Below are 144,179 nucleotides of genomic sequence, written 5' to 3' on the forward strand. Positions count from 1 at the left end.
ATTGATATTATTTAACATTGTAGTTTTGGGCACAATGGATTCCTCACATGCTGTTGGAGGAGAGGAAAACTTTAAGGGTTGACATTTGACTGTAATTCTTGTCATGCTATGACAGGGGTCTTCAAACTTGACCCTTTTATGACTTGTGGACTTCCAACTCCCAGAATTCCTCAGCCAGGCATGCTGGCTGAGGAATTCTGGGAGTTGGAGGTCCACAAGTCATAAAAGGGCAGTTTGAAGACCCCTGTGCTATGAGAACCAAAGTGAGGAATTTCTTCACCGTAGTGTGATGGCTAATGAAACATGGACTCATTATTGTGAATGTTGGAATATTATCACAAAGCTTTACATGGCTGGAGAGAGGGAGTCAGATCAAAGCCCAGGCTAAGGTAGGAAAATTTCACGATTTTGGTTTCTTGGGACATAGACGGTGTTATGCACATGAATTTTCTTGAGGCTGGCATCACTCTCAAACTCAAGAACTACAATGCAACATTCAAAACCTTGAAACAGCGATTAAGTGGTGTTTGGAAGCACAAGCGTGAAAATTTTGTTGCAGCACAACACTGATAGGCCTCACGAGTTACCCAAGAGGCAACTACAAAACCGGATCACATGTCTTTCCTTATTCTCTCCCTTCAATCCAGACTAGACGCCATGCAACTCTCCTCCTTTCCCCAAATTGAAAGGATAGTTTCAGAGGCACCTGTTGGTCTCTGTGCGAGAAGTTCAGATCGACTGGTTCTGCTGGGTACGGTGAGACCCTGGCTGATTCTCCACACACTGTGCCCAGTGAGAGCACTGAGGAAAATGAAGAGCAAACCGTAAAAAAAGGTGATATCCTTCTGCTTGTCTATTGTGAAATACGTTAGCTGAAAGATGGTGATGATCATGGTTGTTGAGATGGTTTGTCAACTGCTCTAGGCAGAGCAAGAAGAGAAACATGGATGCATTAGCACCCCCCAGAAGAGGAGGGGGACTGAGTGGATCCCCATGCAATGATCAAGCCGGCAGCTGCAGTTTCTCCCATCTGTTTCTTTTACATTTAAGCGAAAGGCAGAGCCAGCAAAAGAAAAGAAAAAAAATCACAGAAATTTCCAGGATTTATTCTTTCTAAAGGGGAGTAAACAATGCGTTAGAGACCATTTGGAAGAATTTATATGGCATCCCAATGGCACACTCAGATGACAGACCTGAGGTATCACATGGTTTAGTGTCAGTTCTTTTAGAGAAACACAGAGGAGAAATTACTGTTTAAAAATTGTACTTATTGCAGATTTCCCCACCCCCATAGAATAAAAGACAAATTGAAAAGAAGAAAGTGCAAAAAATAAAAAAGAACTGGAAGAAAAATATAAATGACTTCCAACCTTGTTTTCAAGAGATAATTACAATCCTAATGTCCCTTCTCCCTCGTAGATGCTACAAAATCCTTCGTGTTTTAATTTTCAGATCCATAAACATTTCATATCATCTCTTTCTTCTTTCAGGAAAAAGTCCATCTAAGCTAAGGTTTCCAATCTTTCAAGAAATTTGTTGTTTTTTTTCTGATCAAACAGGTCAGTTTAATTTTAATTTAATTTAATAATATTTCTATACCGCCCTTCTCCCTGAGGACTCAGGGCGGTTCACAGGGCAAGAGTAAAATACAAAATACAAATATTAAAAAGAAATTAAATGATTGCCCAATTTTAAAACAATTGATATACAATTATAAAACCCCAAAGATAAAATTAAGAATACAAAAAATAAAAAAACCCACCAATCCCCATCAGGCTAGGCCGGCTTGTACAAACAAAAACATCTTGAGATCGCGACGAAAGGAGCGAAGATCGGGCGCCATCCGGAGCTCTACCGGTAACTGATTCCACAGCTCCGGAGCGCCCACAGAGAAGGCTCTCCCCCTGGGGGCCACCAATCGACATTCTCTGATCGGTGGCACCCTGAGGAGGCCCTCTCTGTGGGAACGCACAGGGCGCAGGGAGCTTGATGCCGGCAGCAGATGTTCCCTGAGGTTGTGCCACTTCCACAAATTCTGGCATATTCACAATCTATCTCTCAACTGTGAGGATTTCATTATTCTTCCATCATGGTACATACAATAGTCTTACTACAGTTACCGTATTTTAAAAAGATCAATCTGCCATGAGTCTTTTGTAATTCATTGTCCATAAGTCTCAATAAAAAGTCTGCACAGAGGAAAAATTAGAGGCACGTTTGGTTAAGGCGTTTGAAACATTCTCTGACGTTCTTCCTAAAGTAATTTCTTTTTACCTGTTTATTACCAGTAGGGCTTACTTTGCCAGATTAATGAACCGTGATGTAAATGTTTTTATTTTTCAGGCTCTTTAATTAAATATTTGTGCAATAGCCATTTTCTTCCACCTCTCTAGCATAGAACAGGAATGGGTGATGGTGCTATAAATCAAGGCCTGCAATTAAGCCATTAATAGGATGGCTTATAATAGCTACTGTGGCAACTACTTTGAAATTTAATCCTAAATACAGTTAAATAAGAGAGATTTCAATCATGAAAATAATTTTTGGGGCAGAAAGTTCAATCTTTTTCTTTCTAGATAAATCACAGTTATCCCTGCTTCACAGTTGTTCTGATTCATGATTAGAGTAGAAAGTACAACCACTCCTGTGGTACTATCTACTAATCAATTTTATTATCATATAATATTTCATGAATTCCATCAGCTCAGTAACAATGAATGATACGAATTCTTACAAGAGAGATTTCTACTTCTATACCGTTTGGGATGGAGAAGAAAGGGAAGGGCTAGGAATAAGCAGGGTTGCTTTAAAGAATGGGAGCTATAAAAATTACTTAGATCCTGCTCGTAAATTAAGTTATACTGTAATATATATTCTTACTTGCCCTATGCAGTAAACCCAACAACCAATCTTCTCTAGCCTCTCAAAGAATAGTAATTCCCTTATTGCATGAGATTTACAGCCCCAAGGTTTATTAGTGTTTATGAGATGTTGTAGTTTAGAAGGACAAAAAAAAAATAGGAAGGGGGAATGGTAAAATTAGAAATACAGGTTTGCTTTGGAGTTGATGGCTAAACAAGTAAAAGTCATTGAAGTGGAAACAGTTAAATCAATAGAATAGAAGGCTGAAGATCTCAAACACTCCATTCCATCAGCCTTCACATTCTTCTCCTGCTTTTTTGAGTTGTGATAGCTTGGCAGGAACCACTGTCAGTACTTATGTCCTAGAAGTGAGTCATTTGCCATCCACTCCCTATATTGGTGCATGAAAGAGCTTGGATTCTCATAACCTCACTGCCTTTCTGGCAATAAAAAGATCAAAAGCACAAAATTTAAATAATTTAGTAGTATTTAATACCGAATTAGGTCAGAGGTCCCAAACCTTTTGGGCACCAGGGACCAGTTATGTGGAGAGGGGTTTTCTGCAGACCGGAGGGGGCCTGGTTTCGTGTGCTGCCTGCATCCTGTGGATGAGTCTTTCCTTGTTTGTGCAGACTGGTTGCTGGCATGCCGCAGCTTTGTACTGGTCCACGGACCGGGGGTTGGGGACCCCTAATTTAGGTAGATGACTAGAGAATTCATCTTTTCCTCCCCATCACCTGTGTGAGATAAAACCATCTCACAGAAAAAAACAAGCATGTTACAAATGCGGTAGATAAAACAATACAATAGACAACAGAGTGTTCCAGGTAGACCACAAATGATGCTGGTCTCCCCAAAGGAATATAGTCTAATATGCAGATTACTGAAAGATTATAATAGAATTAATGTGTTCCTGCTCAGCCTGAAGAAAGGGTAAAAGTTGAAATTCACGAATTAGGAGCCCTGATGGCGCAGTGGTTGGAATGCAGTATTGCAGGAAATCTCTGCCCACAGCCTGGAGTTTGATTCTGAGTGGCTCAAGTTTGACTCAAGTTTCACTCCATCCTTTCCAGGCTGGTAAAATAAGGACCCAGATTATTGGGGGCAATATGCTGATTCTGTGTAAACTACTTAGAAAGGGCTGTAAAGCACTCTGAGATGGTATATATTAAGTTTAATTGTTATTGTGCAGAGAAACAATAATACAAAAAAATCAGATGATTTAGCATCACACAGAATAAAGGAGGCAATCTGACACAAATACTGCCTAGATTTTACACCACTTTTTCTACAGTAAAGACCCCTTGCTTTCTTTTACCCATACTGCACATTTTTTATTTTTAGAGGAACAAAAACATTTCTGCATTCCAAGAAACGAAGTGGGTTGGAGGAATGTCTCTCTATGCCTATGTGACAATGAATGGGTTTTCCTTGGGAAGGTTTGTTGCGGATGTGTGTGAAAGTTTGGGCTACTGAGAGGATTGTTACAACAGCCATAACTTTTGACATGGATGAAACTATGTGCTATACTGAGAAGGCTTAAATTATATATAATTAAAGGAAAATGGAATGAATTTACAGAATCTTTTTTCAGCTATTTGTTGAGCTAATCAGTTTTCTACATCTTTTCTCATATAATACTTATAATCAGAGGTATATATATGTATGTATATATTTGTTTTCTGAGGTTTTCGCGGGTGCCTGTATGTGGATCCTTGGTTTTTCGGGTTTTTCCCCGCGTAGAACTAAAGTTGTAGGCGCAACGTTTCGACGGAATCCCATCCGTCATCATCAGGCTTTAGCTTCCTTCTTCTGGGAGAAGCATGTGGCTGTTTGTTCCTCTTTTTTATATATATGTGTGTGTGTGTGTGTGTGTGTAAATTTTTTAGATTGCTAACAGAATTAAAGGGAGACTGATATGCATTTCAAACTTATTTGTTTTCATCAGTCAGCCATACCCTTCTGAGATTCGAACCTGGGCTGACTGCACATTAGGCAGTTGTTTTAACCTCTAGGCCACAAGCTCTTTCTCACTTTGTTAGCTTTGTTAGCATTTAAAAAACATTAGCATTTTAAAAACATATCTCCCTTGCCGCCCTTCTCCCTGAGGACTCAGGGCGGCTCACAACAATAAAAATTAAAAAACATAGAATATTTTTTTTAAAAAAGAATTAAACAATAAATGCAAAATTACAAGACAATTTAACCCAGTAAAAAGCCTAATTAAAAACTGTAGTCAGTCCAGGCCCACTTGTTGGAACAACCAGGTCTTCAGGTCATGGCGGAAGGACCGAAGGTCAGGGGCCATCCGCAGCTCTGGGGGCAGATCATTCCAGAGGGTCGGCGTGCCCACAGAGAAGGCTCTCCCCCTGGGGGTCGCCAGCCAGCATTGCCTGGCCGACGGCACCCTGAGGAGGCCGACTCTGTGGGAGCGAACCGGGCGATGGGAGGTTGACAATGGCAGCCGGTATATGTATGTGTATGTGTATGTGTATGTGTATGTGCCTAAAGGTTAGAACAATTGCCTAATGTGCAATCGGCCCAGGTTCGAATCTCAGAAGGGTATAGCTGACTGATGAGAACAAATGAGTTTGAAATGGCCATATTAGTCTCCCTTTAATTCTGTTAGCAATCCAAAAATTTACACAAATATGAGCTGTCACCTTGGGTTAGGCTGAAACAGGCAATAAGATTTGTCCCGTGTTTGGGACCTAGCAAGGTATTCTAAAATACTTAACAAACACTTCACACACACACACACTTATGTGTTTGTGTGTGTGTGTGTGTGTGTGTGTGTGTGTGTATGTATGTATGTATATGTATATGTATATGTATATCTTCCAATCTCCAAAGATGTTCGTTTCTTCCTCCCAACCACACCAATTTGGTCTTTCTCTAGAGACAAAACTTTCTATATATGTATATTTCTACATCCCATTGATTTCTGGATATTGTCATTTCTAATGTTATTAATGTCTGTAATTTTGTGTTTACAAATTGGCTTGCCCAACAAAAGATGAAGTTATGAACAGGTAACGGCCTAAACTATATAGGAGGATGAATATTTGTGTTTCCTCCTGAAGTTGTTGGCACCATAGTTACACCCTGTACTAGGCCACCAGAATGGATACAGGATCATATTTGGTATCAGAGTCTGCTATAGGGTTTGGTTCCTATCTCTGCATTGAGATATAGTCTATTACCAATGGTTAGTAAACCATTTAAAACAGAGGTCTACAACCTTTCCGGGCTCATGGCCCAGAGGAAAGGAGAGCAGCTTCTAAATTGGTGCGTGCGCACGCATGCAAATTTATTTCATAAAGCCAAATTCAAAACCAGGAACCTAGAATCTAGCGTCCCAACTTGATAGCAGCAATGAAGAGGGGGTCAGGTTGTTCACCAGAGCACCAGAGGGAGGGATGAGAAACAATGGTTGGAAGCTGATCAGAGAGAGAAGCAACCTGGAATTAAGGAGAAACTTCTTAACAGTGAGGACAATCAACCAGTGGAACAGCTTGCCTCCAGAAATCGTGGGCGCTCCATCGCTGGAAGTTTTTAAAAAGAGACTGGACAATCACCTGTCTGAGATGGTATAGGTCCTTCTGCTTGAGCAGGGGGCTGGATTAGAAGACCTCCAAGGTCCCTTACAGCTCTATTCTATTCCAATATTATCTTCAAATACCTGGCCATTCAGACTTCAAGTCTGCTCTTGTGTCTCAGAGGCCGAGCCAGGCGAAGTACCAGCCACGCACTTTGCCCACCGCTTGGCCCTGCTGGAGCTTCCCTCTCCAGAAAACTGTTCTGTACCATCCAGGCCTGGGACAAATTGCCCAGGGCTGCCAAACTGCTGCCAAGCCAGTCTGCTGCATACTCTCCTCCCGAGGTAGTTGCTGAATCCTCCAGAATAAGAAAGAAAGAAAGAAAGAAAGAAAGAAAGAAAGAAAGAAAGAAAGAAAGAAAGAAAGAAAGAAAGAACTGCCACCCAGTCATTCCCCACACGATGTCTGTGCACCCCAAGCACCCAGCGTGCAGGGACCTAAAGTTCCCTTTGGTTTCATCTGGTACTTCTTCCCATTCCTTGGCAAGTCTTGCCAAGGGATGTTCCACTGCAACTCCCCATTCATATGGTGCAACCAAGGGTCCCTCCTTTTTTTTAAACAAGTTTTATTGGTTTTTCAGTTGAAATCTACATATTTAGAAAGCATCATGATGACTGGGTAATCAGAGATTCAGTAACAGTTTTCAGTACATAATTCAGGTTACACTATCAAAACATCCTTCTCAATTTCCCTTAACATTTCATACAACCAGTTTAAACTGATAAATTTCTAGAAATAACATGGTCAGTTGAAAAATTTGTCAATTCAATTTCATTGAGATATATCTATGTCCTGTTATTAAAGTTTACCTAATTTTAATTATATTATTCAAATTAAGCCTTTAACATCCCAAATCATATTCACAACCCAAATTTCCCTTATTTCATTACAGCAAAAACTATAGCATCTAACATGTACACAGTGGCTGAGTAGCTATGTTCTACCTAATAAACATTGTCTGTTTCACATCACACATTACTGACAGGACCACAGCCTATGTTTAACAATCTACAACTATTTATACACAACCAGATTCTGTTTTAAGCTAATTCTTAATTCTTAAATAAAATAATCAAACATCTTTTAACATCAAACGTGGGATCTATAAACCAAATTTCCATTATGTCAGTGCACAAATTATGTCTAAAATAAGCCTAACAGATACATAAACACATTCTAATTCTATCTTATAAACATTTTCTATTTTAGATCCTGATAGATCACTGATTACTAAAAGGATAACCTTTAATGGTTCTCTAAGAACACATTTTTTAAATCAACTCTGGCTTTTTTTTTTGCCAATCAGGTTTCCAGACCAAGGCCTTTGAATTGCCAGATAGGTCTCCCTTCGCTCCAATACATATTATTTGAATCGAAGGAGGCCATCTAGCCATCAGTGGTCCACAAAAACCAAACCATTTGTAATCATTATGTTGTTGCCCTGTTAGTTCTAGTCTCTGTATTTGCTCTAAAAACTTATCTTCAGTTCGGTCTGGATTCCTCTTCCGTCTGGGTTCATCTGCTTTAAATAGAGAGTCTTATCCAATTTTATAATTAATGCTTGGCTATCCAGGCTTTCAGGAAACTGTCTTTGTTGATTTTTCACGTCCTCTATGTTAGCATCACTATCTTGCACATTAGGTTTTCCCATAGTATGTTGTTGGTCCTTAAGGCTATTTGCCATAGTGATAGTTACTTGTACTTTTAAAGTTGTCGGTTCTTTGGATAGTTGTTGCTTATATTCCTCTGTATCAATAGTAATATCTTCCAATTTTGTTATATTCTGAAGTGTAAATTCTTTAGTTGCAGTCTGGGTTTCAATCTGTGACTTAAGGTTGGCATGTAAATTATTAAATCTGGAGATAGACATCTCAGTGACTCTGTAGATTGTTTCAAGTATAAGGTTATAGTCAAGCGAGGTTTGTGGCTGATCCTTCTCCATTTTGTAATAATTGTAAATAATCCTTGGTGGAGGCTATTTTTCAAACAAAAATCAGTAAGAGTCCACCTCCACAAGTCTAAGCCATATTCATCTCCAGCTGTTTCAGGTTTTTATCTTAATGCCAAGGTCAGTCCAAAATGTAAGCAAGCTTGTTTGCAAATAGTATTCACTGGATATCACCAGAGTACTTCAAAACCTTTTCAGACAGTATCTTTCTCTTTCTTTCTTTCTTTCTTTCTTTCTTTTTCTTTCTTTCTCTTTCTTTCTTTCTTTCTTTCTTTCTTTTTTAATTTTTGTCCCCTTTTTTAGACTAATAACTAGAATAGTCCATTTCTGTAAATATAGGGACTTTGGGCCAAAAGTAGAAAGGCAGTAAGTCCAATAAATGAGTATAATTTAATACAAGGTTTTTTCTTTTCTCTCCCAAATGTAGACAAAGGCCGCTTTTAAGGAGGGTGAGGGGGAAAAAATCCCTTCCCTCTCTTCTCTCAGGGGGAAGCAAATTGGAGGAGCTTTTGGCAGGGAAAGTAGACAATTAGGAAAACAAGAAGGCAATTCTCACCCAGTTTTCAAGTGCTTTGTTGTGCTTTTGGCTTTGGCAGGAAACGGCTAAATGATGGGCCATGGGAGTGGCCAAACCTTCCTTCTTCAGTTCGGAGAATAGCTCCAAGCTGATGAGAAGGCTGCCGCCCTTCTACCGCCGACTGGAGAGACCTCTCCCCCGCTCATCGCCCCTCTAGGGCAACTTTTGACCCCTTTACAGGCCCCCCCCCAATGAAGAAATCCAGGCGACACGAGGAACGATTCCCTCGTGCATCTGGGAGCACCGAAATTCCAGAACCGGAAACCTTGTATTAAATTATACTCCTTTTGCTGCGCCCAAAGTCCCTGTCCTTGGCAGAGAGAGGAAGTAGAGAGCATCTCTCAAGGGCAGATCAGGTCTCCTCATTGCAAGCACTGACTTGACCGACTCCTTTGCACTGCTGCACTATCTAGACTGAGCAAGGATGACCCGCTTGAACCATGTCCATCACGAGGCCAAGGCCCAGGAGGAGAAAGACACAGCTCACCACAAATCTCACCACTTTGAAGAGGAACTTTGGGACAAAGACCTTCCACACCAACAGATGTCTCCTGAGAATCATGGCTGCCAAAACAGAAGCCAGAAGCTGAAGCCCCAAAATAAGCAGGTATCTGAGGCTCAGCTGCAGCAGCGCTGCTGAAAATCGCTCTGACGCCTCCCGGAGCCTCATGTCCATCATTGGCTCCTCCCTGTCCTGGAGTTGCGTCTTTGGCCTCCTGGCCTCAGAGGTGCTGGCCTCACAGACAAAACACTACAGCAGAAGTAATGGGCAGCCAGCAGCCAGGCACTAATGGCCCCATTCGCGCACACCCGCCCGGCACTAGTGGCCCCATTCACACCCGTACGCATGCGCAAACAAGCCACGGGTGCTAGCACAAGTGGGGGGAGTGCGTGCACATGCATGTGCACACCAGCCAGCTATTTCCATGGCCGCTGGCCAAGAGGGCCGCGGCCCATAGGGTGGGGACCCCTGATTTAAAAGGATGCAAAAGCTGCCACCTACAAAATGAGGAAGAGTAATGTCTTTTCCAAGTTGGACTTTAGAATACTGATTGTGTATTGGAGTGGTTTTAGCTGGGAGTCATAGGTATTTGGGGCTCAATTGTGGTTGTAAATAGAAGACTATCTTTACAAAGAACGTTGAGTAATTTAGCTGGGAAAGATCACTTCTCCTCTTATTGGAGAGTTGCTCCTCATCAGGATAAATTATGTTCGGTGTGGCACGCTTGAGATCAAATGCTATTACACACAAGATAGCTCAAATATCATTCATTCCCTTTCCACCATGGAACATCTGACTGGCTTCCTGTAAACATAATTTGAAAACCTTTTTTTTTTAAATTCATCAGACAAAAGTCACAAATTTTGCCAGGTTATCAGACAAAAATCTTGGCTCTTGTCTGATAAATATTTAAAAAAAAAACACAGAGTTGAGGATTGTTGCATCTTGAGAATTAATTCTTTTAAAGGGAGTGTCTTACGTGAAGCTCTCCATATAAATCACTTGAGGTTTCAGTGTAACTAACAAACAGAGAAGTGACTTCATTAAAGGAAGCCACTTATTTCACAAAACTCTGGTTAAAGAGGTTAAATATTATTTTTCCTCCACACTGCCCTCTGTTGAGATTGCCGGATTTGGTGTGATAAATGTCATTTTCTATGAGGTTAAGAACGTCAAGTGGTACATGGTGTCCCTTCACAACTGCTTGTTCCCTAAGAAAACAAATGACAGTTCCCTTTAGTGTCATCCCTTTTAAAAAGACTTTTGTCTCTGAGATTTATTGCAAGAGCTTAGTAAGAGATTTGTAGCAAGCTGCAGTCAGCCTTTAGGCTTGCGTACCCATTCAGTGCCACCACCATAATTCTCCTAGAGTGGAATGACAGAAGATCACAGTGGCTAATAATGTATTATGATGATACTGTCTGGGCAAGAAAGATTGTGCTCCATTTGCAGCATCTCATTTAGATTATAAAAAACTTTTCTGGTGGAGCAAAAACATGTATTTTTCTAGTTGCAGAATTAATAAAGGTAAAGGTTCCCCCGCACATGCGTGCTAGTTGTTTCCGACTCTAGGGGCCGGTGCTCATCTCCGTTTCAAAGCCGAAAAGCCAGCGTTTGTCGGAGGAGGTGCCGGAACTCCATTCTTCGGATGGCCCCAGATCGCCGGTCCTTTCGTCACGACCTAAAGACATACTTTTTCCAACTGGCTGACCTGGACTGAAGACGGGGGTTTTAATTTTGTTTTTAACTTTTATTGGTTTTTAGTGGGGCTTTGTAAATTTAATCTCTTTTCAATATTTGTATTTATTGTTTTATTGTTGTTTTTGTTAGGCATATGGTGTTAGCCTACAATGTTGGGTTGAAAATATATTAACCATAATGCTATGTCTTTAAGAAGTTAATTGGCCAATGGGTGTGTAAGTGTTCTCATGGCCATAAGACTTTGTAGTTTGGATTACTCTGTGGACTGTTGCTATTGTTTATGACCTGGACTGTTTTTTTTTTTGTTATTAGCCGCCCCGAGTCCTTCGGGAGGTAGGGCGGCATATTAGTCCCATAATTAAGAGCCTTGGTGGAGCAGTGGGCTAATGCCTCCTTAAGTAACACCAGCTGCCTGCAATTAGTGCAGGTTCGAGTCCCACCAGGCTCAAGGTTGACTCAGCCTTCCATCCTTCCGAGGTGGGTAAAATGAGGACACAGATTGTTGGGGGCAATAAGCTGACTTTGTAATAATGCCGCTTGGGGGGGGGGGCAAAAGCCCTAATAAGCAGGCATATACATTGAATGAAGGATATTGCTAAGCACATTGATTTGTGCTTTAGATTGTAAGCCGCCCTGAGTCTTCGGAGAAGGGCGGGATATAAATGGGATTATAATAAAAAAAAATTAAATTAATTAAATTCTGGGCGTTCTATGATTAAAAAAAGCCCTGTGCATAGGTATATGTATATGTACAGATAGTCTTCAACTTATGACTACAACTGAACCCAAAATTTCTGTTGCTGAGTGAAACATTTCTTAAGTAAATTTTGCCCCATTTTATGATGTTTCTTCTCACAGTTATAAAGTAAATCACTGTAATTGTTAAGTTACTAACACAGTTGTTAAGTGAATTTGGTTTCCCCATTGACTTTGCTTGTCAAAAGGTCGCAAAAGCTGATCACATGACACCAGGACACTGCAACCCTCACGAATATCAGCCAGTTGCCAAGTGTCTGAATTTTGATCACATGATCATGGGGATCTTACAAACGTTGTAAGTGTGAAAAATGGTCAAGTCACTTTATTCAGTGCCATAGTAACTTTGGTCACTAAATGAATTGTTGTAAATCGAGAAATACCTGTACGTGTGTATGTATATGTATGTATGGGTGTCTCTCTCTCTCTCTCTCTCTCTCTCTCTCTCTCTCTCTCTCTCTCTCTCAAGCATTGTTGATTGATTGATCGAATCTATCTGAGACTTGATCTGGAATACTGGCTTTGTTTTTCTATGCACATATGCATTTTTTATATCCATTAGATTTTTCTACATGGGTAGAATTTGGTTGGCTGGTTTTCAGCATCAAAGAATTCTTGCTTATAACCAGCAGGCAAACAGTGAAAGATCTTGCTGGGACACAGCTAGTATAAAGGTTGTCTTATTGTTACTTGATTTTGCTAGGTACTTTAGTTAAAAGAACCTAGCAAACATTGCGATACTTGGATATTTGATTCCATTGTGCTTCACACAGCGGTGATGTATTGGGTATCAGGTGCTGCCTTTTCATGCTCTCATAAAAAAAAGCCCTCATTATAGCTTTAACTGAGCTAATTGTAACATGTAGATCGTATACACTTTTCAGATCATTTATTGTAAGTCTGTGGGATGAGTAATGAATAAAGATTGTCTGGGAATAATTGCTGTGCTCTGGGCTCAGATCACACCTTCTTATTTTGCCTTACTTCAATAGCTATTATAGCCTAAGCATCTAATTTGCTGAGATCCAATCCCAAATTGAAGTAAGCATAAAAGACTTTGTTGGCTATGCCTACTACAAGTTGATCTCAAATTAAAATAAATCCAAGACATTTGAATATTGTCATAGGATTTTATTTCTCTTTTCTTCTTTGTCCCATTATACAGAATTATTAAAGGCTTTAACAAACCTCCTTTGTATATCCAGTAGAGGAAAAAATATCTAGGTCACTCTCTTGGTTTGTCATTTATATTCCCTTTTTAAATTTTAAAACCCCAGCCTTTTTTTGGTAGATCCAGTGAAACATCCTTCTCTTGGCCTGTCAGATGTAAATCCATGTTCAATACCATCTCTATCTTGTCAGATAAAATTTCTTCTACATCTGACATTTCTTCAATAACATCTTTTGGACATAGTCTATCCACAGAGTTAGACATCATTACTGATTTTGTTGACAATGTTGCCATTATTTTCTGATTTCACTCTTCAAAAATCTCATTCAGTATTTTTATTGTCATAACCACCTTGCAGGCCTATATATCTTTGTTCTGCCTAAAATCTTTAGTCCCCCTGACTGTCTAGTTTTTGAAATTATGAAATTATGTAACTGCTGTGTCTTGGAAAAACTAAAGCAGGATCTATCTCCCATTTACTCTTTGTAATTAATTCTGAAATATTATTTTAAGAGTTTCAATATTCTAATTTCATCTGGACCTAGTCCATCTATAACTTTCTAAAATCAAAATCTTACTTAGCTTTTTCCTGTTTATTACAGGTTGTTTAAATTCTTAGCAATAGCACTTAGATTTATATACTGGTTCATAAAGCTTTACTGCCTTTTCGAAGCAGTTTACAGAGTCAGCATATACCCCCAACCAATTTGGATCTTCATTTTACCGACTTGGAAGGATGGAAAGCTGAGTCAACCTTGAGCCAGTCAGGATCGAACTCCTGGTAATCGACAGAGTTAGTCAGTAATATTGCATTCTAACCACTGCGCCACCACAACTCTTAGATTTATAATTAAAGTTTTATTTTGTTCAGGATTAAAGGCAGACTCTCCTGATGTTTTCAAATTTGTAATTCTGAAAGTCTCTAATAGCTTATAAATAGTTAATGGGCAATTTCCTAAAGTGATTAGAAAGTGAGCTTTGTAAACTTAGTGTCCTTTAAAAGTCTCCTTTGCAGTTGTGAGCAAAATGGTTTGTCTTATTGTCTCCTAGCACTCAAACACGTAGAAAAGCACTGTTCTATGATCTCATGGGGAGCAGTCATCCGGAGCACATGTAGGCAACCTCCCTTCCTCTTCTTATGTGGAGAGATCCCAGGGGACTAATCTACTCATTGGTTTGTGGGCTCTCTGCTGTGGTCATTGGCTTTGCTTTCGTAGAACCATCTTCAGTTCACCGTAACTTCTCTTGAAGCCATAAATTGACAATATTCTGAATGTATAAGTCTTTGTAACATTATCCTCCCTCATAGTTGCCCTCCGGGTGAGATTCAAGGTGCTGGTGATGACCTATAAAGCCCTAAATGGCTTGGGTCCGGGATATCTGAGGGAACACCTGCTGCCGGCATCAAGCTCCCTTCGTCCAGTGCGCTCCCACAGGGAGGGTCTTCTCAGGGTGCCACCAGTAAGAGATTGCCGGCGGACGACACCCAGGGATAGGGCCTTCTCAGTGGGTGCGCCTGCCCTCTGGAACCAGCTGCCAGTGGAGCTTAGGACTGCCCCCAACCTCCGTTCATTCCGCCGGGACCTGAAGACCTGGCTCTTTGAGCTCTCTGGCCCAGGCTGAGAATTTTAATTTTAGTTTTAATTTTAACTGGGGTTTTACTTATGCAGGGACGAATATAATTTTTTTAATCTGTTTTTAACTTTTGTATTTTTGTTTTTAATCACCCTGTAAACCGCCCTGAGTCCTTCGGGAAAGGGCACTATATAAATGTAATAAAATAAATAAATAAAATAGTTTGTTCAAAGTTCATTCTGTATCGTTGTGGATGGTCCTCTATTACAGTAAAAAGCACTTTTTATATATTTTTTCTGAAGCACTCACAAAAGATTTAAAACTTGTTGCTTTATTGATCCCATTTTCCCATACATAATAAAAAAGAGTACTAACTGTAATCACATGTGAACCACTGTGTCACCCACTTTCTGAACACTTTCCTGCTGTTCTATATTTGGTGCAACCTTTGGTAATAAAAGATGCTCTGTATCTCTCTTCATATTTTTGACTGTCGGGATATCAGTAAACCAAAGGGACAACTTATTCTTTCAAAATAGCACAATGTATTAACCAGTGCAAATATTTAGAAAGCCAAGCATGGAGAAATGCACTTAGGCCAACTTTGTCATGCCTGTAGTCATAATGTTCTGAAACACTCCAGCTTTGTTTACATTTTGATATATTCCATTGGTGAGGTCTTGGCTTGACAAGGTGAGGCCAAATCCACTGCTGAAAAGCCTTGAGCCATCCAGATTTATTAAGTATCCTTGGTTGTGAAATTGACTTTTGAGGTGGAGTGCTAGATAAATTATTACCTTAAGAACTGGTTCTAATTATATTGCAAAACTGAGTTACGCCATTTCTTTTTTGCCACTTGGATCTGCTTAACTAACTCTTAATATGATTACATATCTGAGTCTTAAACTGGTCTCCATTGTTTGAAAAGCAAGCGTACTCCTATTTTCAATTTATAAATGAGAAATTTAGGGAGAATTATCCATTTAAAAAAAGGGACGCGGTGGCTCAGTGGGTTAGGATGCTGAGCTTGTCAATCAGATGGTTGGCAGTTTGGCGGGTCGAATCCCGAGTGCCGCGTAACAGAGTGAGCGCCTGTTACTTGTCCCAGCTTCTGCCAACCTAGCAGTTCGAAAGCATGTAAAAAATGCAAGTAGAAAAATAGGGACCACTACGGTGGGAAGGTAACAGCGTTCCGTGCGACTTTGGCATCTAGTCATGCCGGCCACATGACCACGGAGACGTCCTCGGACAAGCACTGGCTCTTCAGCTTTGAAACGGAGATGAGCACCGGCCCCTAGAGTTGGAAACGACTAGCACGCGTGTGCGGGGGAACCTTTACCTTTACCTTTTATCCATTTAAAACAAGCCAGTTTGTGTTATGTAGTTATGTAACAAATCTTCAGGTTCTCAATCAGGATATAGCCACAAATATGTGAGAAAGCTTTTTTGTCTTGGCTTCCCACCCACTGTTTCCCATTTGTCTTTTTTCTTCCAGATTAAAAATAGCTGGGCAGTGGTTGAAGACACAGGAGGGAGATATTTTCTCCCTCCTATTCTGCACAATACCGATCAAATTTAATGCATGGAAGGCTATCATCTTTCCAAGTTCTGGTTTCATTGGCTTCCTATATCATCTCCGCACCAAATATTTGTCTGAATTGTTTTGTTAGAAAAAAAAATCCAGAAACAAATGAACTTGGCTTGTTCAAGTTGACACGATTAGGGAAAACAAAAGTAAGGAGGCAATATTTTCAAGCATGTTAATATATGTTTGAAACAAGTGTTTTCAAGCACATTTCATTAAGTGAGAATGAGAACTGTCTCCGATACAGAAGGCAAGGCACTGTGCTCACCTTAAATTTACCATGTTATTTGCAGTGCAAGCAGGTATGTTTTAAAAAGTCGGAACTTGTTTTTGCTAGCAATTTTGCAACAAGGTGCTAGAGCTAATTCTGGAGAGGTGGAGGGATTTGCTGTTAGCACCAAAGGCTTTTTCTCCGTGATTCATCCATCACATGCAAATCTGTTCTATTTAAGATGACTGTGAAGCGAACCGATCATCTTATCATCTGGCATTCCTCTACAGCACTCCCAACTACCCCTGTATTTATAGAATGGCTATAATAACAACCAGTCTGGTTCTGAATACTGTATGCCTATTGCTGATAAGTTTGATTATGCTGACTTAAAATGAGATGCATTGACTTGTATTCTAGACTGGCTGGACTCTCACAGGCCATTAAACACGTTCTGAGTCATGCAAGTAGCAGGCAGGAGGGATCTAGTTCTGCAGAAACTGGAGGAGATCCAAGAGAAAAGGGAGTGTTGTTTGCCTGCTGTTGTGAATCCTACTGAGGTTTTGAAAAAAAAAAGAAGGCTGGGCTGATTAGTGTTCAAAGCTAATCTTTTCGGTGAGAAGTGGAGCAGTACCCTGGCTTAAAAGCAGGCTTCCAGGCATTACCAGATGCTCTGCAAATGCTCTTTCTTTCACCCTAGCTGGGAACTCACAGGAGCCTTGAAGGTGATAGAACTACAGATTTGACTTCATTATTTTATGAATATGAAATCCCAGCGTGGGAACAAAATAAGATTTAATGCTGCAGTCATAAATATATTTACTAAGGAAAAAAGCCGCAGGAAATACAGGGGAACTCATTTCTGAGAAAATATGCGCGGTCGTAAGTCTTCTGACTTGTCATAAATGCTCTTCCTCACAGCACTCTTTGAGGTAGCTTCCCTACGGCCAAACTGAAAGAATACAGCAATCTTCTAATGACAAGTGGTTTGACAGCCCCTGAATTTAATGTTGATTGATTTATTTGTTTGCAAATTTTACATGGCAGCCTGTATTATATAAAACTACCCTAGGCAGCCTACAAATAGACCATAAAAATACAGGATTAAAACTCTTAACCCATCACCAGTGCTACTATATTACCCTCTCAAGAGAAACACTAAACAGTGCTAGGCTCCCCTCAACAACCTTCCACCTTAAATGCAATTTAACAACCTTAAATGCAATTTAATTGCCCTCAAAATGCAGATCTGGGGGAATCTTCTAAGTACAGGTAGTCCTCAACGTACGACCACAGTGGAGCCCAAAATTCATGTTGCTAAGTGAGAAATTTGTTAAACAAGCTTTGCCGCATTTTACGACTTTTCTTGCCAGAGTTCGAAAGGGAATCACTGCAGTTCTTAAATCACTAACACGGTTGTTAAGCGAATCTGGTTTCCTCATTGACTTTGCCTGTCAGAAGGTTGCAGAAAGGGATCACATGACCCCTGGACACTGCAGCCGTCGTAAACGTGAGTCAGTTGCCAAGCATCCAAATGTAAATCACATGAAGGTTGCAGAAGGGGATCACATGACCCCTGGACACTGCAGCCGTCGTAAACGTGAGTCAGTTGCCAAGCATCCAAATGTAAATCACATGACCATGGGGATACAGCCATCATTGTGAGAAAAACGGTCATAAGCCACTTTTTTCGGTGCCGAAAATGGTCACTAAGTGAACTGTTGTAAGCTGAGGACTACCTGTAGAACAAATGGCTAATAATGGAGTTCAAATTTGTACGCAAGCAACCATCGGCATACAGCTTGTAAATTGACCACTAGAAGGAAGAAATATAGAAACAGAGCTTATCTATACATTATCTTTACTTTGGTGTGAAGACTGCGAGGAGGTCATGAATGTACATCACCCTCAACACACCCCTGGCCTACTCCATGGTTAATCTCGAACTTCACACTGAAAATGTTTGCAACTTCTGCCGACATTAAGAGGAGCTTTGAGGTCATTTCCATAACTTCATTTCACTCTGGTAAAGCCTCCACTCCACCAACCACTGGTCACCTATCTTCATGGCCATTTTGTCTTGGACTGCTGCCCTCTCCACAGAAAAGAAAAGAAAAAAAACTCACAAAAAGACCGAGTGCACTTTGTTTTACAAAGCATGTCTCAGGCTTTCTGTCAGCTCCTTGTGTATATGAAAATGCCAATGTTTTGGAACACCAAGAAAATGGTTCCTATTCAGGTGAGACACCGTTCTGCTAGCAATGAATAGTTCAAGACTTTCGGCTGCTATGCACAGGTAATATGATAGCGCCTTTCACTTGCATACCCTGCGTTAGTCATACAGAGAAAAATCCTAGGTAAGCGCAAAGAAGGAGTGTTGCAGTGCCATATTTTCTGTTTTAACGCCCTATTTAGCCAGAGGTTTACCAGTCTTACAGAAAAGTGACGGACTGGTAGCAGGTTTGCTATACTTCCCTGTCATTTTGTGATTACCCCCTTGGACAATTCCCCAGATAACTCCTTAGATGTCAGCTCGGGGGAGGAAGAGCCGATTTCTGGCAGGGCAGGAATTGAGTTGACTGATGGCTGTGAATGGCCATCCGGAAGGGATTTGGCTGAGGCTCCAGCTGGGGAAAGCTTGTCGTTGCAAATAGCCAGTGAAGAGGAGGAGGAACTGCCTTCTGCATTTGATCCCAGAACATAGGGCAGAAAAAAGGCAGCAGAGAAGGACAGCCAGACTACTTGAGACAAGAAGGCCCTGCCCATCTTGATGGGCTGCACCAGAAGCTGGCTATTTATCACGGCAGATAGATGCAGGCATTGATGGGAACGTTTGGTTCCTAGATGTGTATTTTCTGGTTGTTGTGATTCTTGCCTCACTCTGGATTGACACCATGTTTGGAATTAAACCATGCCTTGGAAACTCTGGACTTTTTTTGCCTCCTGAGTACTCTGTGGATTTAAGTTTGCCTGGTGGAGTTACTTGGTTTGAGAAACTTTCAAGTGCTTTGTGCATTATTTGGCCATTGCTCTGTGGAATAATCTTGGTCTGCTCATGGCTGGACAGCTCTGGGCTTGGGTGAAGGGAATTGCTGGGGAATATTAATAAACTCACTAAACCACAGTTAGGTTTGTCTGTGAGTGAGCGGGGCAGCACACATTTGTGTTTTCTCATCAATAGGTCTATGTTCAAAAAACATGACACATTACTGGTATGTAGCACCTCTGCATAGCTTATTTGTTGCTTGGACATCATGAAAGGTGATTATAGCTTGCTTATTTATTTATAAAAATTATTGGCCATACATACCTCAGATAAGTCTGTTATGTCCCATAGACCCACCTATACTCACCCAAGTCCACCACAACAAGGACTTCTGCCTGTTTACACCTTAAATACCTATGCCATAGGACTAAAAGCCCAGATTTTGTATTTATCCTTTAAAAGTTTTGTTTTTACTTGGATGACCTTTAGATCTTTCTATTCATTTCTGAGCTAGTTCATTCAGTATAGAATAGCTGCTTAGGGATGCCTCACTAACAAGCTACAGTATTTTGAACCTTTATTGGTTGCTATATGGAACTTAGCATTTCTCTAAAATATTCCAGTTCTGAGGAAACTTGATTCTATGAAAAAGCAGAAAAAGGAAATGAAAAGAAGTATAATTCTATTGTTACAAAGCATTCATCTTACAACAGTATAATTGTAAGAGTGACCAATACTGAGGCATACATATTTGAGAACAGGTCTGAGAGATGCTAATTCAGGAGTGAAAAACTCACCTCTGAATGTTGCTCAGCTACAACTCCCATTATACCTGGCTATTGTACAACCACCGGAGGACCATAGGTTCTACAGCACTGTTCTAGCTGCTCACCTATGTTAATACAGATCAATGTATTCAGAAAAAAACCCTACTTTATTCGAACTGGGTTATTCATAAGCATCTATCTACCTACCTACCTACCTGTACCTATGTGATTGTAGCAATCCTATTTTTTCCTTTTTTGAATCTTGTCATTCCAAAACTGTTTCTTTTCCAGGAAATCTTTACACAATTCTCTTATTGCAACTGAGGTGTGCATGCAAATGAAGTGCACACAGGTTCCTATTTATGCTTTACTTCATTTCTATCTCGCCCTACTGGTCCCTCAGTCACATACTAGATGTTATCTCTATAAGAGAGGCTCTGTCATCTTGCTATACCTTCAGTCCTTTTCTTGGCAATAATCTTTTGTGTAATAATATTACTACTAGCTTATCTTTATTTTATTGTAAATTCTTTGTTGTGAGCGACCCATTCATCTAGAGCAGGGGTAGGCAACCTCGGCTCTTTTATGACTCATGGAGTTCAACTCCCAGAATTCCTGAGCCAGCCAAGCTGGCTCAGGAATTCTGGGAGTTGAAGTCCATGAGTCATAAAAGAGCCGAGGTTGCCTACCCCTGATCTAGAGTCAGGCATACAAGTTTAATCCCCATCGTCATTCTCCTCTTCTTAATCAGGACATTCTTTCCAAAATGAAAGGAAACACGGTATGTAATACATGTAAAACACCTACTGTTTTAATTTACCAGAAACAGTAACTCTTTTTTCCAAACCTGGTCACTGGACGAATTGCTGTATTTTGCTATATACTTGTGTACGTGCAGCTATTCATGTTCGGTTATCCTCAGTTTTTCCGAGTAGCAACAAGGGTGATATAAAAGTCATCATATCATCAAAACACGCAGATCTTTATGAAGGACAGGAAAAGGAAAGTGCCCAAGGTCACTCGGGGATTGAAACGAATAACAACGGTCAGTAGAACAAGCCCTGGCTATCTACTCACAAGTAAATCCTGCTGATTTGCCTGGGATTTGCTTGTCGACAAACGGCGACGTGGCTGCGGGGTTGAAATAATGAAAAGTTTCTAAAGTTTATGCCCTAATTACTTCGCTCTAACCTTCTCCACGACGGGGAGGGAAGAAAGGGAAGCAGAAAAGAGAGGTACTACCAGCGAAATACAAAACCGGAAGCGGGCCGGGCTCTTTTAAAAGAAGGGAGCCGGCACCACGGAAGGTTTCCCCTGACGGAGGCGCCAGCGAGCCCCTTCGCCCGAAACCGCAGTAATTTCAGCGGGCAGGTCGGCGGCGTCCCGGCGCCCCTCTTAATCCTGCTCGACTTTCCCCTGCGACGCCGGCAGCCTGGTTCCGGGTTTGTTTCTAGGCCGCGCGGCAGCCTGGTTGGTGGAAGCCGAGCGAAGCGGCATCTCAGCGAGCCGGCTGCTGAGGTGCCGCCCCATCCCTGGCCCCGCCCTCGGAGGCGCCGCGCGGCGCTGCCGTCGGGATGCGGGCGGAGGGGTGAGGGACAAGGAGCCGTCCGCCGCCGCCGCCGCCGTCGCCTCAGCGAAGCGGGGGAGTGGGGGGGCTTGAGGCGCCGCTGCGGACCCGGAGCGCCGGTCTGAGCGCACGAGCGGCTCAGCAGCCCTTTCCTCGTCCTCCTCCTTCCCTCCCTCCCGCCTTCCTTCCCTTCCTTCTCCCGTCGCCTCGCTGCCGCCGTTGCCCTGGGGCCGGGCGGGCGACCGGGAGACCGCGGCGCTTGGATGCCTGGAGCTCGCGACAGAGACCTAGCCCCGAGCCCGCCATGGGCTGCTGCGGGAGCGCCGCCTCTCAGGTAAGCGCGGGAGAGTGGGGCGAGGGGTGGGGTGGGTGGGTTTTCTTTCTCCTGGCTCTCTTGACCGATTCCTCTCCCCCTCCCCTCCCCTCCCCAGAGCCCGGTTCCTCCCCCGGCGTCCTTTTTCAAGTCTTCTCGGGGCAAACAAGCGCGTCGTTTCACCCACCTCCCCGGCCGAGTCTGCCCCCTTGGCTGCTTTTTGTTGATCCAATATATTTCTCTCTCTTTTATTCCCGCCCTCCTTCCTGCGGGCTTGCAAGGAACTTAAGCGACCTAAAACTAAATTGTTTTGGAAAAAAAAAAGTGCCCCGGACTTCCCGAATCGCCCGTCGCCTTTCCTTTTTTTTTCTTCCAGCTCTCCAGCACTTCTTCCCTTGGGTTTGCAATCCGGAATCGAACACGGGATGCGGCGGGGTCGGATTGCTTTTACCGCAGGCGGCTACCTTCGTTTTATTTGGTAAAAAAGGGTTTAGGCGCTGCTGGAGATAGAAAAACGGTGTGACCCAAAAAAAGAAAAAGAAAAAGAAAAGCAGGAGAAACAAAACAAAACGCGACACGGTTTAAAACGCTAGGAAAGCATTTGTCCTGCAGAGCCTTTGGTTGTTTTTTTTTTAAAAAAAAATCTAATAATTAATAAGAGAAAGATGACAGCTGTCTGCTTTCTTCAGCATCCTCCCCGTCTTCCGTGTTGGCTTTTGGTATCCTTGTCTCTGCTCAGTTCTTTGTCCTTCACTGAACCAGAATCTGAACTTTTATTGGCCTGTTGCTCGCTTGTTCTACATTTGTTTTCCTCTGGGTGTGGAATCTTAGAGCATCTTTTGCTCCATGGAAAGCCTCTTGTTTAATATTATTATTTTGAATATGCTTCAGGATTTGATATTATTATTTTGAATATGCTTCAGGATATCTTTTGTTTTTTTTCTCCTTCCCTGTCTTCTGCCCCTAGTTTATTTTTTACATGGTTGTCTGATAATGACCTAAGCCTTGATTTGGTATCATTTCTGCGAGTCTAAAAATGATGAGGATGAAACATTGTTTCATGACCCTCTTTTCTTCAGTTGGGCGAATCTACTTCCAAATCTGTCTCTCATCAATATCCTACAGTTCTTTTTAAGTTCAATATGTCTGGTGTGATGTGACCATTTTATCTTTGCAAAAGTGTCTAATCTGTAGGTTACAGCTGTATCCCAGTGAGGATAACCTGCATCCAGATTAAATATTTCAGTTCCTGTATCATATTGCTTTCTTCCAATAAATATCCAGTTGTTTATCTTTTATGTGCACTTAAGAACTCAGGAATCCTAATAACAATCTCTCTGTGTATAATTTTTGTAATAGTTCTCCACACAGAATAAAGATAGAAATCATAACATTGATTTGATTCATTTGTGTGTGATTGTTGGGAGGCATTCATGGCTTTGTTTTGATTCGTTATGAGGATGGAATTTGTTGAAATTGAACATTTGAGTCCCCCAATCACAAACATTTTCTCTTTGGAAGTAAAGTTGTTCCAATTTCAAAATACTGAAAACTGTCCATTTTGTGATCAAAACATTTCTCACCCATCAGCATGGTTATGAAATGTAACATTTGAAAAAGTTCAGAACAAATATTTTGCACATACTTATTTTTAATTGGGATTTATATTTATTGGCACAAATTTTTAGAAAGGCACTAAAAACCTTTCCAGGAGGAGTAATCTCAAGTGAAATAATTTCCTTCGTAGGTATGTAGTCTTCCAGCTATTTTTGTAGTGTTACACAATGTTTTACTGAGCTATGGGGAATTTTCTTTCTCCAATGATAGGCATAGTTAATTAGTTTCAGGCTACTTTCTCTGTTTTTCTGTGCCTGTCTAAATAAAAAGCAGTTTGTCAGTGTTCTATCTCCCATCTCTCTCATTTTTCATTTATTCTTTCTTCAGAGGCTGTAGAGAGAAACTTCAATTCAAACATGGGACTGGTAGTTTATTACATAAGAACACTTCACATATTTGGCTGTGGTTGGGAAGTACATATGCTATATATTCCACAAGCCAAATTTTAGGGTTTTAGACATATAATGAACCACCATTACGATTATTACCTTGTCTTCTGATCTATGTATTGATCCTTATTTGAATGGAGATATGTGAGGAGGGAGAAATCAAATCATCTCTGAAAATGAAGTCAAGCCATTGTGGTAGATCATGCTCTATTCCTTCTTTCTAATTTAAGCCTCTTATTTTAATACACAAAAAAATGAGAACTAGTCAGTTTTTGAGTTTGGTGCCAAATGTACTTGTCTTTTATTTCTTCTTTGCCAAAATGCCTGTTAAAGTATTTTGGCCTTTGTTTTGCTATCATTTGTTTGAGTTCTCTGAAAGAAACTGCTTGCATTAGTGTCCATTACATAGTGTTCATGTTCTTCTATAATGAGACGGTGCATTCTCTGGTTTTGGATTTTGCAGTTCTGTAAATAGTCATGCCATGTGGCAGCAGTAGATAATGAGCCATTAGATGGGATTTTGGTTTTGGTCACCTCCATAACTCTCTTCTGGATTACTGAAAAATAGCAATGGCCTAGTTAGTTATCTTTAACAAATTCTTGATGAGTGCTGACTTAAAACATAGCATTGATTGTTCAGACTGTGTATTATCTTCTCCCTCTTCCCCCACCCCAAATTCTTTACTGCCTTACCAGCTTATCAACACATTGGATTTTCTTTTCTTTTCTTGTGGAGCTTTCACTTCAGGTTGAATTGATTCTCTGTCTTTTGACCTATTTGCCAGTGTCACTTCTGTCAAATTGCTAGATTTTTCTTACTTAGACCATCACTGTTGTAAAGAAAAACAGTGATCTATTCTGTGCATTCACTAATAATAACTGCATCCAGTTCAATCTTTGTGCTTATTACAAAGCTTTTTGCAGGTAGTATATACTACATCAATTCTTCTTTCACCTTTTGTTCATATTTTCTGTCTCCAAAGGATATTTTTCTTTTTCTTTATGCTTCATTCCTTCAGTGTTCCATATATATATTAATCTTCAATATAGAGAGCATAGAGGACTTTTAAAAATATCATCCTGATTTATATTTAAATACTTAAATTATTATCTATATCTGAATCTGACTGCTGGGAAATTGTTGGAAAAATTGTCATTGCACTTAGAACAGTAATCATATAGATTCTTAATCTGTATCTGTTCATGTAAAGCATTTTAATAATTATCTCAACACACTGTTTTTATCTCTTGTTTTTCCCTAATACTTTAACTCTAAACTTCACCATGTTATTTTTTTATCTAGCTTCATTTGAAACATTGTCTGTCCCACTCAATTCATTCTGTGGAAATTCATATAAAACTTTCAGTTCAGTTAAGTTTTGCTGCTGCCATTTTTTTATTTTGCAAAATGTTTTCAGAAATAAATCTAAAATCTCTTTGAAATCTCATTTTAAGTTTCCATGGCTGGATTTTTTTCCTATTGTTACATAATGTTTAACAATTTATTATAAATTCTGTAATATATTAAAACTTAAAAATTCCATTTTTCAACTTAAACTTTTGTAATCTCCTTAAATGCTGAAATCTCTCCTCCAATAAAAAAATCTGAATTTAACCAGGGAATGGGATAGGAAGATTCTTTGTGAAGAAAGACAGCACATAAATGAAACACACATATCTTTATTCACCTATACCAGGGGTGTCAAACTGGCGACATCACACAGCGTGTTGTGACGTATTTCGACTTTTTTCCCATTGCCATTCCATGGCAATGGGGTGGGCACAGTTTCATCATTTCGCATCCAGCCCACGGGCCGGGAGTTTGATACCCTTGACCTATACTATGAATAGATGTGTTCCCTTCTTGTCTTGAAAATGACATCCTAAATGTAATCATTTCACCCTTGCAGCAACATATTTGTAATATAAATGAAAGGAACGTTAAACCTGTCTGAAACCACAATCTTCACTCTCACTGTATGTTTAATTGTTAGGTGGAAAACCCAGTGTATAAATGAATTAATTTAGTCACTGAAGAAAAGGCATACGTTGAAATGCTTAAAGGGGTAAGATATAACCACAGATCTTATCCTCATTCCCTGAAGAACAGGTACTTGTTCCAAGATTGCTTGCTTTCTGGAGAAATTTTGTATTGAGACAAAATTATATGAAAAAAGAAAATTCAGGAGTCCCTAACTTTGTGATCCCCACGGGAACATTTGTAACACTGAGTGCATTATACTTTCTCAAAATTGCAATATGAGTGTCACAAATCACACACAGCACCAACATACCAAAGGGTACACAACCCACTGAGCAGCACTCACTCTTCAATTTATTTGTTAAGAATACTGTACTTCTGGGACACAGCAGCATTGATGGCATTATAATACAGGCCATGCTTGAAGCTTCCATATATTACAACATACAACTTGTTGCAGTTGTTCTGGTTGTTTTTTAAATGGACTAAAAAATTAGGAAGGATGGAGAGTTTAGCAGCGCCAAGGAACATGTCATAAATGTATTGTCATCCCCCAGTATCACATTGGAGAGCTAGATAATAATTATCATTGCCTAACATTTGGAATACTAAGTTAACTAATTTTAAAAAGCCACTTTGGTCTAGTTCAGGGGTCAGCAACCTCAAACAGTGAAAGAGCCACTCGGAACCGGTTCCCTCACAAAAGGAAAAACTGGGAGCCGCAAAAAATATGTGCGCATGCACGTACATGCACACATGAGCAGAACAGGGTTTGACTGAAGAGTAGAGCCAAGGCGAGATATGCACCTACCCTGCATATTTGAATTGATTGGTTGAACTTTTTTAGTCCCACTTTTTTTTTTGGATTGCACATGGCAGAGGACTGGGAGCCGCAGAAGACGGCTGAAAGAGCCGCATGCGGCTCCGGAGCCACGGGTTGCAGACCTGTGGTCTAGTTAGTAGTTACATCCCTAGGCTAGAAACTGGAAGATCATGAGTTCTACTCCTGCCTTAGACACAAAGCCAGCTGAGTGACCTTGGGCCAGTCACTTTCTCTCCGGCCTAGGAAGGTGGCATGGCAAACCATTTCTAAAAAACGTTGCCAAGGACTTATCCAGGCAGTCGATGGTAGAGGACAGGAAGCCCTGGAGGAACGTTGTCCATGGGGTCGCGATGGGTCAGACACGACTTTGCAACTAACACCAACATCCAGGCAGTCTCTGAGAATTGGATATGATTGAATGGAAGGAAAAAACAAAACTAAGTTAGGTCATGCGGAGCTTAAATTTAATTTTTCTAGAAATCCCAACTATTTGTGTGTTTTAAATTTAAAAGTGGAGTGCATATGACACATATTTTAAAAGTTGCACACTTTTCTAGAGTCCTTGAATGTGACACCTTTGCAGCATAGGTCTATTAGGATCAATCGAGAAATTTATATTATTATTTTAACATCTAAAGCTGTTTCCTACAGAGACAGGCAGTATAAAGTCCTTTTATCTCAGGTAATTTACAAATTGAAGATGTTTTTCCCAGTCCAGTATCCTGGAAACTTCCTTTATTGGAGTGATTAAATACACATGTATGTAAGCATATTCAGTGTGTATGTTCTGCTATTGGGTTATTATTTTTCTCTTTGTTGCCAATCTATATTATTTATCTTACTCTGCCAGCTATTTATTTGACTTCTGCCACTTTTCATTTAAGATTAAAGATGGTGGAAACAGTGCAGTATGTGCAGGTCTAAGGATGCCAATATATTACGTAGTTAAAAGTGATGGCAGAAATTGCCTCGTGGTATAAATGGAAATGTACCATTGTACATTTGACTTAGCCCATTGTACTAAATGACTTAGGCCATTTTTCAGGCAGGTAAAAAAATGACTCTATTCTTATCTTAGCTGGGAATGACAATATATAGAATATAGAATCTGTAGAAAATTTGGGAAAGTATCTAACAAAGACTTGCTATGTGAGCTCAGTATTACACTCAATAGAATTTTTCTATATATAAATAACAAACCTATATAAACCATAGCTATCCAGGATACATGGTTAGCAGTAAGATAATTGAATTTGTTATTTTCAGAAGTTTAAATTTTCACAGAAAGCTTATACAATGTCTGAAAGTATGCATATTTGTTGGTTTGTCTATTCCTTCTCCATTTTTGCTAGGAAATTGCAAGATCCAATTTTTGATTTGAACTTGGAAATAAAACTGAACATGCAGAATTAATACTATAATAATTGTACAGCAGTGCTTCTTCTGTAGGCTGTTATTAGCAAGTATATCAGATATACAATACAGCATACATCTGGCTATTTTATAAATCAGTAAGGGTTTCTGATTCCTAACTGTTTAACAATGATTCTTGCAAAATGACTGCATCTATCATTACATTAAAAATGGAAAAGGCTTGAGGTAAGCAACATGTAGTTGCTTTTTGTGTGATAAATGAATTTTGCTCAGAAAATGAATGCTGTATTTCAGAATTCTTAAACTGCAAATTTACAAAATCAGTGGATAATTCTTGAGATTTTAAAGTAAAACACAGATCCCATGTAGGGTAAAATGAAAGATTCCTTGAATGTTGTTCAAGCTTTTTGGAGAAAAGGTTGGATATAAATCTAATAAGTAAATAGTGTTTCTAAAGTCTACCCATAATTGGTCTAGACAATGAATATCTACTAAGGATATTGAATATTATAGAAATTTAATCTATTTGTACTGAAAGTGTTGTCCTGTTCCAAAAGCTAATAGGATTTAATATAATTTTCCTGAGAGACCTAGATTTATATTAAGGTAAAGGTTCCCCCGCACATGCGTGCTAGTCGTTTCCGACTCTAGGGGCCGGTGCTCATCTCCGTTTCAAAGCCGAAGAGCCAGCGCTTGTCCGAGGACGTCTCCGTGGTCATGTGGCCGGCATGACTAGACGCCAGAGGCGCACGGAGCGCTGTTACCTTCCCACCGTAGTGGTCCCTATTTTTCTACTTGCATTTTTACGTGCTTTCGAACTGCTAGGTTGGCAGAAGCTGGGATGAGTAACAGGCGCTCACTCTGCTATTATGTATACTTATATTTATAATGACTGGTTTTTCAGATAAACAGTTTGCCAACTTGTTTTTCTCCTATACTCTGGTTATCATAGAATTATAGGATTAGAAAAAACCTTGGAGACCTTCTAAGCCAACTCTTTGGAAGACCAATGACTTTAATAGATGGGCTGTTCTATTGATTAGTAACTCTCATTCTTAGGAAATTCTTTCTTGTTTCAACTTTAGATCTCTTACTGTAAAACTTTCACCCATTGATTCTTGTCTTATCTTCCAGTTTTTCTGGAAAATAAAATCCACCGCTTTGTCCTGTGACCTCTGTCCATGTATTAGAAGATTGTTATTATGTCTCCCTTAAGTCTTAACTTCTTTAGGCTAAATATACCTAAATCCTACCAACTGTTTTTTCTAGGATTTAGCCTCCGAGACCTTTACCATCTTTGTTGCTCTTCTCTGCCCTTTTTCCAGTTCCTCCAGTTTTGTATTGAGACAAGAACTGGATACGGTATTCTGGTGTGGTCTGAACCAGTACAGCCACAGAATGATTTTATCATTTTCCAAGATCTTAACATTGTAAGTCACTAGGAATTGCTTGGCTCTTAACTTGATTCATTTATTTTTAATGTTTTTAGTTGTTATATCCTGCTTTTATTACTATTATTATTTTTTTACAAATAACTCAAGGATGTGAATATATCCAGCATAAGTTTCTCCTCATATTTTCCCCACAACAACAAGCCTACGATGTGGGTTGTGGTGAGAAATAGTGACTGGCCCAAGACTGGCTTTCATAGTGAAGGCAGGACCTCTTGCTTTATAGCCCACTGCCTTAACCACTAGACCAGGGGTAGGCAACCTCGGCTCTTTTATGACTCGTGGACTTCAACTCCCAGAATTCCTGAGTCAGCATAGCATAGCTGACTCAGGAATTCTGGGAGTTGAAGTGCACGAGTCATAAAAGAGCCAAGGTTGCCTACCCCTGCACTAGACCAAACACAATTGGGGCTTTCACAGATACGACAGGTGGTGAAAATCTAAAATTGTGTTTAAGAAGAGGTGTCTAAAATTGCTGCAACTACAAATGGAACTGGAAGATATTTCTTGAGCGTAAGAAAATAAAAGTCTACGCTGTGTTCAAGTATCTTACAACATTCACAGCAGGAATATAATAAATTAAGAATGCATGTTGCAAATTCAAGTATAAATTTTCATATTAATATGTAGTTGTTAAATATATGGTGTTTTTTTTGCTTTAGATGTATATAAGTAAGATTAAAGCCACATAAAACAGGGGAGCCATCAGAGCCAATAAGGTTTCCTTGCTGAATCCTTGTTATCAAAATACGAGGATGAATCTAATTCTAATAACTTTGAGACTGGACTTTAGCACACTGCAACAGAGCAAAACACGGGGGTTTGCTTTATTCTCCATTTCTTTGAAGTGCCCCTCCCCTCCTTAAGTGGAAGGAGAGACATGAATGGCTTTGGTCTTAACTTCTAATAGCCACGTCATAAAAATAAGAGAAGATAATAATAGAAATCATAGTCCACTGGAGTGGACAGCTATCTTCAAGCTAAATAATAATAATAACTGTAAAATATGAAAAAGACTTAACCCAGTTTGAGCACTTTTCCTAAAACGGTATATACCAAGCCAGTCATTATAGGTTCAGATTGTTGTCTTTTTCATAGTATTATTTACAACCTCCAAGCCTTAAGTAGTAGTTCCTCTTCATTATTAAACATTTTGAGGGACAGTGTAGTTTCTCCATATGAAATCTACCCCAGATTTATATTTCCTTTACTTACAAGTTATGTCTATAGTGTAATCCATTTTTTTTCTAAATTAGAAAGATGGGTTTCTTTGGTAAATTAATCCAGTAAGTCTGTGGGCCTACTTGGGATGGTAGAGATTTAATCCTTAGTTTTTAGAGAAAATTGTTTGTGTTGCAGGTACAGAACATGTAGAAAACAACATTGTTTTATAAATTTTAGCTGTCTGCTAAAATTGTTCTTAAAATAATCCAGAAACATTAAAATGCAGTATAAACAAAGCGCATAAACTGAAATGCTTTCATTGTAAATAAACCTATGTCTCCCTCCTCATTACTGCATTCCTAAACTGGCCTGCTCATAATTCTCTTTGAACTCAGTGAGACTGATTTCTGAACTATCAGTTCAAGGTTTTTAAGAGAGATGTTGCATCCCTTGAAGGACATATACACAGACAACATTCATTATCTCTTCCATCCACTCACTTAAACCAAAACCAAAAATAATAAGTACTGAATAACAAATAAGCACGGATAGGTTTGCGAGTTGTAGAAACTGACTTTATGCGTGGTGATCTAGAACTTTTTAAATGTTGAAGATATATTTTCACTAATTACTAATTTTAGCATATATTCCTAATAAAGAGATAGTAAAAGGAGAGACAGTCTAATGCAGGGGTAGGCAACCTCGGCTCTTTTAGGACTCATGGACTTCAACTCCCAGAATCAGCATAGCTGACTCAGGAATTCTGGGAGTTGAAGTCCATGAGTCCTAAAAGAGCTGAGGTTGCCTAAAGGTAAAGGTAAAGGCTCCCCCGCACATGCGTGCTAGTCGTTTCCGACTCTAGGGGCCGGTGCTCATCTCCGTTTCAAAGCCGAAGAGCCAGCGCTTGTCCGAGGACGTCTCCGTGGTCATGTGGCTGGCATGACTAGACGCCGAAGGCGCACGGAACGCTGTTACCTTCCCACCGGAATAGTAAGAGCCGAGGTTGCCTACCCCTGGTCTAATGGTGAAGGCATCAGGTCAGAAAGCAGGAGACTTTGTTTAAGTCCTTAGTCATGAAATCCAGCTGGGTGACTTTAGGCCAGTCATTCTTCCTCAGCCCAGCCCCTCTCACAGGATTGTTGTGTGGAAGATAGGAAGAAGAAGATATGTGTGCTGCCTTGAATTAGGCAGGATATAAATAAAACAAAGACTTTTCATGTATTGATATAACCAAATGGTAGATAAATACTGACTTCTGGAGTTCACAGAGCTCTTTCTAGTGTACCAAGGAAATGTACCATTTCTTGCAGTAACAATAGAAAATTAGACATAGGAAGGAAATTTTTCTTCCTTTTTGTGACCTGAGTTGGTCACCTAGAGGCGTCAGTGCAGGGATAGTTGTTGATTGCCTCTCCTCCTTCAACTGCTTTGGTGTTATTTCTGCTGTGTCTGTTTGTACTGTAGACACGATACTCAGCTTGTACTGCCAGACCTGTGTTGTTTAAGTAAAACTTCTTGTTACCAGTGGCGACCAGATAACTATTAAAATAAAGGATTGAATTAATCTGATTTTGTTACCAAAATTTAACAAAGTATTTGACATGTTGGAAATATTCCAGTGACGAAGTAACAGTGACATACAGAGAAAGAAGACATTTGAGATCTGAAAAAAACTAGACATGTTGGCGTCTAGAAGAGAGAATGGGTTGGCACTTTTCAAAAAGTGGAGAAAAAAAATTAGAAGAGAAAGAAAAACGTTCACCTTAACCAATGATGACAACAAAAATAGTTCTTTGAAGCAGCTTTGTTCAGTCTGCCTTAAATTAAAAACCTTCCTGTCAGCAACAAGACTACTTAGTTGTTTTGTAGAGAACATGCTTAGTGTTAAATATTAATATTCTGCAGTACATTTCATCTCAACCTCTACTTCAACCATATACTGTACATTATCCTCCAAATATTCCACAGCGAGCATACAATTCCTTGGGTTTATTAACAGCACCGAGTTATAATGAGCTCTTTATTTTTTTTAAATTTAGGATATTGTATTACCCTAACCAATTTGATTTTTGCATAGAGATGTGCGATATGGAGCAGTTTGTTTCTAAAACATTTTGGTTTTTTTCTTGGAATATTGTCCCCTGCTCCCCTCCCCCCAATCTGACATTACTGGATGGTTCATTCATCTACATGTGTAAATTTTTCTGAAGAGGAAATGTTTCATAATGTTTCAGGCATTATTAGGTCCAATGGTTGCTCTGTTTTGCGTATTTTTTTATTCATGAAGTTCTCTACAGGTTTTTTTTTTTGACTTTTAATGACCTTGCAATCCCTTACTTCGAGGTGGGGTGGGCGACTGATTGGAGCTGAGCGTTTACTGGCCAGATGCCCTTCCTGATGCCTATGCAGAATTTGCAGCAGACACTTACAAATAATAAATGTTGCATGGTGTAATGCTGAAGACATCAGGCTAGAAACTGGGAGACCATGAATTCTAGTTCCGCACAAAGCCTTCTAGGCAACCTTGAGCCAGCTAATCATTCTTAACCCTGGGAAGGAGGCAAGGGCTCTTCTGACGAATCTTGCTAAGAAAGTATGGCCAGCTAGTCACGAGAATCAGACACAATTGAACTGAAATATAAAAATAGCTCTTTGGGGAATCGAAATTCAACTAGTTGAAATGCTCCATAGACACTTTATAGGGATATGCATGAACAGGGGTGTTGGGTGGGGGTTAAGTGTTTTGTTCAAAACCCAAATAGAGTTTTGGCAAATCATTCTGAGTTGTCTGTTGTTTGGTAGAACTGATACTGGGACATGTTGGTTGTTCTTGGGGCAAATCAAGATTCAGAGGGACCTTGTGGGGCATGTAGGGCCTCACCCCTTCTTTCCTCCTCTTGTTCCTCTGCACGGCCAGCCTGCTGATCTTTGGAGCACCTTAATTTCCCTTTCTCCCTGAGCTACTGTCCATCTCCTTGGCTTCAAGCAAGCTTAACCAGCCAGCTTGCCTTCCCCACATCATCCCACCACCAGTCTTTGCTTATCCCAAGGATACCAGTGGCAGCAGCTAATAGAAGTAGGGAAAAGAAGACACCGGGAAGATTAGGAATGGGTAGGCTGATTGGATATGCTGCACTTGAAGCCAAAGACAGTGTCATTATCATCAACAGCAACAGGAACATCAGTAATTAATTTGGCTTCAAGTGCAGCATATCCAATTTGTCCTTTCCTGTCCCCCCCTCTCCCCATGGTTTCTTTTTCCTGCCTCTTTGCTGCTGCCTTCAATGTCCATAGTTCAGGTGTGGCATATCCAGGTCGCCCCTCCCTCCCTCTCCCAATCTTCCCAGCACCTTTCTTTTACTTTAGCCCCCTCCCAAAAAATGATGTCTTTAGTTTTACTCTCTTTCTTTCTTTCTTTCTTTCTTTCTTTCTTTCTTTCTTTCTTTCTTTCTTTCTTTCTTTCTTTCTTTCTCTCTGACTAAAATCTTTTGCTTGAGATGAACAACCCATGTTATGTGCACGGAGGATTTTGCATATCCCTTGCTTCTATTAATAGGTAACCAAATAGATGGGGAAACTTTGGATTAGCTATTAAGGTGATAATGGTGTTACCTTTATCAGTCTCTGTTACTATAATTTCAGATTTCTAAATTAACTCTCAGGGACCATGCTCCTCAATAGACTATAGTTTTCTGTGAAATTTATTTAGGTTAGGTAAAACTCCTGTTGCATGATAGATGAAGGATTTGTCACAACTAATTATCATGGTGTGAACATATTGAATATATACAGTAAATTGTAATCTATGGAGTATACAGTAAATACTAGGGCTGTGCAGTGTTTGGAATTCGATTCTCTATAGCAGGGCTTTTCAACCAGTGGTACGGGTACCACCTGTGGTACATTGGCTCCTGGCAGGTGGTATGCAACCATCCTAGAAAAGTGGTAGCGGGGGAGGGGAATGAGCTGAAATGGTGGCAGCACCACACAAGCCTGAGTGAGAGATGGCTGGAGCTGCAGGGCTGTCAGGGCTGAGCGGAAGCATCAGGATCAGCGCTTCTTTGGGGCTGTCAGGACTCAGTGGAAGCACCAGGATCAGCGCCAGGCTCCAGCTGGAGCTCAGCGCTGATCCTGGCGCTTCTGCTGATCAGCTGGAATGTTGCAGCATCTCCAGGGTTTTGTGATTTACATTCAGATGCTTGGCAACTGATTCATATTTATGACGGTCACAATGTTCCAGGGTCATGTAAAGTGACCAAAACCTGCTGCAACCACCCAGCAGATGGGGGGGGAATAAAAACCAGACACACCCCACCCCACCCCCGCGGCCAATCCTCAACAGAAATGCTCACAAGAATGAAAACCTCAGACAGAAGGAAAAGCGCGGGCGGGAGGGCAGGCAGGTGTCTTGCTCGGCTGTGGCTTGGGGGGCACTTTTTTCAGTGCCATTGTAACTTCGAACAGCCACTAAGCAACTGTTGTAAGTTGAGGACTACCTGTACTTTATCACTTTTTTCCTTTTTCCTTTTTTGGGGGGCAGCGGTCATCAGGTTTTTGACACCTTGCTAGGCAACTGGTGGTACTCGGATGTTGCCATATCCTAAAAGTGGTACAGTGGGTGAAAAAGTTGAAAAGCCCTGCTCTGTAGAGTTTCTGGTCGCCCAAATCTTTCACATAACCACATTTTCTTAACAGAGCTGTGTCTTTTCTTGGAATTATATATTTACCCTCCATAGAGATTTCTGATGGCTAAATCTTATTAAACAATTAAAAGCACTGAATATGTTTAGCCAAAAGAAGTATCCTTAAATACTTGAAGGTTTCTCACAGATTAATGATTGTGGATTGGTTCTCCAAAGTTTCAGAGCTTTTCAGAGACAGATCCAAACTAAGGAAGAATTCCTTGACTGAAAAGCAATGGAATAGCCTGGATGTTTTCAATTATTTTTAGATAACCATTTTTGTCACCTTTTAAATTTTAAGTTTCAAATACAAGAGTTCCAGAATTAAGTGTCATTATAAAATTCTTTTGTATGAATTCACAAATGATTACTCAAAAAGTAAGTATTTTAGCTGTATAAAAAGTTTCTTATGCTGAGAGTTAATTTATTCTAAGGCTTCCAGTTTTGAACTCCATGGTTATGAAAGTACTTTGTCTATCCACATACTTTTTGCATAAAGAGGGCAAAATGCTAACAGATTAATAAAGAAAAAGCAGAATTACTCAGTTCAAATTTTGATTCAGTCTTCTCCAACCAAAAATCATGTATTTCACTAGAAAAAGTGGAGGCCAGAATAAGTGGGATTGAGATTAATAAAGATCTGGTAAGAGTATCAATTTCACTGGTTGAAGAAATGGGTTGGAAGTCACAGAATGAAATGTAAGACAAATAAGTGCAAAGTTATTTACTTAAAAACAAAAATCAAATGTGCAAGTATAATGTGAGGGAGATTAGTATTGGTAAATAGTACTTACAAAAAAGAAATTGGAATAGTACTTGTCTGTGCAATGTGACTTTGAGCTAGTAATGTGCTATATTGAAAGGAAATGCAGTTATAGGTTACATCAAATGAAATCCACTTTTCAAATGCCAGGATATAATTTTTCAAGTTTATCCCATTTTTGTCAGGCCCTAACTTGAATATTGTGTCCAGCAACGTATTTTAAGGATTCAGAGAAGAACAGTGATGATGATCAAGAGACTTGAAACTAGATCTTCTGAAAAGAGATTGAAGGGACTAAAAATGTTCAGTATGGGGGAAAAAAAGATGTTCTAGGACTGCCAGAATGTCTCCTATTGATATGATACTGCCAGAATATTTCCTATATGATAGGAAATACCTGGAAAGTTATTATAAAGAAAAGTAGGCATAACAATAAATTGAAATTACAAGAAAGCAGATTGATTCAACATTAGAAAAAACTGTCTGGAACCAGTTACTCAGTGGCGGGTAGTAGTTGATATCGACACAGACATTCCTCTTTTTTAGGAGCTTTAGTTTGGGTTCCTCCACTAAGTAGGAGTGGAGACTAAGTAAACTAGCCTTTTGGCTATTTGATCTATGTGACTCTAATTATAAATGTATCCCTGTCCAGTCATGTCCGAGTCTAGGGCGTGGTGCTCATCTCTGTTTCTTGGCTGATGGAGGTAGCATTGTCCAAAGACATTTTCTGTGGTCATGTGGCCAGCGTGGCTGTATGCCATAGGCGCACAGAATTACATTCTGTTACATTCCCACCAAAGTGGTATCTATTAATCTCGCATTTGGATTCTGTAATTCTATGCAGTTTATGTAGCATTTTTAGAGGATGGATTGAGTAGTTATTTGGAGTATAGCCTTTTGCATTGGTAGTAGAACTATATCCTTCCATCTAAATCCAGTCTCCAGTTCTTCAAAGTCACAGGACAGAAAGATAAGTTTATTGTTGTATCAGATTAAAATGATCTGATTTTGCTTTTTAACACTTTGAAGGCTTATAGGTGCTACTTCCTTCCAAACTGATATAGTCTTACTTTGTCAAGCCTTCAGCTTGGTGCTCTCAATGTAGTGAGAACAAAATAATGTGATTGACTCAGCTGAGAAGTTGAAAAATGGATGGTATATGTGGGCACGTATTTATCATGATATGACAGAGTATAAAAGAAATCAAGATAGTATCAATACTTCCCCAGTCTTCTTTCTGTAGTTAGTGATATATTCTTAAGTGCAAGGTCATACCCTCAAATTCTATTTATTTTCTGGCCAGCAGTTTCAAATTAATATAGAAAGGTGAGATTTCTTTAAATAATAGGAACACTGGAAATACTTTCTTATTTAATGGTTTTCTAACGCAAGTAAATCTTCTTTCTAGGACAAGTAAATAAGGCAAGGCAGGGATGCAACCTCTCTGTGCAGAGTTACACAAGGTTTAATACTGCATACATCTGGTTTGATACAGCAGAATAATTGATTGGCTATAATTGGATGTAACAGTCCCTTATGAGTCAGTGAGGACAACGAGGGAGTGGATTCTATGATATAATGGGGGCAGTACTACAAAGACAATGGTTTACTGAGAGAACATTCTGTGAACATAGTTACTTTCTAAATTCTAGAGAGTCACTTTAAGAAGGTTTATCTTAAACTTTCCTGGGCTCCCAGAGCATATGCCTGCTCCTAATATCTTCTAGGTTTATCATCATTTCTTGGCTTTCTGTCTTTTATGGCTGATCTGACACTTTTACTGTTTTTAACTCCCTGGGAAAGTAATTAGGGAAGAGGGATGTTTTCCTTTGTTTTACTTCTTCAAATGGATGCCATGTTTTCTCCTACATAGCACTTACACACGGCCCATTTACACTGTATAGTGCAGACATGTCAAACACAAGGCCCGGGGCCCGGATCCGGCCTGAGAAGTGGTTTCATGCGGCCCGCGAAGCCATCCTGGAAACAGTGAGGGAACGGCCCCCGCTACCTTGGCCCTGGCCCAGAGACCCTCCTTCTGCCAGAGACCCTCAGATCTGTCCCACTCCTGACCAGGCCCCCATAGGCACCCTTGATGCGAACGATGTAGAGCTGGCCACGCCCATCCAGTAGGCCATACACACTCTAGCCACGCCCACCCAGTAGGCCACGCCCACCCTGGCCATACCCACCCGGCCCCTTGAGGGCAACCTCAATGCTGATGCGGCCCTCAATGAAATTGAGTTTGACACCCCTGGTGTAGTGTGTCCCAGGGATAACAAATATATGGTCTGATTACACTTAGGTTTTCTACAACTTTTCATTCAGAATGAAATTTGATTTCATTCAGACTGAAACAAGTCTCCATTTAATCTCTCCAATCGGGTGCCACACGTTTGTGTAAAATCTTTAAATGGAAAAAAACTCTAGCGTAGTGCTTGTCTTCTTTTTGTACTTCTGTTCTAGCCACTTGCTTGCATTCTAGCCACATTGCTTTTATTTCCTGAATATAAAGCAATCTCTTTTATTTGAAGTATAATTATTGGGTAAAAGCCTCAACTTTCTTTTGGATAAATATGATACTGTAATTCTTTGATGGGATCATGTTTTGCTTGGGCAGCGTAATAAAATGTTACATGAATTCGTTTGCCAATAATATTTCCCACGGAATAGCATGGCATGGTTTTTAATCAAAGGAAAATAATTAAAAATAAAAGTGAAAATATGGTGTCATTCTTTGTACTATGTACTGCGATACTCAGAGCTGTCATAACAGTAGGCTTCTGAGCTGAAAAGAGAAATAAAACTTTTTATTTTGTACATAAGAATTCATCCTAATTTATTGAAAATTACGGTACTAAAAAGTAAAGTTGTAAATCCAGTGGTAGAAACTGCAATAATTCATATTGAACTTTTATAACGGGGGAAAAGAGAAGTAAAAATGTGTCTGGAATAAAGAAAACTTTTAGACGTTTAAGAACTGTCAGGTTTGAAAATTCTTGCAAATAACAAGTTTTGTACAGAAATAAATGGGCGAGTGCAAAGCAAATTCTAAAAAAGGAATACGAAGATAGACATGGTTTTTGTCACATCTGTAATTTTGTCACAAGTGATCTAAGTCAGCAGGGTTTCCAGTGAAGTCAAAAAATTCAAGACAGAGGTTGTGGTAGAATGATCAAAGCCTCACTGCTTTTGTACATTCATCAACATTGCTTGCATGTACAAAAGGACAGAGGTTTGGTCCTGCTGTTGTGGCCACCATCTTGATTTTTATCACCAATACCCTGTAGATACTGCTAATATGAGCATTCTTGTAGCAATGAAAGATGAACTGTGTAGTAGATACATCATTCAATTGCCATATGTTTAAGGTGGATAAAAGGAAAATCTAATGTCTCACAGCAAGGGTTTCTGGCTTTCTTTTAACTTGCTTTCTGTCAACTATTTGACAAGATTAGGATTGCAATTCTAAATTGCATTTCTGAAGTTATGGATTTGGGCAAAACAGCAGATGTAAAAAAAACCCTCCTGAACTCCATTTACTTCTGGCTGAAAAGATAACCTCGGCTTCTGAAATTTTTAATACTTTTCATGTCAGGTGCCAGTTGGTAGATACCAGTGTTCTAAATAAATAAATAAATAAAATAAATAGTAATAAAATAAAATAAGTTAGCTTGAGATTTGCCTGGTCTTGCTATTTGGCCTTTGTATTTCATTTTAAGTGAATATGCTGTTGTGCTAAACAGGTTTTGGTCACTATTTATATTGTTAACTTGATTAGATTCTCTTACATGTTTTGGAAATAAAGGCTAAGCTAATCTGTTCCTGTATCCCCAAATTCACTTTGCTTCTTCCATAGAAGTAGGGAGTGGGAGACAGGAGGGAGTGTGAAGAAATTTTAAAAAAGGAGATAATAACAAGGGAGTATGAGTGTGAGTGAGAATGATTGTCCTGGCTACAACTGACCCTTTATCCCCACAAATTTATGTACTGATGAATGTGATCCTTGGGATGAAAGATTAATCAAACATAAAACATAGATAGAAGCTGCCAGTATAAACACGTGCATTAGTTACTGAGTATATTCTTATAATAGGGACGCGGTGGCTCAGTGGGTTAGGACGCTGAGCTTGTCGATCAGATGGTCGGCAGTTTGGCGGGTCGAATCCCGAGTGCCGCGTAGCAGAGTGAGCGCCTGTTACTCGTCCCAGCTTCTGCCAACCTTGCAATTCGAAAGCACGTAAAAATGCAAGTAGAAAAATAGGGACCACTACGGTGGGAAGGTAACAGCGTTCCGTGCGCCTTTGGCGTCTAGTCATGCTGGCCACATGACCACGGAGATGTCCTCGGACAAACGCTGACTCTTCGGCTTTGAAACAGAGATGAGCACCGGCCCCTAGAGTTGGAAATGACTAGCACGCATGTGCGGGGGAACCTTTACCTTTACCTATATTCTTATCAAATTTAATAAGAAAAGTTTTTTGTGTCTGACATTTTTAGTGGATAGGACTACATCAGCTTGCATATTTTAGCCATAGTGCTTGTAACAGGAAATACCAGTCGTTACACTATGGCAGCTAGTTGGAGAAACTATCATGCTTATTCATGTTTTTATGCAGAGAGAGTTGGAACGCGGAAATACATTTGGGCTGCTGGCCAGGGTTGTCAGCTGCCGTTTTTATGGTGCTTCAGTAGTAATGGGGAAAAATGAGCTACTGCCAGACTGCAGAACAAGTAATAATAACATTTGGATTAAAACGATGTTATGCTCATAAATGAAATATGAAAGGTACTTCGGTTTGCATAATTGTAAGAATAAAAATATTGTACATGCTTATCACATACATGATTTCATTTCAGCTCTTTAGTGTCTTAAAGAAAAAGGTAATTAAATAGATTGGAAGATCAGTATTATCCATATGTTTAATAATTAATAAAGATGGTTATGAATATGACATAATGTGATACAACATTAAAATTCTAGGTGAAGATAGTATAGATTGTTTTCATCTCACTTTTTCTTTCTTTTTTTGAACATGTCATTGTTGAGTAATCATAATAATGCTGCTACAGTGACTGGACTTATCCTTAGCCTCTTGGATTCTTCTCCATCTTTTCAACTTTTTTTTGAAAAAAATCCCTATCATGATAGCATTTGTAGCGGATCTCAGTACAGAAAAGAAAAGCCTAATATTTACAACAAGAGAGCCAGCTCAGTGCAGTACTTAAGGTACCAGGCTAAAACCTGGATGACTTTTGAGTTCTAGTCCCTTCTTAGACACAAAGTCAATTGGGTGACCTTGGGCCAGTGTCACACACACTCATTCTAGGAAGAAGGCAAGGGCAAGTCACTTCTGGGGGAAAAACCTTGCCAAGAAAACTGCAGGAACTTGTTCAGGCAGTAGCCAGGTGTTGAAAATATCCAAACTCTGTTTTTTGCTCGCCCTGTTTGCTTTAACAATATCAAGATTTTGGTATTGAGCAAAACAATAGAGTCTACAATGACCAAGAAGTAATAAAAGACGAGTAATGCTAACATGCATCATCATCATCATCATCATCGTTGTTGTTGTTGTTATTGTTGTTGTTGTTGTTGTTATTATTATTATTATTATTATTATTATCATTATTATTATTATTATCTGCTTCTACGACAGGAATTTTAATGGGAACTATTTCTTTTCCTAATTCTTCCCATGCCAGTATTCAGCCTTATATTGTGAGTTATTTTGTAGTTCATTCTTGTTCTACAAATTTTGGTTCTTTTGAACTTGCTAATAACTGTCCTCCTATGCATGAGTAGGGTCATTTTGCCTAAATAAACAGAACATTGGAAATGGTGGGAACACTTAGAACTGGAACCATTTCCCTTTGTTAGATTCCCATAATGCTCAGATCAAGAATTCTGTGACAAAGTGGATGTTCTTTATTGTCCATACATGGATCACGATGGATATGAAATTTAAGCTAATAACACACATTGGTAGCTAGAATCTTTGGTTTATATCATACAGGTAGTGCTCAACCTATGACCATAATGGAGCCCAACATTTCTATTACTAAGCAAGACAGCTGTTAAGTGAGTTGTGTCCCATTTTAATAATCTTTTTCCCAAATTATTAAGCGAATCATTGCAGTTGTTATGTGAGCCATGCAGTTGTTAAGTGAATCTGGCTTCCCCCATTGATCTTCTTGTCAAAAGCCAGCTGGGAAGTTTATAGCCAATTGTCATATGACTCCTGGACAATTGCAGCTCTTATAAATACATGCCAGTTGACAAGTGCCCAAATTTTGATCACATGACCATGGGGATACTGCAACGTTTATAAGTGTGAAAAAAATGGTCATAAGTCACTTTTTTCAGTGCTGTTGTAACTTCAGACAATCAGTAAATGAATGGTTGTAAGTTGAGGACTACTTGTACTCTTCAAAACATCTTAACTGCCTATTCCTCTTGATTGTATGTCATGATTTCAGCACATACTACTTACTGTAACATATATAAGACAATAGCTGATATAAAAATCTAATTTATTTATATATATACGCCCATCTATTTCCAAATGAATAAAAGCTGTGCCCCCCCAATACACTTAGTTTACAAATCAAAATAGCTATAAATAGCTATATTCATACAACATAGTAAGCTAAAATTCTTAGGATTGATCATAATGAGTGTCCCCTTGTGCTCCAATGCAAACTTTGTTAATAGGTTGTTACTGGATTTCACCAAGGCCAATTTTAATAGATGAATCGCATGATTTGTATATCATTACATGATTTGCAAATGATTCATTTGATTCAGGTTAGAATAGATTTTAAATAATGATCATCCAATTTCCACTTGGAAAACAGTAAAAAAATAAATCCTGTGGCTTAAATAGACATTGATGACCTCTGTGACTGAAGAAGAAACTTTTTCTTTCTTTCCTTTGATTTGTATACAAAACTTGGAAAGGTTAAATAAGTAAATTTTGTTTATTGTAGAAAAGCCTTGAAAATATATTCAATACTTTTATGACATTTGATGATTAGGAAGCTGTGTTCAGTTTATGTGGTTCTTTAATATCTTAATAATATCTTTATGTATATTTATACATGAATAATGGAACACAAATGATCATGGAAATGAAAGTTTCTTAAAAGTACTTGAGACTTCATCTTCTACATGATTATAACTTCAGGCAGAAAGATAAAGAAGTCTGTAGTAATTGAAATGAATATTCAAATTCAACTATTGATTGGTCGACAGATTTTAATGAATTTTCGGGGATTCACCTAGGGTGGTGCAAATGGGATGGTTATCTTTTTGATACTTGAACCGTTTGCATTCATTATTGTATTGTAGCTCTAAAAAGATAACATCTAAGTACTTTTAATTAATGAAACCTAACAAAGCTAGTCTTCCATAGTCTATAGTAATCACTTGCATTCCCTATTTTATTCATGTTTTGTTCCAGATTTTCATAACCGTTGTATTTTCTTCATATTCCTTTTTCTTCCCTTGTCTCAATTCCAAACTTACAGAGTTCGAAACGAGAGTGGAAGCCTCTGGAGGATCGCAGTTGCACAGATATCCCATGGCTTTTGCTGTTCATTCTCTTTTGCATTGGCATGGTATGTAACAAAAGACATATCTAAAGAAGCATTCTTTTCTTCCCCCGGGAACTGGATGATGATTTCACAACTTGTCAGGAGATTCATTTATTTTTATATATGTCCTGTATTAAGCAGCCAAGTTAAAATACTAAATTGACACTTTTCAGCACATTGGTGAGATTAATGTATCTTACCTGTATCTGAGTTAAGATTTATTTTCCGTAGACCAGATGTCTCTAATTATTTCTGTCCGTCCCACGAGGACCAGCAGAGGAGACAGCTTCAGATTGCTTCTGTGAAGTGTCATCTTATGCAGAGAATGGCATCCCTTTGTTACTATAACTCCTTTGTGGAACAGCATATCCTCTGAGATCAGATAGGTGCCAGGCCACTTTTACGATATATACACTGCATATTGAAACAACAGCAAAATCACCAACAAAACACTGCTGTGTTTCCGGTTTTGTTGGTAATTTTGCGGTTGTTTCAGCATAATATGTTCACCAACCAGAATCACATAGCTAGCAGGCAGTCTTGCAAAATGAATAAATAAACTAGGAATAAATTGGCAGCCTTTGAACTATGGTGCTGGAGAAGACTCCTGCGAGTCCCTTGGACTGCAAGGCGATCAAACCGGTCAGTCCTAGAGGAGATCAACCCTGACTGCTCTTTAGAAGGCCAGATCCTGAAGCTAAAACTCAAATATTTTGGCCACCTAATGAGAAGGAAGGACTCACTGGAGAAGAGCCTAATGCTGGGAAAGATTGAGGGCAATAGAAGAAGGGGACGACAGAGAATGAGGTGGCTGGATGGAGTCACTGAAGCAGTAGGCGTGAGCTTAAATGGACTCCAGAAAATGGTAGAGGACAGGAAGGCCTGGAGGAACATTGTCCATAGGGTCGCGATGGGTCGGACACGACTTCGCAACTAACAACAACAACAAAATTGGCAACCCCAATCTAAGTTACTGTATGAGCTAGCAGCCCTGTTTCTTTCAGATGTATTCTGCTGTGGGTTTAAATTTGAAAATCTGGAATAAATTCTATTCCGGCATAGAATTTCTCAGAGTATAGATAATAACGGTCAGATCTTTATCAACAATAAAAGTTTGCATCAGACTTATAATTGTGATTAATCAAATGCACTTCTAGTCACTGTTGCCATTTGAGCTTCGGCCTAGTATCATGATACAGAAAACATATTCAAATTTCAAGGCCATAAATAAAGAAGTGATAACCTGGACTTATAAATCCATTGTATCTATGGTTCTAGTGCAGGAGTGTCAAACTGCCGGCCCATGGGCCGGATGCGTCATCAGGAAACCACGCCTATCCCATTGCCGGCAATGGAGAAGAAGCTCCGATACGTCATACGATGTCATGTGACATCATGAGTTTGACATGTTGTTCTTTGCATGAATTTTTCTTGGATGCTAATTTTACAGTGTGCATCTCATACGTATCATGATGTACAAACATGATTTTTCTATTATCTCTTGGGCAATTATGCTTTTACCTTTAAAAAAATTACTGTATTTCTAAGAAAAGAGAATGAAACTGGAATAGAAAAGGGAATGGCGATCTAACAGGAAGACATAGTTTTAAAAAATGGCAATTCTCTTACAGTATGACACTGAAAGCTTTCTCAATTTATTTTCTCCAGGGTTTTATTTGTGGCTTCTCAATAGCTACTGGAGCAGCTGCAAGATTGGTTTCAGGATACGATAGTTACGGAAATATCTGTGGACAGAAGAATGTGAAAATAGAAGGAATAGAAAACAGTGGCCTAGATCTTACAGAAAAAAAGTAAGTATATAATATAAGGAATACTATTTTATTCTTTTTTCTTAATTTTTTCTTGGAGACTGCTTAGATAAGTGCTACAGTTTTTTTAGCAAGATTGTTCAGAAGTTGTTTGCCATTGCTTCCTTCTTTGAGCTGAGAGAAACGATTAGCCCAAGATCACCCAGCTGGCTTTGTGCTTAAAGCAGGACTAGAAATTGTGATCTTCCAGTTTCTAGCCTGATGTTGTCATTTTAGTTCACAAGATTAAGTAAAACAGTAACATTTTATTATAAGTTTAGACACTGCTGTTTTAGTCAAGGAATCTCTTTCCCAGAGATTTTCTATATTTGGACGTTTGTGCATACTTTTGTGCAAGTAACATCCGTTCTTATGAACATATACTTTGAAATTTAGAATCTCTTTGCTGCTTTCACGCAAGTTAGTTCTTATGCAAATATACTTGAGTGCTTTCTTTGTTTGACCTGCTGACAAATGATGCCCTTTTGTTTGCACAAACACAAAGATATTTTTTGTTACAGCTGTGGCAATATTAATGTTACACTACGCAAAAGTATCATGGGAATTGTTTTTAAAAATACTGAAAATTCACTGTTTCTCATATCTTTACTCAAAATAAGCTGTCACGGCATTAGATGCCCTAAGAAATTATTCCAGGCACATCTGATGCAAGATCAGGCTATTTGCATTCAAAGAAGTTTTGAATATCTAAGGTGTAAGTGAACCTCTAGAGAACAATATTTAATTATGACCAAGGCATATTTCCACTGTAAATATGAGGTACGGTTAATTGAAAATGAAGCCCAAAGAAAGAGTGGTGATTGAAATCAAAGTAGAACAGAATATTCTGTTTCTAATACTTTAAAAAATAGAATTTAGTAGCAACCTATACAGGTGCTTTGTGCTCTGGGGCATTAAATCCTGGATTTTGGATTTAGCGCAATGAGTGAATGACATCCTGACTTACTCTGTTTTCCCAAAAGTAAGACCTACCCTTAAAATAAGCCATAGCTTGATTTTTGGGGGTGGGCCTAATATAAGCCCTACCCCAAAAATAAGCCCTAGTTTTGAGGTGAGGCGCACGCCTAAAAATCAAGTTAGGGCGGGGATGGGAGGTTGGAGCATACATTGCTGCCAGGCCTCCCATGGATTGACACTTGCCTTGCCGGCCCACTTCTTCTGCGGCAGCTTCAGTCTGCAGCTAAGGATGGAGCTCAGGCCTGCATTTCACAATCAGAGGCTTTTCTAGAAGGTCACTGCAGCCGAGAACTCAGCTATGGATTAGCTCGCTTCTCGGCTGCATAGGCCTTCCGGAAAAGCCTCTGACTGAGAAATGCAGGCCCGAGCTCCATTCTCAGCTGCAGACTGAAGCTGCTCCTTCGGCCGCAGAAGAATGGGCTGGCTGGGCGGGGCTGTCAGTGCCGGAGGTGAGTGGAAAAGACAACAGCCCCCTCCTGAAAATAAGACCTGGTGCCTCTTTTGGAGGCAAAAAATAATAATAAACAAAGCCATGTGTTATTTTCGGGAAACCAGGGTGTTAACAGTGATAATGACAAAAGATACAGAAGGGAGGATAGTTAGAGTCAGGCATTTTTTAAAAAAAACAACACAAAACCAATAATGCGTGTTCACATAAATTGTTATTTTCCAGTATGTTAATAAAAGTTTGTGAAAGTGATGATACAGGAGAGGAAGGTCTGACATTAAAACTGAGTTATCACTGAGTCGGGCTGATATTTCATCACTTGGTGACTGTGAGAATTGATGAAATGTGGATCTACTGGAGTAGCCACTGTTGACTGGATAGATAAAGCTGCTAGGATAACCAAAGGAGCAATGGCACCAGCAACAGAACAGCTGTTTGGCAGTGTGTAAACCACTATCTAGGTACTATTGCTCAGCTGATGAGGATTGGCAGTGTGGAGATGCCAGTGGAACTGCATTATGTTCTTTGTGGTTGTGGGAAAGACAATGACAGTGAAAGATTCCTGATTGGCCTTGTTCAGAAGGCTCTGGACTTGAGATAATGTAATTGGTTTGGACTTTTTTTTATGTTGAGGGATGAGTGTTGATTACTGTGTGGTCACCCATTCCCCCTTGGGTGAGAGATGAGGGAGAAAAGTGCACCCCAGCTTAATTAACTCCACGAAGACTGTTATTTTGTTCCTCTCTGGTTACTTGGGTGAGCATGGCATGACTAGGGGGAGTGGTATGATCTGGCTCTTGATGAGGTATGGGTGTGGCACAGAGAATAGGCTGCTCATTAAACTGAAGGATGTGGAGTCCTGGGAAAAAGTGCCCTTGACATCTGATCATTAAGCTGATTAAACAGTTGGTGTGTTATGGACCCTCTGAGAAAGGGTAGGAGTAGGTGGAGATTGGTGATTTTTTTTCGGGGTAGCAGGAAAATGGGAGGTGATAACATTATGGTAGTAACAGACAGAGGGAGATATGGTATGCTGCTAAATCCCACAATGGTAAAAGACAAATGGAAAAAAACACAGTGTTACTCGTTTACACTAGTTTGTGCCTTCTTAAAAGGTCTACAAGGCAAGTTAGTATTCTGAATGCATTTTCATTTGTGTGCCCAACTCAAAGTAAAATTAGAAATGAAAATCCTTCTCAGATCCCAGTTTTAACTGCTCTGCATTCACGGTACAAAACTCCATGTCCTTTACACACCTTTTAAATAGATAACCTATGCTACCAATGTTTGAATAGAAGAGATTTTATTTACCTTGAAGAAGGAAAAGAGGCTTGTTGTATTTCAAAGTACATTAAGTCTTTATCATTCTATTCACCCACTTGTTATATAGACCAAATTGGCCTAAGCCCCTCTAGATATATTTCTGTTTCTTAAAAAAAAATATCAAAGATAATTTTGTTTTTCCCCCCTAATATTCTTTTTAAAAAAACCAGAAATTTGTAATAAACATTTGGGGGGAAAGGAAGGGGTAAAATAATAATGTGTACAATTCGTGAACCTGCACTAAAACCATCTGCTATCTTGGCTGCTGAGCAGATGGAGAAATTTTTGTGGCAATCTCAGGGAAATGAAAAAAAAAACTGAAATGTAATAATAATTACACTATATTACAGCAATACTATTCATGAGCCAAGATAGAATTCTAACTTTCTATACTTCAAAATGTGACAGATGCATTGTAGGATGTAAAAAAGATGGCACTGAACAAGCAGTTATAATAGCTTGTGTCGTATAATGGTATATTTTGTAGTTAAACCAAGTACCCCAAAGAGCTATTGTTACAAGGAAAGTATTTAATTCATATGGAACAGAGATCCAAACTCATGAATTAATTCCTAGATTTTTGTTGTCCCAAAATTTCACTTCTCGTGAAATGCTTAATTAATAAATGCCATGGAGGGTGTGACTTGTTCTAATGACGCATTAATAGCCTTAATGAGTCAACAGGAGCCAAATCATTTAGTTTAGGCTGAGATTTTGTCTGCCTTGTCTTTTCTGCTTCTTGAACGCCTGCTGAAAATAAAAATTAAAAGTGTGAGCATTGTATTTACACCTGTGAGCGGGGAGGCACACTGTGGCCTTTATCATTTTAATCCAGCGCTAGGTTCATTGCAGAAGCAATGTCTACTAATGAAGGGTAGGATAGTAGAAGAAAACTGATATAAATAAATAAATAAATAAATAAATAAATAAATAAATAAATAAATAATAAAAAATAAATAAAACCTTTATTGTCAAAGTACAACATGTGTACATTGAGATTAGCTGAGCCTCCCCCCGTGCTCTCTCCCCACAACACACAGTGACAACAAACCCTCCATCCCACCACACTATGTGAACCGACTACACCACACACCGGCCTCCCAAGTCAATTCTGCATAAGATTATGTCCCATTTAAAAGCCTAACAGCCCACGGATAAAAGCTATTTTTCAGCCTGTTGGTACGGCTGGCTATATTCTTATATCTCCTACCGGATGGTAGGAGAATAAAGAGATACCGTCCAGGGTGTGAGTCATCCCTGAGAATCTTCCTCACTCTTCCAAGGCAACGAGCCCTGGCGATGTCATCCAGTGGTGTCAGGGAACAGCCCACAGTGTCTTGTGCTGTGCTCACTACCCTCTGTAATACTTTCCTGTCCGCGGCTGTCAGACCAGCATACCAAACCACAATACCATACGAGAGGACGCTCTCTATAGTAGACCGGTAAAAGAGGGTCATTAGCTGTTGTTCTACCCTGTTCTTCCGCAAGACCCTAAGAAAGTGAAGCCTCTGTTGGGCCTTTCTAGCCACCTGAGTTGTGTTCTCAGAGCCGCTGCGTGTAAACGCGCCACCATCTTGGTATCATGGTTATTTTCATTATCTTATAGACAGAAAATGAAGAGGTAGTATATTCATGTCAAAGTAAAAGAGCTCCTCTATGGAAAGTTCCAAAGCATGTTCAAAAATATTTATAGCCCAGCATTTTCTTAACATTTTCAACTTTGGCACCTCAGTTTCTAGACACAGAGGGAGATACCTCGAAGAGCCTTCGCAACAACCCCATAGATGTTCCCATAGTTAAGCCTTTCCCAAAAAAGGACCTGGTCACCCTAAACAACCAGCTCTCTATTAATGTAACACATACCTAAGACATACAATGTTAGCTTGCTCATCGGCAGTTAAATCATGGATAAGGAGAGCATTATTAAAAGTTGATTGTACTTTAAAATAGCAAGGGCAGGAAATCAGATCCTTGGCACACTGGTGGTCAGACTTTGGGGCAAAGCAACAAGAGTCTGCTTTCAGTGCCAAATACTGAGGCAACCTTCCCTGCAAGCAGCAAAAAGGAAAGAAGCCTTTTTGTTACTGTTAACGTCCTTTGCTTAGCTCAGACATGTCAAACACAAAGCCCAGGGGCCGGATCCAGCCCGTGAAGTGGTTTCATGTGGCCCGCGAAACCATCCTGGAAACAGTGAGGGAATGGCCACCGCTGCCTTGGCCCCGGCCGGCCGGGAGCCAATGTACAATTTCGTGGTGGCCATCTATGCTGAAACACATTCAGTCTTAGCTCCACAAGGCCGTCTGGAAACAGTGAGGGGCCAGCCCCTGCCGCGTTGGGCCCACCCCCTGGGTGCGCGCTGGGGAGGTATCACCCTTTGTGAGGAATGAAGAAATGCACCATCGCCTGGAAGTGGCCAGCATATGATCCTGCCAACTTCAGGCGGGCTAGGGCTGGGCAGTGTTGTGCTTTTCTTCAGTTTCATGCCACCCGGCTCAGCCTATTGGCATTGTGAGGATAGCGCCCCATTGCCTTCCAAAAACAGGCAGGTTGGGGGCTGGGCAGCATTGCTCAGGTAACATGTGCTGGCCTCTTCCAGGCGATGGTGCATTTCTTCATTCCTCACGAAGGATGACACTTCCCCAGCTGCATTTCTTGCCTGTTTTTCTCCCTCCCTCATCTCAAATATTTTCCCATCACTCAAAGGAAGGAAGGAAGGAAGGGCTAGGCTTAGTGCCGTGGGTGCTTGAGGCCTGGGCATTTGACCTCCGTGCCACCATCCAGCCCCCCCCCGCATGGCCTGAGAGGAACAGTGAGGCTCCTCCAGTGGACCATGCCTTGGCACTTGTCCCGGTTCCATCTCCTTCTGCCAGAGACCCTCAGATCTGTCCCACTCCTACCCAGGCCCCCATAGGCACCCTTGACCCAAACGATGTAGAGCTGGCCATGCCCACCCAGTAGGCCACATGCACTCCACCCACGCCCCATCCTGGCCACACCCACCCGGCCCCTCAAGGGCAACCCCAATGCTGATGCGGCCCTCAGTGAAATTGAGTTTGACACCCCTGGCTTAGCTCATTCTGGGCAGTCGTTTTCCTGAAGGCATCTCTAGAGTTTGTATTCTTTTCTGACCTGGCCTCTTTTTACCTTGCCTGGATGTGACTTTTTTTTTTTTTTTTGATCTTCACAAAACTTGTGCAACCATATCGACTTCTTGTGCAGTCATACTACGCTTTTTTGAGCTGTCCCTTTTTCCCCCTCCTTGTGGGAATTGTTTGCGTTTGTGCTTTTAATGTCTTCATTGGGATAATTTCCCTTTCCAGCGGATCCTACTGTCGTGTAAAATCTACATTTTAGAAGTACATGTTACAATACGCTTGATTTTGCTCAAATTTAATTTTCTGAAAGTGAAAAGAAAAATCCAGGGTTAAGTCATTTTACGCAAAATTCTTGCTACTTCTACCTGGTTAAATATCTTCCTTATTTAAAAAGTAGGTCAAAAGAAAATGCAAGGAAGGTTGGTTGACGGATGAAGGAATAATAGTTCAGGCATTAATGGCAGTAGTAATATTAATAATGGGTGGGAAAAATAACTAACATACCATATTGTGATTGTTTCATGTAACACACTACATTCTGAAACAACAAGAAAAATGCAGGTATGATATCACTGACCCTCAGAACCCTCATTTCTTCATTGAGATCACTTGGGTTTTTTTGGTTTCCAGCTGTGTTGAGGATAGCAAAATTGCCAGGCAAAAAGTTTCTAAGGTGAGCAGTTTGGGGACTCTATTTCATCTTAGAGGACTTACTTCATGGTGCCGATTGCAGCTAAATAAGTACTTTTGTACTGCTGTTAACCTTACCCCAAACCATTCATCAAAATGGCTTCCAAAGAAATATCCTTGGCTTTTAAGATCTTTGTCGGGAGTGCTTCTCAGAATTCCGCTTCCAGACAAAAACAAGAAAGAGGCCTTTTCACTTGTGTGTCCAGCCTGTCTGCAAGCCCCAAAGCCTCACCGTACAAATAAATTGTGCACAATACAGGTAGTCCTCAACTTGTGTAGTAACCGTTCGAAATTAAAAAGGCACTGAAAAAAGTGATTTAGCCCTTGCAGCACCCCTACGGTCGTGTGATCATAATCTGGGTACTTGGCAACTGGCATGTATTTACAATAGTTGTGGCCTTCTGGGGTCATGTGATCACCATTTGCAATCTTTCCAGCCAACAACAAAAAGGTCAATGGGGGGGGGGGTTGATTTGCTTAACAGCCACTTGATTCACTTAACAACTGCGGTGATTTGATTAACAACTGTAACAAAAGAGGTAAAGTCTAATATAATATTTGTTGATTCATCTAGGGTACTACGGACAAGGTTAATCATAGGAAAGGATATGGAGTTTAGGCGTGTGAACCAATCTGCTTAAAATGACTGATCATTAATTTTGCATCCATACTGAGTGGAGGCTTTACCCTTACTATTCGTTAGACCTTTAAAATAGGAAGAATAAATTTGTGAGACACTTCAGTTAATTCACATTTAAAGTTTCTAACTTTTAACTTCCATAGTAAGCCCTTGCCTTTGAATGATGATTCATAACCTGATATTCTTGTAACATACAGAGGTAATCTTCACTGGAAAGGAGCACAGTGGCCCGTGTGGGCAGGATGCTGGGTTGAGAAGCAGCAAGCCCACGTTTGAGACCCAAGTGCTGCCACGGGGTGAGCCCCTGCTCTTCGCTCCAGCTCCTGCCGGGGATGTGAAAGGAACCCCCAACTGGCCACCCCCTGGGCAATGGGGATATCAGTGCCTAATCCTTTCAACCTGGAAACACCTCAGTGCTTCTGACATGAGTGGGATGCGAATGACATCATACAGTATATAAATTCATATATATATATATATTATGAATTTAAAGATCTTCATTCAGAATATAGTAGGCTCTTAGTTTCTCAAAACCTATGAACAAAGATAAGCAGTATTTTTTGTTGTGAAGATTACATTTAAAAAAGAATGTTGCTCCTTAACTGCCTCAGAGAACATAATAGTGATGAAACTTGATAGTCAGGACCTTTGTTAAAGTTGGTAAATCAAGGTGGGATGGCAATATATAGTACGATTATTCTGCAGGCTTTGATCTGAAATTGCATTATGTTCAAAAGTGGAAATGGCGACGCTTCCAGATGTTAATATGTTGGGACTATTTTGTAACTGAAATAATATTGCTATTTTTCTGGATAAGATAAAATAAATCACATACTCTAACAGACTTTTTTTCAATGCTTGATTACGTGTTCCCTGAATTTTAACTCTTATTGAATTCATTCAAAGGAAAATGCAGCGTGTTTAGCAAAAATATAGCCATCAAACTTTGTGGTTCATTACCTAGAAATGCATTTTAGGAATAGAATAGTTAGTCAGATGTAATTAGAAAAAAAATGCTGACCACTCAGAAAGACATGTTCTATCTGGGCAGATGTCCCGTGAATTTTAATGGTTTTCTTTGTGGTGATTCCCTAATACTAAATATACATATTTAGCATACATCATCATTACAGAGAAGAACAACTTTAATCTTAATTGGAAGTGCATAATTAAATAAATGCTATATTATATAGTGCTTTTACTTCTACAGAGATTATTTACTAGTAGATTTAATTTTTATTGATTGAAAATTCTATTTTAGGCTCTTTATCTAAATTAACATGTATGTGCATTTTTTCCTTAAGGTTTGTGTTTTTTCTGGAGCCATGCAATGTAGATTTAGTACATCGGAAGATCAAGTCCATTGCTCTCTGTGTATCAGCATGCCCACGTAGTGAGTTGAAAACTCTGGCTGATGTTCAGAAATTTGCAAATATTAATGGTAAGATGAAAACAATTTTATTTCTCATTTTACTAAAAAATTATTTGGAAGTAATTAACACATCAAAAAGCAACCATCATGCGTGGTGTTTAAACAGGCTTTCCTTTTTCTCTGAATGAAATACTTCTTCTACAATAGTTGCAAATATATTTGATCTTATAAAGAAAGAAACAAAACAAAACAAAACGATGCTATTTTTCTTAAGAGCACTCTTTTCATATTGAAATGTTATAGATTTAATTGAACTAGAGGAATTAAAAGCTCACAAAATTAATTAAATTTTCCTTAGGGGTGACAAGCCCCCACCAACCACAGTAACAATGTTGTACAATGATTTTGTTTTTGTTACAAAAGTTTTTGTTCTGAAGGTCTGCACTGGTTCTTTGATATTACACTTTGTAAAAAAAAACTGATTGTCCAAGAATTGTTCCAGCAAAGATCATTTTGATGAGAAAGCGGGATTATGTATCTGTATTTATTAGATTTATACCCTGCCTTTTCTCTACAAGCTCAAAATGGTATCTATAGCTCTCCCAGTCACATGCTTTCTCCCTTTCTTCTCTTCCTCCTCAGCTCAGGAGCCATTTAGAAAGTGGTTAAAATTGTAATTATAAAAACCCAATGTAGGAAACTAGTTGTAATTGTACAATCCAAAAAAGCGGAACAGTACAGAGAAATAATAATTTAATGGTTGGATCCTTGAGAGATTAGCCCAGGGGTCGGCAACCTTAAACACTCAAAGAGCCACTTGGACCAGTTTCCCAGAGAGAGAAAAAAACACTGGGAGCCGCAAAACTCTCTCACTTGCACACACACCGGGGGGGGGGGAGAGCTTGATTGAAGAGTTTAATTAAAAAGAAATAGAGGCTGCTGTGCATGAGTTCTCTCTCCCTCCCTCCCTCTCTCTCCCTCCCTCCCTCTCTCCGATCTTCTGCTCACCTGGCAAGCTGGTTTCACGCTCTTCTTGGACAAGCTGACACACATTCTTATTGTGCTGGCTCTCCTGCCCTGCTTCCTGCAGCTTCTCGGAGAACAACGTGAGACCACTCTCTTTTTTTACACACACGCACAGAGAGAAAGATAGAGAGACAGAGAGAAAGAGAAGTGCCTCTCTGTGTCTCTCTCTGCAAATGGAGGAGCAGGACTAGGAGCCGCAGTAGAAGGTTGAAAGAGCCACATGCAGCTCCAGAGTCGCGGGTTGCCGACCCGTGGATTAGTCAAATGTTTCTGTCGGGAGAAAAAACTAAGGGAAGTTAGCTATGGTTAGCTTTGAAAAACTGCATCTGTGTGGCTGTTAGATGATAAAAATGTGGCCTTGACGAAGGTGTCCAAGTATCCCAACCTTGTTTTCTTGAATTATCTTGTGGCTTAAATACTTAAATAATAATCCTTGAGTTGAATCTAAAAGGACCTGAATCTTGAAATTCCATATTCCACCTTATAGCCAAAGCAAAAATGAATGACCAAGGATAAGCCTTGAAATATAGAAAATTACATTAGGAAATGTAACTTATACAATGAGAATCATAAAGAATGACCTTGTGAAAGAATATGATTTAATAACTTCATACATTTATATTAAATAATATAAAGGAATAAAAATATGAAAGTATAATGAAAAATAAATCAGTGAAATTCAATATCTCAGGTATATTTATTTTGTTCCAAATATATGAAGGAGTTATGAATTCTCAATCTTGATCATGTTTATTCATGATCACAATTGGAGTTAAATTTGTATTTATTAGTTGAGAATGCTTTCTAAGACTGATATCAAATGAAAGATATTATGTCCCTTGAGATTCTGCAGCAATCTCTTGTACTTGTTTCAGAAATCTTTTGGAAGGCCTATATCTAACTACAGGCCCTCTCTAGGTAAAAATTGAATGAATATATTTTTGTTTCTCCCAATTTTTATAAAACATCTTCATTTTTAGTATATATGTGGATTGAATTGTTTTTAGTGTGTATTTTTCATTTTATTCTTTTTAAACCAGTTCAGGGTGCTTTTACAGGACGTAATAGAATTGCATATTAAATTTATTTATTTATTTATTAGGCTTGCTTGTCATTCATGTCACTTTGAGGTGACTAAACAATAATAAAATACCCTGTGAAATTGCAATAACAATAGTGCCCAGTAATGTCAAGTGTGATTTATCCTAATTTATTCGGTAACCAGAGAAAATATCAAATTCTTGTATAAGAAAATAACATTGGACAGATATTTGTGATATATGTATAAAACATAAGATCATCCACATACATAATTATTACCCTACCTGACTTAATTTCTTTAATATGCTGCCGGCGTCAACTCCCCTCCGCCCTGTGGGTGCCCACAGAGAGGGCCTCCTCAGGGTGCCTCCGGTCAGGGAATGTCGACTGGCGGCCCCCAGGGGGAGGGCCTTCTCTGTGGGTGCTCCGGCATTATGGAACCAACTGCCGGTTGAGCTCCGGATGGCATCGGACCTTCGATCCTTCCGTCGCGGGTTGAAGACCCACTTATTTGAATTAGCTGGTCTGGCCTGATGGGGGAATATGGGTTTTAATTGGTTTTTATTATTCTATCATTGTTGTATTTTAATTGGGCATTGGTTTAATTTTCTTTTAATTTTTGTATAGTTATTTATATATGTCCTGTGAACCGCCCTGAGTCCGCAGGGAGAAGGGCGGTATAGAAATCAAATAAATGAAATGAAATGAAATAAATGAAATATTTTCAATTTTTCTGATAACATAAGCAAACGGTTCTATGACCAAATCAAAAGGAAAAGAGAGGGTATCCCATATGTTAATATAACTAAAAATGCAAAATCCATCATTTGTAATTGTTTGTGATCTTAAAGCTGAATAAATCATGTCTTGAAGATATAAAACTTTGGGAGAATTCACAATAAATCAAAAAGCACTTCATAAAGTTCCACCAATCCATAACTAAAATTTGCTCAGCTTCCCACATGTAAAAGCTGCAGAATTCCACCAATTTGTAGTTCAAGTGATTGTGTCAGTTAGAAATGCAATATTAATAGAACCTTGGTAGCTCCATGTAAATCCAGCTAAATATGTAAATATGATTTAGTATTCATATTTATCAAAGAGTTAACTTTATATTTTCTACACAGAGTAGGAACCACTTTGAGATGAATCAGGATATGAATTCATTAAAAAATAGAGAGAGTAAGTGTCAGAAAAGGATTATAACACACTAGCTCTTGGAGGTAACAGCTTTCATCTCCAATTCTAGGTAGGTCATGTATGAAGGAAGTAATTTTAACAATATTCAAAGGAAATGAGGAATGGAAAAGTAGCGTAGGACTGGTGGTCGAAATTTCTGCGGAAAATTGGCTTCATAAAACTCTTAAACATTTACTAGAAGTAGCCAAACATTACTACTTCAGTTGAAATGCAGTTTTGAAAAATATATATAGGGGTTTGGTTTTATATTTCACGGTTGAGTAGGTTTTTGAGTGGGTGCTTTTGGAGTGACCTTTGCAGTGTAGAATTATCTGTAGCTGACATAAGTGGATGTCATATCCACTTTTACAGACTATATAAAATGGCTTGAAAAAAAACTTGAAATAATCTTTTATGCCTGACTTCTGGAAGTGAGACTATCTTTCATCATGAATTGTGTTTACATTGCTGACCGTCTTTTAAAAAACTGGTAGTCAAAAAATAAAACAAAGGGAATTTTTGCTTTTTAAAAAGACTGAAACAATTTTTGAAATGACTATTAATTTACAAGTGAAATTTTCACTGATTATAACTATCATTTTTCCTTAGCAAAGTGTTATTGTGAACATGCAATGGAAGGATTGTGTTTTGATTTGCTCCCTTCAGAACAAGACGTTTTAAATGATACAAATACAAATATAAATCATTGCAAGATCAAGTATGCTATTGTATGGAAATATAAATAATGACCATGGAATGAATTCTACTAGAGATTTATCTTAAAAGAATGATCACAAAAAGTTGCTGTTTGAAGATTCATTTAAAAATAATTCTATATCAATATTAGTTTTCAAAGCTCCTTAGGGCTCATTTGAAGTTACTAACATAATGCCTGTCTTCTCATGACATGCAGAGCTCCACAGATAATGTGTGTGTTGTTTATTCTTGGATATGTCCTAAACACATTTGTAAATCTATTTTTTATAAAGAATGCAACAGTTCATATAAATACAAAAGAAAATTTCCCCAAAGGGTAGAACGTTTGGGTTTGTTCTTACTATTTGGAAACATAAACTATTGGGGTGGGGGAAGTACTGAAAGCTTTGTTAGAGAAAAAAAAATATCAGTTGTCTCTAAATGTGGGGGAAAGGTGTACCATCCTGAGCCAAGAATGGATGTTTTAGTTCTTTGGTTCCAAAAATTAGAATTGTCTTAAAATCAGCAGTTTCCTTAAACCTACAAAAATGATAGAAGGAATGCTATTAAGATGTGCAGTGCTAACAAAGGTTCTGATGGGCTATGAGTTCTCCGACAAATTAAATAGGTTTCTAACAATCTTCCTTATAAAATGAAAAGTATCAGCTTGGGAAAGTCTACTGCATCCATTGATATCACGTTAAAAGCTATATAAATAAGTTGCTTAGTTTAATTTAGACTAAATGATAATATTCAGGAGAAAAATGTTGGTTTACTTCTAAAACTTGTAGCAGAAGAGACAAACACAGGTAGAAAAAGGCAACATTCCAGAATCACAGACTTTCTCATTGGCTTGATTTATTAAAACAGGCCTTGATTATTGGAAACGTACACATATGTCTGTTCCTTATTTCTTGAACTTCTCTTTCTTGGCACTATTTATTATCCATGTAAAAATCATACTAAATTCAAAAATAACTTTTCCACCTACCTATTCACTTCTCATATTCATACAGTATTATATTAATCATATGAGGGCTGCTTGTAAGGCTTTCTGCAAGATGACTGTTCCATGTGGTAGCTGTAAAATGAGTGATGAATAATCCATTCTGCGTAAAGATCTCCCATTTTATTAGAGGATAAGAACTTTTTCTCGTATCATAATGGTTGGTCCTTGCAAGGAACTGTCCTCGTGGTGATCCTGTTCCAGATAGTTCCTAAAGTTTTTGTTGTAAATATTTAAATATAAATTAAATTGAATACAAATTTGAATATGTAATTATTTGAGATCAGTCTATTTCTAAAAACATAGTATTTCCTTATTTACCTAAGTACAACATCGCTCTCAGAAAATCTATATTGTACATGGCATTTTCTATTGCAGCATGGAATACTACAATCAATATTGTATTTCTTGTGTTAATGGATGTGCTTTATCTCTCTTCATCAAGTAATGTTCTATTTTGTTTTTTATGCTTTAAACAGGTTCTGCTTTATGTAGTTATGAGTTAAAGCCATATGAATACACTACACATTTCAACACTGATAAGCTTTGCCCCAAGCTCCCAGTTCCAGAGAGGTAAACAAACTACTCAATGTCTTACTTTGTGACAAAATTCTGTGCATTGATGTATGTATTATCAAATTTAATCACCTGCTAATTTCTACAGACAATTCAGGATGGCACCATGCGTCAGATGTAAAGAATTCCTTCCAATTAGTACACAACACAAAATATCCCATTCTATACATATATTTTAAATCTGGTATTTAAAAAGTATTGAAAAATAATGTGGATTTCCCTGTTATCATTTAGCCAGGAACTCAAAGGCATTTGGAGATACTAGGTTAAATGCTCTGGAGTATCTTGGGCTGTATTGAGTGCATGTGCATGAGGTTCCCCCCCCCTTTTGTTTTTTGGTCAGTTGTGATTTTATGGTTGTATTTCATTCAGTAGCGCTTGATTGCTTAGTTGGAAACTTCCTCCTCAACATGTCAATGAAGACTCAGTCATTCAGGCCAAAAGTATCTAAAAGGTTGAATCATGGCAACTGGACCAAAATTTGTTAAACTTGAGATGTTTCACTTCCCACCCAGGAAGCTTCATCGGTCAAAATTAAAAAAAAAAAAATTAGTTAGGCAGAGAGTCAGAGACATGTATTGGGATAGACTATGTGCAGATGCAAGTAGTGTGGCTTTTATAATTGACAGATGGAAATTTTGTGAATGCACAGATTTTCTAAGTGCCGTCCAGGATTTTTTGGCATGATACCAAGTGTGCTGACAAACACTGGAGCCACTATGGCTGATTTATGCCGTAACCTTTCAACTTTGATTTTCAGATCTTGATACTTTGTGAGCTTATCCATTTTTTTTAACTTTGATTTTGTCACATCTATTATCCACATGTTTTTCTTTTCAGTCATAGTTAAATCTGGTGCCTTATGAGCCAAGACTTTTATCAGTAGTTTGGGGGGAAATTCCATAATACAGGGAGTGCAGAATTATTAGGCAAATGAGTATTTTGACCACATCATCCTCTTTATGCATGTTGTCTTACTCCAAGCTGTATAGGCTCGAAAGCCTACTACCAATTAAGCATATTAGGTGATGTGCATCTCTGTAATGAGAAGGGGTGTGGTCTAATGACATCAACACCCTGTATCAGGTGTGCATAATTATTAGGCAACTTCCTTTCCTTTGGCAAAATGGGTCAAAAGAAGGACTTGACAGGCTCAGAAAAGTCAAAAATAGTGAGATATCTTGCAGAGGGATGCAGCACTCTTAAAATTGCAAAGCTTCTGAAGCGTGATCATCGAACAATCAAGCGTTTCATTCAAAATAGTCAACAGGGTCGCAAGAAGCGTGTGGAGAAACCAAGGCGCAAAATAACTGCCCATGAACTGAGAAAAGTCAAGCGTGCAGCTGCCAAGATGCCACTTGCCACCAGTTTGGCCATATTTCAGAGCTGCAACATCACTGGAGTGCCCAAAAGCACAAGGTGTGCAATACTCAGAGACATGGCCAAGGAAAGAAAGGCTGAAAGACGACCACCACTGAACAAGACACACAAGCTGAAACGTCAAGACTGGGCCAAGAAATATCTCAAGACTGATTTTTCTAAGGTTTTATGGACTGATGAAATGAGAGTGAGTCTTGATGGGCCAGATGGATGGGCCCGTGGCTGGATTGGTAAAGGGCAGAGAGCTCCAGTCCGACTCAGACGCCAGCAAGGTGGAGGTGGAGTACTGGTTTGGGCTGGTATCATCAAAGATGAGCTTGTGGGGCCTTTTCGGGTTGAGGATGGAGTCAAGCTCAACTCCCAGTCCTACTGCCAGTTTCTGGAAGACACCTTCTTCAAGCAGTGGTACAGGAAGAAGTCTGCATCCTTCAAGAAAAACATGATTTTCATGCAGGACAATGCTCCATCACACGCGTCCAAGTACTCCACAGCGTGGCTGGCAAGAAAGGGTATAAAAGAAGGAAATCTAATGACATGGCCTCCTTGTTCACCTGATCTGAACCCCATTGAGAACCTGTGGTCCATCATCAAATGTGAGATTTACAAGGAGGGAAAACAGTACACCTCTCTGAACAGTGTCTGGGAGGCTGTGGTTGCTGCTGCACGCAATGTTGATGGTGAACAGATCAAAACACTGACAGAATCCATGGATGGCAGGCTTTTGAGTGTCCTTGCAAAGAAAGGTGGCTATATTGGTCACTGATTTGTTTTTGTTATGTTTTTGAATGTCAGAAATGTATATTTGTGAATGTTGAGATGTTATATTGGTTTCACTGGTAAAATAAATAATTGAAATGGGTATATATTTGTTTTTTGTTAAGTTGCCTAATAATTATGCACAGTAATAGTCACCTGCACACACAGATATCCCCCTAAAATAGCTATAACTAAAAACAAACTAAAAACTACTTCCAAAAATATTCAGCTTTGATATTAATGAGTTTTTTGGGTTCATTGAGAACATGGTTGTTGTTCAATAATAAAATTAATCCTCAAAAATACAACTTGCCTAATAATTCTGCACTCCCTGTATTTTAACCTCCTTTCTGTTTAATCTGCCTGATTTTATCCCTGGTAGGAAACACCATCTTAAATTCAGAGTTATTTTCCTAGCTTGCAGAGGAAAAACTTTTTTTTCACCATTTTCCATGTCCTTGACTTACGATCACAATTGAACCCCAAATTTCTGTTGTTAAGTGAGACATTTGTTAAGTGAATTTTGCCCCATTTTATTACCTTTCTTGCCTCAGTTGTTAAGGGAATCTCTGCAGTTGTTCATTTAGTAATCCTGTCGTTAAGTGAATCTGGCTTCCCCAGTGTCTTTGCTTGTCAGAAGTCTCAAAAGGTGATCACATGATCTTGGGACGCAGCAACTGTCATAAATATTGAACCAGTTTGCAAGCATCTGAATGTTGATCACATGATCGTGGGGATGCTGGAAAGGTCATATGTCTGAAAAATGGGCATAAATCACTTTTTCCAAAGCCGTTGAAACTTTGAATGGTTACTAAATGAACTGTTGTAAGTTGAGGACCAACTGTAGCTCTTAAGACAGACTTTCCATTTTAAAGTTGGAAATAGAATAGCTTTATTGTCATTGTGTAGCTAAACGAAATTAAATGCACACTACACACAAGTAAAAACACAAATAAAAACATATATTACATATATGCATCCTTTACATTCTATTTTTCATTGCACTGCCCCTAATATTGCACTTCAATGTTGCACTACTATACAGTAGTATTTAATATGGTTACAGTTCTGGGATAAAAACTATTTTTCAGCCTGTTTATCTGTTTTTATTATCCTATACTGTCTGCCAGATGGTAAGAGTTCAAAAAAGAGTGTCCGGGATGAGATGAGTCTTTAAGAATGTTTTGAGCTTTCCTAAGACAGCGGGAACTGTACAGTTCGTTCGGAAGGGAGGGAGGAGAGGGCAGCCAATAATCCTCTGGGCGATGGTAATAACCCTTTGGAATTATTTGAGAGGAAAAAAGTTTCTCTTTTTTAAAGGGAATATGTATAGGAATATCATCCTGGTGTTTTTAATCGGGAGCTCTGCTTGGCAAAGCCAATATACCTTTTTGACTGGGTTCCCCTGCAAGGTGAAGTGGGAACAGAAAAATTTCTGTCATTTGTCAATTTTTCCCTTAACTAGACTAAAACCATTGATATTTATGTTTTTTTCCCTTTCCTGCCAGAACTGTATAGCAATTCTGCCTTTTTGAAGCTTATATTTAATACTGATAATGGTTTCTCTCTGTTTGAAGAGCTGTCCCCTCATTACACTTTTTAGTATTGCTCTTTCCTTTCTTCATTTATCAGCATTATTAAACAAAGGATAGAATCAGTAGTCATTAATAAAATAACAGGGTCATTCTGAATACATTTATTATTCTGCTTACTATTAAAGGAAAGAGCTGTGCTTTTTTTCCCCTACCAGAGCCAAAATTGCTATAATAAAAATTGATCTTTTGTACTACATTCTCTGGGGTCTCATTTATTCTAAGATATCATGTAGTACACACTGACCTATTTTTTAAATTCATTATATAATTTGTCTTCCATGTATAAAACTAGATAATTTCAGAAGTGCTAAGGAAAAAAAATATGTCTTTTTGTGGAGAGAAAGGATTGTTTTGATAAAAATCTAAGTAACCATAAAGGTAAAGTCCAGAGCCAGTCTTAGTCTTTTTTCTGTTCAAACAATGAACAAACTTCTCAGTGATGCAGAGCTGAATATTTTAAAATGAAAGAAGATGCAAAGGAGAGCAGAGCCTATCATGAAGCATCTATTAGCTATTTAAAAAAAAAACTACATCCAAAATTCCACGAGTCTTAGCGCCAGTCTAATGATTTTGATTTCTTGTCAACTAATGTAAACTTTAATTATTCTGTTACAAACACACATGTTGATTTGAAAATTATTCCCCAGAGCTGGTACATTACTAAAAGAAAAGTGTTGGCCCTTAACTTTAGGCCGATCATGCTGTAAGATTAGAAATTGCTGTTTTTGTGTGTTTAATCCAGTATCTTCACATTAATGTTAAAATTTTAAAAGAGCAATATTTGAGAGCTTTATTGACATTATTTAAGTATGTGTAGTTATAAAATAGTTCTTAACAAGTTGTAATGCCTTGCTTTCTGCTACAGTGTTTCTATATGGGAGAAGTATTACGAATTTACTCTCAATAGTATTTCCATTTAATTGGGTTAAAGAAGAATCCTAAAGCTGTTTTGGTGCCTGATATCTGAATCAGTTTGAAGCCATAGTTTCATTAGGAATGCATTTACTTATTCATTTTTCCTTTTGTATCAACAAGTTATTAATTTATACTTTGTTAATTATTTGTATTCACCAAAAGCTTAACATTTCTGAGATGTGGTGCCAAGAGTTCTAAAAAAAAAGACTTTCTGCTCATGGGACTTAATTTAATTTATATATTCTATTGTTCTTTATACACAGTAATTGGATATTTTGTTTGTTTGATTTTGTGGTGTGCGTGTGTGTGTGTGTGTGGCCCATCTGCAAAGCTGCCGAGGAAGGAGAAGCGGGATACTGGTTGGGTGGGGGAGCGGCAAAAGCGGGGGGGGGAGAGAGAGAAACGGCTCCGCCTTTGGTTCCCCCTCCTAAAGCACAGGGGCGCTAGAGAAAGTTTGGAGTTGGGTAAGGAAGCGCAAAATTCAGGAAGGAAAGCGGGGCGAACGGGAGAACCGGGAGCATTGGGGGGGGGCGGAGGGGAGCGATTACTGTCTCGCTACTAAAACGAGGGCTGGCCACTCCGCAGCCTAGGAATGCTAAGAATGCGGGGCGGCCGCCGGCAGTGGAAGGCAGGAAACATCGGGGCTTGAGATCTCGCTTTCCCCCCCTCTTCCTCCCTCTCGTGCTTTACATACACACACACACACACACACACACACACACACAAAAGCACAGAGAGTTCCCCTTCCCCCTTGTACAGGAATGAAAGGCCCCCCGAAGGAAGCCCGGCCTCTTCACCGCACCGATCCGCTGAGGAGGTTCTTTCAAGCAGGAGACGGGCAGAGCAAGATAGCCGAAGAAGAGACTCCTCAGACGGCGCCGTCTTTTTCTTCCCCTCCAGCTTCTGGCTCTGAGCCCCAGTTCGCGGGTCTGCCTGGCGGCTTTGCGCGAAGCTTGCCGGGGTCGTTTTGAGATTTACACGTGTCGTTCGCAGGGGGGAAAGGGGTACCCGACCTATTCCCCCCCGTTGAACGAGCCAGGGGAGGGCAAGAGCCTCTGCGGGCAGGGAGGGAGGAGCGGCGAGAAAGGGATGTTTGGGGTTTCTCGCCAAGGGGTGTAAGCCGAGGAACCCCGAAAATCGGTTCGAGTAGAAAAGGAGGAGCTTTGGCAGGGAGGGAAGTGAGGTTGGAAAAGCAGGCCGGGCGAAGGAAGGGAGCGGAGGCGGCAGCTTTGCAGACGGGCCGCGGCAGCTTTCCCAAGAAGCGGCGCCGCTGCCTGTTCGCGCGGAGGTACGCGCGCACCTCTCCAAAGGTTTGGGGAGGTGCGCGCGCACCTACGTTCGTTCGGAGATGTGCGCGCGCACCTCTCGGAATGGGCAGCGGCGCCGCTTCTTGGGAAAGCTGCCGCGACCCGTCTGCAAAGCTGCCGCTTTTGGCAGCTTTGCAGACGGGCCGCGGCAGCTTTCTCAAAGAGCGGCGCTGCTGCCCGTTCGCGCGGAGGTACGCGTGCACCTCTCCAAACGGGCGGTGCCACTCTCCATTTGTAGAGGTGCGCGCGCACCACTGCCCGTTCGAAGAGGTGCGCACACGCCGGGCGGCTGGGAGCCGCAGGAGACAGCTCAAAGAGCCGCATGCGGCTCCGGAGCTGCAGGTTGCCGACCCGTGCCCTATAACATTGTTTGAGATCATTTGAGAAATTAAATATTTTAATAGCCAAAGAACAGTGATAGAGGCTTATGAAATCATATGCAGTATGAAAAATTTGAATAGGAAGATACCTTCTTTCATAATTTTAGAATTCTCCATTGAAACTAAGTGGGGAATTCAGGACAATGGGGGGGGGGAAAGGGGGGCTTCTTTATGTACATAAATAAATGGGAGAGACCCTGTCAGGAGATGTGGAGATGGCCATTGACCTCTACTGTATAGCATTAAGCTTGATGGGGAATTAGATTGATGGGGGCATGATTATGTCCTAGATTTGTCACAGGAATCTAGTTGGCTACCATGAGTCAGAATGCTGGGCTAGGCCTTTGCTTTGATTGGCCATCGTTCCGTGAATCGTTAACCCCACGATACATTCAAAATGCCTGTTCAGATTTTCCTGGGTATTGCTCAGTTGTGGAATAGCGAGCAAGCCCTCACCTTTCCCATTCAGCTTAGCTCTCTGCAAACCACTTGATTTAGAATCTTCCCCTCTCAAGCCTGCAGCACACGTTGGAAATATTTATGCATAAAGACTGCCTGCTGATGGTAATCCTGCTGTAATCAGGGAGATTTTTTTTTCTCCTCAGTTGATGACATCAATAGGGCTAGGACAGGGGTAGGCAACCTTGGCTCTTTTAGGACTCATGGACTTCAACTCCCAGAATTCCTGAGTCAGCTATGCTGACTCAGGAATTCTGGGAGTTGAAGTCCATGAGTCCTAAAAGAGCCGAGGTTGCCTACCCCTGGGCTAGGAGCTGAGACCACTCCTCATATGCTGAACTGACCATGTTAAATGGTAAAAATTGAACAGGGTTATTGTTGGAATGCTATTTAAAATTAGTCGTTGCAAATTAAGCAGCTTCAGGTTTGTGTGGGTTTTTTGTTTTTAAAAATAACCATTCCATAAGAGCAGGGGTGTCAAACTCAATTTCATTGAGGGCCGCATCAGCATTGCGGTTTCCCTCAGGGGGCTGGGTGGGTGTGGCCTGGGTGGGTGTGGCCTACTGGGTGGGCGTGGCTCGAGTGCGTATGGCCTACTGGGTGGGCGTGGCCAGCTCTACATCGTTCGCATCAAGGGTGCCTATGGGGGCCTGGGCAGGAGTGGGACAGATCTGAGGGTCTCTGGCAGAAGGAGGGTCTCTGGGCCAGGGCCAAGGCAGTGGGGGCTGTTCCCTCACTGTTTCTAGGATGGCTTCGCGGGCCACATGAAACTACTTCGCGGGCCTGATCTGGCCCCCGGGCCTTGTGTTTGACATGTCTGCATAAGAGACATATTGTTGCTGAGTTGATAACTAGGGACAAGTCAGAATTCTCAAGCTTAGCATCGTGCAGGGATACCCCGTCATTTCTGCTTGATCTTTTCTGCCAGCAGGTGTAGCCAAAAAAAACAACAACCTATTCAGCTCTCCTCTCCTCTGCACTTCCTTATCATTATATGTACGCCAGGAATTCTCACACATCCCTTTTCTCAAAAGCAAAAATCAAGAAATATAGTTCTTGGTTTATTATTCTTGCCTGTTTAGAGAGAGGCGGCAGCAAGAATGTTTTATCTGATATCATTTTAGGTGGGTGATCTTCAACTCTGCTTCAAGGATGAAGGCTGCAGGGAAGGAACAAAAGTGAAATGAATAGGGTAGACATATATGCAGAGCTACATTTTTTTTATTTCCTGAGAATTTTGGGATGTTTTAAGCTATTGATGGAGTCACTGAAGCAGTAGGTGTGAGCTTAAATGGACTCCAGAAGATGGTAGAGGACAGGAAGGCCTGGAGGAACATTGTCCATAGGGTCGCGATGGGTCGGACACGACTTCGCAGCTAACAACAACAAAGCTATTGATTGATTAACTATGTGACATCAAGTTATTGTCAACTCAGGCACTATATAGATATTCTCCATATTAACCTACAAGCCAGGAGACTCTTGTTTTTCTATGCTGCCTTAGGCACAAAGCTTGGGGGTGTGTGTGTAATTTTGAGTCAATCATTCTTTCTCGGTGCTAGGAAGAAGGCAAGGGCAAGGCGCTTCCCAAAATCTTCCCAAGAAAATAATGCATTAATTGTCCAGGCAATTTCCATGAGTCAAAGCTGACTTGAAAACCTATACACAACAAAAAATGCAACCACTTATTTTAAGAGGTTCCATTTTCAAAACAGCAGGAACATATATTGCTGGGTTTTGGCAGTGGCTGTCAGTGAGATTTCCAGGGGTTGCAAAAAAGCTTTTGGAATCAGAGCCATCCCAATTTGTCAACCTCTTTAATTGGCAAACATACACTCCCTCTATATTATGCAAAATCAATCAGATGTTTTTCAGAATTTTTCTGTGTCCCTCAAGGGAAGGTTGAATTCTATAACTGGGAAGATTTAAAGAGCATTTACAAATTCAATTATAGCAGACAAGATAATAAAGTTGCTTTTGGACTGGAATGTTTTACTGTGTATGAACAAGAGCTTTTACCAAGAAACAGAACACTGTATCTCCTTTTTTCTGAACTGAGCAGAAAACAAAACCCTTGCAGTGTTTTGTCACAAATGTTCCAAATTAGCTGTATTCCAGTGCGATAAAAGTTGAATTGTTTTTAGTGTTTTCAGGCGTGGAATGTTTTTAAAAAAGAGCTTTTTTGTTGTTTGCACTCCAGATGAGGTGACAGTCCATACTTACTGCAATTGCAGCAATGTACAGAAAATTGGCTCAAGGAATTATAAAACATTAAACACATTAAAAAGTGTCCATAAATAGCAAAATCAGTTAACAAAAAAATCTTTTAGAATTCCTGCACATTATCAAAAAGTTCAATGAATAGTATTTAAATCTACATTTTTTTAAAAAAATACTATTATATTTACAGCTCTAATAATATGTTTATTTGTTGTACTCAGTCTTCTTTAACTTGTAATTTTTTGCCTTTTATTCCAGCCATAGAACAAAACCTTGTTAATTTCAAGTTTGGAATACTTATGACAGCAGTTCTGAGGTCAACTGTTCAACCTGAGATGTTTTACACATCCCTAACTGAAAATGGCCTCCTGGAAAACTGGTTGCTTGCTTATTTATTTATTCATTTGACGTTCATTTAAATAACAAATAAATCAATGCATATGGTTGCTCATAAATCATGCAACTCTGTGTAGCTAATTTTTAAAGCAGTAGGAGAAAATATCAACAAAAGTTAAAAGCTAAAGACAGTCAACAAAACTTTTCAATGAGTTAGTAAGTAACCCTTCCAACTCCCAGACCATGGAGCATGTCCAGATCTTCACTGCCTTGCAAAAGGCCAGCGGGATATGAAAATACTGGACATGGAAATGGAAAATGCTAAACCATGTCTCTAGTTTTGAGTAAGCTCACAGGTTATGATCTCTGTAAACATTTATTCAGATAAAGATAATAAGATAATATTTTATTGTTATTGTAAGATATTAACATACATTATTCCAGAAGCCACATAAATAATGAATGCAGTTTCATCAGCTTCCTTTAACTTCCTATTTTAAAAAAAGATCATTGGTTTAAGCAGCCACAGTTTTAATTAATAACTGGAATAACTGGAATTTTGGAAGATGCAATAACTTTTAGGTCAAATAGTAGACTAAATAACAAACGCTTCTATTAAGTAAAATGTTAAGAAGCACTTTGTAACATCAAACTTGCTTTTAAAAGATTGCTCAGTTTTTGAAAAGTTTTCTTAGAATTGAATCAGTTCAAAACAGTAAAAGGGTCTATTTTTCTCATAAAACAGATGTGTAATATTTTAAAGCTGAGATCATGTAAGTTTTCAAGAATTAAAAATAATGGAATTATACGGATTATCCATTATTTTCCATGAGTATCTTAGGGCATTAAGTGCAGATATTAAAACAGATTTCTATGCAAAAAAGGATCCCAAAACATGCCAACATTTTTGGTAGGAGTAAAGAATCCTCTTAAGTCCAAAAGAAGATGAATTCTGAAGAAGCTAGAAACTGAAAGTAAGATGATTGCCCAATGACAAGCTGAAAGTATGAAAAACAAAATCACCCTGCTCAACTCAGTAAAACTTACAGGATGCCATTGCAATAAAAAGGGTATCCTATTAGTTCATTGAAAATAATCTTTAAGAATAAATGTTAACAAAGCCTCTCAAACCAATCTTAGTGTTAGAGTTACTGTTAATCAAATTTATTTTAACCCTAATATTAAAAAAATGGACTGGATATAAGTACAAATCTCAGAGCTATGAAATTTTCCTTATAAAGAGGAATATGAAAGTTCAAGATTAAAAGTCATAAACAAATTATACTTGTTTAAATTGTTGCTACAACCTATTAATATCAAATCTGTCTTGAAACTTTTAATAAAATAAAGTTTGGAATATAAATATTCTCTCTAACATATCAGATATTACTTGAATATATTACAGCCTTCTATTCTGTCCCCAATAGTGTAATTCTTTTAATGTTTCAATTATACAAGACAGAGATTTTAAGTCATTGGCAAAAGAGGAGTGACATTTCACATAATACAGTATCACATTAGTGAGGATATGAATGAGATGCACAAGTAATAATTTTTAACTTTCTCCTCTGAGAAATTAATTTTAGCTAGTAGTTGCCTTAAAAATGTAAATAATTCAGTTTTAGTTAAATGTTTTAACAATATCCCATATAAAAGACAGTAATAAACAAAGCAGTGAGTTTTATAGGAGTAAAGCCTTAACTTTTAATAACATCTGTATTACATTAAGTTATTTTATATATATGTGTGTATATATATATGTATGTATATATATATATATGTATGTATATGTATATATATATATATATATATATATATATATATATATATATATATATATATATATATATGTAATTACCACAAATCCAAGAATAGAAATTGGACAGTGGAGTGTTATAATCTAAAAGAGGAAACAAAGTTTGATTCAGATCATTCCAGCTATGATATGGTTTGCTGACTTAGTACATAGATACTGAAAACAAATATGGATTTGTTCTAGAAAAGTGTGATCCAGCCATATATATTTAGGACTGCCGCACTTGGGACGGGAGGGGGGAAAGGCTATGGCAAAGTTGTGTCTGACTTGGCGACTTTATAGGCAAATGCTCTCCATGCTACCCTGTCAAGCACAGCTTCTTTCAATTTTTGGTTGTTCAACTTTGTATCACAGTTTATTTATTTATTTATTAATGGGACTTATATCCCGCCCTATCTCCCGAAGGACTCAGGGCAGCTAACAACAATAACATATAATAAGTACAGAAATTAAGTTATCATGCCACCATTTTCTTGCCCCTTCTTGTTCCACTAACCATTGCTAGCATTTTTGCCTTCTCCAATGAATTTGCATGCATGACATGGCCAAAGTAAATCAGATGTAGTCTTATGATTTCAGCTTCTAGTGATGGATCTGGTTTTATGCAATTTAACAATTTAAGCAGTAATTTACGCCAGCACCACAGTTCAAAGGTGCCAGTTCTTCTTTGATCAGCCATTCTTAAGTGTCCAACTCTCACACCTATACATCGTTATAGGGAAGATTATTGCTGTAACTAACCTGCTTTTTGTTTTTATAGCAATATCTCTGCTTTTCCAGATCTTATTCTTATTCTGTGGCAAACTTAAAAAGCATATTAAAAAGCAGAGACATCACCTTGCTGACAAAAGTTCGTAGTGGAGGAACGTTGTCCATAGGGTCGCGATGAGTCGGACACGACTTCGCAGCTAACAACAACAACAATGTACGGCTGTGAGAATTGTACCTTAAGGAAGGCTGAGAGTCAAAGAATTGATGCTTTCAAATTGTGGTGTTGGAGAAGACTCTTGAGAATCCCTTGGATTGCCAGATCAAATCAGTCGATCCTAAAGGAAACCAACCCTGGCTGTTCTTTGGAAGGAGAGATACGAAGCTGAAGCTCAAATACTTTGGCCATCATATGAGAAGAGAGGACTCATTGGAAAAGATGGAAGGCAAGAAAAGGAGCAGGGGATGGCATTGGATGAGATGGTTAGACAGCGTCATCATCGCAAAGAACATGAATTTGGGCAGGACAGTGGAGGGCAGGGAGTCCTAGTGCGCTGGGCTCCATAGGGTTGCAAAGAGTTGGACACAACGTAGTGACTGAACAACAACAAAACATATTGATAAAATCAAATCTGACACTATTTATCAGAAGAAATACAAATCTTGAAAAGATAAACTTTTATCAATTTAGAAAATTGAATTAAAGTTACAACATGCCTCACGTAGTTTATAGGTCTCTTGTCAATTGTTTAGCCTACAGCTTTAAGCACAGTCTGGAACTTGTTTATACTTACATTTCAAAGTGATTTTTAGTTATGTGGGAAATAGAGGTTCTTAAAAAATTCTCTAGATATATAGCAGGCGAGAATTTTCTTTCAGCTTGGAGCTAAAAAATGACAATTAACAGTTTAACATTTGTCTCTGCAAGTGAAATATAATATATGGAAAAGGGAGGTTGACTATTTTCTTGTTTCCTTGATGTGAAGGCTTTTCCTTATTGAAAGATATCCAGCTGAGAAGTAAAAAGGCATGTCATACCCCACTTGTCACACTTTTGCTGAACTTGGCAAGTAAGGCACCAGGAAGTGAATCAGAGAAGGGGGGGGGGGTTGAATAAAATTCCACTTAGATATGGAAATCGTTTCTATCATTAGAATCTCTAATGAATAAAATTGCAGCAAGTTCAGTGTCCCAAAGAAAATAAAAAATAGGTAAGTTTGACAGTTTCCTATAAATTTTGGCAGCAGTCGTGTAGCTGTCTACTAAGCAAAATGAATAATAATAATTAACATGGTAGGAACTTGTCATTTAATTAGTGGAACCTAACACCATATAATGTGTTGAATGATTTTGCTATCAAATAGTTCTACCCATGTTGAGGGTAGAGAAGCTTATACTGTTATTGTGAAAGCTGAACAACAAAAGGAATTAATATTACTTCAAAAGATCATCCGATTGCTATAATTTCCTTATCTGCAATGCATTCTCTGTGGGACTGTTTCCAAAGATGACGCAAAAACTTTCATTGGTCCAGAATAGGGTGCTCATTTGGCACTGAGGCTATAATTACTGCTTTGGTCACTGTCTGCTTTTCAGCCAGTACAGTTACTGGTCATTACAGAAGAAGCCAATCCTAGATATTTACATCTGTCCATCCCAGCAAGATTCAACCCACCTTCTACATTTTTTAAGAGGGAATGCTAAAAATGAAGGGAATGGGGGTAAGCCTTGAGCCTTGGTGGAGCAGTGGGCTAATGCCCTCTTAAGTAACACCAGCTGCCTGCAATTAGTGCAGGTTCAAGTCCCACCAGGATCAAGGTTGACTCAGCCTTCCATCCTTCCCAGGTAGGTAAAATGAGGACCCAGATTGTTAGGGGCGATAAGCTGACTTTGTAAAAATGCTGCTGGGGGGGAGGCGAAAGCCCTAATAAGCAGGCATATACATAGAATGATGGCTATTGCTAAGCACATTGATTTGTGCTTCTTAGGTTGTAAGCCGCCCTGAGTCTTCGGAGAAGGGCAGGATATAAATGGGGGGCAGGGAAAGCCAGTGATGCATCTCAGTGACTATAGCCACAGTCTGACTAGTCTCCTGAGATGTAGAATGTCCCTAACCTGTTCTTTAGGAATTATTCTGCACAACAGTCAAGCAGTAAGGGTCACATGGGTTGCCTTTAGGTATTTAGGGGTTTTTTACATTTTATATTTTAATGTCATTGTTTTCGGTTATTGTGCACCACCTGGATAAAAGGAAGCAGGCGATGTATCCTATAGTGTACAAATATATAATTTTCTAGAACTGGTGACTCAACCATCAAATTGTGATATTCAATAATTAGAATAATTTGTGAGATAAGATATGCTTGTAGTATCTCCATAACAATGCATCTCTCTCTCTCTCTCTCTCTCTCTCTCTCTCTCTCTCTCTCTCTCTCTCTCTCTCTCTCTCTCTCTCTCTCTCTCTCTCTCTCTCTCTCTGTGTGTGTGTGTGTGTGTGTACATATGTTCTGGCATAAATGTTCTTGGGTACTTTTGCTACAAAACATTTACTTTTCTGAAGGGAGGTAAGATGGTAATAGATGAGGATTCTAGAAATCTGAACATTTCTCTCTTACATTAAATTATAGAATATCATTTTTAGGATTAGTGGACTTTTATCTTATTATTTTAGATTGACTAGTTTTTCTTTTTTTGTGTTAAGATGATGTTTTGGGAATATCAGTATGTGCACTCCACCCTGTTCCTGGTTTTTTAAAAATTATTTCATGACCCATTACAGTCATTTTCATTTATAGCAGTACTTTTATTTTATCTCACAGCTTGTGATTTACAGTATTTATGAAGGTGGAGTGTACTGCATCAATTCACCTTCCATTTGTGTGTTGATGTGGCATTTATATTACATAGGAGTAATTTTTTTTCTGATTTTTTTTCTTGTATCACCAGTGCACCTATTCCATTCTTCCATCGCTGTGCTCCTGTGAACATTTCCTGCTATACCAAGTTTGCAGAAGCCCTGATCACCTTTGTCAGTGACAGTAGTGTCTTGCACAGGCTGATTAGTGGAGTAATGACCTGCAAAGAGATTATATTGGGACTTTGCTTGTTATCACTAGGTAATTTTTTTTTCATTCTTAGCTATTTCTGTAGTATTGAACAACTTCTATCCCCACAATATGAAAATGACGCATGCTCATTATTAACTCGTACAGTATAGGAATCTATTCCAAAAAAAATGTTTCTTATCCATCTTCTGACTTAAATGCTTTTTAAAACATGTGTGCATTGATTCTCCTTATATTTAAGTAACGTGGAGATTTTAACCTATGAAAGCTGAATTATTTGAAGGCACAACGTTGCATTTTCATTGTGGTAGCTAAAGAAATCTAGCTATATAGATATATTTATTGCTATATACAGTTATATAGCTATATAGCTTACTTAGCGATAAAGAACCATACATAAATTGCTCTAGGCTCATCAGATAAATACAGCTGCAGGTACATTAAAAACAAATTAAAAGATTAATCCTTTACCCTAAAGTAAATGTCAGGATTGCCACTACTTTAATGCAAATACCCAAATACTATTGTGTGCAATAAAGGGAACTTGACTTCATTTAGTAAAAATTACCATTCATTGTTAAGAAAGAAATCCTGGCTTTTATATAGAATAACTCAGCTAACCAAATAGTAAATAAATAAACAGGCAAGCATGTTTTTGTTTTTCCAATTGAAGTATTCTTTCACTTAAAATGAATTTAACTGATGAATTTAGATGAGGATGAATAAGTGGAAGGAGGCAATATATCCATGGACACTTTTCACAGGTCCCAAATTGGCCTCTTTGGAGGGGATGCTTTGAAGGATCTAAAGAAAGTTGTTACAATGAAACAATGTAACAAAGTGAAAGAATTAGCCAAATGCAGATAAGAATACATAATAGACTGCATCCAAACCTGAATATTATCTGTCTGCGCATTCTGGCATGATTATAGTGCGATAAGGACTCCATAATGAAAGCAATGCAGGCTTATTTGTCTATATTGACATTATTTTGTTCTTTTATTGGCAACAGTCAAGAATTCCCACAGCTATAAAACATTACATCTCCCTAAAGTTCATATTTTATTTCAAATGTTTCAGGGCAAAGATTTGGTATAGTTTTAATTAGAATTAGTGTGCATAATATTGTGGAATTAATTAGCTGATCTTTCCAACACATAGTTTAAAGAGTGCAGTCCTAATGAAAAATTCTTAACTCTTATCGACTTGATTGTTAAAGTAAATATGATGATAATAAGAGACAACTGTCCTTGGTATGGTCTTACATTGAGCCAATAGTTTTGAATGAACAATATTCATTAAATATTCCTTATAATACATAACACATACACACACACACACACGCACATCAGATGATAATAAGATTTAGGGTTATTTGCAATAGCTGAAAATCCATAACTTTCTCAAGCTATTCATTTTGGGATAATGATAAAACACCTAGCAGTGTGATAATTACATTTTTTTTTCATCAACATAGTAGATTGAAAAATACTTTTTAATCACTTGAAAGCCTTTACCTCTCTGGATATTTATGTCACAGTCAATGGGAAATGAATATCCTCAAACTTGATGAATATTGATAATCTCAGCTAAAGTTAGCAAATGAGCACAAGTGTATAAGTTAATCTTCACAGTATCAATGTTTGCTTAAGTATATTAAAGATCACATTTAGGAAACTGTTCACCTATGCGTTCCTCAGTTTGCTGATACTTGCTAATATTACATATTCATTATCCTGCAATTTATGTTTATGTATTTATGGGTACTTGGATGCGCATTCATACATAATGTAATAGAATTCATTACTTCTGATGTTAATTACATTAAAAGTAGTATCCCTACCCAATGATACATGCAGTCCAGAAGGAGTTGCAGCTTTTCATGCTCTTCTAAGCCGCCCTATCTGTTGTTGGTATTTTAGATATGTTTCAGTATGAAACAAAATACCACAAACAATATAGTGAAAACGCAAGACTTTCACATTCCAAACAAAGCACTAGATATGTAAGAGTTAGCTCAATGAATTACCTGATCAAACTGAAGCATAAAATAGTACGTGGTTCTTCTCACAGTTTTACATCCTTACTCATCCTCGACATGATGTTAAGCATGTGTGTCTGCATGCAACCTTTTGGGTTTTGCTCATCATGAGTTGTATGATGCTTTTGCAACTCATGATAATAAATGTGCTGTTCTATCATGTCATTTAATCTTTTGTTGTATGTGCCTGCATCTCTTTATATATTATAGGTGTGTATATATAAACACTGGTACCTAATCTGTACATAGGCTTGTTTTATTTCATTTAGAACTGGAAAGCTGAATAGAGTAGCTTAACCTGCACATTGTTGTACAGAAAAGTTAAGAATAAACGCAAAAAAAAAATCTCTAATTTTAAATTATATTACTGCAGCCATTATTTTTGGGTGTTTGTGGCTTGAATAATTAACCTGTTTATTCTGTTTTGTTTCTCTGCAGTGCTTTCCATGATTTTGATGGTGATAATCAGATATATTTCAAGAGTACTTGTCTGGATCTTAACAATTGTTGTTGTTTTAGGCTCACTTGGTAAGCAAATAAAAATATCCTGTCTCCTCAGATTGCATATGTGTGCCTTTTTCTCTTATGTTTAAACCATTTTGCTATTGTTTATCATTTTTTTCAAAACCATTCTCTCTGCTTTATGATTATTGAAGTAATCAGAAAAGGCCTCCACTTGCATGCTTTCTTTATCATGTGATCCTGGCAATAAAGTAATGAAAGGGATAATTGTTCAAATGTTAGTTTAAAGGCAGTATGTAATGGCCAGCACAATGAAGAAGATCATTGGTGTTGTTTTATTGGAAAGTAACCCTGGAACTGCTTAACTACCATCTGAAAAGCAGAATAGGCTTTTTTTATTAATAGTCTGAGATACGGGATATTTCCAGATAGCATTAAGAACAAGTTTAGGCATTACATTTGCCAGAAGAACCTATCCTCAAAACAAGTTTACCTTTTGCACTGCAAACCTTAGGACTTAAAATAATGATTTCATAAGTTTCACCACAGTCTACATTGATGTTATTTATTGACAAGAATGGAGCAGTGACTTGTACTCTGGGATGAGAAACATCTCTAGTTGTTCCTTCAACCCTATCCATTTACACTGCATTGGAAGAAAGGGGGGGGGGAATTCGAAACAATAAAATAGATGTTCTTACCTACTTCACATTGCCGCCACCAAATCACTCCCTGTCTCCCAAGCCATTTTTATATGCCAGAAGATTTGGGGGTGGAAAATACTTGGTAGCAGTTATAAGTCAAACTAGATTTTGTGGGGATGATCTCAGTATACATGGTGAGTTGTTCTAAAATATGGAAATATGTGTATTGGAAGAGAAAAAGTGATTTTTCAAGTGTCAAAATACATTTGTTGGTATTTACAATTTATATATCCATGAATGTGAGCCCCTGTCATCAAATCTATAGAATACTGTCCTTAGTTGGAAGATAGACTCCATACATTTGAAAGGAGGAGGAGAAAACAAGACCAAACATAGATTATAAATTATATTAAAGCTTTAATACATGCATGCAAATTAAGCAGTGCAATTGATAGAAATAGTAATTGATACTCAAAATTGCAAACAGTATTTTATATGTCTTATCTGATGGACCTCACATTGTGGTTTAATAGAAAATAATGGTTATTTCCTTGTTTCATATCAGCACATATGTAATTCTTCAGACATAACCACTTGTTTAGAAATGACCATAAAGAAATGGAGTCCACTTCAGAAAACATCAATAGAAGTGAATGGGTATCAACACAATTTGTTCTTGATTAGACTATGCATAATCTTCACTATCTTATTATATGTCTCTCATATATTTCCAGTTAAAATTGGGATAGACATTTCAGTCTTGTTTGTGATGTATTGTTCTAAATCTGTTAGACTTTAAAACTAAAAGCATGTCATTTTGGAGATTATAATGAGCTGTCAATATGTTGTTCCAATTTTCCTAAATATTACGGAGCCTATTTTCTTGTAGACAATTAGAAATAAAGTGCTTAAAATGGTGGCCAAAGAAAAATTATGTATGAAATCAGAGTCTAAAATTAGAGCATTTATGAACTGACATTTCACTGCTTAGTAAATTGGCAGTTTCTTTAGCTGTTGCATATGATCCAACTAACCCATCTGCTGAAAACGTACAATTCAGATGAATGAATATTTTTATTATGGTCACTGGCCAAAATTTGAAACAAACAGAGAAAAATAAAGTAAAAAATAAAACAAGATAAAATATTATAACGGATGGTGGATACATCTGAGGATAAAAGTTTGCCTGATTTTGTAGGCGTTATAATTTAGCTATGTTCAAAGAGACTGAATCCTATTGATATGATAACAAAAACAAAATTTCCAAAGTGTTTTATCAGATAAGGAATTATAGGTAGGTTGTTGAGTGCTTACACAGTATACAGGGGAAGTAGAAAGCCTACATACCCCTGATAAAATGCCAGGTTTTTGAGATGTTAAAAAAACCCCAATCAGACCCAAGATAAATCACTTCAGAATTCTACCTTTACTATAACATATAAGCTGTATAATTCAGTTGAAAAACAAACTGAAATCTTTTAGGGGGGAAAGTAACACTAAAACATACAATAGCATGGTTACATAAGTGTGCCTATCCTTAAAGTATTGCTTTATTGAAGGATTTTGATTTTATGACAGCATTCAGTCTTTTAGGGTAAAAGCCTATCAACATGGCGCATCTTGTCTTGGAAATCTTTGCCCACTTTTCCTTGCAAAAGCACTCCAAATCTCTCAGATTGCAAGGGTATCTGCTGTGCACAGCCTTCTTCGGGTCACCCCACTCCAAATTTTTAATTGGATTCAGGCCCAGGCCCTGACTGGGCCATTCCAAAACTTTGGTCTTCTTCTGGCAAACCCATTCTTTTCTTGATTTGGAAATATGCGTTGAGCTGTTGTTATGCTGAGGGATGAATTTCCTCTTCATAGCCAGCGTTTTAACAGAGGCCTGCATTTTAGGCCTCTGTTTTGTACCAAACTTTTTGTACCAAAATTCACTGATCTTTGGAACTGTTCATAATTCCCTCCACCTTGACGAAAGCCCTATTTCCAGCTGAAGAAAAGCAACCCCCAAACATAATACTGTCACTGTCAAGCTTCACTGTGGGTATGATGTACTTTTGGAAATGTCCAGTGTTGTTCCTGTGCCATACCTAATTTTTGGAATTATGGCCAAAACGTTCAGCCATGGTCTCTTCAGACCATAACTCATTTTCCCACATGCTTTTGTCTGACCTGATGTAGGTTTTTGCAAAATGTAGCCAGGCTTGGGTGTTTTTCTTTCTGAGAAAAGGCTTCTGTCTTGCCAACTTACTCCATAGTCCAGACATGAAGCATACAGGAGATTGTTGTCACACATATTTCACAATCAGTACATGCCAGAAATTCTTGGACCAGTTTTCTTGGGGTTTTTTCCATCAAGTTTGGAGGGACATCCAGTTCTTGGTCCTGTCACTGGGGCGCCATATTTTCTCCACTTGTTGATGATTCTTCACTGTGTTCCATGTATATCCAGTGCCTTGAACATTTTGTGTACCCTTCTCCTGACTGATATTTTCTAACAATATCAAAGCGCTTTGTAAGCTCTTTGCAGACCATGACTTCCACTGTAAGAAGCAACTGAGTAAATGTTAGAACAACTGAACTTTAATTGATGGTAGGTGTGTACTGACTACCGTTTATTATCAGTTTGAATGTGACTGTTTAATCTTGAACACAGCCATATCTCTACTTACAAGAGGGTTGTAAACACGCAGAATAATAAAACAGTAAAACATTAATTGAATTGGACGGCTTGTATGTTATATTAAAGGTAGGAAGAATTCTGAAGTGATTTAACTTGGTCTTTACCTGGCATTTTAATTGATTGTGTAGATTTCTATAGTTTCAACAACTCCTTGTCCATAGGAGCACAGTCTTAGCTCATAGGGGAGTTTTTTTGTATTGGCACTCCAAAACTGCTGTGAGGAGAATGTTAAAGTTACTAAAGTTAGTGCTCTTCAGAATTTGGACACAAGTTGTGAGGTGTTAAGTTTCTCATAGGTTTGTTAAAAAGGGACTTGACTGTTGAGAAATACGTTAAGTAGAGCAGACTGGACCTGTTGGGCTTCCAAGTCTTTGATACATTGTTTAAATGTACTGAGTGCACTTCACAATTCATCATTTGGAAAGCCTCCATGGAGAAGCCTGAGATGTTAATGTTTTTGTAAGATACTCCTGAACCATATTAATTTATAATTACCCTCATTAATGGAAGAACCCAAATCTGTGGGGGGGAAACTATAACTTCAACCATTGTGCTGTGATACAGGTCTATGAATCTATTTTGATTAGATAGTTTTGTCTGCCTCCTTAATACTGTGTTTGGAATACAAGGGGCTGCGTGGAATATAGCCCTTAGGAATTTACATTGGATTCTCTTAAGAGGACTAAAGGAAGTGTAAAGTCCTAGTTTGCCACTAAAAAAAGTAGTTGTGTATGAACCTTAGATGAATAAAGTTTTGCTGTTGCTGGGATGTACCGTGCTGCTTTCATGAAGAAAAAAAATGAATTGCAGCCACTGTTTTCTAGCATTTTGTATCACATAATGTTAGTGTGTCTTGCATTTGGTGTAGCTGTGGAAAACCATGCACAAATATTTAGAGGATTTCACTTGTTTTGATATTCTGGTTATTTATCCTGCTGGTGTATAGTTAATATCAAATTAGTATCTGTTAATTTTTAAATGAAGCAAGAAAAGTCCTTCCAGATCAGAGCAAAAGTTCATTTAGTTTGGGAACTTGGTTCCAGATGTGCCAGCCAGATATTTTCCAAAGTCCCATAGCACACCGCTTTATCCATTTTACTGCTAGAATTTTCTTAAGCACTGAAATTTATCTCAGAATCTATGAGAAAACAAGCACAAATATCTTAAATTGCTTTACAACTTGGCTAGAAGAAAAATAAGGGTTGACTTATTTTCAGTGTTTCAACCTTCACATATGTTATGCCTCCTTAATTAAGGTATTATCTTTTTTGGATATCTAGTTCAGCCTAGTTAGCGACAAATGATTTCCTGTAATGGTGGGCAGTTTGCTCTGACAAGCAAAAATAAAGCAGAGGATCACATGAAAAGGTAGTAACTGTTGTTTCATCCACCATTTTAAAGAGGGTACAGTATATATTTAGCACTCCAGACTACTTACCCAGAATTAAAGCAATTAGAAGATATGGATGGCAGATCATAGACTGCCTACCACCTGCTTTAACAATAGTTAAAACATTATTTGAATTCTAAAGCTACTAGTAGGAAAGTTTGATGCCTAATTTAAGATTTCAGTCATAGGTTTGTCTCTCTTTCCAGTCCTTTTTGAGGAAAGATTGATTAGCTCTAATTGTCATTGTTGTCAACATGGTGTTTAATGGTTCTTTATGATTCAAAAATGACTTGCATTCTGTTCCGGGAAATCATCCCTCTAAGTTGTTTGTGTACATATAATTAAGATTATCTCAGAGATAGGAAGCCTTTCAGGTGGGGGGTTTGGGGTTTTGAAAGTGGGTTGGGAGTGCTTTCGTACAAGGCTGTCGTGGAGGAAGCTTGTGTCATAGAAAAATCATTTCTATGGTGGAAATGGCAAGTCACAAAACATCAATATCAATTTGGTTAATCATCAAAGTTTACATAAAGATTTATTAAGCAGAATGAGGTTATTGGCAATGATTAGAAATCAGACCAAAATATTATAGTAGTGGCAGAAAGTAATATTTATATTGCAGAATGATTTCACATTGATGAATTCAGGGAGTTACACTTCATGGAGTATAAAAGTTCAAAAGTGAGGAAAATTATAAGGCATAGTGATATAAGCTGCAAAATTAAAACATTTATGTAGATTTTCCACGCTCTAATTGCCACTCTTTTTGCACATGCACTGCTTAAGAGAGGTCTAATGAAATAAAAGGTAGTATTTCTAATATTTTGTAAAAAATACTCTAATTTGAAATAATAAAAGACAGGAGATTAGCAATCTGTGGTAATGATGATGATGATGATAATGATATTTGATCCCAACTTTTATATGCTGTATATAACTCTGGGGGCAAACGTACCTAATACTCCTGCCTATTTTCCCCACGACCACCCCTCTGTGATGTGGGTTGGGCTGAGAGAGCATGACTGGCCCAAGATCACCCAAATGGCTTTGTGCCTACGGTAAGCCTAGAATTCAGAGTTTCCTGGTTTCTAGACCAGAACCTGAACAAATACACCAAGTTGGCTCTCTGATGCTCAGTTGCGACACAAGAAAAAAAAAGTGTTTATACAATTCTTGAAAATTTTTCAGTATATAGAATATACTCAAAGCGGCTTTTATAAAAATCTGTAAAAACAATAGCAGAAATTTGTTTTTTAAAATTTTTAACGTTTCCGTGTCCTTTAAGATGTAAAGTTGTTGCTTCAGCCAAAATTGTATATTTCAAAGAGAATGGAATAGTTCAGTTAATGGCAAACTATGTATTTGTTGGATGATGGAAAAATAAAATGGGTACTTTTTTTGGGTCATCGCAGTCGAAAATCTCAGTTCTAGCCAGTGAAACAGGTGGAGCAAGGCCAAATCAGCATAGTCTGTTGATTTAGGTTATCTGTTCCTGCTTCATAAAACCATGCCTTTCTTGTCCAATTCAGAGCAAACCCACCCATAAACCGAGACCAGCTTTTGAACTTTGATTTCAGGCTCAGCAAGTAGAGGCAGCAAACAAACAAGCAGTGTTTGTGCAGTCACAAGCACATCTCCGCAAAACTCCAAATACACATAAGCTTGCCTGCAAATAAATTGAAAAATGTGAGTTGAAGCGTGGTCAGATTTCAGAGTTTCTGGAAGCAAAAAGCACAAAGGAAATCCAAAGAAGAACAGTTGTTCCCAAATATTTATTGCCAGATAGCAGTGGCTTTTATGTAGTACGTTTTCTGGGTGAAAGGAGGGGAACGAGGTGAGAAAGCAGGCAGAGCATCTTTGGCCTGGTCAGCACATAGGGACTGGACAGTTGCCCTGGATCAGGTTCTTCATCATCGGACTCTACAACTACAATGAATGATTGCAGAGTCAGTGCCAGGTGCGTCATTATTCATTCCCGAGGAGACACCTGGTATCTCCAAGGCAGGCTGCTCAGTACCAGAGTCTGTCAATCAAGCTGACTGTGATACTCCTGGCATAGAAAACTTTACTCTCTTCTAATTATGGAACATAAATAAAGCCAAACCCTTTTTAATTAGTTGTCTTCGGAGAAATCAAAGTACCACTCTTGTTCCCATATTTAATGTTAACCCTAGCTTTATCTCAATATGGCCTGGTGTAGTAGAAAATGAAACACTACAAATTATTTGCATGCATATTTTTCCCCCTCCCTTTTCTGAAATTGATGCGCACTACATTTTTCCCTTTGTGTATACACAGGTGGCACAGGGGTATTGTGGTGGCTGTATGTTAAAATGTGGAAGTCTCCCAATGGCACGCTTACTGTTGAACAGCTTCAAATCGCCAAAGACAATCGTCAGGCCCTCCTGATTTATGCCATTGCAGCTACCATCTTCACAGTGAGTATCTGATGGCTGTCAAATTAGGTCATGTGAAAAAGGCCTGTGTAAGGGAGGGTAAAATTTATATGTGTGCCTTCAGTTCAGTCTTGGCTCCTGGTGACTGCCTGAACAAGTCCCAGCAGTTTTCTTGGCAAGGCTTTTTGGAACTGGTTTGCCCAGACCTGTTTTCTAGGGCTGAGAGAAAGTGACTAGCCCAGGGGTAGGCAACCTTGCTCTTTTATGACTCGTGGACTTCAACTCCCAGAATTGAGCTGGCTCAGGAATTCTGGGAGTTGAGGTCCACGAGTCATGAAAGAGCCAAGGTTACCTACCCCTGGACTGGCCCAAAGCCACCCTGGCTGGCTTAGATACCTAAGGTATGACTAGAACTAGAAGTCACTGTCTCCTGGCTTCTACCCTAATGGCTTAATCACTACACCAAACAGGGTCTCTTATCAGGGAAAGTGAGTAATCAAGTATACATCTTTGGGGTTGATTTATTTTAAATAAGTACAAAAAAAGAACTGCAAAAGAAAGCATTCTGATAGATGGGACGTGCAGCATACTGGTCATATGTAATCAAGAAATAATATTATTTCCTTACACTAATATGGGAAACTGCTTTGAGACCAACTGTTATTAGTAGGTGCCTACTGGAATTAAGTTTACTTCATATTATTTTGTGTTGACATTTTTACTTATGTAGTTAAATATAAAAATTTTGGGAGTTCTGAGTAGGAGATATTTTGCCTTATTTCAATAGATACATTTAACCTAAAGTTTATTATGGAATCTCTTTCCTTTTTCAGGTTATCTTACTATTAATAATGTTAGTTATGCGCAAAAGAGTAGCTCTCACCATTGCCTTGTTCCACGTGGCTGGCAAGGTTTTCATTCACCTGCCACTGCTTGTCTTCCAGCCATTTTGGACTTTTTTTGCCCTCATCCTCTTCTGGATATATTGGATTATGGTCTTGCTGTTCCTAGGTATCACTGGTATGTGCTGTGTAGTTTAAGACTTTTTGTTTATTTCTTTGCTTGCAACTCCAGAAAAATGTTGTGCTCTTATCTTTATAGATTAAATCAAATCAAATTAAATCTTAAGAATCTAAGAGCCTTCTTTGAAATATATTATTATTATTATTATTATTATTATTATTATTATTATTAATAATAATAATAATAATAATAATAATAATAATAATAATAATAATAATAATAATAATAATAATTTTATTTGTATACCGTCCTTCTCCCGAAGGACTCAGGGCAGTGAACAGAGCAATACATGTTAAAAAACAAGAATACAAAAATTAAAAGAGATTAAACAAGATGCCCAAAAACTACAGCAATAAGTTAAAATACATTAAACAACAATAAAACCCATCACCCATCAGGCCAGGCCGGCTTGTTCGAACAAGTAGGTCTTTAGATCGCGCCGGAAGGAGCGAAGGTCGGGGGCCGCCCGGAGCTCAACCGGCAAGCGGTTCCATAGGTCTGGTGCGCCCACAGAGAATGCCCTCCCCCTGGGGGCCACCAGTCGACATTCTTTGACCGGTGGCACCCTGAGGAGGCCCTCTCTGTGGGAGCGCACTGGGCAGAAGGAAGTTGATGCCGGCCGCAGGTGCTCCCTAAGGTATTCCGGACCCTTGCCATGTAGGGCTTTGATGCGTTTTGTTTCAATTACCTCACTGCTGAATGACCAGTGATTGTACAGTATACGTACAGATGCAATCAAAAGTATTAGCACCTTTCCATTTTTTCCCGTAGAGAATTCCAATTTGCCTTGTAATAGGTTGAACCTGACACCAGAAGGCTCAAACACATATCATCACTCAGTCTTACTAGGACTGAGTTTGAGATTTTCCTCCCCATCCAAATCACTACAGATAGCCCTGACCTAGGAGCATAACTGAGCCTGGAATTGCAGTCATAAGTCGTTGTAGTCATTAGTCAAGGCATCACCTGATAGGATCCTAGTTTTTGGCATTTTTTGCATCAATCATTAAGCAACTACTGTGGTCATTAAGCAAATCCATTTTCCCCAATGGGTGGGGGTTTTTTGTCGTAAACCAGAAGTAAACACTGGAAACCCACAAAAAAGGTCACAAATCAGAGTCATGTGACCATAGGATGCTGCAAATTACCATGAAGGTGAACCAGTTTCCAAGCACTCAAATGACAACACATGAACCTGGGGTGGGGATGTAGCTGCTGTAATGTTGAAAGTGCTTTGTAAATAGCTCTAGGGAGGTGCATAGTAACTTTGAATGGCTGTTAAGTGTCCGGCTGTAAATCAAGGACTACCTATGGAGTCTCCAGACATTGGGACTTGAGTGCAGCAGCATTGCTTGGCCAAACCAGGAACCAAATGGTAACAGAGAGCCAGTGGGTTCTTCTCTCCTAAAGTCCTGGGTGCCCTATTAGTGGAATTTTTCAAGAAAATATTGGATAGTCATTGTCTAGGGTGATATGAGGATTTCTGCACTAGGCAATAGATTGGATTAGAAGACTTCCCAGGTTCCTTCCACCTCACTTTTATATTTTATTTGCATTATTTTTACTAAAATATTTTGCCAAAGGCAGCTTCTATTATTTTATTAAAACCCCAAAACAAGTGTAAGTGTGACTCTTGTATGCAGACATTAAAAGGGCAGCTTTCTCATAGAATTAATGTTTTAAAGCCTTCCTGCCTTCCTTTCCTTCCAGGTAGTCCTGTTCAAAATGAGCAGGGCCTTGTAGAGTTCCGAGTTACAGGCCCACTGAAGTACATGTGGTGGTACCACATTGTGGGGTTAGTTTGGATCAGTGAATTTATTCTTGCCTGTCAGCAGATGACTGTAGCAGGGGCTGTCGTGACATATTATTTTACAAGGTGAGTGAGTCTGGACAATCAAATCATGAGCGATCCAACTTCCAAAAGTTGATCCAATTGAATCGTGAATGATCCAACTTCCTAAAGTGATCCAAATTTCAAAAGTAACTTTATGAAGTGAAATCTTCTAATCGGTAGTAGAATCTGTCAGTGATTCAGAAGCTTCATTCTTTCTGAGGTTTAGATTATTTGTAGTTTTATTTCCTGCCTGGATAAGAAACCAATTGAAATAGTCTACTGTGCAGAATAATGGATTTCTGAACCTGAGGTACTGGTGGCAGTCTTGACAACTGTCAATTTTTTAAATTTTATTTTATTTTTTATTTTAATTCCATTTATATCCCGCCCTTCTCCGAAGACTCAGGGCGGCTTACAAGCTTAGCAGTAGCCTTCATTCTATGTATATGCCTGCTTATTAGGGCTTTCACCCCCCCCCCAAGCGGCATTATTACAAAGTCAGCTTAATTGCCCCCAACAATCTGGGTCCTCATTTTACCTACCTCGGAAGGATGGAAGGCTGAGTCAACCTTGAGCCTGGTGGGACTCGAACCTGCACTAATTGCAGGCAGCTGGTGTTACTTAAGGAGGCATTAGCCCACTGCTCCACCAAGGCTCTTGTCTGTTTACCCTCTGCAATTGGAGAGAAGTGGAGCCCTTGATATGAATGCTCTTCTGATCCTCACCTAAACTGAGAGCAATTAAGTCAGGGGTGTCAAACTGCCGGCTCGCAGGCCAGATGCATCATAGCGAAACCACGCCCATTCCATTGCTGGCAATGGCAAAAATGGCGCGATACATCGTGACACGTCACATGACATGTCACGATTCGTCGTGACACGTCACATGACATTGCGAGTTTGACGCCCCTGAATTAAGTTAACAGAAAGGTGACTAGATCTCAGAGATGCAAGCTCAGTGTGAATTTTCATCCAGTCAAGTATGATGGAAGCTCAGCCTCCAAAATTCTTTACTTCTCTGTGGAGCTATTTTTTTTAAAAAAAAATCTGACCTTAAGAAAAGATGTATGAAATTCTTGCTTGTAAGTCAGTTCAAATATAAAATCATATACTGCATATTTTTCAAAAGTTGATGCGTGTATTTGTAATCAGTGTAGCTTTTCTGTCTTCTTTGCTGAAGTGATCATTCTCAAATCAAATCCCTTTCAGTACTTTGTTGCCAAACATTTTCAGCCATTTTGCTGGCCCAAGCCGCTGCCTATTTTTAAGCAGTGATCAGGACTACTCAGTTTCACCACCACTGTACTTAGGTGATGTAATTTGTTTTCTTAATACTTTATATGTCTTTTTTTTTAAAGAAAGGGATTAGTACAACATCACTCCATCCTTGACAAAAGCAACATTTACAGATTTGGGGCTGTACAAAATTTAGATTTGGAGCTCTTCACATTGCCTATAAATGCAGTACACTCTCACACTTCATAATTTTTATATTTTTTTCCCCACAGAGAAAAACGGAATTTGCCATTCACACCAATTCTGGCATCTGTCAGTCGTTTGATCTGTTACCACCTTGGAACTGTGGCTAAAGGTTCTTTCATTATTACCTTAGTGAAGATTCCAAGAATGATTCTCATGTATATTCATTCCCAAGTCAAAGGAAAAGTAAGGGGAAACCGAGTTTGCTATATAATCAAAAGTTATTAAAACTAACAGGAAAAAAGTATGAAAAATGCAGTGGTAGATCAGAACAGAGACCCGTGCAATCAGTTCAGTTCATGTGCTATGAAGTGGGAATGGGATATGGACCAGCCGTACCTCCCATATGTGTAAAATAAGTCCTATCAGATAAAAAAAAGGCACATGGAGCTTTTGGGAGACAGTGCATTTGCAGATGACATCAAGCTGGCAAGAATAGTCAACACTCCAGAAGATAAGCTTAAGATACAGAAGGATTTTGACAGACTTGAACATTGGGTCCTATCTAACAAAATGAAATTCAATGGTGAAAAAATGAGGTTCTACATTTAGGCAAGAAAAACCAAATACACAGGTATAGTATAGGTAGTACCAGGCTCAGTATGGTAGTAGTAACTGTGAGGGGGGTCTTGGAGTCCTTGTGGACAACCACTTACTGGTAAATATGAGCCAGCAGGGTTCTGCAGCTACCAAAAAAGTCAATGCAGTCTTAGGCTGCATTAAAAGAGGGATAGAATTAAGATCACATGAAGTGTTAATACCACTTTATAATGCCTTACTAAGACCACATTTGGAATACTGCATCCAGTTTTGGTCGTCACGACATAAAAAAGATGTTGAGACTCTAGAAAGAGCGCAGAGAAGAGCAACAAAGATGATCAGAGGACTGGAGGCTAAAACATGAAGAATGGTTTGCAGGAATTGGGTATGTCTAGTTTAATTAAAGAAGGACTAGGGCTAATATGACAGCAGTGTTCCAATATCTAAAGGCTGCCACAAAGAAGAGAGCATCAAATCTATTTTCCAAAGCACCTGAAGCCAGGGCAAGAAGTAACGGATGGAAACTAATCAAGGAGAGAAGCAGCCTAGAATGAAGGAGAAATTTCCTGACAGAACAATTAATCAGTGGAATGACTTGCCTCCAGAATTGTGGGTGCTCCAATACTGGAGGTTTTTAAGAAGAGATTGGATAATCATTTTGTCTGGAATGGTGCAGGGTTTCCTGCCTGAGCAGGGAGTAGGACTAGAAGACCTCCAAGGTCCCTTCCAAGTCTTACTATGTTATTTCTTTTGGCCAACCTATGCTACCTTATTCTCCTGCTACCCCTCACTGGCCTTTATCACTTTCTTCATCCCACCGTTGACAAAGCCGCCTCCATCTTCTTCCTTCCCCTTCACAAGGCCTTCCTGAAGCCTTGCACAGCTTCGGAATGAAGGCCTTGTGTAGGCAGCTGCTGCTCTGTGACGGGCCAGGTCAAGCACGTCTTAATAGCAGCAGGACGGAGAAGATGGGAACGGGGCAGCTGGATGGTAGAGGGCAGGGTGGTCAAAAGGGCAGAAATGCTGGGAGACAGATGGGTGGGGAAGTTGAAGCAGGGGTGAGCCCAGTGGGGCAGGAGTGGCATTAGGTCCAGGCCTGACAGCAGCAATCAGGACTACGGACACTGCCATTGTAAGTGATGGAATCATGCAGTGTTTTTTTACTAACAATTACAATTGCTTAGCAATGGAAATTCCGGTCCTAATTAGGGTCACTAAGTGAAGACTATCTGTTCAGCAATTCTGTTTATAAATTGTGAAAAATGTTTGGATATTACCAACTTCTAAACAGCAGACGAGGTAGATTCTTATGACCTAATGTGATATTAAGCTATAGCCATTTCTTGGTTAGCAGGCATAGCTTATATCATCATTGCAATAATGGAAATGGTAGTGTGCCAGCAAACCCTACTGCAGCCAAGTTCACCCAGAGATTTCTCCCCATAACTATATAAACAGATCAAGTTGAATGGAACCAGAAAGCAGGTGTCTTGCATATTTGATTTGGCTTTATATAACATAGCTATAATGAATAATTATTAACATTAGGTTTTGTTTACAAGAAAGTATTATGCAAACTGAATCCTATATTTGAAACTTTTCATCTAAAAAAGCATTCCGCGCGCTATTACAATGCAACTTCTTTCTTTTTCCTGATCATTGATATTTATATTATTACCGTAGGAAAATGTCTGTGCTCGATGTATTTTAAAAGCCTGCATTTGCTGCCTTTGGTGTGTAGAAAAGTGCCTGACTTACTTAAATCAGGTAAGATCATACTTAAAGCAGAGGATGAAATAATAATCACAGCACCTGTGCACTAAACGCATAAGTGCCTTTGCTGAAATTAAAATACAAGAGGTTCGTTGGTAGAAAATGACAACAAATGTGTTTTAGATGGCGCTGTAATAAAATATGGTAGCAATAGCACTTAGACTTATATATTGCTTCATAATGCTCTATAGCCCTCTCTAAGCAGTTTACAGAGTCAACATATTGCCCCCAACAACCTGGGTCCTCATTTACCGACCTTGGAAGAATGAAAGGCTGAGTCAACCTCAAAATTGAACTCCTGGCAGTGAGCAGTGAGTTAGCCTGCAATACTGCATTCTAACCACTGCGTTTGAATGCTGAAAGAAACTTGTGTAGAGATTGAATAGGTTGCAGAATGAAATTGTTACACAAAGAGTAAAAACTTTTTTTTCATATTTAGATATTATTAGCAAAGGATTATAATTATAATCGCATGTCGTTGAAGGATGTCTTCACTGAATGACATCAAACCCTTTTTGTAAACTATCCTTTGACTGCCATATTATAATTTTACACTTTTTGCTCTAACCTTGTGGTATTTGCCAGTTTTATGCAAATGTTGTTATAATGAGTTAGTTATATAATTTGTTACTTAGATTTATTCATTTCATTTCATTCATTTATTTGATTTCTATACCGCCCTTCTCCCTAGGGACTCAGGGCGGTTCACAGGGCATATATAAATAGCTATACAAAAATTAAAAGAGAATTAAACCATGCCCAATTAAAATACAACAATAATAAAATAATAAAAACCAATTAAAAAAACCCATATTCCCCATCAGGCCAGACCAGCTAATTCAAACAAGTGGGTCTTCAACCCGCGACGGAAGGATCGGAGGTCCGATGCCATCCGGAGCTCAACCGGCAGTTGGTTCCATAATGCCGGAGCACCCACAGAGAAGGCCCTCCCCCTGGGGGCCACCAGTCGACATTCCCTGACCGGAGGCACCCTGAGGAGGCCCTCTCTGTGGGCACGCACAGGGCGGAGGGGAGTTGACGCCGGCAGCAGGTGGTCCTCGAGGTATCCCGGACCCATGCCATGTAAGGACTTAAAGATGATAACCAAGACCTTGAACCTCACCCGGAAGACAACTGGTAACCAATGCAGCTCGCGGAGCAAAGGTGTAACATGGGAGTACCGGGAAACTCCCAAGACAACTCTCGCGGCCGCATTCTGTACCAGTTGGAGCCTCCGAGTAGTCTTCAAGGGAAGCCCCATGTAGAGAGCATTACAATAGTCTAGGCGAGAGGTCACGAGCGCATGAGTGACCGTACACAGGGCATCCCGGTCCAGATAGGGCCGCAACTGGCGCACCAGGTGAACCTGGGCGAAAGCCCCCCTAGTCACGGCCACTATGTGATCTTCCAGGGTAAGTCGTGAATCTAGGAGGACTCCCAAGTTGCGAGCCCTATCCACGGGGGGGTAAGAGCTCACCCCCCATAGAAAGCGATGGAACATTTTGAATGTCCCGGGATGCTGGAATGCACAGCCACTCAGTCTTGTCAGGGTTGAGTTGAAGTCTGTTCCTCCCCATCCAGACCCGAACCGCCTCCAGGCAACGGGACATCACAGCGAGGGCATCACTGGGGTGGTTTGGGGTCGAAATGAAAAGTTGGGTATCATCGGCTTATTGATGATACCCAACTCCAAAACCACGAATGATCTCACCCAGCGGTTTCATGTAGATGTTGAACAGGAGAGGCGAGAGAACCGACCCCTGAGGAACTCCACAAACGAGAGACCTAGGGGCCGATTTCTGCCCCCCTGCCAACACTGACTGCGAGCGTCCCAGGAGATAGGAGGAGAACCACTGAAGAACTGTGCCTCCCACTCCCAATCCCCTGAGACGCCGCAGCAAGATACCATGGTCGATGGTATCGAAAGCCGCCGAGAGGTCTAATAGGACTAGGACAGAGGAATATCCCCTATCCCGAGCCCTCCAGAGATCATTCACCAGAGCGACCAATGCCGTCTCTGTGCTGTACCCGGGCCTGAAACCCGATTGGTAAGGGTCCAAATAATCCGCTTCATCCAGGACCAGAGGGAGCTGATGCGCCATCACACTCTCAACAACCTTCGCAAGAAAGCGAAAGTTGGAGACTGGACGGAAGTTGTTCAATACAGCTGGGTCCAAGGCAGGCTTCTTGAGGAGAGGTCTCACCACCGCCTCCTTCAAGACGGTGGGGAAATAACCCTCACTCAAAGAAGCAGATATAACCGCCTGGAGCCAGCCTCATGTCCTCTCCCTAGCTGCATAAACCAGCCAGGAAGGGCACGGATCCAATAAACATGTGGTGGCGCTCAGCCTCCCCATAATCCTGTCCACTTCATCAGGGGTCACAGAATCAAACTCCTCCCAAATAACATTGACAAGACCGCCCGTGTCCTGATTGCCAGACTCTGCCCAGCTGGAGTCCAAACCGGTCCGAATCCGAGCGATTTTATCCGACAGATGTTGACTAAATTCCTTGGCACAACCCTGCAAGGGATCCTCCCTTACCTCCTGATTAAGAAGGGAGCGAGTCACCCTAAACAGGGCGGCCGGGCGATTATCTGCGGACGCGATGAGGGTAGAGAAGTAATTACACCTCGCCACCCTCATCGCTGCGAGATAAGACCTAACATAGGTTCTTAACCGCAACCGGTCGGATTCAGATCGGCTAGACCTCCAGCAGCTCTCTAGGCCCCGTTTCCGACGCTTCATCTCCCGGAGCTCCGCGGAGAACCATGGAGCTCGCTGGGATCTGCACCGGGTCAGGGGCCGCAAGGGTACAACCCGGTCAAGTGCCTCAGTGGCGGCCCTTTCCCAGGCTTCCACTAAGGCATCTGCCGAGTTGTGAGCAATGGAGGCAGGTGGGGACCCCAGCGCCGCTTGGAATCTATCAGGATCCATTAAGCGTCTGGGGCGGTACCATCTAATTGGCTCTGTACCCCCACGGCGGGGGGTGGCAAAACGGAAGACCAGCCGCAGGAGGTGATGATCGGTCCATGACAGGGGCACAATAAATGGAGAGCCCCCACCAAGATCATCCAGCCACCGTCCAGATAAGAAAATCAGGTCAAGGGTGTGGCCTCCCTCATGAGTTGGTTCAGAAATTACTTGCGTCAGGTCAATGGCCGTCATGGAAGCCATGAACTCCCGAGCTAGCTCAGATGAGCCTCCCAGGGATGGTAGATTGAAGTCTCCCAAAACTATAAGTTTGGGGAACTCAACCACCAACCCCGAGAGGATATCGAGCAGCTCGGGCAGGGCTGCCGCTGCGCGACTAGGCGAAATGTACACCAGCAGCAAGCCGAACTGCGCCCCAGAACCAAATCTCACAAAGAGAGACTCACACCCGACTATCTGAGGAACGGTGGTCTCCCGCGGACATAAGGTCTCCCTGATAGTCACCGCCACACCCCCACCCCTACCTTGAGCTCGTGGCTGGTGTAGCACCCGGAAGCCTGGTGGGCAAAGGTCAACCAAAGGGACCCCACCCTCTGGGCCCAACCAAGTCTCCGTGATGCAAGCCAGGTCCGCGTGCTCACCCTCAACTAAATCCCTAATGAGGGGAGCTTTGTTAACCACGGACCTGGCATTCAGGTACACCAGCCGGAGCTCAGGAGGCTGCACATCCTCGCTCCCGGAAACTCGGGGAAGAGGCAGAGGGTCGGAGCGCCTCACCGCTTGCAAATAGCGGAGACGGCCCTCCCGGTAACGATACAGCCCTCTGTCTATCCACCTGCTGCCATTCCCCGTCGTGGGAATCGGTAATCCCACGACCTGCTCATGAGCCCCGGAGACAACTTAAATGTCCTGTTTCCGCCCCCCAAAAAACCTACATTCTTAAATAGAAAAATAAAGTTCAAAGCAATATGAAAATATTAGACTATTCTCCTATGCTTCAGTACTTTAAAATTATTAATATCCTTCCCTCCCTTCATAGTGTACAACTACATCTTTTTTAAAAAAATGCTTGCAGAAACTAACCATTCTTATGCAAGAAATTGTTAACCGAAAAAAATGTCTTTTTTGATTAATCCCCAAAAGAATTAGTATAGGCATTACATTAATTTATGGTTTATCCAGATATAAACAGGTTTAGCCATATCCCAGATTTATATCCTTGCTGTTTGCTTTTGTCTCTTGCTGCCACTTGTACAGTACTTCAAATTATGGTTTCTGAAGTGAACTTGTTTACGTTGACATAGTTCACGCTAAGTACATTGGAAGTACATCAGCTTGGCTGTTCATATCTTGCTAAAACCTAATTTGGTCCATTGATCAGATTCATATAAATCATCTTCATTCTGATAATGGCTCAGGGGTGAGAGATATTTGTCAATGTAACGTCGTAAAGATTTTAGACAGGCAGAGCTTCAAATATGAGTTACGATTTGACCAATACAACCATGTCTTTCTTGCCCAGAATGCATATACAGCCACAGCTATCAACAGTACCAATTTCTGCACTTCAGCAAAGGATGCCTTTGTGATACTAGTGGAGAATGCTTTGCGAGTGGCTGCTATCAACACAGTGGGAGACTTCATGCTCTTTCTTGGAAAGGTAGGATTGAGGGGGGGGGGGAACGTCAATAACCCTCTCCAAGTAGCCTTCTTTATTTGAACCCAAAGCAATATGAATGTTGTCATTTAAAAAACTAAATCGTTAAAATTGCCTAGACGCTGAAGTTTAAATCTGTACCAAGAATGGTTGGATAATATGTTCAGGATTCTGGTTCTGATACCTCTTGGTATCCAGTGTGCTGTGCACAGTGACATGGCTTCTTCAAGCTATCTTCACATGGAAAAGAGGGGCGCTCTGCCTTGATGCCATCCGCCAAAATTGTTAACGTGGTTGATTGTGGACATGGTTTCAGCATATGCATTCAGAGAAAACAAAGGCCAGTGAGTTGTCCAGATTGACTCCAGTCAGTGGCTTCAAAGCAGAGTCTGATTCCTGGACAGTGTGAAATCTGGATTGAAATGAAGGCAGGACAAGAAGCAACGGATGGAAACTAATCAAGGAAAGAACCAACCTAGAACTAAGGAGAAATTTCCTGACAATTAGAACAATTAAATCAGTGGAAAAACGTCCCTCCAGAAGTGGTGGGTGCTCCAACATTAGAGGTTTTTAAGAAGAGATTGGACAACCATTTGTCTGAAATGGTATAGGGTTTCCTGCTTGGACTAGAAGACCTCCAAGTTCCCTTCCAACTTTTGTTATTCTGTTATTCTGCCTACTGGAACTAGCAATACCGATTAGAAATACTGAAACTCTTCTTTAATTCCAGTTAACCACTGTAGCCACTGTAGCAATATCAAATCAGCGCATCTCTGGTTTTGTTTGCTTAAGCCAATGTTCACATTGCTGTAGGATGCAAAGATCTATTTTCATACGTATTTTTCACACTTTGAAAATGCATTTGAAAACCCTTTTTTTTAAGGCTTGCATTTCTTGGACAGGTGAAAAAAATATTGAAACTGATCATATTACTTTTCTAAAACATACAACAAATATAGAATTAAATTAACTTTCCATTTTCAAACAGGGTTAGAGATTTGGAAATTGGTCTGGCTCTAGTATCTCCAGAGGATACTTCAGAGAATAGTGCAGTAGTTAACTAATCTCTCTCACACACATTTTAAATTGTCACAGTGTCTTGGGTTTTTTGCTGTTATAGCATTCAAGTCTTCAGGTCAACTTTAGTTGGCCTTTAGTGCTCCTCAATTTCAGTTTTAAAAAAATTGCAGACTACCATGTCTTTGCTTTGTCTTTGTCTCTTTGCTTTCTTGTCTCCCTAGGTCTTAATAGTGTGCAGCACAGGCTTGGCAGGGATCATGCTGTTGAATTACCAGCGGGACTACACAGTCTGGGTGCTGCCCCTTATCATTGTCTGCCTATTTGCATTCCTGGTTGCTCACTGTTTCCTGTCTATTTATGAAATGGTAGTGGATGTCCTTTTCTTGTGCTTTGCCATTGACACCAAGTATAATGATGGCAGTCCTGGAAAAGAATTCTACATGGATAAGGTCCTGATGGTAAGGGTCCTCCTATATTCCTGCACTCTCCAAAGTAGGAGGAATCATTAACTGCAAAAAAATAACTAGCAGGATGTTGTTTTCCTTAGGACCCGTTTTGAAATGTTTGCCAGTTTATTTGATGTAGCTATTTGTTTTCATCCCACACCATGTTAAAAGTTATTTGACAAGCTTCCAAAGATATTTTTTCGGTCTCTGTGATTTAATGAAAATAGCTTACCTTCGCCCAGATATATCTTTTCCAGCTGCCTCCACTGCTGAATAAGATAATAACCAGTCTTTCAATTCATTTTTAAAATGTAAACTAAGAAATGCTGTAGGCTCTTCAACATCAGCTAGAATTTTGGAGAAACCTATAGCTTTTCATTGAAGCAGTAGGCGTGGACTCCAGAAGATGGTAGAGGACAGGAAGGCCTGGAGGAATGTTGTCCATAGGGTCGCGATGGGTCGGACACGACTTCGCAGCTAACAACAACAACAACATAGCTTTTCATTGGTACTCTTGTGATATATATATTACAAACTACTTGAGTTTTCAGACCACACAGAATCAATGAAACATACATAGTGCACCTCCTCCTGTTTTCGTCTCAGAACAATGTTATGAGGTAGGTTGGGCTTGGAAGAGAATGAAGTAGGATCTGATGCTGCCGTACTCAACCACTACAGCATACTTCTCTCATTAAATATGTAATAAATAAAATAAATGTTAAAAAGTGGAAAGCATTATGGAAAGTGCATCAGTTATAGGATTTGTTGCAAGAACATTAAGCCATAATTTTGGCATTTCAAATAGCTTAACCTTTAACATGCGATCATTACAAGAGTTCTTTTGGATAAATGTCAAGGATCTGCTGACATTACTACTACATAGCAGCCAAAGGGAAGGGAGCGTCCAATAAGTGCATTAGCAGCAGGCCATTTGCCCAGACGACCAAGCTAACGCTGGGAGGGAATTGAAAAGTGGAAAGTTTTTAGGGAGCAGCAGCACAGTTTCCCAAGCAGCAGAGATTGTATTTATTTTTTTCGTCCTGTCTGGGAGCTGGTGACTTACAAGTTTGGGGATGGTATAATGCAATTATCGTAAGGGCCAGCTCTTCTTTAAAACCATGGTAGAAAAGGATTTAGTATTTTAGATTCCAGAAAATAACGCAGTGGGTTTTCTCTGCATTGTTTATTTTTTTAGGAATTTGTGGAGAACAGCAGAAAAGCATTGAAAGAAGCTGGCCGGGGGAATGGACCTGAAGGCAAGGAGCTCAAACCAATGGTAGGTCCAAGAGAAGAAATAGCTGCTCTTTTCCAAGAATTTCATTTGTACTTCCTGTCCCTTTCTATTTTCACTGACTGTGCTTCCTCAGAAGAAGTGTTTGTCATTTGTGTCACTCAGGATGTTTTGCTTTTTCTGTTTGTGAGCTTGCCTATTACCTGGATGGCAGAGTTTTTGTCACAGCTGAGAGCACCTCCCATAAAAGTAAGCTGAAAGGAACTGTATCTTTATTCTTCTCTGTGTTTATGTCACCAGTATTCTAAGGGCTAAAAACGGGGAAAGTGCTTATTTTAACGATGGCAATAGCACTTAGACTTCTACTACTTCATAGTGCTTTACAGCCCTCTCTAAGTGGTTTGCAGAGTCAGCTTCTTGCCCCCCAACAATCTGGGTCCTCATTTTACCAACCTCAGAAGGATGGAAGGCTGAGTCAACCTTGAGCCTTTCGGGGATCGAACTCCTGGCAGTGAGCAGTGAGTTACAACAAATACAAGTAACAAATACAGACCTACAAGTAAAGTGCCTAGGTAATCTACCTCTGATATCTCTTCCACTGCTCTGTCCTGGGTTGCTAGTGGAATTCTGCAAGAGCTTGCAGTTACATCCAGATCACATGACCCCTCAAAAGATGGCAAGCGTTCACCAGATCTGTGATTTCCACTTGGCTGCAACTATGATATATTTGGTTGGAAAGCTCAGAGGTGAAAGAAAGCGGTCCTATTTAATTCACGGTTGCCTTTTATTTCTGTTTGTATCAACAATCAGATTTATGGGTGTCTTTGAAGGGATGTTCTGCTTTGATGAAAGCTTGGAGAAACTATATTGTCAAAGTAAATTGTATCACAGCTTTGCCTCACTGAGGCAATGTAGAGCATCTCCTTGAAACAAATTAAAGCAGTCTTGTCTAGACTAATACTGTGAGCAATTCATTTAGGCTTCATTTTAAGTTGCTCTTTTCCCCTACCAGTAAGGAAATGGATACGGTAACAACTCCTTTCAACCTGCTAAAATGCCATTTTTCCTAGTTTTGCTTCTTATCCCCTCCCATCTCCTTTCTTTGCTATTGTTCCTTTATGCTTTATGACTAATGTATAAAATATAAAGCCTTGGCTTCCTTGGTTTGAAACACTTCCTTGCTTATAAGTGAGTATCAATAACCCAAAGACAAGAGCAAGCTTACTAATATAGCATTATTAGTGTAATTTGTAGTCAGGCTGAAATTAAAACACATGGGTACTTGCTTTTTTTTTTTCCCTCCCTGAGTCAGCACTCTGCTTTGGAGGTACTGAATTGGGTCAGAAAGTTTTCCTCCCTGCTCTTTGCCACTAACTGACTCACATGCAAATTTACAAATTTAAAATGTCCAATCCGAGACAACAGGACCTACAACCGGTTCTCTGCATCCAAGAGAGAGCCTCAGAGGCTGAACAGTAATTTGGGGGGATATTTTAATCCCGTACTATTGGCATTAAGTTTGGTGGCCCAAATGGCCCTTTCTGGGACGAGGACTGCGAAGGCCATCCTAAGCTCCTTGGGAGAAATGCAATGAAATAAAAATTATAGTAAGCAGCTACAGTTCATAAATATATATGTATGTATAAATATTGTCTAAAGCTTTCAAGTTGGACCTTAAACATTTGCACCAAAGAAACAGATTCTTCTTTTTCTCTGTGTACCACTGCTATGATTCATGTGTGTTTGTTTTGAAAACCTCCCATTTCCCACATTTTTTTCACCAAAGAAATGCAGTGCTATGACTATTCAAAATTTAAATGCAGTTATAATTTTAAAATTAGTATGGTTTCTTAATTGTGCTTCTTGAACTAGAAATATAATGTTTAATGTTTAACTTTTTTTCCAATTTTTAACTTCTTTTCCAGGTCTCTGGAGCAAGTTCATCCTGAAGTTGGTCAGCTGAGATGGAAACCATTGACATTCCAAAACAATATCTATTTCTCTCTCTCTCTCTCTTTCTCTAGCTCTCTCTCTATATATATATCTATATTATTTAAAAAGCAGCCAAAATCAGAGAAAAGGAACAGGGATTTAATACTTTTTTAATGATTATTTTTGTGAAACATGTACTCTTTTCATACGGGTGGCTTTTACAAGCAACTTTTATCATTGTTCCGTTTAAAAAAAAATCATTGTGATTCATGGTGATGTTACGATTGTAATCCGATAAGAGATTTCAAAATTTGGAGGAGAATTCCACAATATTGAAAATAATAATGCAAGATTTTCAGATTTGGAATATACATAGGTCAAATAATTTCCCCACATTTTTATTTTTAATTAACATAACACTTTAGAATTCAGTAAGTAGTAATGACTTTTCTGGGAGGAAGAATCCTTTGTTAGAATTTTTTTATTAATTAGACTCAGAATCATTAATACCCTAATCATGTTGGATTTTATTGCTTCTTTGCAGTGGAATACAAACAGGATCAAGTAAGTTTAGCATATTCAGATTTCTTGTATTATATAATTTAAAACTTTTTTTAAAAAAACAACAATCCAACTCCTCAGGTATTAAGATATTGAGACAGCCCCTGAATCTGTAAAGGACAAACTAAAGATGTATGAGGAAGAATGAGTTTTAATATGCAACTTCCGTCCTGTGTTATCTTATTTTTCCTGTTAGGTTTAATCTTGTCCTTTGCACACTATTTTTTCTTTGAACTAAGCAGATTCTTCACTTAAACAATTTAATAACAACATTCTGATGCTCAGCCTTAGATATGCTCCATTGTTGTTCATTCATAACAATATGGAAAGATTTTAAGAGCAGAGACAAACTGTACTACTATACAAAAAAATAAGTACTGTAAGTTGCTTGTGCTTTTTTGTTTTATTTTGTTTTGTTACTGTTGACCCCATATCTGGGACATATTTCATTATACATTTGATAATTTAGTGGAGTATAGTAGGAAAGAGCACATAAACATCTTTTTGAAATGTCATTGTCTTAGTATATAATGTAGGTCTTAAAGTAGTCTCTGTATATTCATGATCATGGGACCTGAGAGCCACATGAATAGTTCAGAAACTTCCAGAAAGCAATATTTCTCTCCCATTCCATCTTCCCTCATTTTTAGAATACATTTTTGTACTTGTTTTAATAGCATGCTAAATACTGAGACTCTTGCCCTCCCTAAAATTGTGTGTCCCTCTTGTAGTCGGATGTGAAGAATATCAGAATTTCATGGGTATGTGGAAAGTGATTAATTTTCTTTTATGCCAAACCAAGATTTGTTTGGATGGTAGCATTGTTGTTATGAGTTTATTTGAAAATTGATAAGTATCTTTTCAGTCTTTGGTACCAAGAATGCAAACATAGAACTCTTACACTGAATCTTGATCTTAAATTGATACTGTTGGCCTTTTTATCTCTTTTTCCTCATAGCATAGTATCTTAAACTTGTGGAGAGACAGTCCATCCATTCAGTCAGATGAAAAATAGATAATAAACTATTCAAATAATATTTAATGACAAATTTATATGAGGAGATTCTATTGGGGATGTTTCTCTTTAAAGAAATACATCAACAAAATTTCTTCCCTATGCTTAATTACCAAATGTTACCAATTTTTTCTCCTCTGAGAAATAGATATTTCTTTTTCTTTTGCAGTCCCTCTTTTTATTCAGTTTAACCAATGCTTCTTATCCTCTACCCCCTTCCCTAATATATCATTTTATTCTTTCATCAGCCCTTATCCCTGCCCCTTACCTCAAACTACTTGACTATAGTAGATGTTTTCCTTATCTTGAAATTTTACTAGGAGAGAGTAGAAAAATAAGCACAGATAGGAGAATAATTCAGCAACTTTTCCTACCAATCTGTGCTGTACTTTAAATCTCCATTTACCTTTCTGCACAACTCTCATTCAACAACAATACTTTAGTTGTTTGCTGTTGTGTCCAATTTATCTCATATTTGACTGGAAACACATGGAAGTCTCTTTTAAGTTTTTTTTATATATAAACATGCTTAGGACCCTCAGGATACTCTCATATTAAGCGTGCATTCTGGAAAGCACATCTTGGTTTTCCTGTGATCATGTTGGTTTCTGGATAGAAATATGAAAAGGCATTCGGTACTATGCCAGATATTTGAATGATTCTGTAACAGAAATTGATTCTGAAACATTCTCGGGAGTAGATTTTCTTCATGCCCTAATTTCTTGAAGTTTTTACCTTTTAATAGTTGAGATAATTTTCTTCCTTTTTTATCAATAGCCTTTCACTTTTAGGGTATTGCTTGCTTCTGATATATTCTGGAGGCTTGATCCATGTGTCTCATTCATTAGAAGGTCAACTCTTCTTCTAGGTCAGCTTTCTAGAAGGTTCTAAGATACAGCGTAGTCCTTGGGAGATAGTCAGCTTTTATGTTAGTCAAGTTATAACTTTGTCATTAAGGAAGAAGCGACTGAGAAAACTGGCTGCTTCTTTTGTATGGGATACATAACCAGGAGACAAACTAGTAAGATTGTTCCTGATCGTCTCACCAAAAATCATAGACCGAAAGCACGATTGGGCCAGGACAGCTATTTCAGATCTTTAGGGTGCAGGATAATATTTTCATGGGGAAACATCCTGCAGTTGGAAGTAATAGCCAGGAATATGTTTCCGCTTCTGGTTTTTGTATTAGATCAAGCCAAAAGCATGATTGGTAAACCTTGCTTTCCAGAAGGTTCCAGAGTTTGACAAGGCTCCATCCCTATTAATATGAATAGCCAGAGACCTCTGGAAGAACTTCATTGCCTGTGGGTAGCTTTCATTTATCAAGTAATCAAGTTTTGTGTGTTAAATTCCTTTCTTCATTCTGAAATTTACTATGTAATAATGAATGCTAATATTTCTCTGTTTGGCTTGATGTAACGATAAATGCTTATAGTGTAATTGCAGAGGATAATTTCATGATCTGTTTTATGCTATATATATTCTTTTGTTACAATTTTCTAAAGAAACTATTTTTGTTAATACAAAAGTAAATATTTCAGAGTAAAATTTTTAAACTTTATTGCACTAAATGCAGATGTGGAGAGGTAAAAAAGGAATCCTCAGTAGTTGAATCCCTCCAGAGAATCTTTTGGGAGACGAGCTATTGCTCTAGGTAAGCTTAGCTAACAGTTATGAAAATGGGTGTAGAGACAAGGTGACTGGCTACCAATGTTTTTATATATGGCTGTTATGATTCTGTGCTTCCTTTCAAAGGATGAGACCTTTTAAAACTGCTGCTGAATGAAACATAGCATTGTGTAATTAACTGGTGGTCTTTGCTGTGTAACTAAATGCTTCAGTTAATTTTTATAAATCATGTGACATCTCAATCTTTTCAGACTACTTGCAATAAAATTCAGGACAGTTTAAAAAGAAGAATAATCTTTTCTCCGTCAGTCACATAATCCAATTATGAAACTATAAGTTTAGCAAACTAGATTAACCTCCGTTCCTGCTAACATGCTGATTTTACCAACGTGAATTATGCCATGAAATTTTATTTTAAGGTAGCTGAGACAAATCAAGGTTTCAAATGCACGTCTTAGCAAGAACCAAGAACTAATCTAGGCTTAAACTAGAGCACTGCTTTAAATCTCTTTTAATGTAAATATTACATGTTACTGTAATGATATTTGGAGAACTATGAGGAGGAGCCTTAATATACAGGAGGAAGTTTTGTAGCTTTGCCCTGCCACTTAACTTCAGATGTAGTTTCTTTTAAGTCACTGAAGTGATATTTATCGTGAAAGAAATCTGGACTTAGCAGATTAAAAACCACAGCAGTTGGACGGCAAACAGAAAAGGAACGGCAAGACACTTAAGTAGCTCCTCCAGGGTTATCTGCCATTGAGTTTTACTTCAAGAATGACTCAAGATAGGGACCTGGACTAGACTCACCACTGACATCATCACAATTCCTGCATTCCAGGCTCCACAAACCTGTGTTCCCTGCTTGCTGAAAGCCTTGAGAAAAGAGATGCTTTTGGGTTTGAACTTGCAACTAGAATTGTAAAGAGAAACAATTTTTTTGTATTTTTGTACACCTTGATTGTGCAGCATTTTTATATACAGATCCTGTTTTACAAATAAAATTGGTTTCTTAACCTGGTGTTTTAAAAGTTTTATGGATATTACTTCCCTTAGGAGCTGAGACCTTCAAGTTGAACATGTCCTCTATTTTCAGGCAGAAAGGTACATTTCAGGCTGGTAGCACCTAGAGACTTCTGAGATATTTTATCAAGCATGAAATGGCACCCGACAGGTCATATTAGTTGCTTAGGCAGTGATATATTTAGGCAGCACTCAGTAAAAAAAATAGAGTTACCCTCTGGTAAGATGGGCAGCCAAGAATTTTTACAAATAAATAAATGCAAATGGGGTTGTTTTTAAGAAGATCCAACCTAGTAGTTTTGCAAAGCACAAGGATGCTTCTAATATTTTAATATTAACCAAGAAGTAGCAAGATTTTCCTCTAAACTACTTTTATCTTGAAATGTACATTTTCTCATTTGGAATAAGGCCATTTATGAATCTCATAAATTCATTAATAAAATTATTTCCCAGCTGGGTACATCACTAGCTCTAATCAGTTACAATTCCATTAATTCTGTTTAGTCTTCCATAAGACTAATGGAACATGATTTTATGATGACATGCTAGGGTAATTGAGCAGCAAAAATTAATTTTCATGCATGTCCTGAAAATGTTCTGTCCCATAATTTTTTTCAATTGGATTCTTAATTTTTGCAACATAACTCTTTAACTGGTGATACCAAAAGAAACGGTGTATATGATTTTGTAATTCAGAAATCATTTAATGAAGCATTTCACTTTTAAATTTTCAATATTCTGAGTTAAACATTCAGTTTTACTTAATCATGATATTAAGGAACTCTAATTCCTTGTCTTATTTCTTTAAAATATATTCTCAGTTTCTAGTGCTGTTTTAATAGTTAAGTCCCTAAGAGTACATTTCTTCTGACTGTTCTAGGGAACAAAATTGCTAGACCACTGTTCAATTTGGACTCAAGAGAAAAGGATACAACGTCCATACTGTTTTAAGCACACTACACATTATGTAGTACTTTTGACACACAAAAAAAGATTTTTAAGACAACCTGGTTTCTCTTCAGCTTGTAAAAAATCTTTCACACTTTTTGCTTTGGCTAGATTGGAAGATAGGAAATCTTGATTTGATTATCTTCCTACTTGGTTTCATTTATCTGAATAATGCTTGTTTTAACTGTGGTGCTCTGCCATCTAAAGATCTCAGCATCTCCGTGAGCTTCTGAGGTCCTATGCCCTGTAAAATAACAAGCTCTTGTCAAAGCCATAGAAAGTCATTCCATTTTTTTTCAGCACCAAACATGGCTTGGATTTTGAAGCCAGTTGGAGAGGGGTTTTCACTCTTCTCAATTCTAGTGCTTTACACTTTCCAAGTTACATTTGTCATCTCTTCCACTGTTGACTGCTTCTTTTGGTAATTCCTAGCTGAAAAATTAATTGGAGCGAGGCAAATTGAATTTTTTCCTGCCCCCTTTAAGGACTCATTATGTATTAATGCATTTATGGGGAATACGTGCAAGCATTCTGAAAGATATAGTGAAATGGAGATGGGTTTTTATTGATCTTAAGCAGCCACATTTCTTTTACTATGGAATCAGTTGTTCTTGGATAAATGTATATTTCAACTCCAAAATTATTAAGTACTAATAAATTAAACCACAATTTCTATTCTGGAAACGGGCATTTTGTAAACCAGAGTTCAGAAACTACAACTTCCAGCATCAGTGGGCATACTGAGTAGGGCTCCTGGGAACTGTAGTTTAAAAAAGAATGAAGGGCCGCTATTTCCTAATTTATTATTTATTAAATTCATATGCTGCCCATCTCCCCTATAATTTATTTTAAAGAAAACTGCAGGCAGGGGAAACATTCAATCAGGTGAGTAGACTTCTCAAACAGTAAAATCAAAAAGCTTCCCTCTTCTTAAGGTTAATTCCCCCCCCCCAAAAAAACCATCTGGGTGGGGGGAACCATGAGAAAGCAACAGATTAAGAAAATATTACTTATGGATACCACTTCATTGACAAGATAGTCCAGTAAGGGTATTCAGTCAATGGCCAATAAGAAGCTTATAAAACACGGACATAGCTGGATTCCAATCAGAGAAGAATTTATAGGAGGGGGTTGGCTTTCACCAGAAATAAAATGTACAACAGTGCTTAAAAAATTGTGAACCCTTTTGAATTCTGGGAGTTGAAGTCCACGAGTCATACAAGAGCCAAGGTTGCCTATCCCCTGGTCTAAAGACACATTGGAGGCAGTACCAGCCCCGCTCTGCTCAAACTTTCCGTTTTTAATCTCTTATTTAATCCTCATCATTTTAATTATTCTTATATCTGTAATTATTTTTATATTTCTATTTTACTACATTGTAAGCTGACCAGGGTCACTTTGGGCAGCTTACAATGTAGTAAAAATAGAAATATAAAAATTAAAATATAAGACCAATCCTAAACTGTTACAAAGATGTGTGGCATATAAATTTAATAATTGGAACCCAATTAAACAAGTCAAAGAAGTCAAAAACATAAATCATTTACTGAGGGAGCTACATCTCTGTGTGGCAAAAGTATATGTGAACCTTTGCTCTCGGTATCGTGTGCCCCCACTTCATTGTACAAGTTCATAAAGTCTCCCTTCTGGAAAACCTGAGGAAGACCACTGGACCATGCCTGGATCCACAGAATTGCAGCAACTGAATCATAGTGAAGGCCACTTCTCACAAAAGGTTTCCGCCAAGAATGGCTCCTGAATTTAATTTTGTGATTGCAGAAGTCCCACCCATAGCAGCAATCCATCTATAAGCAATTTTGCCTTCTAAGTGCCATGAAAAATTAGTACAAGCAATAATGAAATGGTGTTTGTAAGAAACTATTTTTGTTGGACCAGGATAAAAGAAGATTAATGTTGAAAGGCCCAGATGACCTGGCGAATGCTCCAAGTAGGTACCAGCTTCAGGTCAAACCTGACAAGGCTGGTGCACCATAGTGTTTTAAGCTCCACAACTTAATTTCACAGTTTCTTTGGTTTAGTAATTGCAGGGCCTGATAATGCTAAAAACCTAGCAGGGTTGCACAAAGTCTAACTAAATTGCTCCATTAGCCAATCATCGCTTTCCAAATGGGCGTGAAATAAAGAGCTTTTAGCTGTTGATGGCAATCATTGCTCTAAAACTGAAGCAAGGGAGAAAGGAGAGGGAAGTGAATACATCTTGTGAGGAAATTTGTGATGCTGTTCAAACTTTGCATTGATGGGTTGTTTTCCCCTTCCCTGTTTTGGTATTAGGAGGGGGCACGATAGCTCAGCAGTTAAAGACACTGAGGTTGTCAGCTGGAAAGCTGACAGTCCGGGTTAGAGAGTGCTGTGTGACAGGGTGAGTTGCCCTTACTTGCCTCTGCTGCTGCCCACCTTGCAGTTTGAAAGCAAGCAAATGCGAGCAGATAAATAGGTACCACTTCAGTGGAAAGATAACAGCATGCCATTGTTGTGATTCAGGGTCAGCCTGTGGGTTCGGCAGTTGGGTCGGACGACTCAGAGGAGGAGGGGGGTGTTGAAGAGCTTGCTGAGGGGGTTGGAGAGCTTGCTGATGAGAGCCCTCAGCCAGGCCCCTCCCACCTGGTCACGACGGAGACCCAACTGTGTGAGCCTGACAGTGTGGATGAAGATGACCCACAGCTGGCCCTGTTCAAGGACGCCCGACGCAGGAGGCAGTCAATCAGGAGTAAACAGAAGAAGGCAATGGGGCACCTTGGAAGGAGGCAGAGAGAAGCCACGCCCTGATCTGTTTAAAAGGGGAATGCGTGGGAGGGCTGGTTTGCTGAAGGCAACCGTTTGAATAGTTCCTGTTTCATAGCTTCTGTTTCATGGTTGGTGTCTTGTTTTGCTCTGTTTTATGTTAATAAATTTGGCAGGCTTAATTCCAGCCTCTTGCCGTTTGTAAAGGGGTTGTCCCTGCCTTTTCTGCAGGGCCGGTAGCAGGCTGGTACAGAACAGCCATGAGCTTTAGTGTATATAGTCAGGCTGGCGACATGTTGATGGAAAAGGTCTTCAAACAATGCTGCCTCCCTCGGCTAAGAAAGGGAGATAAGCACCACCCCTAGAGTTGGACACAATTGGACATCTTTAATGTTGGTATCATCCTGCCTGGTGAAGAGATCCGAAACGCTGAAAAGTTTTCCATTCTTGTTCATGCTGAATTCACACTGACCTGATTAGATTTACTTGCAAGCCTATCCCCACTGAATTGGAAGAAAGCTAAACTTGACATGTATTGCTTTATAAATATCTAGGATTTCATCCAGGACCCAAACTCACTGAATTGCTTTTGCCCTTTTCCCCCATTTCAATGTGGAATCAACAATATTGACTCAATAAAAATATGAAAAGAGAATATATATGAAATATTTTGAATTTCCCCCCCTCCCCCAATCAAATGAACTTAACAAAATTTACCCACCACCACCACCAAGTAAATATCCTTTGGACTTCAGTCTCAGAAGGAAAAAAAACAGCTTGGAAAGGAAATTGCTGTTTCAGTTAAAAACAAGTTTTACCTAAAGATTAACCCCATTTGGAGTCAGGCATAGCACAAAGTCACTGAATTTGTAACCTACTGCTTATGTTTAACTAGTCATTGCGATTTATAGTTACCATGATAAGCATATTCAGCCAATTACATTTTATTCCATACAAATAGTCCTTGATATACAATCACTCATTTAGTAACCATTCAGCATTATGTGGCACCAAAAAAAGTGACTTTACTACTGGTCCTCACACTTACACGATTGCTTTCCCAGTTGGCTCCCGACAAGTAAAGTCAATGGGAGAGAGATTCCCTTAACAACCATGTCAAAAAAGCTCATAAAATCGGACACAACTCACTTAACAAACTCGTCACTTAGTGTACAGTCCCAAAAGTGATTGTAAGTTGAAAACTACTGGTAAATAAATCACAAACAATACATTTTTAACATGATAAGTTCCTTGTAAGGAGCATTTGTCACTTCTTTCATTATATGCTGTCAAATCAGTGTCAACTCATAGCGATTAAAAATAAACTTCCAGAGAACATTTATGGTATAGGTGGGGGCCTCGTGTAGCTGGGCTAGCATGCTTTTTACACACAAACACAATCCAACACCATCTTGTGTCTGTTTGATCTGTTAAAGTAGGCTTAGCTAAATCTCTGAGTGCATCCTTCACAGTTCACATAGCGTATATAAAATATTGTTTATGGATAAATGAATGAGCATAAGCCAGTTGGTGAGACGCAGTTTTCTATGCAGGATTTTTGGAAGAACAGAGACATCTCCTGTTTGGTTCGAATTGACGAGGACTCAGAGTGGTTAACACTGAACGAGTTTATTGAATACACAAAGTCAACTGTCAAATGTCAAATGTTGCAACCCCTTTATAGAGAAAGCGTTTGAACTGTAACCAATACAAACTGTCTGTTTTCCCGCTCCTTGGTTGTGGCGTCCAATGATTGCACCTTATTTTCCCGCTTAAACCTTGCAAAGCTGCACAGTGTTTGCAATATCTTTTATGGCTTATTGCTAACTATTTACATACACAACACCCCTTACCCCCCAGTTGGTGTCATTTCTTTACAAAGTCCATTAGGTATTTTGGTGGCCTATGTATTCTAGAAGGGTATCTGTTACTTTGGCTGCTAGGGACCCTTTTTCCTGGTTGACTGCTTGGCTGCTGGTTATTATGCTGGTTACTACTAGACCTGGGCTCAGGGTTACTGGCTTCAGATGTACTGCCTTGTGTATTAGGTTGTGTTTGGGATTCAGTTGTCACTGGCCTACTTCGCAGGGGTATTTCCCAATCAATTGGACTGAATTGTTGTTGATGGGCATCAGGAAATATGTCATCTTGCCCCACCACTACACCACTTTCAGGCCTAATGTTATCTGTACTGTTTGCCCTAACTGAGCTTTGGTCCCCCTCAGCTGGCACACACCCACTAGATCTTTTCCTCAGCTGGTCTATGTGTCTTTTACAGACCCTATTCCCTTCCCCCTCAATGATGTATGATAGGGGACCTAAGATTTCAGTTACCACCCCAGGAATCCATTTATCCCCTTGGGCGTAGTTCCTGGCCCAAATCAAGTCCCCCACTTCAAATGTTCTGTTAGGAATGTCTAATTCAATGTTTGGTTGGAGTCGGTCGGGGTGTAGTCTGTCCAACTTGGTCAAGATTTTTCTTCCCCACCTCATTTCAGCTGGACTTTTCCCTGTAGCCGAACAAGGGGTTGTGTGTTGAGCCAACAAGAACTCAGCTAGTCTCTGATGCCAGTCACCTCGAATGATTCTTTTAAGCGCGTCCTTCGTGGTCCTCACGTTCCTTTCAGCCAATCCGTTGGTGGAGGGGTGGAAGGGTGCAGAAGTCTTATGCTTAATCGAGTTGGCCTTGAGGAAATCCTGAAATTCAATAGATGTGAATTGTGGCCCGTTATCAGACACTATTAAATCCGGCAACCCATGAGTGGCAAAGAGGCCCCTTAATGCCTGTATTGTTCTGCCTGCCGTTACTGAACTGACCGGTACTACTTCTAGCCATCTAGAGTAGCTGTCGACCACTACAAGGAACGTTAACCCCTGGAAAGGTCCAGCGAAGTCAATATGAATCCTGGACCAAGGATTCCTAGCTAGCTCCCATTTATGTGTGCGGATGTGTTGTTGTTCAGGCCTAGAACGTTGGCACAGATGGCAATTGGCAACGCATTCCTCAATGTCTTGGTCCAATCCTGGCCACCACAAGTGACTCCTAGCTAAGGCCTTCATCCTTACTATTCCAGGGTGTCCCTCATGCAATTCAAATAGAATAGCTGATTTGTGGATTCCTGGGATTACTACACGAGTTCCCCAAAGTAAGCAACCCATATGAACTGATAGTTCATCCTTCCTTCGGAAAAATGGACTGTATTTTACGTCTGGGTTGGCGTTGGGCCAACCGCTCATGACCCAGGCCATTACTCTCCTTAAGATGGGGTCCTTATTGGTTGCCTCAGCTATGTCTTTAGCAGTTAGGGGCAGATCAGGAATATCTTGTAGGGACATTACTTGTCCCACTGGGGCAGGGTCCTCCTCTGTTGTGCTAAGGGGCAATCTGCTAAGAGCGTCTGCATGACCCATGTCTTTACCTGGTCGGTATTGGAGGGAAAATGAATATGCTGAGAGGAAAATGGACCATCTCAGCATCCTGGGAGACATAATTTGGGGAGTCTGTTTATCTGTGGTAAACAGTCCCAGCAGGGGTTTGTGGTCTGTCAGTATTGTAAAGTTCCTGCCATACAGGTAGTCGTGGAACTTTTTAACTCCTGCCACTATGGCTAAAGCTTCCCGGTCAATTTGAGCATAGTTCCGCTCTGCCTTGGTTAGTGTGCGGGAGTAGTAAGCAATGGGTCTTTGCATTCCCTGGGTGTCTAAATGGCTGATTACTGCCCCAACGCCATAAGGCGAAGCATCGCACGCCAGGTAGATTGGTCTATTTTCTATAAAGTGGGTTACAGTTGAGCTACTGGAAAGGATATCTTTTAAGGTCTGGAAACTCACTTTGTGCTTGTCTTGCCAATGCCAAGGGGTCTTCTTATCTAAAAGCCTGTGCAGTGGTTCTGCAATGGCAGCCTTATGTGGCACAAAAGTGTGATAAAAATTTACCAAGCCTAGGAAGGCCTGTAGCTCAGCCTTGTTCCTTGGTTCAGGAGCCCCTTTTATTGCTTTTATTTTTTCAGGGGTAGGGTGGACTCCGCTTTTGTCAATCCTGAACCCCAAAAAATCAGTGGATTTAACCCCTATGCTACATTTTTCCTTTTTTAATTTTAATCCAGCCTTTCTAAATCTACCCAGTACCTGTTCCAGCCGCTCTACTAACATTCCTTCATCTTTTCCAGCTATTAGGACATCATCAAAGTAAGGGCATACTCCAGGTATGCCCTTTAAGGTCCTCTCCATCACTTCTTGGAAGATGCCTGGAGCAGCTGCAATCCCAAATTGCAGTCTGTGGACTCGGAACGCCCCCTTGTGGGTAACAATTGTTTGCGCCTCTGCAGCCTCTTTGGAAACAGTCAACTGTAAGTACGCATGCGCCAAGTCGAGCTTGGCGAAGATGGCGGCGTCCTGGATCGTGGCGAGGACCTGCTTCACCGTCGGGACCGGGTAAGCATGCTTTTTCATTCCAATGTTGAGGGTCGCTTTATAGTCGGCGCAGATCCTCACATCCCCATTGGGTTTGAGGGGTGTGACGATCGGCGTCTCCCATAAACCGCCCTCAACGGGTTCTAAAACTCCGAGGCCTACAAGCCGGTCGAGCTCGGCCTCGATTTTTTCTTTTAAGGCAAAAGGTACCCTCCGGGCCTTTAGCCTGATTGGATTTACTGAGGGGTCTAGGTTAAAATTAATGGGGGGCCCTTTGTACTTGCCTAGAGATCCATCGAATACGTCTGCAAATTCTTTGCAGACGGATTCGAGGGTCTTATTTCTAATCACAGAATTTATTCCCCCTATCCAAATTCCCAGGGCAGGAAACCAATTAAGCCCTATTAAGCTAGTCCTATTCCCCTCCGTAACTACCACATCTAAGACCCCCTTAAATCCCTTAAAATTAACTCTAAGGCTGGTCTTTCCCTTTACGATTATTGGACTTTTTTGGAAGTCCATTAATTGAATATTTGTTGGGCTAAGTGGAATTCTTTTTCCACTTAGTTGTTCAATTTTTTTCAGGGTTTCAGTGGAAATTATCGACACTGAAGCCCCAGAGTCGATTTCCATTCTGCAAGGAACCCCTTGCAGAAGGACTGTGATTTTTAATTTTCCGTCCGGAAAATTGTGCCCCCTTCCCTGCCTTTTCCGATTGACTCGGGCCACCTCCCCTGGGTTTGAAATTTTCGCCCGGGATCTAGGGGTCTCCTTGCCACTAGCATTGGGGGTTACCTTACCCTCTGGCCACACATCGACTTCATTCAGACGGGAGTCCCGGACGCGGTTTCTGCAGATGGCCTGGATGTGGCCGGTCTTGCCACAAGCCCTGCACTTGGCGGTGCGGAATCGGCAGGAAGCGCGGGGATGGTTGCCGCCACAGCTGCCGCATCGGTTCTGGGTGTCGTTGTCGCGCGGTCTGGTTGCGGTGTCCCGCCACGGTCGTTGTGCCCCGGTCGGTGGTCTCTGCGGTGTTGCGGGTTGTTGCCGGCGGCCGGGTTCGGGCCCTTCGCTTCTAAGTTGTCTGGGTGCCATCTTCCCAAATCGCCTGGAGACTTCGGCGATCTCTTCCTCCCACTGCTGATCCACCTCCCCGCAGTCCACATAGCCCTCTTGGTTAATTTCAGGTGCTGTCGCCATGCTACTGCGGGGGGGGTCGCGATACCCGGTAGACTCATACGTTAGGAGTTCGTCGAGCACTTCCTGTAAATCGCCAGTAGGTTTGGCGATTATTCTGTTTTGTAATTGTTCATCGCGTAAGCCTAGCACAACTCTGTCCCGAATCCTAATTTCTAAATTATCGTATTTGCAACGAACTGCGGCTTCCCTAACGGCAGCGACGAATTTCTGTATGGACTCCCCCGGTCTCTGATTTCTCTTCTCGAAGATGCGCCGCCAAAAAAGTTCGGACCTTCGGGGAGTAAAGTGCACCTTTAGTTTTGCAAGGAGGTCGGCATAGGGCACGCTGGAGACTGGTTGTGGCTGGCACAGCCCGACAGCGACTCTGTAGACCGGTGTGCCGCAAATTGTCAAAAGTGCCGCCGCTTTTTTTCGGTCGTCGGTGATTCCGTTCACTAACAGGAATCCTTCGACCTGACCAATATATTCTTCCCAATCTTCGGGGAAGTTGGGGTCAAATTCCTTCAATGACCCGATTTGCGCCATTCGGAGAATTTTTTTCCTATTCTGCCGCGGCCGCTCGGTTGACTGTGACTCGCTCAGACTTTGCCGCCTTCACGACAATTCTTCCTAATCTCTGGTCTTCTGTCAATCCCACCTTCGTCGCCAGTTGTTTGGTTCGAATTGACGAGGACTCAGAGTGGTTAACACTGAACGAGTTTATTGAATACACAAAGTCAACTGTCAAATGTCAAATGTTGCAACCCTTTTATAGAGAAAGCGTTTGAACTGTAACCAATACAAACTGTCTGTTTTCCCGCTCCTTGGTTGTGGCGTCCAATGATTGCACCTTATTTTCCCGCTTAAACCTTGCAAAGCTGCACAGTGTTTGCAATATCTTTTATGGCTTATTGCTAACTATTTACATACACAACATCTCCAATGTGTAATCACGTAAGTTAATTATTCTGGAGGGAAATCTATAATCTTGTCTATATAGAATATGTCTCAGTTACCTAAGAGGCTGTGTTGTTCTCAATCCACCGAAGACTAAATGTCAGACTTACAGGGATAAACAGGGAGGATGAACAAAGCAACGAACTCTAACAAATTGAGCCATAAAACAGCAGATTAGGAACAACCTAAGTAGCAATCATTCAAGTTCTACCTGGGCTATGATAGGTAGCCAATATGCAGCCAAGGCTAGCTGCCTGACCTTGGCTCACTTTGAGATCCATTGTTCCTGACAGTCTGCAGACGAGGCCAGCAGAATCTACCTTCTGTTTCTTTGCTTGCCTCAATTTAATAAGTACAAAATGTGAGGCTGAGCCAGCTCCTTGTTGTAGCTAAAACTTTACTGAAGGTCTTTTTTGGGCCTAAGCACAGACATTTGCGTTCACAGCCCTGGGATTGTTTGAGTGGTAAAGCAGACTATAATTTGGCGTAGTGGTAAAGATGCTGGCCTAGAACCCAGGAGACTTTGGCATGAAAGCCAGCTGGGTGACTGTGGGCCAGTCACTCCCTCTGGTCTTAATCCATCTCACAGGGTTGTTGTTGAGGGGAAAAAATGTGACCCAGGGGTAGTAAGTGCCTTCAATGCTTTGAGTTAACCAAACATATACAGGTAGTCCTTGACTTATAACCATTCCTTTAGTGACTGTTTGAAGTCACAACGGCACTGAAAAAGTGACTTACGATCAGTCCTCACACTTACAACCATCCCAGCATTCCCATAGTTACGTGATCCAAATTCAGGCACTTCGCAATTGGCCTGTATTTGCAACAGCTGCCATAGCCTGGAATCTTGTAATTACCCTCTGTGACCTTCCCAGCCAACTTCCAAAAAGCAAAACTCAGTATGTGGGGGGGAGGACGGGGGGAGCAACCACATGACTCACTTAACAACCGCAATGATTTGGCACGACTCATTTAACAACCACTTGCTTAGCAACAGAAAATCTGGTCCCAATTTAAGTCACGAAATTACTGAAGCTACAGTTAGGGCAAAGGACAGAAAACAGGTAGCCCTTGACTTACGACGACAATTGACCCCAACAATTCTGTTGTTAAGTGAAACATTTGTTAAGTGAGTTTTGCCCCATTTTACCACTTTTCTTGCCACAGTTGTTAAGTGAATCACTGTAGCTGTTAAAATGAGTGAAATCTGGCTTCCCCATTGACTTTGCTTGTCAGAAGGTCACAAAAGGTGATCACATGACCCGGAACACTGCAATGGTCATAAATATGAGTCAATGGCCAAGCCTCTGAATTTTGATCGCATGACCCTGGGGATGCTAACAACGGCTATAAGTGTGAAAACTGGTCATAAGTGATTTTTCCCCCCAGTACCATTGTAACTTGGAATGGCCACTAAAAGAACTGTTGTAAGCTGAGGACTATTTGTACAACCTACCTCTGCAACTCCTATCACAAAATAGTTGGCATCAAGACTGACTTCAATGCACGCACTCATGGACACAAACACACACAAAGAGCCAGCTCTTATATGGCTCTTATGTGGCTTTTATTCTGATATCAAAAGCTAAAAGGGGTTGATTTTAAACAAATTCATAGAATCTGCAAATTCAAAAGCAACAAAGCCCTCTCAAATAAGAGGCTCTTTGGGTGTGTGAGAACATGCCACATCTGCTGTCATCCTTGCAACGTCTTTAAAAGGAGTTCTTTCTCCGGGGCGGTGGGGAGGGCCCTCCAAAATAAAGACTGTTGTGTATGTAAATAGTTAGCAATAAGCCATGAAAGAGATTGCAAACACTGTGCAGCTTTGCAAGGTTTAAAGCGGGAAAATAAGGTGCAATCATTGGACGCCACAACCAAGGAGCGGGAAAACAGACTGTTTGTATTGGTTACAGTTCAAACGCTTTCTCTATAAAAGGGTTGCAACATTTGACATTTGTCAGTTGACTTTGTGTATTCAATAAACTCGTTCAGTGTTAACCACTCTGAGTCCTCGTCAATTCGAACCAAACAACTGGCGACGAAGGTGGGATTGACAGAAGACCAGAGATTAGGAAGAATTGTCGTGAAGGCGGCAAAGTCAGAGCGAGTCACAGTCAACCGAGCGGCCGCGGCAGAATAGGGAAAAAAATTCTCCGAATGGCGTAAATCGGGTCACTGAAGGAATTTGACCCTAACTTCCCCGAAGATTGGGAAGAATACATTGGTCAGGTCGAAGGATTCCTGTTAGTGAACGGCATCACCGACGACCGAAAAAAAAGCGGCGGCACTTTTGACAATTTGCGGCACACCGGTCTACAGAGTCGCTGTCGGGCTGTGCCAGCCACAACCAGTCTCCAGCGTGCCCTATGCCGACCTCCTTGCAAAACTAAAGGTTCACTTTACTCCCCGAAGGTCCGAACTTTTTTGGCGGCGCATCTTCGAGAAGAGAAATCAGAGACCGGGGGAGTCCATACAGAAATTCGTCGCTGCCGTCAGGGAAGCCGCAGTACGTTGCAAATACGATAATTTAGAAATTAGGATTCGGGACAGAGTCGTGCTGGGCTTACGCGATGAACAATTACAAAATAGAATAATCGCCAAACCTACCGGCGATTTACAGGAAGTGCTCGACGAACTCCTAACGTATGAGTCAACCGGGTATCGCGACCCCCCCCGCAGTAGCATGGCGACAGCACCTGAAATTAACCAAGAGGGCTATGTGGACTGCGGGGAGGTGGATCAGCAGTGGGAGGAAGAGATCGCCGAAGTCTCCAGGCGATTTGGAAAGATGGCACCCAGACAACTTAGAAGCGAGGGGCCCGAACCCGGCCGCCGGCAACAACCCGCAACACCGCAAAGACCACCGACCGGGGCACAACGACCGTGGCGGGACACCGCAACCAGACCGCGCGACAACGACACCCAGAACCGATGTGGCAGCTGTGGCGGCAACCATCCCCGCGCTTCCTGCCGATTCCGCACCGCCAAGTGCAGGGCTTGTGGCAAGACCGGCCACATCCAGGCCATCTGCAGAAACCGCGTCCGGGACTCCCGTCTGAATGAAGTCGATGTGTGGCCAGAGGGTAAGGTAACCCCCAATGCTAGTGGCAAGGAGACCCCTAGATCCCGGGCGAAATTTCCAAACCTAAGGGAGGTGGCCCGAGTCAATCGGAAACGGCAGGGAAGGGGGCACAATTTTCCGGACGGAAAATTAAAAATCACAGTCCTTCTGCAAGGGGTTCCTTGCAGAATGGAAATCGACTCTGGGGCTTCAGTGTCGATAATTTCCACTGAAACCCTGGAGAAAATTGAACAACTAAGCGGAAAAAGAATTCCACTTAGTCCAACAAATATTCAATTAATGGACTTCCAAAAAAGTCCAATAATCGTAAAAGGAAAGACCAGCCTTAGAGTAAACTTTAAGGGGTTTAAGGGGGTCTTAGATTTGGTAGTTACGGAGGGGAATAGGACTAGCTTAATAGGGCTTAATTGGTTTCCTGCCCTGGGAATTTGGATAGGGGGAATAAATTCTGTGATTAGAAATAAGACCCTCGAATCCGTCTGCAAAGAATTTGCAGACGTATTCGATGGATCTCTAGGCAAGTACAAAGGGCCCCCCATTAATTTTAACCTAGACCCCTCAGTAAATCCAATCAGGCTAAAGGCCCGGAGGGTACCTTTTGCCTTAAAAGAAAAAATCGAGGCCGAGCTCGACCGGCTTGTAGGCCTCGGAGTTTTAGAACCTGTCGAGGGCGGTTTGTGGGAGACGCCGATCGTCACACCCCTCAAACCCAATGGGGATGTGAGGATCTGCGCCGACTACAAAGCGACCCTCAACATTGGAATGAAAAAGCATGCTTACCCGGTCCCGACGGTGAAGCAGGTCCTCGCCACGATCCAGGACGCCGCCATCTTCGCCAAGCTCGACTTGGCGCATGCGTACTTACAGTTGACTGTTTCCAAAGAGGCGGCAGAGGCACAGACAATTGTTACCCACAAGGGGGCGTTCCGAGTCCACAGACTGCAATTTGGAATTGCAGCAGCTCCAGGCATCTTTCAAGAAGTGATGGAGAGGACCTTAAAGGGCATACCTGGAGTATGCCCTTACTTTGATGATGTCCTAATAGCTGGAAAAGATGAAGGAATGTTAGTAGAGCGACTGGAACAGGTACTGGGTAGATTTAGAAAGGCTGGATTAAAATTAAAAAAGGAAAAATGTAGCATAGGGGTTAAATCCACTGATTTTTTGGGGTTCAGGATTGACAAAAGCGGAGTCCACCCTACCCCTGAAAAAATTAAAGCAATAAAAGGGGCGCCTGAACCAAGGAACAAGGCTGAGCTACAGGCCTTCCTAGGCTTGGTAAATTTTTATCACACTTTTGTGCCACATAAGGCTGCCATTGCAGAACCACTGCACAGGCTTTTAGATAAGAAGACCCCTTGGCATTGGCAAGACAAGCACAAAACGAGTTTCCAGACCTTAAAAGATATCCTTTCCAGTAGCTCAACTGTAACCCACTTTATAGAAAACAGACCAATCTACCTGGCGTGCGATGCTTCGCCTTATGGCGTTGGGGCAGTAATCAGCCATTTAGACACCCAGGGAATGCAAAGACCCATTGCTTACTACTCCCGCACACTAACCAAGGCAGAGCGGAACTATGCTCAAATTGACCGGGAAGCTTTAGCCATAGTGGCAGGAGTTAAAAAGTTCCACGACTACCTGTATGGCAGGAACTTTACAATACTGACAGACCACAAACCCCTGCTGGGACTGTTTACCACAGATAAACAGACTCCCCAAATTATGTCTCCCAGGATGCTGAGATGGTCCATTTTCCTCTCAGCATATTCATTTTCCCTCCAATACCGACCAGGTAAGGACATGGGTCATGCAGACGCTCTTAGCAGATTGCCCCTTAGCACAACAGAGGAGGACCCTGCCCCAGTGGGACAAGTAATGTCCCTACAAGATATTCCTGATCTGCCCCTAACTGCTAAAGACATAGCTGAGGCAACCAATAAGGACCTCATCTTAAGGAGAGTAATGGCCTGGGTCATGAGCGGTTGGCCCAACGCCAACCCGGACGTAAAATACAGTCCATTTTTCAGAAGGAAAGATGAACTATCAGTTCATATGGGTTGCTTACTTTGGGGAACTCGTGTAGTAATTCCAGAAATCCACAAATCAGCTATTCTATTTGAATTGCATGAGGGACACCCCGGAATAGTAAGGATGAAGGCCCTGGCTAGGAGTCACTTGTGGTGGCCAGGATTGGACCAAGACATTGAGGAATGCGTTGCCAATTGCCATCTGTGCCAACGTTCCAGGCCTGAACAACAACACATCCGCACACATAAATGGGAGCTAGCTAGGAATCCTTGGTCCAGGATTCATATTGACTTCGCTGGACCTTTCCAGGGGTTAACGTTCCTTGTAGTGGTCGACAGCTACTCTAGATGGCTAGAAGTAGTACCGGTCAGTTCAGTAACGGCAGGCAGAACAATACAGGCATTAAGGGGCCTCTTTGCCACTCATGGGTTGCCGGATTTAATAGTGTCTGATAACGGGCCACAATTCACATCTATTGAATTTCAGGATTTCCTCAAGGCCAACTCGATTAAGCATAAGACTTCTGCACCCTTCCACCCCTCCACCAACGGATTGGCTGAAAGGAACGTGAGGACCACGAAGGACGCGCTTAAAAGAATCATTCGAGGTGACTGGCATCAGAGACTAGCTGAGTTCTTGTTGGCTCAACACACAACCCCTTGTTCGGCTACAGGGAAAAGTCCAGCTGAAATGAGGTGGGGAAGGAAAATCTTGACCAAGTTGGACAGACTACACCCTGACCGACTCCAACCAAACATTGAATTAGACATTCCTAACAGAACATTTGAAGTGGGGGACTTGATTTGGGCCAGGAACTACGCCCAAGGGGATAAATGGATTCCTGGGGTGGTAACTGAAATCTTAGGTCCCCTATCATACATCATTGAGGGGGAAGGGAATAGGATCTGTAAAAGACACATAGACCAGCTGAGGAAAAGATCTAGTGGGTGTGTGCCAGCTGAGGGGGACCAAAGCTCAGTAAGGGCAAACAGTACAGATAACATTAGGCCAGAAAGTGGTGTAGTGGTTGGGCAAGATGACATATTTCCTGATGCCCATCAACAACAATTCAGTCCAATTGATTGGGAAATACCCCTGCGAAGTAGGCCAGTGACAACTGAATCCCAAACACAACCTAATACACAAGGCAGTACATCTGAAGCCAGTAACCCTGAGCCCAGGTCTAGTAGTAACCAGCATGGTAACCAGCAGCCAAGCAGTCAACCAGGAAGAAGGGTCCCTAGCAGCCAAAGTAACAGATACCCTTCTAGAATACATAGGCCACCAAAATACCTAATGGATTTTGTAAAGAAATGACACCAACTGGGGGGTAAGGGGTGTTGTGTATGTAAATAGTTAGCAATAAGCCATGAAAGAGATTGCAAACACTGTGCAGCTTTGCAAGGTTTAAAGCGGGAAAATAAGGTGCAATCATTGGACGCCACAACCAAGGAGCGGGAAAACAGACTGTTTGTATTGGTTACAGTTCAAACGCTTTCTCTATAAAAGGGTTGCAACATTTGACATTTGTCAGTTGACTTTGTGTATTCAATAAACTCGTTCAGTGTTAACCACTCTGAGTCCTCGTCAATTCGAACCAAACAAAGACCATGCCTTCTCTGTTTTCATGTGTCCTTGGGGGTGGGGGTGGGGAGGGAGTTTGTTAAAACTGGACCCCGAGGAGCTTTGATGGAGGAGGCAGGAATCCACGGAGGGTCCTTGCTAATAAGTAAAACGTCTGCAGCCTCGGCAATTTCTTGCTTCGGATATCGCTGGGCATCAATACCCAATTTGCTGTCTACTACGTTAGAAAGGGGTTGATATTCGTGTCAATATTTGCTTCCCGCTTCCTTTAAATCTCTGATCTTATCCCTTTCCAAGCAATCTTGAACCTATGAACCCTGGGAACTTCCAGCGTTGATAAAATGCCGCACAGGGACTGGCTCAGCCAGCAATCAGGAGAGAATTCATCAGTCCCCTCCCAATAGCCCTCTGGGGACATGACCCGGCCCCTCCAGCTGTCCTTGACAAGATCTCCTGGCTTATCAGACACGTCCTCTGAGTCAACAAGCCCCAAGCCATTGTTCCTCTTCCCAGGGGCTGCATCCAAAATCACAGCCTGCCCCCTGTAGATTCTATGGGAGAAACAAACCAGGCCAGCCAGGCCCTCCTCCTGAGCAACGCTGCCTGTGCTGCAAAAGGGCCAAACCCCAAATTCGAGACCAGCTGATTCTGCTCTCTGCCAACGGTTCTGGCCTCTTCCTTTCGCTCCCAGAATTAATTAATTAATTAATTAATTAATTAATTAATTAATTAATTAACATTTATATACCGCCCTTTCCCGAAGGACTCAGGGCGGTTTACAGGGTGATTAAAAAACAAAGATACAAAAGTTAAAAGCAGATTAAAAAAATTATATTCGTCCCTGCATAAGTAAAACCCCAGTTAAAATTAAGATTAAAGCTAAAATTAGAATTCTCAGCCTGGGCCAGAGAGCTCGAAGAGCCAGGTCTTCAGGTCCCGGCGGAATGATCAGAGGTCGGGGGGCAGTCCTCAGCTCCACTGGCAGCTGGTTCCAGAGGGCAGGCGCACCCACTGAGAAGGCCCTATCCCTGGGTGTCACCCGCCGGCAATCTCTTACCGGCGGGACCCTGAGCAGACCCTCCCTGTGGGAGCACACTGGACGAAGGGAGCTTGATGCCCAGAATGATTCCCACGGCTGTGTGAAATGGCACCGCTTCCTCACGTTCTTAAAAAGAGTCTTTTCCTTCCCTCGGATTAACTCTGTGCTCTTAGTAACTCTGTGCTCCAGGATTGGGGTTCAAACCCACCCTTCCTTTTCAATCCCTGGCCAAAACCAGGCAGATGGCATCTGTGCCATTTATTATGGGGGGGGGAAAGAGAGTCCTTTCTGTACTGGGTAAAACAAGAAAGCCCACTTTGTAAGTTCAGCACGAGGCTTGAGTTCTGCGAGTGAGCAAGTATGGAAGGTGGTTTTCACCAGTCGTGGTTCTTAAGGGACTAGTCCTCAGCGAGTACGATCAACATTAGTTATAGAATACGTTTTTAGTGGAACACTAATATGACACGTTGGATGCAAATATAACCAAAGTTCACACACCTTGTGCAATTTGACCAAATTACTGATCTTTCTCCATCAAACATGAACTTTCTCCATTTTTTTTCCTTCAGCAATCTTCAATTACTCTCCCATCCAACCAAACTGCCAACTCTCAGATGTTTCACCACTGTACTTTCCCCTCGCTTCCAGTCAGCCAGTGTATATTCAAATGGTTGTCTTACTGGTTAAGGCCAGAACACAAGCAATGCATATTAAATCTCGGTATCCACAAGTTTGGAAGCTTCGCATAGGCCATCTAGCTCATCCCTTGCCAACGAAAAGCATTAATGGGTGGCAATATAGCTCATTTCTGTTGGCTTTTGGAGGAATTTATATTGTTCATGCCCTCTATATTATGACTGGGAGTCATCAGAGAATTAGATACCTGCTCACCAGTGGTAGAAATGGGTAGCATGAGAGTTACAGTTTACAACTCCCCCATAAACAGAAAGGCCAGTAGAAAAATCCCATAGCACCCTCTACTGGCCATGTAGCAAAAAATTCTACAGCATGGGCATCCAACTAATATCATACTTTACGTCATATATACCTACAATACGGTTGTAAAGTATCCACACTTGTTTATAAAAACCAGTTATGAATTTGGTTAGCTAACCAAGACCATTCCTCGTGGCAGACTTTGGGAAAAGAAATTCTCCTGGAAATTCTAGTTATGTAGCTCCATACCATAACAGACAGTTGACGGTTTATCTGGGGAATCAAACAGGGTTTGAACTTGGGCTGTTATCCCAAATAAGAACAGACTTGGTCCTTTTTATTTATTTATTTTTACTTGTGAAGATGCTACTAGTGGCATCTTTAGGGTGGGGCATTAAAGTCTACAAGAGGACAGCATAGAGTCAAAATTAAAAGCCCAGGGCTTTCTCAGGAAGAAAACGTTCTGATGCTGGGCCCCATGGTGAGATCCTGCAAGCAGACACTATTTTCCAAGCGGCCAAAATTCAATGCAGGAAGAAACTAATAAAGCATTCTCCCAAATTCTTCAAGTTTCTCTCCTACAAAGCAGCCTGGAGTATGGCAAAATTAACGTCAGGTGCAGGACACCAAGATGAAGGAAGGAATTGCTCAGTTTCTTTATTGCAGTTTACCCGTAGGCAGGAACCTTGCCAGACTAAAGGACACTTTGCATAACTAATCTGATAAATACTGTGAAAAAATAAGGAGGATCCTTTCTTAGTCTCTTCCTGCATGCAAATGATTCAAGGCTGATCTGTCTGATCTGATCTGTCTCTTCCTCCCTCCCTCCTTTAAGTAATGCCAGATTCTATCACGGTATCAAGATATATAACAACAACAAAAACAACAAAAGAAACAGAAGAAAGGAAGATCCAGCACCTCTACTAAAAATGACAGAATATGGTATGTAAAAATGTGCTATTTATTAATTAAATGTCTATCCTTACTTCCTTTTTATACAATACTCCTGGCGTCTTATAATAATGTAAGAGTAAAAATCAAGATAAAATCTTTAAGCAATCATTTTTCATCAGCTTTGATAAAATGAAATTTACCATGTCCTGATTCAGCTATTGCACCAAGAAGCCTCAATGAGGCTAACCACGATTTTTCTCTGTTGGCCACACTTGGATAGATTCATGCAGATATAATAAAGCAGCGATGGCAAACCGTTTAGAGACCGAGTGCCCCAAAACCACCCTGCTCCGCCCAGCCATGCCCGCCCTGCTCCGTCCTGACCCCGCCCACCCTCAGGGCCATCCACGGCCCGCTGCGGATTGCCCAGGTGGCCCTGCAGTGCCATGGTGGCCACGCCCTCCGCCCGCGGCATCATTTGCTGCCCAGCTGCCATGTGCTTGGCTGTGCTGCTTTGCGTGGGCCACACCTGGGGATGACTCTCCTCCAGGGGGGCTGCTGGTGAGGAGGGGGCTGCGGGGGGAGGCGGGGCTTGGGCGACGAGATGCGTGCCCACAGAGAGGGCTCCTAGTGCCGCCTCTGGCACTCGTGCCATAGGTTCGCCACCACTGTACTAAAGTGTGAGGCAAGAGAGCAAGTGAATTTGAGGAGAGTCACCCTTGCTTTTTTCTGTCTCAATGTAAGTGGCCTTCATCCTGTAAAGCTACAGCAATGCATCGGGCTGTGCATGAGAGCCAAGCACTGGGGCTCTCCTCTGAAGGTTTGGCAATGGCAGGCAGCCCAACCAACTCCTTAATCCTGGCAAGCAAAGCCTGGATCAAGGTGGCCTTGCCTAGGGCTACTTTCCTCCTCTTCAAGGGCTTCTTCATTGGCAGCATCACCCTTCTTGCAGGAAGAAGAAGAGATGGAGCAGCACTTCAAGCTGCTGAGAGTAACGTGGTCACCTAAGCACTTGAACCCTGCACCATTTCCCAGAAAGAAACCCAGGAACGTGAGACTGGACACATCTTCTACCCCTTGCAGGAAGGTGACATGTTGTGACAAGGAAGCTGGTCTGCTTGGCTAGGTTTGTTGCAGGGTTGTTAGGAAATTGTTTGTGCAGAGGTCTCCTTGTGCTACCAAGGAGTTGCGCAGACAAGGAAGAGTACTGAGAGCAGTAAGAGTCACACAGTAACCACAAGAGTACACTGAGTTGTGAAAACAAAAAGTATTTTACTTTGAGGTGGCGTAAAAACAAAAATGCACGGTCAAAAATAAACAGTCCAGGTCATACACAATAGCAACAGTCCAAGGAGTATTCCAAATACAAAGTCTTCTTACCGGTCCAGAGGTCAATACACAGTTGTTCAGGTTTATCACAGTAGTAAACCAACAGTACAGCAAAACAGTAATAGTAGAGAGAGCAGTGAATTCAGAGAGAGAGAGAAGCTACGTTCCTAGCTCCCTTTTATGGCCATGAGAACACTTACACACCCATTGGCCAATTAACATCTTAAAGTCATAACATCATAGTTTATATATTTTCAACCCAACTATGTAGGCTATCACCATATGCCTAACAAGGGTTATTGCTGTGAATGCCAGCAGCCAGTGAATGAGCGCCCTTCAGTCGGAAGCTAGCTACTGGGGTAGCTACCAATTTGCTGGTGAGCTAAATTCAGGGTATTTATCGCAGAATAAAAAGTGTATGCTTCTGCGAACCTGAATATTTATCAGCACACCTGTAAATCAACCAACTCTGATGGGAATATGCTTCTGTCAAATCTCTATTTGGATTTACCCTGTTGATGATATTCTTTCCTATTCTGACAGCAATCCACCTTTGAATATTTGTTTGTTTGTTTGATTTATACATTCATTCATTCGTTCAATTTATATACCACCTATCTCATTGTCAAGTGACTCTGGGCAGCTTGCAAATGTCATAAAAATAGTGATCCAAACATTAAAACATTAAATATTAAGTAAACAGAAATGTAATTAATGGCCAGGATATGCAAATCTGTCTGCTACATTATTGCTACCAAGCTAACAATCTTGTCCAAACATTGCCTGAAATTTTTATTGATGACTGGGGAGGGTGGGAGGGGTTGTTTTACAAATACACTCATTGCCTCTGGATACCACAGTTTGAGTAACCTGCCATAAACCATTCTTGGTTGACTGCAATAGCTAAGCTTCAAATAAGGAAGCCACATTATAATTTAATGTTATGTACTAAATCAACCACTGACTGTAATTAGCTAAGAAGTAAGCTACTGCTTGCCAATATATACACAACCCTTCCCCCCTGCCCCTTGGGGTCTCCTACCTTGATACACTGGGGGGGGTGTTAGCAGTTTTATCTTACCGATGTTAAAGGATAAGTCTCTTAGCAATAAGTTCAGGGCAGAGAATCCATTTCCATTGTCCAAGTATCAATTTCATGAAACGAATACAGTATCAGGAGGAGTCTGGTGGCACTTTTCCCACTACAGCAACACATTTTACCTCAAGGCATAAGCTTTCATGAACTACAGCGCACTTCATGAGATGCAGATGCTGCTCACAAAAAAAACAACATATGCCTTTTAATAAAATGTGTTAATTGGAAACGGCACTACACTATCAGATCCCTCCTGGCTTTTATCACCACAATCTAACATCATTTTCCTCCTACCATGTAATAAAATATATAGCTCAAAAAGACATGGACACGTCAAAATATTAAACCCTACCTCAAAGTCAAATTAATATGTCTAAGAATTCCACCACCACCCCAGAACATAAACAATTTAAGATATTGTGAAAACCTATGGTGCAATGAAGGATTATTCTGTTGCATCTCCCAACAACCTGATGGCTTAATTCCTTTTCTATAGAAGCACCATGGTACCAATAAGACTGAAGTAATGTTTTTGCATTGAACAAACCTTACACTGAAATGTCTGATGCAAATAACAAGAGTTTAAATGAAAGGAAGTCTGTTCCTTATTCCAGTCTTAAAATTGATTTGATTGTATACAGTACTTTTTATACTACCGGTACACATTTACAGCATTTTTAAATACCTTTTATATTACAACTATTAAAGTCTAACCAAAGGCTTGCCTCATAAGATTTAGCAATCCTTTCTCATAATTCACATGCCTCTAAAGCTGAACAAATACAGCTGATCCAAATCAAGATGGCGACAAATGTTATATATTATTTAGCCCAGGATGATATTATGAAATGATAGGAGCTAATTGTTATCACTGAAGAACTGATTTCAAGTGAATATTACCTTTGTGGACATAGTTTAACATTTAGACACGTTGGGTATTGAGGGATGAGATTTTCAGGCCAAATGGCCCTGGGGGAAATCATCACCAGGAATGCTGAAGACGATAATCAAATTAAAGCTGCAAGAAAATCGAATCATTGGTAGTACCAAGACTGACAATATTTACAAGGACATTAAGAACACAGAGCACAAGTAGAAACCAAGAAACATTTAAAATCATAAAAAAGAACCAGAAATGTGCACCAAAGTGGGCCAGAATACTCTCCTGTGATTCAGAGTTATGTGATATACTACAATATTTCACGTATGCTATGAGAGCGTAGGAAGAATAAAGTAGCAATGAGATTAAGAGTCACTGACCATTCACTATATGTTGTGTTGTAATCCGACACATTTATTTGGAAGGTACTGGGGTAGCTGGTTTGCTACTGAGCTTATTTGGGTATTTATTGCAATATAAAAGCCACAGGTAGTACTTGATTTATGACCATTCATTTAACAACAGTTTGAAGTTACGGTGGCCTTAGAAAAACTAACCTATTCTTGAAACTACAACTGTCACACCACCTGCACAATCGCATGATTGTAATTCGGATGCTTGGCAACCAGCTTCAACTTATGATGGTTTCCTTGGGTCTTGTGGTCACGAGATTGTGACTTTTGACTTTCCCAGCCAGCTTCTGACAAGGAAAGTCAGTTGAGGAAACCAGATTTGCTTGACAACCATGTGATTCTCTTAATGACCACCTGATTCGTTGAACGGTGATAAAGTTAGTTGTGGTCCTGTGATGACTTAGTTAATGACTGCATCCACTCAGCAACTCAAATTCTGGTCCCAATTAAGGTTGTAGGACAAGGACTACCTATATATGGTTCTAGAACCTGGGTATTTGTTAGTACCCATGCCCACCAACTCAGACCAGCTGGTGATATGCACCAATCGGAGATTTGAAGAGCTTTTTGATTCAAGTACCCTGAATCCCTGTTCAGTTACAGTTGTGCTAAGCCTTAGAAGTTTCAGTGCTAGCTTAAAATGTATTCCTGTGGAATATTCTCCCCCCCCCCAACCCCCATCCTGGAGATTTTTCATTTTTATTTTAATCCCATTTATATCTCGCCCTTCTCCGAAGACTCAGGGCGGCTTACAATTTAAGCACAACCCAATGTGCTTAGCAATAGCCTTCATTCTATGTATATGCTTGCTTATTAGGGCTTTCGGCCCCCGCCAAGCGGCATTATTACAAAGTCAGCTTATTGCCCCCAACAATCTGGGTCCTCATTTTATTTTTTTTTATTTTTTTTTTTATTGAACAGTTTTAACATACAATTTATCTTTAACAATCCCCCCTCCCCCTCCCTTCTCCCTCCCCCCCTACCTCTCCCCCTCCCCCCCGACTTCCCAGAGCTAAATACAAGGTATATATAAAAAAACAATCATAAACAACCATATACTAACAACCATAAACTCTAGAATCCATCACTCTCTAGCTTATATAGGATAAGACAAACCTTAGTAATATTAAATATATATAGAAAAACTGAAATAGAAAAAGAAAAAAAGAAAGAAGACTTATTCAAATGCTACATGAAACTTCTTAACCCTATACTTGTTCTGGATAAACTCAATCCATTTTCTCCATTCCATAATATAACGTTCTTGCGAGTGTTCTTTCAAATAAGCCGAAATCTTCGCCATCTCTGCCAGGTCGGAGACCTTTAAAGTCCACTATTCTAAGGTCGGCAGTTCCTCTTTCTTCCAATACTGACCTATCAAAAGTCTTGCTGCCGTAATTAAATTTAACGTCAACTTAGTGTCCACAACCGTAGCATCCGTAATTATTCCCAACAAGAAGAGTTGCCGACAAAACTTTATCCTTTGCTTAAAAATCTTCTGCATATTCCACCAAATTTTTATCCAAAAAACCTTGATCTTTTTACAAGTCCACCATACATGAAAATATGTTGCATCTTCATCTCCACATCTCCAGCATTTTGGCTGATAATTCGGATACATACTTGCAAGCTTTTTAGGATCTAAATGCCATCTATAAAACATTTTATAAAAGTTCTCTCTTAAGTTTTGAGCTTGTGTAAATTTTACATTCCTCACCCAAATCTTTTCCCACGTGTCCATTGTAATAACTTCCTGGATGTTTTGGGCCCATTTTATCATACAATCCTTAACAAGTTCTGTTTCTGAATCAATCTCTATCAACGCAAGATATATCCGTTTAATATGTGCTGGTCCCTGATTTCTAATTTGCTTTATCAGATTTTCATCAGTCATTGTAAAACCATTTTTCTGGTCTTCTTTCCACCTGGCCCGTAACTGAGTATATTGAAACCAATTTTGAACAATCTTCTCGTCTCGCAAGAGACTATATGGCTTCAGACACCACTCATTTCTTTCCAAGCTTAGGATCTCCTTGTACGTAGTCACATCATGTTTGAAACCAGCATGTATATTTTCTATTGCGTGTTTTGGAATTGCCCACAATGGTATCTTGCAATCTAACTTATGTCTGTACTTCTTCCAAACTCTCAGCAATGCCTGTCTTAAAATATGCACTCTAAAGACATTATCTACCTTCTTATCATACAACAAATATGCATGCCAGCCAAACAGCAAGTCGTGGCCCTCAAGATTTAATAATCTCTCTTGTGTCAAATTAATCCAATCACTTATACCTGCTAACGCAGCAGCTTCATAATATAATTTAAGATTAGGCATTTTAAGACCACCTCTTTCACGAGTATCCTGCATAATCTTAAGTTTAACTCGTGGCCTTTTCCCTGCCCAAACAAATTTATTGATACCTCTCTGCCATTCCTCCAAATTAGAATCTTTCTTAAGAACCGGTATCATTTGAAATAAAAATAAAAATTTAGGCAGGACATTCATTTTTACTGCTGCAATTCGCCCCAACAAAGACAATTGCAGTTTTTCCCAACTCTCCATTTCTTTTTGAATTTTTCCCCATAATTTTTCATAGTTATTTTTATATAATTTTGTATTAGAGGGCGACAAAAACACCCCCAAATATTTAACCCTTTTAACAATCTCAAATCCAGTTAACCTTTCTAAAAGGGCCTTTTGCGATGCTGTCATGTTTTTAGCCAAAATTTTAGTTTTCTGTACATTAACTTTAAATCCAGAAACCTTCCCATATTGCATTATTATCTCCATCAGGTCCACAACAGAACTCTCCGGCTGGGTCACTGTAACAACCAGATCATCTGCGAACGCTCTCAATCTATAATCCTGATCTCTGATCTGTATACCCTTAATTCTTTCCGAATTTCGTATTTTTACCAATGTTTATCTCCAATGTTAACACAAATAACAAGGGCGATAACGGACACCCTTGCCTTGTGCCCTTCTCAATGTTACATACTTCTGTCAGACTATTGTTAACTATTATTCGGGCTGTTTGTTTTTGATATAATGCCCTGATTGGTTGCAGAAATTTATCCCCAAAATTCATTTTGTCTAAAACTTTCATCAAAAATTGCCAATTCAATTGATCAAAAGCTTTTTCAGCGTCTAAAAAAATTAGCGCCGCAGAGATCTGGTTGTTCCTTTCCAAAAATTCCAACACATCTACTATATGCCTCACGTTATTTTTCATTTGCCTACCACTAATAAACCCAGTTTGATCCCCATGAATCACCCATTGCAGAACCCTCATCAATCTATTAGCCAACACCTTAGCAAATATCTTATAATCTGTATTTAATAGTGATATCGGTCTATAGTTTTTTACTTGAGTAGCATCTTGGTCTTCCTTCGGAATCAAAGAGATAAAGGCAGTTCTCCTAAGATGGAGGCACCTTTCCCCCTCGCTGGATTGTCTGGAACAGTTCCTTTAACGGTTTAACCATCTCTAATTGTAAATTTTTGTAGTAGGCCGCCGTCAAACCATCTGTACCTGGCACTTTGTCTACCTTCAATTCCTTAATTACTGTAAGTATTTCTTCTTCTGTAATCAATTGATTAATCTCCTCTTTTTGTACTTGTGTAAGCACCGGGATGCTAGCATTCTCCAAATATTCATCAATGTCTTTTTCATTAATCTTCTCCTTAGCATATAATTTAGAATAAAAATCCACAAAGGCTTTCTTAATAAAATCCTGTTGAAACACCATTTTTCCCTTATGTTCAATTTTGTCTATGTTAGAAGCCCTCTGCTTTTTCCTTAGTCTATAAGCTAGCCATCTACCTGGCTTATTAGCATTGCAAAAAGTATTATGCCTGGCAAACCTCAAATTGGTTGCCACTTGATCAGCCATTAATTTATCAAATTGTCCTCTCAATAGCTTAATAGCCTCCTTAGTCTTCGCATCCAATGGATTCAAAATCAAAGCATTCTCTTTTTCCTTAATTTCATTCTCCAATTCTTTCCTTCTAGCTTCCAAAGTACGTCTATATTTATTGTTCATATATATCAACACTCCTCTCATATAGGCCTTGCTAGCATCCCAGACCATATCCATAGAAGTATCCTTATTCATATTAATTTCAAAAATGTCCTTCATTCGCTGTTTACACTCTTCCACATTTTCCTTGTTTCTAAACAAATTCTCATTTACGCGCCACGAGCGCCTATCTCTGTTATCCTTATTAATCTCTAACCATACTGGGCTATGGTCAGAAATAGCTCTTGCACAAATCTTTACCTTCTTAGTCCTAGAAAAAAAGTCATTAGTCAGCAAAATAAAGTCAATCCTAGAAAAAGATTGATGTCTATCAGAAAAAAAGGTGTAATCCTTTTCATGCGGGTGTGTGTCACGCCAAATATCTCGCAATTCCAAATCATCCTTCATTTCAAAAAAAGACTTAGGCAATCTGGCATGACACGGAATACGCTTAAAAAAACCAGCCTTATCCATCTGTACGTCCAATACGCCATTCCAATCCCCCATAAAAATAAACGATTTGTAATCCAACTGAGTAAGCTTTGTGTGAAGTAAGCTAAAAAAGTCAGCCTGTTGTTGTTGTTGATTAGGAGCATACAGTCCAACTAAAAGCGTTTTTTTTGCCTTCTAGCAACAAGTCTATCATTACGTATCTTCCAAGCTTGTCTGCTTCAATTAAGTCCGCTGTTATAGCACTTTTAATATAAACAACCACTCCATTTTTCTTATTCATTGCAGAGGCAACAAATTGCGTACCCAGTCTTGAGTTCAGTAAAAACTTTTGGTCCATAGCCCTAATATGCGTTTCTTGCAAGCATATAACATCAGTCTTAAATTGTTTTAAATATAAAAAAACTTTCTTTCTCTTCTGAGGCGAATTTAATCCATTAACATTCCAAGTCAAAAATTTAGTCGCCATTCTTATCTCCCCGAAGCTTTTGGAGCACCTCATCAATAGCCCTGCCTCCTTTAGGCCGCGCTCCTCCCACTGCCTCGCTGTAAGTGCGCTTTGAAAGTTCCATAAACCTCTGCTGGTCTTGTTCTTTTATTTGTTTTGCTCTTTTTAAAGCAGCACGCGTCACCCTCTGCTCTCCAGCATCAGCCAACGAAGTTATAGTTTGATCCCCTCCTGCACCATTCTCCTCTGTCTGTCCATCTTCAGCCTCTTGAGGTTTTCCTTCTCCAGAACCTTTTGCAGCTTCCAGAAGTGATAGTGGGGTTGCTTTTAAAACATTATTGTAGAATTCACGGGCCTGTACCACAGTAACCAGACGGTATCTTTTACCTTCTTGCATTACCACCAGTCCAACTGGAATCTCCCATCTGAACCTTATGTCACGTTGTTTAAGTTCCTGCACCAGAAATGCAAAATCCTTTCTTCTCCTTAAAATCTTTGGAGGGATTTCCTTTAAAACCAAAACTTCTTGGTCAGCAACCACTACTTTAGTATCATAGGCAGCTTGAATAACATCATCTCTAATTTCTCTCTTTGTAAAGTAAACCACCACATCTCTAGGTAGCTTCCTCTGTCTGGCAATCCATGAATTTACACGAAAAACTTTGTCCATACATCCCTTTATTTCAGATGCTGGCTGACCCAGTACTGCTTCCAGGGCTTCAGAAATCAGCTGCTTTAAATCTTCTTTAACATTTTCTTTTAAGCCCCTAATTCTGATAGCATACTGCATCTGGTGAAACTGAACAAGGCTTAACTCTCTGTCCACTTTGTCTTCATTCTCCAATACCTTGACTTCTAGTACAGCATTTTTTTGAGTCAAATCTTCCACTTTTTCTTCCAAACCTTGTACACATTCAGCCACACTTTCCACTGTAGACAAAATGTCTACCCTCATCGCACTAAATTTCTCTTCCATCCTCTCTTCTATTCTCTCCTCCATTTTTGCCAGTTTATCACTCAATGTTACTAAAATTACCTGGGCATGCTTTTCAAGGGCATCTTCTAAATCCTTCGATGTCAATGCAGCAGGAGGAAGCAAAGCTTGCAACGATGTCTGTTGCACCGCAGAAGTTCCAGCACTCCGAAGAGTTTTTGAAGGAGGTTTAGCCGCCATCTTTTACTTTCACTTGTGACGCACTTTCACTTTAAGTTTAGAAAGTCCATTAAACTCGAGAGTAAAATATAATAATCCTCTTCACCTTTTCCTCTTGTACCGCTCTGCCTGCTCCTTTTATTCCATAGTCTTTCCTTCAGGCAGGGGTGGTCGCAAACGCCTGGCTCTGCTCCAAGAAATCCGGAGCAGAGACGCTGACCAGCTGGGAGCGACCCAGGCTACGGGGGAGTTCGATCCTTCAGCCGCCCAAGCTTTAAGCTCAGGCGGCCCCGGAGAACTCGACCCCTACCTGGGGCCTCACCCCCTCCTCTTCTCCTGAGGAGGGGGCTTCAAATTCACCCGAACAGCTGATCGGCGCTGTTTCGGGTGAAAATTACTCAGCTGAGCCGCGGGCAGCCCGAAAAGGCTGTCTCCGGCGCCGCGCCGCCACCGGAAGTCTATTTTTATTTATTTTTATTACATTTATTTTACCTACCTCGGAAGGATGGAAGGCTGAGTGAACCTTGAGCCTGGTGGGATGCGAACCTGCACTAATTGCAGGCAGCTGGTGTTACTTAAGGAGGCATAAGCCCACTGCTCCACCAAGGCAGGCCCCCACTCTTCTGGTCTTCTAGAAATTAATTGAAACATAACTTTGCGGCCTTGTGTGGGGAGCCCAGAGTGTTTGGTGTCTTGAGAAGTCTCTCCTCTGCCTTTTAATCAATTTTTAACATCCCTTACTACTTTAAAATTGTACATATTGTTTTTATGCTTTTAATATTTTATTGTACACCACCCGGAGTCCTTCTGTAAGAGTGAGGGGTGGTTCTTAAATATGACAAAATAAAGAAGAAATTAGTTTTTGCCTACATTCCAGACAAGTCATCCTACTTTTCACTTATCACTATATTAAATTCACCCACCTATGTCACCAGTCTACAACTTTAAGGAAGGAGGAGGAGGAGGAGTTGAAAAAAATGGAACTTTGTAAAGAACTTGAAAAAACTTTGGAACTTTGTTATATGTGTTGATGGTAGCGAAAATGTTTTATGTGCAAAATGGAAAGATATATTAATTCTCACAGTGGAAGAATAGTTGGAGAAACCGATGGAACTAGCGGAGATGGCCAAATTATCTGCTTCAATTAAAGAGAAGAATATAGCTAACTTTGTTTCTATCTGGAAATTGCTTCTGGATTTCGTACTTGAGATAGAAAAACAATGAAACTTTATCTTTGGGTTTTACTGATTAGATAAGGTATTTTTTTCTCACATAAATGGCTAATATATACTGAGTATGCAAATGTATGCATTATGCATTATGTTTATTCAACTGCATTGAAGAGTTGGAAAAAATGCTTTTTCCTTTTTCCCCTTTATCCTACACTTCTTCCCCCTCCTTCTCAACTATTTTCATTTTAATTTGTATTTTATACTCCAATCAGTTTAATAAAATTATTTTATAAAAAAGATAGAAAGATGGATAGACAGACAGACAGATAGATCACTCATTTTTTTAACCTATTGAGGAACTGGCCTATAGAACAAAATTAAAGTGGCTTAAGCTGGGTCATCCCAGCTTCTGCCAACCTAGCAGTTCGAAAGCACGTAAAAATGCAAGTAGAAAAATAGGGACCACTCCGGTGGGAAGGTAACAGTGTTCCGTGCGCCTTTGGCATCTAGTCATGCCGGCCATATGACCACGGAGACGTCCTCGGACAAGCGCTGGCTCTTCGGCTTTGAAACGGAGATGAGCACCGGCCCCTAGAGTCGGAAACAACTAGCATGCATGTGCGGGGGAACCTTTACCTTTACCTTTTTAAGCTGGTTAATAGAATAAGACAATAATCCATATTGGACAAGAGCTTTAGAAAATCCAGGATTCTAATTGGTTGAAACAGTTGAGTCTATAGCATGACAGTGCAGCATTAACAGGAGCCTATTTATTGAGACAAGCTGCAAATAATAGAAATGACCTTCCAGTAATGCTGGAATTTGGGCATGTGTAATGTCTGTGATGACGCTTGATGCTTTGCCCTGAAGTAGAATGGCAATGGATGTGAAGAAATGAAATTGTATTTGATGTCAGCAAGTTTTCATTACTGTAACCCACACAACTGACAACACCACTACTTTTATCTCCATTCCTCTGTAGAGAAAACAACATCTCCCATATGCTACACATTACTTCTCACTCTAAAATTCTTTTTTTATTTTTCCTAGCAGGATTCCTGTGCACATATTCAAGAAATCCCACTCACAGTTATACGTGCATTCACAAGCCCTCTTACTTCATAAGGTGGTTGTGAAGATTACTGGATTCACACATTGCCACAAGCCAGGATTTGTTGCATAAATCCCAATTGGCTGGGCTTATATAACATGCTACAATTATAAACACAATGGCTGAATTCATACAGCGCACTAACCAAAAGTAGTTTTGGTTTTGAGCAACCTCCAAACTCAGTCTATGTGTATGGAGCACTTTGCTTTATTAGGAAAAGCAGTATATCAGCTTTCTCCAATATGATGCTCTCCATTCTGAGAATGTTGTACCTTGAGGGGGGAATAATAGGTTTTGTAGCAATGGAATAAGTGTACAGTCCTTTTTTAAACAATAAACATATAAACACTGTTCTTAGAAATTCTAAATGGCTAAGTTCATAGAACAAACAAGGTTTGTTTTGACTCGGTTATCTTTTGAGTGATCTGGAGTGTTACGCGAACCTTTTCTATTTAATTTATGATTCATGTATTATGCAAATCCAGAAAAAATGAGTATTTCATCTTTTCCTAACTGTTAATGGTAGTTCCCCTTTCCTGATACAACCCAGTGATCAATTTAGCTATTCTTTTGCCTTTCAGGCGTTTAGCTTCAGATTTAGGTTCCCCACGAAAAATATTATTTGTAAGTTAGAACTTGACAACCTTTAAATTTTAATGCACGGATGCTAGAATTGTATAAAATGTGTGGCGTATACGTTCATATGCTGCATACACACCACCCATACAAAAAGTCCTTGGTTAGCAATAGTAACTGGGACAAGAATTTCCATCATAAAAAAATGTGATTGTAAAGGGTGAAACCACATGACCACATCACTTAGTAATGAGAGAATCTTGGCAATCCTGTTGCCACCATTAACTGAATCCCACCAGTTGTTAGGCAAGGAGAGACAGTTTGGTGTAGTAGTGAAGGTGCTGGCCTTCAAACCAGGACATTGCAAGTTTTAGTCCCACCTTAGGTATGAAATCTGACTGGGTGACTTTGGCCCAGTCAGGCTCTCTCAGTGCAACTCACTTCCCAGGATTCTTATTCTGGGGAAAACAGGAGGAAGAAGGAGTATTAGATATGTTTGCCACCTTGAATTGCATATAAAATAAGAGGGGGAATATAACATAAAACATAACATAAAATAATGTAACATAACATGAAATACAATAGGACCTACCCTGATCCAAGTGTTTTCCAGCCCCAAGCCTTTGTAAGGACCTGCCTTCTCTAACCTATTTCCCCCCATCTCTGCTCTTTTGACTGACCTGCATAGTGACATTACTTGGCAATAGCAGTGGGGCTAGAGGCCCAGGGCCTTCAACAGTCTCAGCCAGCTGCCACAACACCTCTATTTCAGCCCCAGCACTGCTGGGGCCACCCACTGCCAAGGAGTGTTGTCTTAAGCCCCACATTGTAGCCAGCCATCGCAGTGTGCCAGCATAAAGCCCCAGTCGCCTGTATTCTGCCAGCCTTGCCAAACCCATCTGACCTTCGCCATTTTCTTCCTCTCACAAGGCAGCTGCTAGCCAAGCCGGGCTTTTTTCCAAGGCTGTGCATCCATCCCGTTGTCCAAGTTGCAAAAACCCTTGTGATGCTTCAGAAAGCTTCTGAGGCCTTCTGAAACTTTGTGAGAAGGATGGACATGATTTCTGGAATGGCACATGTGGCCTCAGGAAAAAAACCTGGATATAGACAGCAGCTGTCTCGAATAGGTGCCAGGCCCAGTACAACAGCAGTGGGAGAAAAGACAGCCAAGGTCATTTGGGTGCAGCAGGGCTGGAGGATTACAGACTGTGGGAGCTTTGCACTGTGTCCTTGGGGTGGCTGGCTATGACACTTGAGGTAATACTCCTCGGAAGCAGGTTTTGTGTGGAGTTGAAGAAAGTATTTCAGGCGCAGCCAGTTCTGAGATTGCCTAAGGCTCTGGGCTTCTACTGCAGTTCTAGTGCCATACTACTGTGCAAAGCAGCCAAAAGGGCAGAAATGGGGAGGGGAGATAGGTCGTAAGTGTGGGCAAGCTGCCAAGTACCCAAATTTTGATCATGTGGCCAACAGGCATGCAACAGTTATAGTCAGTGCTTTTTTTGTAAAAGAAAAAGGTGCTGGAACTCACACGTCATACAACCCGCCTTGCCTACCCTACAAGGTTCCATCCAAAAAAGGTGCCGGAACTCCGTTCTGAGCGTTCTATGAGAAAAAAAGCCCTGGTTATAGTTTTAGGGACTGAGCATAAATGCCACTGTAACTTTGAACAATTGCTGAAGTCATTAAGATACCATTGCTTGTATTAGGAATTCAATCTCTTCATAGGTCAACTTCTCCCAAGTACAATAATACAAAACCCAGGTGTGCAAATATTTTACACACCTTGTTTCCTTGAAGTAAAATCCCATGGCAATATTGGTTTTGGGGAGCATACGTGCATAAAAAGTGGGGTTGGACTATGAAAAAAAAAACCACCTGTGTGTCTACATTGTTATTGGGCAACACCATTATAAAAAAAGTCAAAGGCTTTCTTCACTGAAACTTAACTCCTGACCACCATAGCGATACGGAAGTGATCACCCATTGTGTTCTTGTGAAATACCTTTGTCGGGATCCACGGAAAGAGCCCAAAGAGTGGGGTTCAAATGTTCCGTTTCTTCGGAACTATTCATCAGAAATTTTTTTTAAAAAAAAAGTATTATAGAAGAATGGACTGTAAAAGTTCCCAACTTGGAGGATATGGCAAAGATTTTAGTGTACTTGAAAGACTATTTGCAAGAGAGAGATACTGTGGAGTAAATATGGGACTAAAAAGTATTATCCAGCATTTGAATAATTATTGATGTGATATTTATACCGTTTGGAGTTAATTTATATGAGTTACAAGTGCGATAGTTTTAATAGTTTATGATTGTTTGCATAAGGTAGATTATGATTGTTTGTATTCTTATACCCTGTACTTAGCTCTGGGAAGTCGGGGAAGGGAGGGAGGGGTTGGGGAGTGGGAAGGGGGTGGGGTGGGGTTGTGTTTTGTTTGTTAAAAATAAAATGTATTGTAAAACTTTTTAATAAAAAAAAGAAGTATGTCGAAGAAGCATAAATAAATAAATAAATAAATAAATAAATAAATAAATAAATAAAGACCCACAATATTATTCTTCTCTGCCATTTACTTGTTAAAAGAAATATTAGCAGCAATCGTATCCTGCAGGTCCATCAGCAGCAAGATCCTGCAAGTCTCGTCCAATAATAAGAGAAAGATGGGTCCCACATATCCCATTCAGCCTTAGGCGGCCCGACCCACAACGTCTAGCCGGGCTGCGAAAACAACGATCACGCAACGCTGCAAAACAAGCCGCCTTGCAAACATCCTGGTGCCACAGTCCCTTTGGCCAGAGGCAAGGGGACACGCCTGCCAGAGCGCATCGGGTGTGTCCCCCTTTTGCACCGCCAGTCAGCTTAGCCCAGGGGTCGGCAACCTCGGCTCTTTTATGACTCGTGGACTTCAACTCCCAGAATTCCTGAGCCAGCATAGCTGGCTCAGGAATTCTGGGAGTTGAAGTCCACGAGTCATAAAAGAGCCAAGGTTGCCGACCCCTGGCTTAGCCCGACCCCGTCTCTCTTCGCCTGTCTGCAGCTCCGCCCGAGCAGCAAAGAAGACGCGAAGTCCACGGGCGGCGCTCGGCCGACTCAGGCACGCAGCCTCGCTAGAGCCGCCGGGGGGGGGGGGGGGGAAAGCCAGTCCGACTCAGCGCGCATGCTCAACGCCGGAACCAGGCAAGGCGGGGTGGGGCTGAGGGAAGGAGGCGGGGCTTTCCTGCTGCTCTTGCTGCTGCTGCTGCTGCTGCGCCTCCGGGCTTGGAGAGTGGCGGCCGTTTGATTGGTGGGAGGGTCTGCGCGGCGACGCTTCCCTTCAGCCGTCGCTCCCTCCCTCCCTCCCTCATTCACCTGCCTGGAACCGGTCTCGCCATGGAGGTGCAGAAAGTAAGTGGGGGGGGGGAGCCGAGGGGCGGTATGCGTGCGTGCGTGCGTGTGTGGGGGGGAGCGGGGTGCTAAGAATCCCGCTCTAAGCTTCCTTTTGCCCCCCCCCACCGGAGGGCAGAAAAAAAAAATTGGGGCCCGGCAGAAGGAGGCCGAGAGGTGGGGGGATCGTCGAGCCGAGTGGGCCTCACCCCCCGCGAAAGGAAAGTCCTAAGCTCCCGAGCGTCTCGAGCAGCGTCTCGCGCCTGCTCCCTCCCTCTTTATTCGTTGGCCGGCGCGAGGCGACCCTTCGTGGGTGGCCCCTACCTGGCGAGCAGTTGATGCCCCTGTAGTGCGCGCGCGCGCGCGCGCGCGTGTGGCGGAGGGCGCTGTTCACGGTCATTGCTCTCCCTCCCTCCCCCCCCCCCCGCTCTCCCGGGCGACTGAGATGTCCGCGCCTTAGAGCGCCTGGAGGACTCAATGCAATGAGACCTCGCCTTTGGAGAGGGTGTTGTTTTTTTTGAGGGGGGCTATTAGGAAACCCCGAAGTACGGTAGCTGCTTTTTTGACTGCAGAGTCAGAAAACGGGGGTTAGTCTAACTGGGGTTAAGACTGCAACTCCCTATTTGCCCCAAAGCATGACAACTGCTTTCTCTGGTCTTATAGGGAGGGTTAGAATTCAGGGGTCTTCAAAACTTGGTCCTTTTGTGACTTGTGGACTTCAACTCCCAGAATTCCTCAGCCAGGCATGCCTGGCTGAGGAATTCTGGGAGTTTATTTATTTATTTATTTATTTAGTTATATTTATATACCGCCCTATTCCCTGAGGACTCAGGGCGGTTTACAGGGAATTAAAAATCCAGAATACAAAAATTAAGAACCAAATTAAAAAATATTAAATTAACCCTGTAGTCAGTTAAAGAGAACCCCAAATTAAAAATTCCTCCTCAGTCTGGGCCCGAGAGCTCGAAGAGCCAGGTCTTCAGGCCCCGGCGGAATGATCGAAGGTCGGGGGCAGTTCTCAGCTCCACCGGCAGCTGGTTCCAGAGGGCAGGCGCTCCCACCGAGAAGGCCCTATCCCTGGGTGTCACCCGCCGGCAGTCTCTTACCGGCGGGACCCTGAGCAGACCCTCCCTGTGGGAGCGCACTGGGCGAAGGGCATTTGATGCCGGCAGCAGGTGTTCCCTCAGATATCCCGGACCCAGGCCATGTAGGGCTTTATAGGTGATAACCAGCACCTTGAATTTCACCCGGAGGGCAACCGGAAGCCAATGCAGCTCACGGAGTAGAGGTGTTACATGGGAGTATCGGGAAACCCCCATTACAACTCGCGCGGCCGCATTCTGCACCAGTTGAAGCCTCCGAGTGGTCTTCAAGGGCAGCCCCATGTAGAGAGCGTTACAGTAGTCCAAACGGGAGGTCACAAGCGCATGAGTAACTGTGCGTAGGGCGTCTCGGTCCAGATAGGGACGCAACTGGCGCACCAGGCGAACCTGGGCAAAAGCCCCCCTGGGTTGAAGTCCAAAAGTCACAAAAGGACCAAGTTTGAAGACCCCCTAACCGTTAGATTGTAAGTCTGCTTTCTGGGCGTGGGCCCTTCCAGTTTCTCTGGTGACAAGGGGGTGAGGGTGGACGTTGGAGCCAACTGCTTGGTGGGAAAGATCCTGTGGGAAAAGGGCGCCTGGGAGCTGCTGGTTCCCTAACTGTGACCACTGGGTGGATTGCCAACCTTTTCTTGCCTTCCTTCGCTTTCCAAATAGGTTAAGTGAGAGATGGGTAAGATGAAAAGAGCTTTCCTTAAGTAAACTGTGTGTATGTGGGGGCGGGGGGGGGGAGGGAGGGGAAGGAAATAAAAATTATTTATAATCAAAGATATTCCAATAAAACCTGAATGGCTTTCTCCAATTCTACATTGCTTGGGCGGCAGTAGTGCTAATAGGATGTACAAGATGTTTGTAAAGCTGGCTAGCATACAGTTAAGTCCCAAAGGCATTTAATTTGCACATAAATCACAATACAGTTAAAAGAACTTTATTTATTGCACTTGTATTCTCCCTGCAGGAATTCCATTTCCATCCTAAAAACTGATGTGGTAATTTAGGTAGGGGATGGTCCTAATTGAATAGTAACAAACCTGAATGCTTGAAGTATTGCCTAGTCATAATCTGACACTGTGAAATTGGAGACAGTGGACCAAAACAGAAGGGGAAAAAATGTTTTGCATGCAAATTCTATCACTCAAGTGCATTTGTAATACAAGCGTATTGCTTAAGAATATCCTAGTCATTTGCAGTCTCAAAGAAGACTTAGGTAAGGTGAAACCCAAATGGAACTTTTAAAAGTTGTGAACTCTTAGATATGATTTTTAAAATACTTAGTGAAATAGTTTTAATTTTGAAGAAAGAAAAAAAACAATTATTTTTCTATTTGTTCTTTTACAATACAATATGAACAATTTTCATGTGTAGTAAATTCATTAGAATGAATGGGACTTTTCATGAAAAAGAGGAAATCATTAAAAATCCAGCTGTTTAGTTATGGATTTGTCGTCCTGTATTCATTTTTTAGTGTATGAGTGTCCTGGAACTTATTAATAGTATTAAAATTCATTTATAAACTTCTTTGCTAATCTTGTCTCTCACTACCTGGTGTGAACTGGGAATTGGAATAGGTTTCATTATACTAGACACTACATATATTAAGGCTGTTCATTTGAAGTATCAAGTTTTAGATGCTTTGTATCTAAATAGCATAATATAAGGAAATAGCATACAGGTTTTTTTTCTTGATGATGACTGCTCCTACAGTGTAAATGGGTGTGTAAAAAAGGTTAGAAAATTGTGACTACAGGGTCATCAGCTTACAACTACTCATTTGACTACTTGTTATAATGACACTGAAAAAAGTGACTTATGACCATTTTTCAAACTTATGACCATTGCAGCATCCTCATGGTCACATGATCAAAATTTGGATACTTAGCAATGGACTTGTATTTATGACAGTTGCACTGTCCCTGGGTCATGTGTTCACCATTTGTGATCTTCTGACAAGCAAAGTCAGGGGCCAGCTGCACCTAACAACTGTGTTACCATACTAACTTTAACAACTACAGTGACTCACTTAACAAGTGTGGCAAGAAACATCATAAAATGGGTCAAAACCCACTTAGCAATTCTCTCACTTAGCAAAAGAAATTTTGGGCTTAATTATGTAAGTTGAGGATTACCTGTATTATCTTCAGTGGCAGCAGAGGATATAATTCTGTAACATGCATCTGATGGCATTTCCTTCCATTTAATGATTTTTTTTAAATGCCATTCACTACAATTTAAAATTGCCTGTTAATTTAAATAAAGTCTTGACAGCTGCTATATACAGAAATATTTCCTTTTCATATCAAAATGCAAATGTTGCTTTTAAAAGTAATATTTTTGTTAATCAGCTTGGAATTCTTCCAAGTGTTTTTTAAAATCTTGATTAAGATTTCTGTCATAATGTATGTCTGGAAATTTTTCAGAGTTTTGTTCATTAGTGGAACTATACATAATTATTGCTCATGATTAGCAAAATCTAGGCAAAATTATAATTTTCATTTGTCCATTGCAACGCTTCCTTTTTTATTCCTCTAACTATTCAAACTTTTGTGGGTTTCAGCTTAGTATCTTTTAAATTAATTAAAACAATGCTGATCCCATTAGCAAAATACTGTTGGATTAGCTGGATAACTGAGGTCATTGCAAAGTGTCTGAGTTTAGGTTCACACTATAGATTTAAAATATTGATGATTGTTTTGTAAATTATATAATGCATAATTTGGTAGTTACATCTGTGATATACAATAATATTAACTTTAAATGTCTGCCTTCATTTGATAAAC

At 40.3% G+C, this 144,179-nt stretch overlaps 2 protein-coding genes across 6 annotated transcripts in view; both read left to right on the plus strand.

Annotated features, from left to right (window-relative positions):
- Positions 1 to 21,859: 21,859 nt before the first annotated feature.
- Positions 21,860 to 104,476, plus strand: SLC44A1 (solute carrier family 44 member 1; the record flags this gene model as incomplete). Of its 2 annotated transcripts, XM_083352864.1 has the most annotated exons (16): positions 21,860 to 22,141; positions 43,892 to 43,981; positions 45,626 to 45,768; positions 54,244 to 54,380; positions 59,739 to 59,832; positions 74,654 to 74,823; positions 77,252 to 77,341; positions 84,288 to 84,427; positions 85,219 to 85,405; positions 87,119 to 87,284; positions 88,750 to 88,906; positions 90,944 to 91,027; positions 95,489 to 95,626; positions 96,865 to 97,101; positions 98,288 to 98,368; positions 100,249 to 104,476. In XM_083352864.1, the coding sequence occupies exons 1-16, from the start codon at positions 22,112 to 22,114 to the stop codon at positions 100,270 to 100,272; spliced, it is 1,968 nt and encodes a 655-aa protein (XP_083208990.1). In that variant the 5' UTR covers positions 21,860 to 22,111. The 2 variants fall into 2 exon arrangements, with proteins under 2 accessions (XP_083208990.1, XP_083208989.1); XM_083352863.1 differs by lacking the exon at positions 100,249 to 104,476 and having other exon boundaries at positions 98,288 to 98,581.
- Positions 104,477 to 140,153: 35,677 nt separating this feature from the next.
- Positions 140,154 to 144,179, plus strand: part of FSD1L (fibronectin type III and SPRY domain containing 1 like) — a 42,187-nt gene continuing 38,161 nt past the window's right edge. For all 4 annotated transcript variants that reach the window (XM_083357185.1, XM_083357186.1, XM_083357187.1 and 1 more), the window contains exon 1: positions 140,154 to 140,323. In XM_083357185.1, the coding sequence (XP_083213311.1) occupies positions 140,309 to 140,323 (15 nt within the window). In that variant the 5' untranslated portion in view covers positions 140,154 to 140,308. The remainder of the gene's footprint in view (positions 140,324 to 144,179) is intronic.

Source organism: Vipera ursinii (genome assembly GCF_947247035.1).
Source record: "Vipera ursinii genome assembly, chromosome: 2".
Classification (NCBI taxonomy): Eukaryota; Metazoa; Chordata; class Lepidosauria; order Squamata; family Viperidae; genus Vipera; species Vipera ursinii.